The following is a 119,959-nucleotide window of genomic DNA, read 5'->3' on the forward strand; positions in this document are numbered from 1 at the left end:
TATTGGATATATGTAATATGTAATATATAATATAATATTTAGGATCTAATATATTTCGATAAGTGGGATGTAATTACTTTAATTAATCATACACATAAGCCCAACTCAGTGCTACTGGACAGAGTGATCATTTACTTCAAGAATACACTGTGCATATTTCCATCCAATAGGAGGAAATCACTAATTACAGCATGAAATTAATCTTTCTATGAATTCATTAAAAAAATTCAAATATTGTAATTAGAACATTGCCCAGGGATCCAATTTAAACTTAATGATACTTGCTGGCGGCCTCTGATGTTTTAACTGAGATGATGATTATGCTACAAACGATTGACGTGGTGATTAGCTCCTGCATGTGTCACAGCTGAGAGCATTGAAAAAACATACAAATCTTCCCGCATCTCAGAGCCTTGTCACCCTAGGTCACAGCAACTCCCGACCCACTCAGCTTTCTACCAAAGGGAACAGTCTGGAAAGAGAGAAAAAAAGGCTCTGGGCTGGTAGGAAATGGTGTCAGAGCCTGCCTTCCACTTCCAGAAGTTGGGAGGCAGAGTAGGTGCTTCTGAGCTGCTTCTGAGCAGAGTGGGGTCAGGAGCGGGCCTCATCAACATACACTGACCGCCACAGCCCCAAGCCAGAGGCAGGCTCAGAGAACTGGCTGCAGTCATGTCGGTTTCCATTCTGTCCTTCCTCCCCGTCACCTTATCCCGTTATTCACCAACGCCTCCCACCACTTCCGCCACCTGCTCCAGCTCCCAGAGGCGCCCGCTGGCTAAGTTCATTCGTTAGGAACAAACTGACTGCTAGATCAAGGCGTTGAACATTTTGTATATTGCAGTCAGTGGGTTTCATTAAATGTTTATTCACTCAATTGCCCCATTATTCCAAAAACAGTTATTGAGTGCCTGTGGAGTAGGGGTCTGGGTGCTGGGCGCAAGGAATGCATGGATGAACCTTGGAAACACTCTCGAGTTGGAGACTCAGAAAAGGGGGTGGATAAAGGGAACATGATACAATAGGTGGCAGGATAGGGCAGCGCAAGGGACTCTGCCTGGAGGGAAGGCGTTTTCTGCCAAAGGCAGTGGCTAGGGGGCTCAGAGAGAGGGCGGGGCAATCAGAGAGGTGGGCCCTAGAAGCACGAGTTTCCATTCCGGCCGCTGGGGAACTAGACATTTGATATCCAGATCAACACAATTATTAGTCCTCAAGGGACAATGCAGAGGATAAGCCGTGCGGCTGCCACAGCCAAGCTTTGCTTTGTGTGAGTGTGCACGCTGCTCTTGTTGTGTTGGTCCTGGAATTCTCACCCTACACACACGTGGGAGCAGAGGCCACGACCCAGGCAATGTATCAAGCACTATATAGATATCAGAGGCAAAGAGGTTTGGGGAGCAATGTGAAAGCTGCCTCAATCGTCTGGATATTGGCTTTAATTCTTCATTTCCTGTAACCATATCTATCAGGTGAAATCAAGATGAGATATGGACTAGAGGTCATCCAAAGTGGTATTTCTATTTCAGTGATTCAGCCATTTTCCCTTCTTCCCCACTGCAGAATAAAGAAAAATAAATAAAAATATGTATTATTTCTGCCATAATCAGGAACTTTGGGGAGTGATATCACTCATTTGCTTTGCTTTGCTCCAATGGCCAGCCTCATTCTCTAGGAAAGAAAGGTTATGCTGGTCTTATTTTTTATTTATTACCATTACTATTTTAAACTAAAGCAAATATAATAGAACAGAGTCAAGGAAAGAGTTATAGATTTTCCCCTTTTTGCCCTGCACCTTAACTCACATCCATAAACTCCTCTAAACAAAGTGTTTAGGTCTGAGCTACTGAGAGATGCTCTCAGAGACAGATAATCGACAAGTATTTGCAGCTCCAGCAACAGATAACCGTGTCTAAGGAGGGCCTTGCTCCTCAGAGGGACAATCAGGTGAGATGGTACCTGGTCCCTTGAAAACCGCCCCTTGCTTCTGAGACAGCCCTCTCTTTCCCAGGTTTGATCCTTGACAGTAATACTGTACTGGTCCCATCTTAGAAGGCTACCACAGAGCCCAAAAGCCACAGGAAACTGTCTTACATTTAGGCTAAGTGCAAAGGATCAAACCTGCAAAAGACCACTTCTGGTTAAAAAAAGATCATGCAAAAGACAGATGCACCCCTTTGTTTATCACTGCACTGTTTACAATAGCCAAGATATGGAAGCAACCTAAATGTCCATCAGTAGATGAATGAATAAAGAAGATGTGGTACATATACACAATGGAATATTACTCAGCCATAAGAAAAAAACAGATCCTACCATTTGCAACAACATGGATGGAACTAGAGGGTATTATGCTCCGTGAAATAAGCCAGGCAGAGAAGGCCAGGTACCAAATGATTTCAGTCATATGTGGAGTATAAGAACAAAGGAAAACTGAAGGAACAAAACAGCAGAATCACAGAACCCAAGAATGAACTAAAAGTTACCAAAGGGAAAGGGACTGGGGACGATGGGTGGGAAGGGAGGGATAAGGGCTGGGAAAAAGAAAGAGGGCATTACGATTAGCATCTAAGTGCATGGGGGGAACGGGGAGGGCTGTGCAACACAGAGAAGACAAGTAGTGATTTTATAGCATCTTACTACGCAGATGGACAGTGACTGTGAAGGGCTATGTTGGGGGGACTTGGTGAAGGGGGGAACCTAGTAAACATAATGTTCTTTCTGTAATTGTAGATTAATGATACCAAAATTAAAAAAATGCTGCTATAAAATAAAAAAGATCATGCAGTTGTTATTAAATTTATCATTCCCACCTGTTATAACTGCATACCCTTAAGACTGTTCTCCCCCGGAAGTGAGTATTTTGCAAAGCTATCTTTTTAATAGGATACAAAATCCAATGGTAAAAAGCCAGTCAAATTTAGCAGTGGGGGGTTGTATACCAACTTTAGTGACACTAATGTTAATAAGTTCTGATAACCCACTACCATCGGACCAGCCGAAAGAGCTACTTTCACTTTCGGTATATAAATCTCTTAAGTAGCTACTCCAAATAACTTAGGATGAGATCTTTTAATAATTTTAAGGAAGGTTTAATGTTATATGAACCATACAATATAGTGCTACAAAAAGCAATACATTCCCTGATTATTTTCCTTGGATTTTATACAGTTTAACACAAACTGATATTCAAAATGAATGTAGTTGCATGATGGGAAATAGAAACAAATTACCAGATGGGAGCCTCTTGTCCTTTACAAATACCTTATGACCTTTAGGAATGACAGAAAATAATAATGAATATACCTGTACCAAATGTTTACTCATTAAAAAAATTTAACATCAACAAAACGAGCTTTGATTTTTTTTAAGTCGCCTTCTTGTCTATGATCTGTAAAATGCCTTCCTGATTTGAGGCAGCAGCAGATGGCAGTAATACACAGAAGATTCACTTTCTGTCCACTTTCTACACAGAGCTTTTTCAAGAGAACTCCACAACTAAGAATACAATTGGTGTTCACACTTATTTTCTAGACTTTTTCCTCTTTTACTAATAATCCCTTATCCTAATAAGTCAAATAGTTATGCCAAGTTTAATATGAACATATCCTTCACCTCTAAGAAATACTGTGCTGCTGTGTAGAAGTTGCCATAAAATGCTGAAAATAGTATTCAACTAACGGTGTTGTGGTTGGGACCAAGCCCCACTCAATGATTAGACGTAAGCACCCTTGCCAAATTCCAGGTAAGAAATCTCACATTAACCGGAAAAAAAGGACTGAAAAGGATTAGAAAACAATTGCTAAATCTTAGTTATTATTCTCTTTGCCTGTCAAAAATCTAAATTTTCCTGTTTTAAGTAATTTGTATTTCAAAGCACTGTTATTAATATTAAATGTTAAAGTGAATCGAAGCTTTCAAGGACAGACGAAAATGTATTTCAAGTTTATGAGTAAGCTGATGCTTAAGAAGTACCACTTTCTAATGTGTAGTATTTGCTGATTTCATATGTATTGAGCTTGGCCAGTAACATGAAGTTTTTAAGTAGTTGGAATGAGAATTATGATAGTTCCCCAGGGACCTGGGACTTGGAGAAGGGAAGGGCTAACCCTTTTGGAAAGTGAATGCAGAGAAAATACAGTCTCTATTCCGCCTTTCTAACCTCCCACAGAGTGGTTAGGACCAGTGGCCAAAGTAGGTGAGCTGGGAGTTCCTGGAAGGCTGACCAGTCCAAAATTATTTTCACCTCACCCACATGTGAGAGGTTCTTCCATTCATTTGGATGTAAGGCCATTCTGGTCTCAGACATCTCTTATCAAAATATAAGTAGTCACCTTGTTTAACATGGTAACCTGAACACATGTGTTCCTGAATTTCTTCTCTAATCCCACTGACACTGAGTGAAGTAATAGGAAAGAACAAGCAGAAAGAAAAAAGACACACTTGCCTAGAGTGGGGATTGGTGCCTAGAGTTGGAAAAGCCATCCTAAAACTCTGCAAGCAGAGCCCTCACTAGGGTGGCCTAAGATAAAGAGCAAAGCTCTCAGAGCATTGATGATGCAATGCCTCCCTGCTCCACCCTGACCCTGCCGGGCTCCATACTCCTTGTGACACAGGGACATAAGTCTGCATGGGCTTAAGCCACTGCTATTCGGGTTTCCTGTTACATGCGACTTCGTACGTTCCTAACCGATAATGTACCAGAAGCACAGGATGTGTATTACCTGATCATGGGTGGGGTGTGAGAGATTTTAGGTAGTGCTATCATGGAATTAAGTGGTACTGACTCCATAATGAGAAAGCTATTCTTTTCCAACTTTCTTTTAATCCTTCTAATTACATCAAGGAAGAAAAATCTTCATTTGATGGTGATATGTCTGTCACATCTCTCCCATATGCCAGGTTTCTTTTTGAGCAAAGGGAGAATAGCTTTTTCAGCAATAATATCTCACTAGAATTTAATACCAGTACTTTTTTTCATAGCATCCACATTTATGGTTCCCCTTTATTTATGGTAATTAATACTGATTTTCTAATTACAGTAGAGGCATAAATTTTTCTTGAAAAACAAATATTTTTGGAATAAAAGGAACAAACAACCAATAGATGCAACAACATGAATGAATTTCAAGAACAATAATGAACAATAGACGCCAGATCCAACAATGTACATGGTGTATGATTCACTTACACAAAGTTCTAGAAAAGGGAAAACTAATCTATGTAAGAGCAGTAGATCTGTGGTTGTCTGGGATGGGAGTCGAGGGTGGGGGACTTTGCAAAGGGCCATGAGGGAACTTTTTGGTGGTGACATTTTGATTGTGGTTTCATGTACGTATACATTTGTCAAAACTTGTCAAACTGCACGATCAAAATGGGTGCATCTTATTATATACACATTATACCTCAATAAGGATAGAAAATAAGGAAGCATCTAAAACAAATTAATTTATTTAAATAAAATATTGTGTAAATAACCATTAAAGTGATCATTGGATTTCACAAAACCCGTGAGGTGAGTTTCACATGGCTGAGACTGGGAATACACATATGACTTCAGTAGGAGTTTGGCAGTTGCTGAGGTAAAGGTCCTAAAACTGCATCCAGGAGGTGCTGCTGGGGCTGGAGATGAGTGCGGGAGAGAACCAGGAGGGCCGTCCAAGGACGGATACCTGCGAGGAGATGGGCAGACAGACCTCATAATTAGCCTGCTCCTCAGCCTGGTTTGCCCACCTGAATCACGGGGGTCACAGGTGGATACTTTTCATGTGCTAAACTGTGCCTTTCTTCAGAACATTCTGGAAACCCTTCCCTGGCCCCCTGCTGCCTTCAGATGGCATTTAAATGCTCTGATTCCTCTGGGTCCTGTCTCCCTCAGGCTCGTCTCCAAAGGCAGCCCCCCTCTACTCTCCAGACAGACCCAAGAACTGCTCATTGCCCCATGCTGTTCCCTGTCCCGTCCACCCTGATAATGAGGGTGCTGCCTATTGTCAGGGAAGGGAAAGAAACAGTTATTTAAGGGGAATCTTTCCCTGGACAAGAGCATCTTCAGTCAGCTCTAAGTGCTTCATGGATGTGATTTCTTCCTTTAAAAATCCCCCTAAAAAAAATGCATGGGAGACAAACAGATGCCTCTTCCAAATTGTACAAGAGTAAAACTATGTCAGCAACAATAAAATGTTGCCTTTGGGCAAAGATCACAAAGGAATATGAAAAAAATGGCAATGGTTCTGCTATGGTGGTAGAATGCCAGGTGGTTCTCTCTTCTTGTGCTTGTATAAGGTGTCTTGGGAGGGGGAAATGATAAAATATCCTAGAACTGGATTGTGGTGATGGTTGCACAACTCTGTTCCATTTACTCAAAAATCACTGGATTTTATGGCACATAAATTATGCCTCAAAAAACTGTTTATAGATTTTTATTTGTGCTCTTACACGATTTTAGCATGATTTTAGAGTGAAAAATTAGAAGTCGTGTGAATCAGGCGCTTTATCATTTTAGTCATTGTACAAACATTTAGGTCCTGCCGGCTGCTGGGCGCGATGTGATCCGTGCCTGGAAGACATCCAGAGGGTCAAGAAAGCCTCGTCTTTGAAGAGTTTCACTGAATGCCAGATTCGTGGGCTCTGGAGTGTTGAACTGTATTTAGGGCCAGACCGGTTCAAGTTTCATCACTTGGGTCCTATATTTTGCTTACTAGGATCATTCAGGTGAGTAATTACGAAGATCTGTGTCCAAAAGAGAGGGAGACCCCCCGCCCCGGTGGGAGGCCAGCCGGAGGGGTGTATGGAGGCGGTGCTGGAAAAGGGACAAAGATGCTTGGGGTTGGGGCTCAAAGGCAGGCCATTAGAGGCCCTCTGAGCATTGACTGGATCAGGGAAACAGAAAATGTCATCTTGTTTTCAGCCACTTGAGTCACCCATGAGGTGACGAAGCCCCGGGTGAACCCACGGAGGTAGCTGTTGTGCTCATCAGAGTGTGTTTTTAATGGTACGTTGAACCCCCACCCTGCCCCACTCTTCCTCTGTATTCCAAGCTCCACTGCTGATGTGGCTTCCCAAGATGCGGGCGTCTTGGGGGTCTCCTCATGAAGCAAGAACACAGTGGGCAGGCGGGCGCCCCCTTGGTTCTCTTTTCCCCTCAGCCTGAAGGAATCCTTTCTTATCTGAACCCCACAGTATAATCCCTGCCCATCATGGCGCTTCTCAGTCTCCGCCTTGCGTCACAGTCATGGGGGTGCATTGCTACGTGATCGCTGTCATGGAGCCCCCACAGCACACCCCACTGTGTCGTCCCCAGATGCTCTTCTTCTCACGGGAGGGCAGAAGCTTAGCAACTATAGGGGCTTGGCTCTCTGAAGTTTTTGTCTCCGCATTCATAATCTCTTAACAATTGTGACCTGCTTTGGGGTTCTGATGACAGCCATGCATCTGCGTCCACAAACCTTCATACGGTCACAGACGTACACTGTGTACAACATCCGTGTGCTCGTGGACCCAAGCCTCACCATGAACTCAGGTTAAGAAAATCTGATCTAAACCTGAGGGATGCAGATGGCTCACGCAAGAATAGTTTAAGTTTGTTCCATCCTTTTCTCTTCCTTCTTCTACATCCCTCTGGCCCATCCGCAGCTGCCCTTGGGAAGCAGTGCCCAACCTCCAAAATTACCCTTCTTCCCAGTTGTAAAACCCTTACTCCCCCAGATCACATCCAACAACAGGCCACATAGTAAGTTTATTTCTGTCTGAGAGATGGAAAGACAGGCAGATTTAAAATTGGGAATTGTTCAGGCTGGGTAGTACAAAGGAAAAGTCTTACACATAAAGTTCAGTGGAGAAAGAGCAGCCTGTGCTCACCACCGTGGGAGAATTATATGGGAGTAAGAGCAAAGGAAACGGATCAGCTGGCTTGCTCTACTGGGAGAGTGTTGCTCTTTGGAACAGTGTATGCATATCCCAATACTAGCCAGTGTTAATTGTGCTCATCATGTAAAAACAAGACATCTCATTGCTTCCGTGCAGCCAGCTCACAAGTTAGAGTAAAGGAAGCAGAGTAAATAAATCCCCTTGTGATGTAAATACACCACATAAACACCTGTATCTGATTTAGTGGGATTCCCCAAATACAAAATGAATCTGAAAAGGGGCCGTAGACACCAGAGCATTGCAGGCCTTCTGCAAAGCTGAGCTGCCGGGTTCGGGTTCTTAACGTTGCATTCCAACTTGAAATGGAAAAGTCATTTGGAAACACAGTCTTGGTGTTTCTTCCAAGCCAATGGCCTTCCTCTTGGGGAGACTTGGTTTTTGAAGATGGCATTTGTTCTTCACAGGCCAGCATCCCGAAGGGTGTGGGCACCCTCCTGGGGAATTCTCCTGAAGGCCCGCCTGTGGGATAGGTAGGCAGGCCCCGCAGTCTGGGGAAGGGCCTGGTGGGACAGAATCTGCTCTGCAGAGAGCAGTCCGCCTCAGCATTTAGAGGTTTCTCTTAAAACAGGTTCCACCTGGCACTTGCCACGCAGCTGCGAGGAAGACGCCAGGCTGAGACGGGCCAGGCGGAGGAGGCCCGGGGAGCCTCAGACTGGGGACGGCTGCCTCCAGCTCACCCCCTCAGCCCGTCCTTGGGGCCGGATCAGCTCTGCGGAGTCCTTGGTGTCAGGTGATTCCACCTGGGACGGAAACAGGGCGCTGCATGTGTCTGCTTCGGGCAGGTTGGCCCAGCAGGAGCTTGTAAGTCTTACTTTTTGCTCCTCTGTGCTTGTCCCTTCCTTTCTTCCCCCACCTGTTGTCCTGCCCTTCGGACGCGGGGCCCACCCCCAGGTGGCATGGTGGGCGGGAAGGCCTGGCAGGCCTCGGCCTCTGGTGTTTGTCCTGTGTTCGTCCCCACATTGCACCCCAGGCTGGGTGTGAGCCTTTTCGCCTGCCCAGGTCTGGCTTTCCTCTGCGTGTAAAACGGGAACGGCAGTAGCTTCAGGACCCAAGTGAGCAGCAGCGGGAAGGCGTGAGGGGCCCAGGGGACCTGGGTACTAGTGTGGCTGTGCTGGCGTTCTGATGCGCTGTACTTACGTATGCGTATGTACTCTTCCTTCGCCTTTACGCCCCAAAGGCAGCTGGAAAATTGCCTTGTTCAAAGGCTGTCAGTGCGCACTGCAGATAAGAGTCACCACCCGACGTTTTATTACACCTATGTAGGAACTGTGTTCAAGGACCATCCTTTAGGGCCCGCCTCCAGCGCTCTGGGGGAGGTCTTTGCTCACTCTGGGCATCTACCAGGCGGAGGCCTCAGGGCTGGGTGGGGGAACCGGGAGCTTGCCTAGATCCTGGTCCCAGGCCCAGAGCTGGGCGAGGAAAACAGAGGTGGTGGATGAGACACCAACATTGGCCAGGATGGAGGAACTGATAGAGTAAACTTGAGAAATCAGGAGCAGGTCACTGGGAGTCAGACAGGGGAGTAAGGCTGGGCCCACCTGGGGCCGGGCCTCTCGGATTCGGTACAATTTCCTTACCTATGTCTGGGACCATCAAAGGAGAGTCAAGTAATACTGCTTAAAAGCATTTGGTTTACTGTGATACTTTTTAAAAGCATTTGGCTTATGTTCATCTATGAAATATAGAAAATATGTTTATAAAAAAACAGGTAAAATGGTTATCATTATAGTAGTTAAATGCATTAATTGAGCTCTGGCTGATAGGGGCTGGCTAAGTGCAAATCATTCTATAAGGCAGTACTATTATACCCATTGTTTTATAATTGAAGCATAATTGACATACAACATATTAGGTGTATAACATAATGATTTGATATTTGTCTATATTGCAAAATGATCACCACAATAAGTCTAGCTAACATCCATCACCACACAGTTATATATTTCTTTTTCTTACGGTGAGAACTTTTAAGATCTGTTTTCTTAACAACTTTCAAATATACAATACAGTATTATTAACTATAGTTACCATGCTGTATATTAGATGCCCAGGACTTATTTTTTTCACTTTAATTTTGACCACCTTTATCCATTTTGCCCTTCTCCCTGCAAAACTCAGCCTCTAACAGCCACCAATCTGTTCTCTGTACCTATGAATTTGGTGATTTTCTTTGTTTTTTTAGATTCTACATGTGAGATCATACAGTATTTGTCTTTCTCTTAGCATAATGCCCTCAAGGTCCATCCATGTTGCCACATATGGCAAGATTGCCTGCCTTATTTTTTTATGGATGAAAAAAATATTCCATTCTGTCTTGCAGGGAGATTCTTTATATATATGTGTGTGTATATATATATATATATATATATATATATATATATATATATATTCTTTATACATTCACCAATCAGTGGATCCTTAGGTTGCTTCCTTATTTTGGCTGTTGTAAATAACCCTGCAATGAACGTGGGGGTGCAGATGTCTTCTCAAGTCAGTGGTTAATGTTCTTGTTTTCTTCCAATAAATCTCCAGAGGTGGAATTGCTGGATCACATGGTAGTTCTAGTTTTAATTTTTTGAGGATCCTCCATGTTTCCATAGTGGTTGTGCCAATTTATATCCCCACCAACAGTGCAGGGTGCCTCCACACCCTCCCCAATACTTGTCACCTCTTGTTTTTTGATTAACAGCCATCCTAACAGGTGTGAGGTGACATCTCATTGTGGTTTGATCTGCCGTTTCCTGGTGATCCGTGACGTGAAGGGCCTTTTCACATACCTGTTGGCCATTAGTATGTCTTCTTTGAAAAAATGTCTATTCAGATCCCCTACCCATTTTTTAAATGGATTGTTTGTTCCTTTGCTATTAAATTGTATGAGTTCTTCATACAATTGAATTGGGTATTAAATGAATGGCTGGTAAATATTTTCTCCCATTCCACAAGTTGCCTTTTCATTTTCACTTTCATGCAGTGTTTTAGTTTGATGTCGTCCCACTTGTTTGTTTTTGCTTTTGTCGCTTTTGCTGTCAAATTCAAAAAATCATCACCAAGACTGAAGTCAAGGAGCTTACTACCTATGTTTTATTATACCCATTTTAGTAATGATCAAACTGAGCCTCAAAAGACTAACAACTTGTGCACCATCACACTGCCAATAAGTAGTAGAAATGGAATCCGATGAGGTGTATCTTAGCTCAGGCTGCAGTAACAAATTACCACAGACTGGGTGGCTTACACAACAGACGTTTAATTCTCACAGTTCTGGAGTCTGGAAGTCCAAGATCAGGGGGCTAGCAGATCTGATCCTGGTGAGGGCTCTCTTCCAGGTTTGTAGATGTCTGACTTCTTGCTGTGTCCTAAGGTGGTGGAGAAAGAGAGCATCTCTTCTGTCTCTCCTTAGAAAGGCACGAATCCCATTCCTGAGGACTCCACCCTTATGACTTAATCACCTCCCAAAGGCACCACCTCCAAACACCATCATACTGGGGATTCAGCACGTGGATTTGGCGGGGGGGCCACACACATCCAGCCCTTAGCAAAGTGGGAACAGCCTTTGGATGTAACCTGTCACCCTCCCTAGGCACTAACAACTTGGGACAGTTAGACCCAGACACCTGCAGTCAAGTCACTGGCTCCTGACAGCATCCATGCTAGAGACTGGTTCTGACTAGTCATGATTATCTGTTGAGTGTCCATGGTGCACCGAAAGCTGCAGGCACGTGACCTCACTCCTGTGGGGCCATTCTGTTTATCACCTCCATGGGGAGGTGAATGGAAAGGACAAGTTATTTCAAGGACAGTGATGCTAAAGCAGAGATTGTTCTTGCTAACAGCAGGGGCCAGTAAATATTTGGTGCCAACATCCTCATTAGAATGATAGTGTTTATGCCTTTATGTAAAGGACGGAAGCAGAAGAACCCAAGGGTCAGCTCATAGGTATGTGGAATCCTTTTTCCATCACATTCTTAGGGATTAAAAGATGTGCACTTAAAGAGTATCTCAGTACAATTACTTCTATTGCTAAATAAAGCACAAATGTACACAGAACACGTAATCACTTCTAAATAATCCAGTAACTAGTAGTTTGGGAGCTAATCAAAGTGGTCAAGCTCACTGCCAATCCTCCGTCCCACTGAGTTTTGTTGACATTCCTAGCAGTTAGGAATCTCCACAAGTTGGCTGCCCCAGGTTGAAGATCAGAAATTGAGCATCTTCTGGTGCTTGCATGACTTCTGAAGCCAACCTGGATCCTGTCTATAGTTGAGAAAATGGATCCTTGGAAATGGAAACTTCTTTAAAAAGTGTTCTTTAAAATCTGCTACACCTACAAGGCCTTGCTAAGTGAATGGAAGAGATAAAATCTTATACCCACCACTAAAGAGATTCTAATATGCTCAGGGATATAAAACACATTTAAAAATAATTATAAAATAACAAAGGATTAACTAAGTGGCAACATACAATACAAATTAGAGATAAGTGTCTTTTGTGGTTCCCAGGAGGGAGAAGACTGAGGGAGGCTCAGGATCCCAGGAAACGGAATCAGCAAGGACCTTTGTCTTGGTTACGGCCAGAGGGGACCCACTTAGCTGGACACCTTCACAGACGACAGAAGAAAGTGGAAGGGGAGGTTTATCAGAGAAGGAACCCTCTGAAGTAACTCAGAAGTTCTGAGCTCTCTGACAGGGTGGCTGCCATAAAGTCCCCTTCCCAAAAGCCAGACTCCAAATCTGGCATGAGTTTTGCGAGCAACTGGACACATCAGACCACGGAGAGCCAGAGGAATGGAAAATTCTACTTAAAGTCTGATATGTTACCAATTAAAAAAAAAAGTCCTTGGGTTTTACATAAAGACCAGAAAACTTAGTTTGCTCTTTTTAACTTGTTACCTTCCTAAATTGGACCAAAGGCAGATGCTCTGATTTCTCCTATAGGAGAATGTATGAAGGAACATCAATTTGGTATTTTGTGTATTTCCTACACCTGTCAAACTGAAATGTTATCTGAGATGAAATTTTACTACAATGAATAAGGAAACTATGTTACTGCCTTGAACCTATTATTTTTTGTAATATAACTAGAAAACAAAAGCAAACAAACAGAAGCAAGACAACCTTGCCAGAAGAGCAAAAGACCTGAGGCAGATTGCATGAGCTCGATTCCCGCTCAGCCAGGTACTCTCTGTGTGTCCCTCGCAGGTCCTCTGCCTCAGTTTCCTTACTGTAAGACAAAGATAATAGCACTTACATCATAGAGTCATCATTAGGAGGATGTGTCACGTCACATATTTGTTAGATACTAAATAAATAAATGGCTCAACTCATTCACTGGATAATCTGTGCTGAATATTAGTGTAAACTAACAGATCACAGCAAATGAACCAAAAAGATGACAGCTGGCTGACAACTGCAGCAGAAAGGATGGATAAATGTGGAATCAGGAAGCCTCACCTTGCAGTGGAACTCACTTGCACCTCTTTTTCTTTTTTTTTTTTTAAACTTAAAAAAAATTTTTTGGTATTAATATACAACTCATTCATTTGGATAATACCCAAAGTATTGCCCGATCATAATAGTTGTCTTGGAAGAATTATTCCAGTGATGTCGCCATTGTTCCAAATATATCTGAAACCAAGTGTAATAGTCTTTGGAAGCCATGGTATATTCTTTTTCAGTATTCCTTGTGGCAGTGAATCTTCCTCTTTGGAAGGCAGATTTGCTTTTTAAAACAGCCCCAGGTCCCTCAAAGTCAAGGATGATGAATATGGTAAGAACAAGCTGGGAAGAATTTCTTGGCAAAAACAGGGTGTGATTAAAGCAACACAGTCCATTTTCTTGTGTGGCTCACACTTTGAAGGAGACTTCCAAAGCAGAAGGGTTCCACTCTGCTTAAGCAATGGCAGCACTTTTTGATCAAGTGTATGTATTAGTTATCTATTGCTGGGTAACAGATTAACCCAGAACTTAGCAATTTAAGAAAACAAACACTTGTTTTCTCACAATGTCAGTGGGTCAGGAATCTACCACTGTTAGCTGGGTGCTCTGGCTCAGGGATTCTCACCAGCTGGAACGAAGGTGTTGGCCGGACCTGTGGTTATCTCAAGGCTTCACTGGGGAAAGGTGCGCTGCTAGGCTCACTCACACGGCTGGCTCCCTCACCTGGCTTCAGGCCTGCCTGGTTGTTGGCTGCATACAGGTCCTTGACTTTCCAGAGAGTTCTCTACATGGCAGCTGGCTTGTATATTTCCGATACCTATCAAATTGAAATATTATCTGAGTAGAGGTGAAATTTTAGTACAATGAATAAGAAACCATGTGACTGTCTTGAACCTATTGTTGCATGAGCTATAATTATAAGAAAAAAGGGGAGAGAGGGAGGGAACCCAAGTAGACTTTATAATCTTTTTTCAACATAATCTTGGAGGTGATACCCCACTACTTTTGCCATATTCTTTTCCTTAGAAATGAGTCAATAATATGTTCAGGCCTCACTCAAGGAGACATGGTTACACAAGGGCATGAAATATCAGGAGACAGGATCATTGCATAATTCCTTGAGGTGACAAGGTTGAATGATAACACTCATTTTAATAAGATCTCTCTCTCTCTCTGTATATAGATGCATATATACATACATACATCTATATACACACACCTTCAATAGATTTTAAAAATTTCATTTTGTAAGGATGCTACATTTTTCAAAAGATATTTTTGTGGAAAATCCATCTGACAATAAGAACATGATTTTAGTCACTGTCACACAGGCCTGGGTCTGGATTGAAATTACATAAGCAAAAGTTTAGTTCTCATTCATTTCCTTCACAATAGGCCTGATCTCTGATAGATTTTTTCATCATCTGAAATAGATACCGAACTATCAAATTTATGGCATTGAACAAGATTCTGGTATTTTAACATTTCTAGACTACCAGTTACCTAGACTTACCGAACTTTGCTTTTTAATTCAGGATTTAACTTCAGTTTCACTTTCAACATGACTGACTGACACAAAGCACCCTTTTTCAATACCCCCACCAAGCTGTGAGTGTGAGCTGTAGGTGCTCTCCAGCTAAGAACAGTCCTTACTTCAAATGGTGCCCTTTTTGTTTATCAAGATTTAGAAAACACGGAGCCTTCTCTCCGATTCTTTCAAGGTTTTTTAAAAGCACATTTACAATAGAAGGTGCATATTTCTGAACAAAACTGTCAAAGTTGTTAATGAAGAAAGTCAGTGTGTTGGAACCTGCTGATTGAATATTAGTGTAAACTAACAGATCACAGCAAATGAACCAAAAAGATGACAGCTGGCTGACAACTGCAGCAGAAAGGATGGATGAATGTGGAATCAGGAAGCCTCACCTTGCAGTGGAACTCACTTGCACCTCTTTTTCTTTTTTTTTTTTAAACTTAAAAAAAAATTTTTGGTATTAATATACAATTACATGAGCAACATTGTGGTTACAAGATTCCTCCCATTATCAAGTCCCCACCACATACCCCGTTACAGTCACTGTCCATCAGTGTAGTGAGATGCTATAGAGTCACTACTTGTCTTCTCTGTGCTCTACTGCCTTCCCCGTGCCCCCCCAACATTAAGTGTTGCACCTCTTTTTCTACCTGGTTTTAAATTGGATATTGATCCAGGTCTGTCAACCTATGTACTTTACATGTGAAACAAACTATTGCAAAAAGTGTACATTATCTACTTATTCACAGACAAAATCATCAGATTTATAGCAACAAACTACTTACACCTTTTTAAAATTCTTAAGTTTCTTTAAATGCCCTCGTCTGAAATTCCACTCCCTAGACTTATGTAAACACTTAATAATTTGGTGTCTACTAGATTTTCTCATCCATCTGCAAACACGCACATGTATCTATATATAAACACACAGATAATGAGATCATATACATATCATTGAAAGGAAGCCTCTTCAATTGGTATTTCCCTTTCTTCCTGATTTATAATGAGAAAAGCACTGCTGTTTAGCCACGAATTAAGGATCTTCTAAAAACCGAATACATTCTTTTACAAAGTTTAAAGCTAATTAAAACAAAGTTATGCTTTCTGTATGTTTCTTTGCAAGTATTTTGACGGTGTACCTAAATGCCACAGCCAAGCTAGTCTTACTAGAAAAACCATAATCACACTAGGCTATTTATCTTCCCTGCTTAAGTCATAAACTAAAAATTACTTTCATAGGTACTTGACCCACTTACATAAACCCTGTCACTGATCACCAATAATTACAGAAAAAGGTGAAGCCAGTCAAGGACGGTTGTGGGGGGAGACAATGTTAATCAGCTTAACAATAACCCACAGCCCTCGGACCAACTACAAGCTTTGGCGGATCTCTGATTATTTATAGCTCAAAAACAGGCTCTTTTCTAAGTAAGGAGACTTTTACAGGCCCGTGTCACAACCGTGAATGATGAGATGCGCACGACTTTCCGAGTACGCACGACATAAAAAAGCACAATCGCTCTCTTAAAAAGTAGTGTTAGTGAGAATTCCGCGAGCGAGCACCCCGTTTTTTGCATTTCGCCTTTACAATGCATTGTGGGTAGCGCCCCGCTGCATATGAAAGCACGCCGGCGGGGGGCTGCGGCCACGAGGCCTCCGGGGCGGCGCCGGGGTGCTTGCCTCTGCCAGCCTCGGGCGCCCGGCGGCTGGGCCGTCCGCCTCGCGTGGGCTTTCTGAGGGGTTCGGGTCGGCTTCTGGGGCGCGCGGCCGCGTCTGGGCGGTGCACACGCCGAGCGCCGCAGCCGGCGGCGGGGAGAGGGCGCCCGCCCGGTCCCGGTCCCGGTCCATTGTCCCGGGGCGGGCAGGTCCCTCCTCTGCGCTTCGTGTCATCGTTGGGAGCCCCTTCCCAGAAATCCCGGTCTGCACCCGCGCCTCCACCTCTTAGGAATTAAGACTGAGTCGGCAAGAGGCAAACAGGTGGCTCCCGCTAGACTCCTGCCGCGCGGTGATTGTGAACACGCCCCGGAGCCCCGCGTGCGCTAAAAACCCCGCTCCGGGAGTTCCGCAGCCGCATAAATCACCCTGCATTACTCATCTCTCCCCAGCCCACCGCGGCGGGGGCTGGGGTATTTCTTTCCAAGAACTGATTGGGAAATTGCAAACCGTTGGTGACCTTTCAAAGCTTTAAATATTTATAGTGAAAAATGTAAGGACACACTGAGAGGAGTTTGCCCACGAAGTATTTTGCAATAGAACATTGCCAACGAAAACATGAAGTTATTTTCCTTAAGGGAGAGGGTTTCGGCTGAGAACGTGAGGCTAAACTTCGGTTTTATATGTCAGATACAAATTACGCCCCAGAAACTGAAATATGAAACAGATTTAATAAATCCTTCGGAATTTTGGCATCATCTGAATTTTTTTCTAAGGCTCGGTTTTTTTTTTTTTTTGAAGTAAAAACTTACTTTTGGGGAAACTTTGATAGATTTCCTGCCCTTAGTCAAACTAAAGCTCCTATTCAAGGTATTTCGGTTTTTTTTTTTTTAGCAATTTACTGTTCTTTCTCCCTGTTGAGACAAAGCCAGGAAATTGTTCAGAGAAAAGCCTGAGCTGACTTCCTAATGACCTATTGTGATTAATGAGAAAAACTTTGGAAATTGGGAATTTGGGGCTTGGTTGAGAATTTTGGAAAAATGGAAAAAAATCCCTCATATTTAAGATGTTTAAAAATTGGTGGTACAAAACCCAAGAGATTTCTAAAGTCTAAACTAGCTGACTCAGTAGTTGTTTAAAATGCATGTAATCTAGGAAAGGCAGTAGATTACTAAAGACATGAGGAATGTTGTCAAATGTATTTTAAAGGTGAATAAGTGCTCTAGTGACATCCTTATAAATTTTGACATTGTGTGTTTTGAAAAAGGTGGGATTTTGTATAATATTAATCATTGTAGATTGTATAATAATTTACACTTTTCCTTATATTGTGTCATTTATATTACATTACCGATATCTTTATCTTTAGAAATAGGTAGAACACATCAGCTTTTTTCCCTCCTTGTAATACTTAGTGGAGCTGAAGGGAATCAGGATATGCCGCCCCAAAAGATGCCACTTTGGTATAAAATTATTTTGAGCTGAAAGTTGAGAATCAACAGATGAAGTGAGTAGCCATCTGGGAGTTTCCCCTATGTGACCAAAAAGCAGCAACTTCTGGGAAATAAGGCTGTCATAAATTTCCTCTTTGGGGAGGGTCTATTCAGAAATGCCCTCTCTGGGGGAGTTTCATGGCCCTGAAGAAGACAGACCACTCACACCAGTGCAGACAAACATTTTCACACACTTTCTCGTTTCCCATCTGCTCTCCTGAAAACCCATTTGTCTTTCCTAAAGAAGCCGGTTTGTTCTTCCCACAGTGGCCTTTTCTCCCCCTTCCCTTTCTCCTACTCAGGATGTAAGCCCCAGATTCTAAGCACCCCTCTGAGTTACTCCTCACTGAGCACTCCACGTGTGTCTGAGTGCTACACACGGTAAGTAAACTGTTTTTTTCCCTCTTAGTACTTTGTTTTTGTCAGCTAGATTTACAGGCCCTGAGACACTGAACAGCAGAGGTAGAGGAAATGTTTTTTTTCCCTCCCCTACTGACCTAAAGGAATTAACATGAAATACTGGAACAAGGACTGATGAAAGGGGTTAATGGGGCCTGAGGGGGAGAGGAGCTTGGATCTTCATGGAAATGGTTTCAGTCCTGGGTGACCAGAGCTGGAGGTAAGTCGGTTTTCCCATGTTTCATTGACATTTAGCTCCCTGCCTTTACTAGCATGATCTCATTTCACCGTCAACACCACTCCATCAGGGTAGAGAAATCAGAGAAAGTAAGTGCCTTCCCCCAGGGCCACATCCTGTACAAGTCGGAGCAGGTACCTTCTCGGAGCTGAAAATGCTGAACGTTAACATGCCAAAGCGCTACTCCTTACCTCGTGAATCTTTCTCCCCAATAAATGACTGCAGGAGGCAAAGGCACGTAATCTGACACCTGGCCCAGGCCGTGCATGCTCAGTGAAGATTCATTTGAATCCATTAATTAATGACCACAGAGTTTGATTCTCCAGAATTTTAATGTTAACAGCTCGCCGACACGGAATCTATGTCCTCCTTTCCCTTCTCGTTATCCAAAGCATTTCTATATTCCTGGACTAACGCTGGTGACACTTTCTGTTCTTTTTAAGCTCTCTCGTCGGGTGTAGCCGGCTGGGGCCCCCCAGCTACAGGAAGGAGTGTTGTCTGCGCTGGGTGGGCCACACACAGGGGGGTGACAGCTCCGGTTAACTTTGGGTTGCCCTACCTTTTCCTAGATGGCTGCTTCCATTGCTTTTAAGTTTGAAGTTCTTCCCGTTGATAATTCAGTTAAAATATTCACCTCTGTTTTCTTCTTGGTTTTGCTCTCACTTTTCTTCTAACTCTTTAATAAATCAATTTTATTTCAGTTGAGTAATGAGAAAGCAGCTTACCTTCCTTGTCTGACTCTTCCCTCTCATCTTAATTAGGACTTCTAATTTCTGTGGTATTTCTTCGCTTTGAAATATCTTTAGGTAGTGTTAAAAATAGTTTAATTGCACTGTAGGTTATTTACTGAGAACGCAGTGCTCTTTTTCAAGAACTAACATGCTGAGTGATTTTGGGTGGCTCTTTTCTCCTCTCTGGGCCTTAGAACTGTCTGTGAAACAAGAGACTTGGGCTGGGTCCACATTTCCCCTGAGGATTCTGAGACGCACAAGTTTGGCAAGGCTGAGAAAAGAATTGCATGGGCACATTTGTTTGGGAAATTCTGAGTTACATAAAGTGTAAAAGGGTTTTTAACTGTTATTTTACCTTTAATATTGTTATTTATTCAGAAGCATTTATTAAATGCCTTTTAAGCCAGACACCATGAGAGAGAGAGAGAGAGAGCCCCTAAGGCAGGACACAGCCTGTTGGGTGGGGCTCATGCTGTGCAGAAGAGCAAACCATGGCCCAGACCAAGGTGTCATGAAGGGGAATCAGGATGGAAAAGCAGGGGAGCCCTCAGAGAGTGCAACGACCTGAGGGGGTGGCTGGGAGCTGCCCAGGTTAAGAGGTTGGAGTGGCAGAGAGAAGGGCAAATTGGAGGCATTGGTGAAAGTCCATCCTGAAACCAGATCATTATGGAACTTAAGCCTTTTGGGGATTTTCTCCTAGGGGAGACAAAAAGCTACAGACGATGTTAATCAGGGGAGTGATGTTGACACCTTTGCAGATCCTTCCAGCTGCTTTTAGGGACCAGGAGGCAGAGGGAAGCAGAGCTGTCAGGAGGCCTGTGGTGATAGAGGAGAGACGCTGGGACGCAGACGCTGGCAATGGAAATGTGGTACAACTGGACGCATCTGAGAAACATTTTGGAGAACTAATTTCAAGAATAAGAGAAAGAGTGGAGCTGGAAGCACAGAAACCTGCTTCTCTAACTCCTGGGGTTTTTGGCTTATGCCACTAGCCGGGTCCTGGTGCCAGATCCTGGAATATGGCACCAGTGATGGAGGTATGAACAGTATCCATAAGGGGGTGGTGACAGGGATGTGTGGAGATCAGTGAGCCTGGTTTTGAAGCCGATATTGTGAACCCTTAAAATACACAAATGGAAGCATTTGTCAAGTTTATTTGACCTATAATCCACTTTGTGGCACAACATCTCTCAAGGCCAAGGTTCCATGGAACACACTTTGGTGAATGTTGATGGCTGCTCTTGAGGTCCCTTCCAGCTCAAATACCATCCTCTCCCATCACACTTATGATAACCAGAAAGTAAATCACATTGCCTGGTGTTTTAAATTCAACTGTAAGAAAGATTTAAGTGTCACAGTTGTTGAGGGTTTACACAGGGAGTGAGTGTAGTGAGTAACCACTCTCCGCAGTTGAGTGAGCAGGTGGAACCACTACCTTGAACAACGGAGTGCGTTGTCACAGAAGCCTGCCTTATTGCTTGAGTTTAAGTCTGTAAATCAAACACTGGGTGGTCATAGGGAGGCTGGAGGGGTGGGCTGCTTGGCTGAATCACAGCTGCCGTCCTTCCCCTGGGATAGCTTCATCCGCGTAGAGAGTGGCTCTGCCCTCTGAACCGCCAGGAGTCGGCAGCACTTGGCCTCTTTCCTTGAAGACAGTGTTAATAACCAGTAAGTCAAGTGAAGGACCTTCGTGTGGGGTTGGCCTCATCTGCCAAGCGGTCTTTGTGCGAAGGTTTTGGGAGGAGAGGGAAGAGCCCTCTCCCACTTGCCAAACTGCCTCCAGCAGCTCCCAGTTCCCTAGGACCATGGCCCGGCACAGGGTCAACAACATTTATGGGGTTAATGAGTGCATGAACGTCACTGCTTCCTGCCCAGGGAGCAGGCTGCAGGTGCCAAGGCCTCTGAGGGACGAATGAATGAATGGATTTCCTGGCTGAAATGCTCCTCCCTACCACTTGCATGCTGGCTCCCATCTGCTGGCCCTAATTTCAGTTCCCCTCGGAGAAGCTGTTCCTGACTGGCATTAGGTCAGGCCTCCCCTGAGGTCCCCTCATAGCACTGTTAGCTCTCCCCCGCGCTTAGCATGGCTGCTGGCAGCAGCTGGGAGCCTCAGGCCTGTGAGGAGGCTGAAGGAGGTGACCTATGGGTGTGGCCTGGAAGCTGGACTTCCTGGGTTTGAGTCTCTGCTCCCTCTACAACTTGCTGGCTTTGTGACCTTGGGCAAGTTACCTAACGTCTCTCTGCCTCAGCTCCTTTCCAGCTCAAGAGGATCATCAGAATGGGCACATTGGAGTCACGTTGTGAAGATTAGAATATCCATGTCAAGTGCTTGGTGCGGTGACATGCTTAAGGATTGAACATCGAGTGTGTCTATCTGGCTGCTCTGACTGAGGCAGTGGCGGGGAGGGCAGGTGGGACAGGGGTGTGGAAGGTCCTAGGATGTCTGAGTGTCTGAGGAGGGAGGTGGAAAAGCAAGCATGGTGGGGAGTCCAGCAGAGGGGAGACTGGGACTTCCAATATACATTTCACTTTAGGACAGAGTTCATTTTCATCTATTAAAAAATGCTTCTTAGCATTTGCCCAAACTAGAATGAGAATGGCCTTGGTGATAAGCCATTATTTTAATATAGATGTCATTACGTCTGCATCTCTTTTCTGCTAGCCTCTGTCATGGGAATTTGGGTGGGGTGTTAACTCAGTTGACTAGATTTGGCTCCTGTGTGGCCAACACTGTCTGATAACTAGTGGCCAGAGTAGTGGGAAGAGTGGGCCTGGCCTCAGAGGACACATGATTCCTAGGGACATGCACAGTGAGGGCAGTAATCACGGATCCCAGCATGGAAAGTTCTTCCCAGATTCCTTTTTAAAATTTAAATGTTTATGGACTTGGTCTCATTCTACATGAAAATATTTTTATGGCTTGGGGAAGTGGAAACAGGAAGGGATTTTGGAACAAATGCATTTGGTCCTTATTTTCTGGCCTAGTTAAGATGTGGTTTTGAAGACAGTGGGGATCTGTCAGATCTGTAACCCGCCAGTTCTCTAGATCACTTCCAGCCCCAGAGTGGTATGATCTAATAGAATTTATAACATTATGTATTCCAGTAGTGACTTGCAGAGATTGCTTTGAAGGGATTACAGATGGTTCTGTAAGTATATACTTTTAGAAGAACATAATGCAATTTGCTTTCTAGCCCAAAGCCCTAAAAATAATTAGGTAGAAGTTCAGACAAGTGTTAAAAGGCAGTTGTTTCTGGTGAATTGAAATGGATTTAGAAAATCAATTTCATTTATCGTCAGAGGAGGGCTTGCATTTTAGATTTCTTATGGTTTATGGAGTAGCGAAGCCCAATGAGCATGCTAGCATTAAGAACAGTGAGAAAAATCGGTGCGACATTCCTAATTCAAATTAAGTGTAATAGGGTACGGAGGGGGAATTTCAGAGAGCTGGAGTGAGGAATGTAACTGAGACCTCAAGTGTTGCCTCTGGGGGCTTCTTGCTTGGTCAGATTTGAGACTTTACCATATGCCTTTCATCTGACCACATCTGAGCCCCTCGCACCTTGGCATTGCCCCAGCTCATCTGGCTTCTCTTCTTGGGAGCCGAGAGAGACTTGAAGTTCAGGTCAAAGTTCAGCTTTTTGCCAGTAGAGGGGTGGAAGCTGGGTGATGGGGAGGAGAAGGGAACCAAAACTTGCAGACAGTGGGGGCCGCCCCATGGGGGCTTCGCGCAGGGAAGGGGGAACCATTTGGGAGCTTTCGCTTAGTGACTTTTTATAATAAAAGGGTATACTTTTAATCCAGAGAAATTAGAAAGAACAGAAAGGTATAAAGAGGAAGAAAAACATTGCTCATAATCTTGTGTTTCAGAGCCACAGGGGTCATTTCCTTAATTTTTGGCCAGGAGAGCCGTCGACCTGACGGTGGCAGGTCAGGATGCACTAAGGCAGAGCCGCGGCAGGCATGCTAGTCAGGAAGCGATTTCACGGTCGCTGGTACAGCGGTGGTGGCAGTGGTGACAAAGGGAGGGACAGACTTGAGGAGGCAGTTGCGGATGAGGAATCAGTGGGTCTGGATGAACTGAGAGGTGGGGCGAGACATGAGGCAGAGTCAAGGCTCACAGAACGCGTTCTGCTGAAGTGGGAGAAGGGGTCCTTCCTTCCTGAGGTGGAATTGGACAGAGTACCTGCGAGCCTCACGCAACTTACCGCCCAGGGGAGGGGACAGAAAAAGGCAAAATGGGCAACCGCGAGATCTGCGTTAGGGGGCAGCGGGTGTCCTGCAAGGAGGCGGCCTGAGGTGTGGCAGGTGCAGCCCAAAGAGGGTGGTCAGGGCAGAGGCCACGGAGGGGGCTCTTAAGAGCCCAGGGGTGAGGGAACAGGCCCTCTGGCTGGTGGAGGTGGGGCCTCCGCTCTGCCCCGAGAACTGCTCTGGCTGGATGTTGGGCTGAGGACACCCGGGGAAGCAGGAGGGCACCACAGGCCTGCAGACGCAGGGACGTGTGCGTGTTTGCCAGGACTGCCGTGACAGATGAGCACACACTGCGGGGCTACAGGAACAGAAATGGGCCTCTCCCAGCTCCGGAGGCTGCGGGCCTGGAATCCAGGGGTTCGCAGGCGCCCTTCCAGAAGCTCTGAGGGAGGATGCATTTGGTCTCTCCTGGCTTCTGGTGGCTTCTCTTGGCTGCCAGCAACCCTTGGCGTTCCTTGGCTTGCGCATGCATCTCTCCAGTCTATGCCTCTGTCCTCACATGGCCTCTCCTCTTATGAGGGTATTTGTCACTTGGATTTAAGGCTTATCCTAATCCAGGGAGATCTCCTCTTGGGATTCTTTACATCTCTGAACACCCTTTCCCCAGATAAGGTCACATTCACAGGTTCTGATTGGAGGTGTCGTTTTAGGGGGGCCACCCTTTGACCATGACAGGAGGTCGGGTGGAGGAGCTGGTTTTTGGAGAAAGGTGATATGTTGCCGCCTCTTGTGCCTTAGCAAAGAAAGACTCACTGATCTCTAACAGGTTTACAGGCAAATGCGATGTCATTCTCCCCAAAACCTGAGTCACCTTGGCTTCTCCCAGTGAGGCAGTCCTGCAAACAGCCTGACAATACCAAGCCCAGGTCACAGTTCAACCCTGGCATCTCTCCCCAAGCCTTGGCTGTGCAGGTGCGTTCCCACCTTGTGCTCTGTCCCAGTGAAGGATTGATCCAGATGAAGGACATTTAAGGTCCTGTCACCTCGATTTTGATGAGTGAGGGAATGAATAGCTGATTTAAATCTGCCCTCTGGCCAGTGTTGAAATTCAGAAGAGATGCTAATATTTACAGTCAATGGTTCATATGTTCTTTTCATGGAGTCAGGAGTGCCCTTGAGAATACAGGGAAAATCATGGCTCTCCCTCCCCATAAAACTGTAGTTACTATGTACAGTTTCCAGGCATTCACTGAAGGAGAGCCCGCCAGCCCACGGGGAGGTGGCCCAGAGTGTTTGAAGGGATGACCCCGTCATTCTTATGAGAACTGGGTGGCACCTCAGATCTTCACCCCAGAAAAGCATGACCAACTCACTTCATCTCATATGACATGACAAAGAAATTTGGGTCTGGAAATTTTCAAAGGCGGAGAGCTTAGAGCAGGGAAGACTTGGAGCCAGAGAGCAGGGCAGGAGCTGGCAGCACAGACCAGGGGAGAGGCCACGAGGCTCTGGTGCTGCTCTGGGGAAAGGAAAGGTCAAAGCCAGCACACATGCCAGAAGTGTGCTGGTGACGGGCATTGTAGAGAGCACAGGAGAGAGGAGTTCCAAAGGACCCTGGGTTGCAAGCCCAGAGACAGGGAGAGGCCCAGTAAGCTAAGGGGACAGGGGAACAATTTTTATGGCAAGTTCCATTTGTTGCTTATAGCTTCTTTGTAAGGTCCATACTCAGTTTAGGAACATTTGACTCTAATTCCTGAACTTGTAGACAGGATAGAAATGATTGATATAAGCTGCTCATGAGTACTTTGGACGTTGCTCTTATGGCCAATATGGATTGTAATTGCCGTTAGCTTTAGAGCTATGCTCACTTTGTTCTCTACAACATCCATTTTCATTTGTGTTAGGACCTGCCCTGTATTGTTTATGGATGTGTAATGGAAGTGTCCTAAACTTCAGTAAAAATTGCTTTAAAATGGCACTTACAAACAGTTTCAATTGAACTCCCAACCTAAATCATAAAAGCTCAAAATTCTAAGACCACAAAATGTGAAGATCTTATATTGTGAAAACGTTTAGATTGTGTATATAGGACGGTATAAGAGGAGCAGCAAGGCCTAGAGCCTTATGGAGGGTTAGGGTTAGAAAGGGAGTGGCATTTATTTTTTTAAATGGTCTCTGTGTGCTTATGTACACACACACACACACACACACACACACACACACACACACGTGTGGAAATGCATGGGAAAAACAATTGGCAGGGCAGAATTGTTATTAACAGAGACCGCTTCTGAGGAGGGGGCAGGCAAGGGTGAGGTGAGGGGATTTTTGCCTTTTTTCCTATATACTCAAGTATAGTTTGAATCTTTTAAATGGAGAATATATTCACATGTTACTTGTAGAATTTAAAAGAATTGAAGATGAAAACAACATGAAGATCACAGGAGGCATAAACAGACACCTAGACCTTCTAGAGAGCGATAGAGGTCAAGTCGTCTTCTAGGGACACTGCACTTTTCGGTTCTGGAGTGAAATGCGTCTTCTCAAGCCTTCCATTCAGAGGAGAATTAGGGCTGCTTTCAGAGCTGCTTCCTGAAGCTGTAACTCGGGCCCTCAGCTGTGCCCAGCCGGAGCCAGCTGGCTGCACCCCTCACAGGTCAGGGTCTTCCCACAGCCACGTGAGGAATGGGTGAGCTCGACTGTGGCTGTTCTCGGAGTGTGCACAGTCTTGTCCCGAGTGTGAAGCACAACATGCCAAATGACACAACGAATCACCGCTCACTTTCCTGGGCTACTTTCTTAATAAAACTGAATGGACACAAACTATTACCAGAGTTCTATAGTCATTTTATACAAAGTTCTCCCCACAGTCCTGTGATGCCTGCCTCCCAGCTGTTTTATACAGTGGCAGAACGAGGGGACACGCCAGTGTCACGCAGCTTCCACCCGTGGCTCAGTCTCCTAGGGCTGCTGAAACAAAGCACCACAAGGCGGGGGGCCCAGAACAACAGAGCTTGATCAGCTCACAGTTCTGGAGGCTGGGAGGCAGAACCAGCTGTTGGCGGGGCTGCGTTCCCTAGGAGACACCTGGTGGCACCCCGGCCTCTCCCAGCTTCTGGCGCTGCGGGCAGCCCTTGGCCTCCTGGGCTAGCAGCTGCCTCGCTTCCGTCTCTGCCTCCCCCGCGTCTCCTCCATCATCACCTGGCCTTGCCTCCTGTGTCGGTCTTCACGCAGCCATCTCCCCTCTTCGAGTAAGGACGCCAGTCGTATTGGATCAGGGGCTCACCCTGCCCAGTGTGACCTCATCTTACCTAACTACATCTCCAACAGTCCTATTTCCAAATGAGGTCACATTCAGAGGTCCCGGGGGTTAGGACTACACCGTGGTTTTTTTTTTTTCAGTCCATAGCAGCGTGCCCGACCTGGACCTGGGGTTCTCATCTTTCCTCTCCACCCTTCAACCCACGTTTATGATGACCCACCTCCTATCCATCCTCTCTCTAACACTTGTCATCTGTAGACCTCAGTAAGTGACCGCACTGGGTGCACCAGGAACGTTCTAGAAGGAGGATCCAGTACCTGCTAGGGACCAGTCCTGTACAATTACCAAGGAGAGAGGCGTACCCAGGAGGTTTAGCTGTGCGGTGACATGCTGGCGGGAAACTGTGGTACCAAATGGCTGGTACTCTTAAAGCCCTTCAGAGCCTTCATCTGCGCATGTTGCCAGCCAGTGAAATTGAAGCAGCTGTGACTGATGTCATTTGAAATTCTATAGCCTTGAAACTCCTAAGTTGAGTGAAAGCATATGTGTGAGAACGTGAGTGTGTGTGTGTTATGTGTGTGTGTGTGCCGAGCATGTATGTGTGAGGTTGGGATTTAGGCGTGACAATGTCGTCAGTGGTTGGCCTCAGGATTTCTACAGACATGCCTTCCTAAGGGAAGCCCCGTAACCTAAAGCCTGTAAATTTTAATAGGAGGGCAAATCATATGGCAGTAGTTTTAAGTGATTTTCTTCTCAAAAAAAATTTTTTTTATTGAAGTATAGTTGCTTTACAATATCATATTGGTTTTCAAGTATATAATATAGTGATTTGATAGTAGTGATTTTCCTCTTTTAGTGGCTAGTGGAATTCAAGGTTTTTTATCCCCACAGATCTCTGATGTATCCATTGGACACAGGCTTTGGCTATAACATTTGAGTGCAGAAAGACAAACAGAGAAAGCTAGAGAAATGATGGGCTCTCACTGCCATCTGGAGCTGGAAGCCGGAAGAAAAGACTTCTTAAATAGAGGGGAGAGAAGGATAAGAGATAGGTGGGAAAGACAGACAGACAGACACCAACCTGAATCAGAAAGAAAATAGGCCAGTGTTCTCCACTGGGAACTGACATCACAAGTAGAGTTTGAGTAAATTATAAAAATTATCTTTTTAATAAAGGTCTGGCATAAGAGTAGAGATGGCATAAAAATATTATGGAAAAAGTTAAAAACTAAAAGAAAGGTTCAGTTACATATTGTAGAGTTAATAGGAATTTTAAATTTTGCTTAAAAGGTGTGTCATCTTAAATTCAGCCCTTCTGATAGTTTTACACCTATCTGTACATGTAAGGATAGATTTAATATCAGACTGTGTGCAGCCACGGTGTCTACACTCACCTGGTGATGACATTATCCTTGACAATTTGGGAAGCCTTGGACTGCCTTTCCAATGAGAGCAATGGTAATGTTTGCTGGGTCACCAGATTGGTAAGAAGAAAGGTGTGTTTTTAGAAATAGTCCTGTTAAAGGATTAATGTTAGATTCTGTAGTCTTAGCAAGCTAATCCATTACCCATTTACCTCTTTACCTAATACATTGCTAAGATGCAAGTAAATTCTAGAAGCAAATTCTTAAAGCAAAACCTACAAGAATTGCTTTAGAGATACAGCTAAATATGTATGGAGGTTTGAGGGTAAAGCAGAACTTAACCAAATTCTAAATGTCCAGGAACTACAATATCTACCCTGGGAGAGAGTGTGAAACAGTGAGACATGCAATCACTGTCAGGGCTTCTGGATAAATTTAGATATGTCTCCTTTGGCAGTGATGGCCATGTTGGCATTTTCTGAGTCAGACTTAGTAAGTGGATAAGCCCTGTATGGACAAAGGGAAATTAAAAAAAAATATGGCCAATATCATTAGTATGTTAATTCAACAATGAAAATTCACCGAGTACTCACTGACCGCTGTACACTGCGAAGCATGCATTTTCAGGATGTGCGATTCTCAAATGCTTGCTTTTTTAATTATACTTTTGTTATATTCAAAGACTGCTTTTTTGTTTTGTTTTCAGAAAGCCTGTCTAATTTTATAACGGAAGGATTCATTTAGCAGAAATGCATTTTAAGGGAACTTAAAAATATTCTATTCTGTTTTAGGTGAGAGATGTCTACCCTGAGAAGGGGATATTAATATGCTCTTAAGCAGCAAAAATCCTTGCTTGATATCCAGGACCTTAAGTCACCCAGTAGTAGAATGTTTTAAAGTATATTCCTTCTTAAAGAGACAACCCATTTTATAAGATATCTCTGCAAGAGCAGAGACTACATTTTAACCATTTTTATATCACCCAAAACCCAGCTCAGCACTTAAACTATAAAACATGCTCAAAACATATTCTTTGAAAGAATGTTCGATTTGGGTTGCCAAACCTGAAGGCTGCCATTTCTTTACCTACGATTGTCAGTGGTTGTTGTTTATTTTTAAATGACATTTTCCCTGTTCTCGGTGATAATTAATGCTCAGTTCAGACTGCAGGGTTTGGATGAAGAAATCTGAACAATAGCTAGACAAGACAAAGCCTGTTAAATCTTATGCAGACTTCCCTGTCTACTAATGTGGTTTAGAATTATATGTTAGGAGTATTGTATACAAGAAGAATATTGATTGCATTTCAGATAATGCAATTTACAGTTAATAAGATGGTTAGGCTGGTCCAGGGAAATATTTGTTTTGTTCAATAATGTTAGACAGAAAACATACATTTTAATAAATACTGCATGAGAACAATCCTTTTGGGTGAACTTCAAGGAAATAAACATACTACCATATGGCCACACATCAGCGGATTTTCACATTTCTAAAATCTGGAGAGATAGTCTCAGTAATTCTTGGCTTTACAAATAGATTCTTTTGAATTGTTCTTGTTTTAGTATCAGAACCTTTGTCAGACATTTTGTATATAACCTTTAATATCTACGGATGATTGTTACAGGACAGAATACACAGTATGGTCCCACTTGTTTAAATATATATACACATTTTAAGTACACACACACACATAAAACTCTGAAAGACTAAATACCTGACTTCACAGTGGCTATGGTGAGGAGCAGGGCTGAGAGAAATTATAAGGTCTTTTTACGTTTAGAGGTACATAGTTCTGTGATATTTGAATGATATAATAACCATAATCAGAAAAACTTTATTAACATACAGAGTTGAAGATGACATCAACAATAAAAATAGTATTGCAAGAGCTTGGAGGTAATCCAGTTGCCGAGTCACCTGTCAGAACTGCTCCCTGCTTGCGTGCGCAAGGTTACATGCGACAAAAGATCTGCCACCCCTCAATGTCATCATCAGAGGCAAAGAGGATGTGGGAGTGTGTGTCCCCCTGCAGCCGCTAGCAAATCTTGTAGGGGATGAAGGACGATAAGGGCCAGACCCTAAGAGGACCCCTGCTCCTGGCGGCTGTGCCTTTTCAATTTTGTAACATGTGCCTGTGCCACATGTTTAAAAATAAATAAAAAATGTTAAAAGGCCCTATTTAGGTCCAGAAACCACAACTACTAGTCAGGATGGGACAGGACTCTGACAGGGCCGTTTCTGTTTCCTCCTGGCTGCTTTGTCGCACACAGGCAAGGTATCTGGCATATTCGTCCCCCAAACAGGGCTTCTCATACCACTGAGGGGGGAAACCAACCAGTGTTGTTTTGCTTTTCATTTCCCCAGTGCCTTGCAGACTGATTCTTTAATGAAATCAATAAAAATGAATTACTGGAAAAATGAAATTAAAAAAACAACAGAGACATACAAAATTCAAGGTCCAATATTTTTATCATTAGATCAAAAAAGACATAAAATTCTGTAAAATTGCTTTTAAACAGTGGTTCTCAAAACTGGGGTGGAGGGGTTGGGATTTTGCCCCCCAGGAGCCTTTCGGCAGTGTCTGCGGGTGCGTGTGGCTTTCACATCTGGGGAGGGGCTGTTATCAGCGTCTAGGGGTGGAGGCCAGGGAGGCTGCTGACCACCCTCAGCGCTCAGGACAGCCCCCTGCACAAAGGAGTAACCGGGCTCAACATAGCAATAGTGCCGAGGTTGAACCCCCTGCCTTAAAGGTTTTTAAGCGGTTAATCTCAGGTTTTGTAATTTATCTGTTGTCAGATCGGTAACATGTTTGGACCGTGGTCCACTGACTATGCTTTGAGAAAGCTGCCCTAATGTACTGACTTTGAACTCTGACCCAGTAAAGTTGCCAGGCAAATCCCAACCGGAATTCTCTAATCCTTGAAATTAGTGAGATTTCCCTATACACGGCGCATATGGGGCGTTGTGAGGTGACCAGATGAAACATTAACAAACGGTTCTCTACAGACGCTCGAAGCCCAGCCTATCAATTCCTAGCTGTGTGAGTCTAGGAAAGCGAGTTCATATCTCTGGGCCACCGTTTCCCCAACTGTGAGAGGGGAATACCACCCTCTTCTTTAGGCTCTTGTGAGGAGTCAGTGTAAATCGCGGGCTCTCCAAGTGCCGAGCCCACAGGGGTACCCCACGTGCATTCGTAGGTCAGCTCCCTGTCGAGGCCTGTGCCTGCTCCGGGGTCACTGACTCCCCCAGAACGTTACTTGTTCTGCTTGGTCTCTATTTCTGTGCTCGGGCTTGAGGCTCCTTTCCTCAATTTCTCCTCCTCAGAGAAGAGTGGGGCTCCCAGAACAGAAGCTGCCAGCACTGTGAATGAGTGTGGGGCCGGGATCTCCTAAGAAGAGGAAACGAGAGGGCTATGGAGAGGGGAAGGTGCAGTGACAATGTGCGGAGCTGCTTACGGGCCCAGCCAGAGTTCGGAGGCCCTTCCTAGTGGCCCAGCGTCTAAAGCAGGGCAAGGAAACAGGAAGAAAAAGGGCCCCCCAGGAAATGTGCCACCTGCGAGCAAGCTGTGCATTTTGTGAGACTCGAAGCTGTTTGGAGAGCAGAGCAGGCTCCCATTGGTTCACAGGCAGAAATGACCAGGGAGGAAGAGAAAAGACAGGTTGTGAAGAAGCTTCTAGTGCAGCTTATGTGCAGCCACGGTGCAACCAGCTGTGGCCCGGCAGGAATTGTTGGAGGGCTCTCACCCAGCGGATTCCAGCTCCACCTCAGAAAGTAACCACCCAGCTGGCTCCCGTGCACTGTCCACACCTGGGCGGCCCCCACACCCGCATTGCTGCCCTCACTCCTGGAGCCAGAACCCAGGCCCTGGGAGCGGGGAGAGGGTGAGGCTGGCCTGTGGGCCCGGTGCTGAGCCCATCAGGTTGCAGTTCCTGGAAGGTGCTGTCACAAAGCAGGGGAAGGGCTGGGGCCGACCTTCCCCTCGGGCACCCGAGGGGCCAGGTAGCTAGCATGCCCGGACTGAGGCCCAGTATCATCTCTGCTTCCAAAACTTTTTCTTGAGAATACTTCCGTCTCTTTCGTAACTGCTGTGTGAGTCATGCTCTGGATCTCACTGGAGCGGCTGTGCAGTTGGATCTTCCCAGGGCAGCTCTCAGTTTGCGTTCTGGGTAAGCAGCAGGTGCCTGACTGAGACAGCGGTGCTGCAGGCTGCCGACCGGTGGTGACCAGCGCCCACAAAACCTGCGACACAGTCCAGTGGCTGGAGTTAACGACGCTGCCGACAGGGATGGATGGGGAAAGGTATGAGTGAATAACACATTTGTTAACTACCGTGGCTGCCTGGGAGGAAGAATCTGTTCTGTTCCAAGTCCATAGTAGTTTAGCTTCCTCTTCACGTCTGAGTCACCCGTGGCATCTTTGCTGCTGTCCCTGGGGGACTGGAGAAAGGTAGTGCATCGATGACCCTCTGTCCCCAGGGCACTGGGAGACGTTGGGCACACGAGGACAATTAAGATGTAATTTTCTTCCCACAGACATGCACAGACCAGACGGGGACGTGAACCAGAAACTAATAATGACTACACCAGGGTCAAGGGCTATAAAAATGCATTTCACAAGGATTTGAAACAGAGAGGCAGGCACCCATGAGTGGCCAGGAGCAAAGAAACGGCCCCTGCGAGCCCCTGACACAGGCTCCCAACATCTGGGGCTGTCCGTGACTGATATTGTGCCCCAAATGACTATGTAGCAAACACTCTCTCATTTTATGACTTTCTCATTATTATTCATATTACCAGGTTTTGCAAATGAGGTAGAAACTAGTCTAAAACTGTGTGTTAATCCCACTTACCCAGGTCTCCTCGTGATACAGTATTGAAATACCTTTTTACCCAGCACATGCTTTGTGTCACTAACTTATAGCTTATATGATGTGCCTTTCATTTCTAAAAGCAATTCATTCATACAAATGTTCCTGCAGATCATTAAGCCTTATACTATAGTGTCAGGCAAAATTGGAGGGTGAATCTGATATACATCTCCAACGGACAATCCCGACACATATCCACACACTTGAGATTTCTTCCTATTTTCAAAGAAAATGATATGTGAGTGTACTCACATATGAGTATATGATATATATACATGAGAACATAATATATGTATCATATAAATGATATAAGAATATAGTCACCTTTTTTTTGCATGTTAGTCTCATTTTTTTTTTTCTATTAAATCAGGCAATGAGTATAGTTTCCAGAGCTGAGCTCTTCACAGATGAGCCCTGTGACAAATCTTTGTCAGGACCTCTGGAGACACTGCTAAGATTAGTAAAAACAGGGATCTTCAAAGTCATACAACCTGAAAATATGAAAAAAATAATTTTAACTTTTGATGGTCTGATGAAACTTTCTATTCACTGGCTTCATAATTCATAAGCATCCAAGTCAAGGATACTGTGATAACATAACTTTGCAGTCACAATTTCCGAGTCTCAGAGTTGCATCAGCTGAGCTAAATGTAGCATTTTTAAAAAATTTAAAATGGGTATAATAGAGATGCATGGTTCCAGAATCAGAATCTGTTTAACAACTAGAAAGAGCCTTTGAGAAAATTTGTTCCAAACCCATAATTTTTAGAATACTATCAGAATACAGCTAGTTTATGACTGGCAGGTCCCTTAACCTCCCAGGGCTCAGCTTCCTGGCCTGTGAAATGAGAGGCTGGACTATATGATACACACTGACCCCATTCCACTGCCAACATATTGTAGGATCCTAGTAAGGGGTTGCTGAATAAATGAAACTAATGCCCAGAAAGGTGATTGATTTGCCTGAGATCACACAGCCAGTCAGGGACAGATACAAGTCTTCTCACTTCCAGCCATTACTCTTTATACAGAATAAAGACCTTGAATTTTATAAAAGTATGTACAGATTAGTGAAGAATGCACCATAAGAAAAGAAAAACAGAAACGACAAAAGAACTCTATGCTAAAACCGAATCAACCAAACTTCTAACTACATTCCCATTATCTGTATATCCTATTTTAATTATAGGCTGGTTTACCTTGCACATTCAGCTTCTGTCCTTGGGGTACCAGGTAGGCATGAAGGAATACTAGCCAGTGATCTGGTGGCTGTTGCTGCATAATGAACTTCTGTAAAATGATGAGGCTTATAATTCATTATTACCTCTTGTAATGGGTTAAATTGTGTCCTCCAAAAACACATGTTGAAGTCCTAACCCTTGGTACCTGTCAGTGTGACCTTATTTGGAAATAGGATCTTTGTAGATAGACTTCATCAAATTAGGATGAGGGCCTTAGGGTGGCTCCAAGTCCCAGATAACTGGTGTCCTCCTAAGAAGGGGGAGGAAGTCCATGTGAAGGTGAGGGAGAGGTTGGAATGAGGCTTCCAGGTAGCCAAGGAGGGCCTGGAACCACCAGCAGCTGGAGGAGACAAGGAGGGGCCCTTCCCTAGAGGATTCACAGGGAGCACAGCCCTGTTTATGCCTTGATTTTGGACATGTATCCTCTGGACCTGTGAGAGAATGAATTCTGTTGTTTTCAGTCCTGGTTTGTGGTGTGGTAAGGCAGCCCTAGGAAGCAAACGTGCCTCTCATGTTCTCTGAGCTGGCTGGGCCCAGGCAGGTCCTTTTCTCTCAGGTTCTCAGATGGTGGCTGGGACTGGAGTCACCTGAAGGCTGGCCTGGGCCGGGTGCCCCGGGGGGCACTCACATGGCCACGGTTGATGCTGTCATTGCTGGGGGCTCAGCTGGGGCTGTGGACCGGAGCACCCATATGTGGCTTGTTCACGTGGCGTGGATTTTCTTGCAGCATGGCAGTGTCTCAGCAACTGTTCCAGAGAGGCAGGAAGTAAAACTCCTGGGCCAGCAAGGCCCTGGCCAGAAACGGGGCAGCAGCTGTTCTGTCTTCCATTAGCCACGCCCATCGAGGGGTGAAGGGCAGACATCAGGGATGGGGGACAGTTCTGTGAGATGTCCAGAGCCATTGCCTTTGCTGGTGATGTTGGTTCACAAGATTCAGTTGCAGAAAATGTTATTTCTCAGGATTGCACATGTTACCTTGGTGCCCAGAGGAGCTGATGAAGCTCCCAAGGGTTCTAAGGCACAAGGAGGGCTTCTCCAATCTAGTTTCTCCCCCCAGAACCTTTTTCGCCCCTGTGTCATAGCTTACGGAGGTTGGAGGAGACATTTCCTCCCTCCTTGCTTTTCATTCATTGCACTGGATATACCACGTTCAGGGATTCCCTAGCTGGTGAGGAAAGATTCCGCTTGCAGGCCTCCCAATTCTTCTTCAGTATGTCTGCGTTAAGTGCCTCTAGGGGGTCTGCATTGCCTTGGCTGTTGAGAGAGGGGCATGTGCAGGGGTTTCAGAAGGCGGAAAGAGAAACCACATGCTTGCAGCCTGGGGACAGGGACCCAAGGAGCCTCTCTTATCCTTCTTCCTCCTTCTTTTCTTTCCTGAGCTGTAGCAGGTGTTACAGCTCTGAGGCTCAGAGCCACCCTGGCCGTGTCTCTCTTTTCCCACGGAGTGGCCAGCCTGAGATGCTGTGTGGGCCTGAGGAGGCCCCAGCACTGGGGCAAAGCACATTCTAGGTAGGTGAGCTCTGTACAGCCAGAGAGGTTTCAGGTGGGGCTCGTGCCTGGGAGGTAGATTCCTGCTATCCACCTGGGGAGGACACGCAGGAGCAGAATGCGGGGTGGCTGGAAGGAAGAGAGCTGTACTCACGTCTGTGTAGACTACAGAGGGCTGTCTTGATTTATTCACAGAGGGGCTGTTCTCTTGTGGTGTGGACGGTGGCTTTCACACTGCCCGTGGTGGAGCCCTTGCAGGACTTCTGGTGATATCAGGGGCCTCCAAAGGGAAGAGTGAGGTGGACATGGGGGAGGAGACTCAAGGCCCCTCATCCTTTTAGTTAAAAAGGAGACTTTTCTTTAGAACAGTTCTAGGTTCACAGCAAAATTGAGAGGAAGATAGAATTCCTATGTACTCCCTGCCCCCACACATACACAGCCCCCCACACCATCAGCATCCCCACCACACAGGGACACGTGTTACCGTCTACGGATTGACAGCGACGCATCATATCACCCGCAGTCCACAGTCCACATGGGGGCTCCCTCTTGGGGTCGTACTTTCTGTGGGTTTGGCGTGTATTCATTGTTACAGTGTCATCCAGGGTGTTATCACTGTCCTAAAAAGCCTCTGTGCTCCACGTGTTTATCATTCCCTCCTCTAAACCTGGCAACATCTGAACTTCTCTCTCCAGAGTATTGCCTTTTCCCTCACCCCTTTCTAACCACAGCGGATCTGTTTTTATGTATTTGGGCTTTTGTTTAAGATTTCATTTGAAGACCAGATTATGCTGCTGATAAAGAGGCTGTGAGTTAACAGGCAGTGTCTTGACCCCGCCCCTAGTTAGCTGTGTCTCTCTGGGCAAGCCGCTTCACCTTCCTGAGACTCGATTTCTCATCCATAAAATGGGGCTACTGAGGGCTGCCTCACATAAACACTATTACGTATGTGCAGCGCACAGTAGGGCCTCCACCAGGGGGAACTGCCTCCTCTGCAACTCGTGCTCCCTGGCTGCGTTCAGTCCCCAGGCTCTGCCTGCTTTCTCCCTTGGGTTCCAGAATCTCTCTCCTCTTCATCCCTTCCCCAACTCCTTCCTAGTTGAGGCTTCACCCGAGTTAGTGTGTCTGAAAACGGTGATTAGGCCGCACACCTGTGCCAAATAATCACCTTTAATGCGAGAAAACCTGGAGGCCTGACTAGCAACTGGAGATGCCTGGGGGAGGCAGGCGGGCTCTGCAGATCATTTCCTAGTGCAAGTCTCTGGGGTCCCCACTGCTCCCTACAATCCCCTGGGGACCTGGGGGTCTCTCTGAGTCTGAAGAGCTATTGCAGTGGCAGCATTTAGAGCCCCACTTCCAACTTCTTTTCATACCGAACCATCTCTAACCTTACGAGATACGATGGAACAGAGACAGCCACCCCCGCAGAAATACTGCAGAAATACCCTGGGAAGCTCTCTGGACCGTGTTCACTTAAATATCTATCTCTGGGCATCTTCTGTTTAAGATCCTCTCAGACAAGACCCGCGTCTCCTCTCTCACTGGGACCACGGCTGCACTCTCCCAAGTGGGCTCCCAGCCTCCCAGATGAGCAAAATGTGGTGACCGGTTAGAAACTGGGAATGAGAGAAAATTTCAAGGAGGAATCTCTAGTCCCAGAATTGGTGATAGCGTCCCCAAGTACAACCGAGGACACAGGAAAACAAGCCGACTTAGGGACTTCAGTGTGGGCCAGCTTGGCACGTGGCACTTGTGCTTCCCACGGGTGTGGAGGTTGATGCGGGTGTCTAAGCCTCAGCGAGTCCGAAACAGGAGGGTAGTTTTGACCCATCCCAGCTGGCTTTCCCATCTGCCTCTTAGGGGGCTTCTGCTTCCTCTAGTTTTCAATTCTTGGGTCAAAGTAATCACTCTCACCATGTCCTGTTTACAAGACCATTCCCGTATGACTTGGCATCTAGTGTGATATTTTACTGTGGAAATGCCACATATTTGCATCTGAACTATTAGCTTATCATTTGGCTGAACTGATTACTTATTTGTGTTTTGATACTGTGTGTGAATATATATTACAAGTATTATAAAAGACTTGACTTTATATACAAGTGATAAGATCACATATTTCTTACAGGAGAAAAATTAGAGATCATATTGTCCAGTGCTCTCAAAATATGAAGTTGTTCAGCATGCATACATTGAGTACCCTCTGTGTGCATATGCACATATACTGAAAGAGAGAGAACGAATGTTGTGGGGCTCTCAGTGAAGGATATGTGGATATTCTTCGTACTATTTTCTCAACTTTTTTCTAATTTTTTTCCCAAAATTAGTAAGTGAAGCAAAATGTCAGTTTAAACATACTGTATTATACTTCAAGGACTGAGAGGTGGTGAGGGTGCAGCTTGCTGGAGATAGGTAGGAAGCAATAAAAAATCAATAGTGTTGCCAAGAAATTGGTGGTCACACAACTGATTCTACATAGTTGCCTCAATTCTCAAATGTCTTGAGAGACAATCATTTTGCTTTTTCTAGATGCAAAGAGAGATCATTGAGTAAATCAGAACAGAAAATGAAAAGATTCTCGGCTTTCTGTTACAGTGATTGTGAAAAAAGTATATAAATCTCAGCCCAGAAGCAATTAAACTGACCAACGTAGATGTAAAATCAAAATGAATAGTACTGAAATCCCTTGGGGAATCTGCATCTGTTCTGAACTCTCTTATCAAATGTTCCTGGGACACAGGATACACTGTTATTGTTAGGATACTGGAGGGGAGGGCAGTAAGTCAGACGGAAGAAAGATAATAGAAGTCACGTTTGCCGTGCTGGGAGAAACCTGATGAAGAAAGCTTGAGATACCAACTATCAGGCTTGGACTGCAGACCCAGGGACCTGACTCCAGCAGCCTCTTAGAGATATGTTTACCTGGACTGAGGCACAGATGTGGCCAGAGCATGTGGTCCTCATTTGTATCAGGGAACTGGAGGCTTATGGATGATCCCCTGCCTCAAAGGAAACAGACAGCAGCCTTAATTAGTTATGGTCTTATTAAAGTCTAGCAAGTCTGCTCTAAGGGGCGGGCTTGACCAGGAAGACAGGGGAAGGGCTGTTTATTCAACAAGTATTAAATAAGTGCCTTCTATATATGAGGATGATGGAAAATGGACAAATGTGGAATAGGATAAATAGAACCTATGGCATCAGCGGCTTCTGCGCTGACCAAGGAATTGCCCATAGAGTTGTTTCCTCATCTGGAAAAGGAGAAACCTCCTTCTCTCATGTGAGGAATATGAAGATTAAATGAATCATTGCATGTGACGTGAGTAGTCAGTGCTTGGCAGGGCCAGGTGCTCAGCAGGCGCTGGTTCCCTCACTCTCCTCTGACGCAGGCGCGTGGGTCATCTGAGTCTTGCCCCAGGTGGTCTGAGGCCAGGACAGGTCTGTGCATCCAGTTCTAGACCTTGGGCTGTTGTCTTAACCCAGATGTCCCGAGGAAGTCTGAACTTGCCCTCGCCGTGCTCCCACCCCCACAAGACTGGGCAAACATTTGCTTAGGAAAGCCACCTAATTGTAAAATGGGAATATATTGGTAGATTTCAACACAGCTGTGCTGCCAAGAAGTGTTCAGGTTTATTACATTTATATGCATTGGAGTCTTTGAAATTGTTGGTTCCTATGTATGGAAACAAATTTTCATGAAATGAACTACAAGCTCTGTATACAGGACATCCTTACTGCTAGGGTAAAATGGCTTTTACTAGTATGACAGGTTTCAGATATAAATTTGTGTAGAAAAAGGGGGAAAAGAAGGCACAGATGGAGCAAGGAAAGAAGGACAAGGAGAAGAGCAAGAAGAAAAAGAGTAAATGTGAAGTTGCTGTACTTCTGGTTAAGTTCAGGGAGAAATTTTTCCACCCTTATGAATGAAGTCCTATAAAGGTTGGGGTCATATTCACCTCAACTCCACCAGTGCTCGGGGGCAACTTGGGACAGCTGGGGTGGAGCTGTGGCTGAGCTAGAAGGAAACGATAAGGGGCCGAAGGAAGGTTGCAAATGCAGGCAGCCTTCAACAGCACCTGCTTCGGAGAACTGGGCTCAGACAGGGAGGAAATAGGATCTCACAGCCACTGGGCTGAAACCGGAGCCCAGACCCCCCCTTGGGCAGAGCTGTGGACCAGGGGGAGGGGTCGGTGTTTCAGCTGCCTGCCTCTCGCTGAGATCGCCCTGAAGGCTGCCTGCCTGAGAATAAGGGGGCTCATGGTGCTCTTTCCTCAATGCCTCGTCTGCCCTGGCCACTGCTCTCTGGGAGCTATTTCCTGACGGTTTACAGAATGATTCAGGTCTTCACGAAATCAGAGCTAGTGCAACGTACAGAATCCTGCAGACACCAAGAGAAGGAGCCGTGGAGAATATCTATTGTTGAGAGGAAACGTCATAAATTGAACCAGAAACTTGTTTTTTATAAAAGCACAAAGTTGCCCATGATACCACTTTCCTGGATTGACAAAGAAGGAAATACAATTGAGAAGCAAATACTTTTGATCTAGTCAGAAAAAAAGAAAAGTTTTATTTACATTTCCTCCATGATTTTCTGCCCTATTACTTTACATACTTTTTCCTCTGCCTAAGAATGAATTTTGAATCGTCATTCTGTTATTACCAGAAATTTGTCTCATATTATTAATAGATATGACTACAAAAAAAAAAAGACACTAATTCCACCAGCCATGCATGGAAAGCAATGTCCTTATGTCATCATCAAACCAGCAGATGTGACTTGGGGCAACACTGGGAATCTCTCTGGTTTTACTTGTTGGTAGATGAAGTCAAGACCTAACTGATTCCAAAACTTTGCATTTTCAAAATAGTTTACACTTTTAAAATAAGTATGTGTCATTTAGTAACTTAACATTATTCCCTCCCCCGCACACATGCTTTGATGTCCTAAATGAGATTACCTTCCCCCACCCCCCACCCCCGGATTGTCTCAGATTATGGATTCTTCGCAGCAGGAGCCTGTGAGCCACCATGGGTAAAGTTTTACAATCAGATGCTTGATAATGATAATGCTTTGAAGTAGGAACTCAGTTTTTAACTTTGGCCTTTTTAGTTTCAACATAATGAACCGTGAAAATGTAATTTTTTTGGTTCCACCATTTAGACATTGTCAAGTTCGCTCCACTGCAAACTCAGTAACAGAGGAGAGATGCTACTACATTCAGAACCAGCAGCCGAAAGACCTACCACAGTCACACTAGAAGCAGCGGAGTGGACTGGGTTGAAAACCGAGTTGATTTGAGGTGGCTTTCTTAGCAGAGTCACCCACGGATGGGTTTCAGGCTCTGGGCATTCCTGAAATGTCCTGTTTGGAAATTGCGGGGGTGGTGCAATACCTGTTACTTACTCAGATGCTCAAAGTTCAGCTTGCCCTGACAAAGGAAAAAAAACAGTAACACCAGTTCCATGTCTTTCTAATTTTTCTGCTGCCATCAGGGTGAGAAGATAAGGTCTGGAAAGGCAGCTGGGCACTGGACAGGAGTCATTTGCTCAGACTCCTTTCCTCCCGCCTTCCTGCTAACAGAACCTGATTTTGCTCAGGGTAACACTATGCCCAGCCTGAGGGCATGGTTCATGATATTTCAAAAGCAGGCTGGCAATCTCATCCTCTTTCACTAGATGGTCAATTTCTTAGCCTCCCTTTCAGTGAGAGGGTCTCGGCAGGTGTTCCATTTCTTGCCAGTCAGATGCAAGAGGAAGTCTGAAGGGAAGCTTCTAGAGAGCATTTGTTTTCTTGATACATGAGAAAGTAGTGGCTGCCTCAGCCCCTTTCCCTTTCTTCTGCCTTGAACTTGCATGTGATGCTTGGAACTGCAGCAGCCATCTTGCAACCATGAGATGATATACATGGGAATGATAGGCCAATATGCAGGATGGAAAGACAGGAACACCGAGTCCTTAATGGCCTTGGGGAGCTGGCAGACCAATCCTGATATGGACAGTCTCTGAGTTTCCTGTTCAATAAACAATAAACATTTAGGGCTTAGCGGAGGGTTTTTGCTACTGGCAGCCAAATGTACCTGATCAGATACAGCCATAATCTTTTTCAGCTTCAAGTATAGTCAGTTGATTCTGTCTTTTCAAAATGCAGTGATAGTAGCTAGATGATGTTTTCCTTGGGTGACACTAACCCTATTATGCCAGCCTTCTAACTATACATGCAGGAAAGATATGGGGAAAAATCAGGAGTGAAAAGAGTGGTCCCCTGAACTTACATTCTTTCTGATATAAAGGATAGTGGGTTTTACCTGATTTTTGGTTAATAATACTTAGGTCAATGGATGCAAATAATTATATAGGCAAAGAGACTACATCTCTACTTGCAACTGAGGTGAAAATTAATTTTAAGTTTATATGCTTTTCTGCTTCCAACATTTCTGTCTTGATTCATTTTTGTGTGATGTCATCATATTGCCTACATACTTACATAAAAGACTAACTCATTAATTAAGCTTTGAATTTGTTGTTTGTTTGATTTTATTTATACTCTAATAAAGCCATTTTAACCTGTAAGTCACTTGGAAAATTTGAGGAAGGAGAAAGCCACTGAATTAAGTTACGATGTTCTCCTCTAGTAAATTTAGTCATGTCCATTTGTGCCATTTATATACAATAATATATTACCTTACACATATCTATATCTATATCTATATTTGTGAATTATTTTTTAAAAAGCTTTATCCAAAGTACAGCAAGGGTGAAAGGGCTGTCAGTGTTGAAGCTTATCGGCGAGCTTCTGCTGTGTGACGAACCCCTCAGGAACCCCGTGGTTTACACAGCAGTGATGGTCTCCCTCAGGGGCCTGCTGGGCGGTGGGTCACTCTGCACCTGACTGGGGTTGGCTCCAAGCTGAACACTGGATCCACGTCCGTGTCACATTTCTTAGACCAGCAGGCTGGCTGGGACGTGTTTTTCTCATGGTGATGACAGAAGTGCCAGATGCGAGAGGGCAAGCCCAAATGCACAATTCAAGCCTTTACTTGAATCACACCGCTGACACGCCACTGGCCACACTGAGTCATAGCACCAGGGCGGGGAGGCACTGCAAGGTCACATGGCAAAGGTCACAGAAGGAGGGAGCAGAGAAGAGTTGAGAGGGAAGAGAGTCGGTAACAAAGGCCCAGCTTCGGGCATTGTTCTGACGCAGTTCTTAGAACCTGGCAGAACTAAAATTAAAGGGATTATTTTAGGAAAGTGAGACGGCCGGTAGCGAGGGAGACAGCTCAGCCTCCTGGACGCGATTAGGCTATGCTTAAAAGAACGATCTCGACAATGCTTTTAAAACACCATTACTGTATTCATGCACCTTTCTGGAGCTAGCCTAGTATTTCTGTGGAAGGAAGACTCGTCATTGCTAGTCACTGTCTCTCTGTGCTGGAATTATGTAGAGACTACATTTATATGATCCATAATATGTGAACGACCAGCATTTCTACATGACAGTAGGCATGTTCTTCACATGATTCTTTCATTTTAATCCTCACAGCAACCGTAGGAAGTAGGAATTGTTTATTATCCCCACTTCACAGGTGAGGAAATTGAGTCCTGGGGTAAATAACCTGCTGAAGGTCAGAGACAACAGAGTCAGGTTTTGAACTGAGTCAGCCTCAGCACTCACATGCTTAGCAGGTTTTACACCACTCTGGCTCCGTAGCAGTGAAGACGCCGTCGTGCTATTGTCCTAACCCAGTCCGGCACATGCAGTTGCTACAGCTAAATGGATACCATGAAATACACTTGCTGTAGAATAAATTATGCACCTATATTACATCTGTGTGTGTGTTGCAATATAGAAAACTGTCTATCTAGATTGCTTTTGAATCTATGGCCTGATGATTTGGGTTGATTGTTAGCAGAAAAATACATTTTACAAAACAAATGTGAATTTGTGAACACTCTGAGCTCTCTCATTTACAGGAGCCATCAATTCACAGGCTTTGTTGGCTTCTCACCCCAGGGAGGCCTGGGCCAGCCATGCCCACGGTGGGCTAGCAGCCTGAAGTAGTGCTTGAAGTCCCAGCCCCGGGGCCGCTCGCTGTCCTGCAGACCGCTGAGGAGTGGGTGGCAGGTGGCTCTTTGTGTCCCCACTGCCACTTTTCCTTTCATTTTTCTTCATGTCCCCTCTGCCCCCAAGGCTTTTTTTTTGTTTTTCTTCTCCTTAGCTCTGCATTGTGTTCTAAATGCTTTTCTGAAACCTAGTGTTAGCTGAGCCCAGGGAGCAACATTTGAACAAACTCCCCAGAGTTCAATTCCACAAGGTGCCTCTTTCTGGATCTGAATTTAACTCTTTCACTTTCAATCTCATCTTGTGCTCATGGAGCCAAACAAAACAAACCCTGGACTTTTAAATGCTGAGTTAAGTTTTAAGCTATTTCATTTGTTTTAGAATATGCAAATTAATTCCTTAGAAAAGAGTATTTTTAAGAAAAATACATTTGGTATGAACTGGAAACAGGAAAGCACACCCCTTAAGCCCAAGAGTGCTTGCATGTGACCCACAAGCCAACAGTTACTCCTTCAACTAGCATGTGTTTTTTGCTTAAGAGAGTGCTATCATTCTGCGGGTACTTTGGGCCTGGCTGATGAAAATGGCAAGGGGGGTGGATCAAACCCCCTAGGAGGGGTGAGATTAAAATTATTTTGATAGCAGATGGCCCAGGACTGGCCAATTGGGATGCCCGTGATTACAGACAGCCCATGTGGCTGTGCTGGTGCCCTCCCAACAGCAGGCCTGGCTGTTCCTGTTGGTGCCCGGTGCTGGTACTCAGCCCCATCACCCCAGCTCTGGCTCCAGACTCCTGTTAGGTGCTTTTGTGAATAGAATCTGCTACCCAAAGGAAAAGATATGTCACCATGTAGGAGGTTCAGTTCCTCAAAGCAATTTCAAAGGAAGGTTTTCAAAGAGATTCTGAGCAATGACTGGACTAAGTTCTTCCTTCCTAAAATAGACCTCTGGCTGGGAACAATCTGGCATATTTATTCAAAGATTCTATTGTCATTTTGTCACACTTCCTGGTGATTGATATACGTAGTGGTGGCTTCCAAGAAGTGACTGTCATTTTGATGAAATGTCAAGTCAGGCGACAGATATCTGATTTACTTGGAGAACCGTAAGCTGAGAGAGAAAAGGAAATTATTATTAAATTAGAGCAAAGGTGTAGAATCATCACATTATGAAGGAGAAAGAGTGGGATTTGGAAAGAGAAACCAGTGACCCCAATTTGCCAACCCAGTGTAAGGGGACAGTCAGCTCTGTCGGCTTTCAGCAGGCAGGTTGCGAGATTGGTGGAGTAACAGGAAGAGAGGCAGGAGACTGGAAGCAGAACTGGGCCAAACTCGACCATAACCCCAGGGCTTCTTCGCCCTCCATGCTTACAGTGCACCTTTCAGAGAGGCTTTGCTTATTTGCAAAGTTCTCTGCAAACAGAGCCAAGTAAAGAAGACGTGAGAAATGTGGGGTTGGCTCTGGAGTTTGTGAACATAATAGAGTAATTCCACCAAAGAGACTATACCTTTTTGTAGCAATGTATTTTACCTTTACCTAAGAAGGAAATGTAAAATTCTATTTGTTCTAAAATGCCCAAGAACAGAGGAGAAATCAAACAATTATAGCATATCTATAATGTAGAATATTATTCAGGTTTTAAAAGCCATGTTTTTAGCAAAGCAATACTACATATTGTTCCATACAAACATTATATATAAAATCCCTAAAACCTGCATGGAAATAACAAATGCCATATTCAAATTGAGGTGTTATTTCTGGAGAGAGAAGAGGGAAATGAGTATGAGAATCATGTAAAAGGAGTTTATTAATCTACAATGTTTATACCCTCAGCTGGGTGGTAGGCCCATGGGTGTTATCATTATATGAGTTTCTATGCTTTTGGTATGTCTGGATTATTTAATGAATTAAAAAGTCATGTTCCAAACTCTAATCACAAGACATGTCATGACAAAATACTAAATAAAATATCAGAATATAAAATATATATACAATATAATCTCAATTAATATAGATATATATGTATCTAGGTATAGATACATATATATGAATCTATATGTACATATGTATCTAGATTTATTGACATAGATACAATGTTTGTATATATAGGCATAGATACATACATATGATATATATGTATAGATATATGAATATATGAATAGAAGAAATAAAAGGGCTATCTGGTGATTTTTTATTTTCTGAATTATACTTTTCTTGCATTATCTGAATGTTTTACAGTAATATATCTTTTATAGTCTAAGAAGTGGTGTTTTAAGATATTATGGTCTCTAACAATTAATGAAAAAATGTACTGTACAGTTTTCTTTTTAAAAATTTGAGGTAATCCATGAGTGTGTTCTTATTGCAGAGTCAGGGCCAGCTGTAATGACACAGAGCTGTGTGTGACGCTCCCTCCCCTGGGCTCTTGCTTCAGAGGTGACAGTTTTGTGCACATCCTTCCCATCTCTTTCTATGCATTTTTTTGTGTATATGTGCATATTGTTCACTTGTGTTTACATAAATGAGATCATATACATACTTTTCTATAATTTGCCTTTTTCATTTTGTACTGCATCTTGGGAGACTTTAAAATATCTATACATATAGGTTTGCCTCATTTTTTATTCAAAATGTTAAAAATTAATTTTATTCACTTAATTTCATTCATTTTAATAGCTGCATGGTTTTTATAATACATAAAATATGTAATATAGCTGTGTCATAACTCATTTAACTATATCCCTAATGATGGCTATTAAGCTGTTTCCTAATTTTTTTCTACCATAAACAACGTTTCAAAAGAAACAGCTATCCTTATCTTTATATGCTTGAACAAGAATCTCGGTAAGAAAGAGTCCTAGAAACAGTCTTTAGGTCAGAGGGTTCATATCCAATATATTGAATAATATTCAGTAATGACACATCTTGTCATTCAATAATAACAGATACTGTCAAACTATTTTCCTAAAAGATTTTGTTTCTTTCTACTCCTGACACGACTGAGTCGTTTCCTCAGATCGTTGCATTTCACTAACACCGTGTCTTGAAAACACAAGTTTGTTTGACAGATCTCTTGAATGAGTATGAATGCCTTTTGCAAAGAGAAAAAATGTTTTTAAACGAGATGGAAAGTTGCTTTTTAAGACTGAAAGCAAATTCACCAAAATGGTAAAAGTGGTCCTTTTTGGAACATGGGCTGTGGGCAATTTTCAATTCTTTTATAATCTAGAAAAAATATGAAGACTACTAATTAAAAATAAGAATGCCAGTATTCAAATATAAATGTTAGAGAAAAAAATATGAGAGTGAGAGAGATTTAAGTCCCTGTCCAGTTATCCATTGGATAGAATAGAATTGGTCTAAAATACTCAGTTTGGACATTTGGTACACAAAAACAGTTGTCTGCCATAAACCTGAGAGTGAATCCTTTAAAATGTTACTAAAACACATATCATTTCTATGCTTGAAAGTAGAAATGATTTAACACCTTAGGGAAAAAAATGACTAATCTCACCATTTTCTGCTAGAACCCTGCCTACTTTAAAAGGGCATTGGCTTGTGAGGTATGGGAAAAAATTAAATTATGGACAAAATGAAGGTCTTTTCATTGAGAAGTTTCTGCCAGTGTGCATTGACAGTTACATTAATTTCTTCTGCATTTATACGAGAGAAATACTGAGCAATTGATCAGTCTTTAAGATTACCTTTGGACAGTCTTGGTATGAAAGTATTCAGGAAGTAACTCACAGGTAAATTTCCAGTGTAATGTTCTACCATCAGTGATTTTTTTTGCAAAAATTTCGCAGGTGAGGTGGGTGTGACAACACAGCAAAATCATCATCTCCATCGTTGATGTATTGCCCTCCGTTTAAAGGGCTGTTTTTCTAAAACATACAGTTCCATCTGACGTTTTCTCCCCACTACTGCCTTACTTCCCAAAAGATTATACCCCAGTTTGATAAATTTCACCAGTGGGAAAATATTTTCTCTTCAGGTTAGGAATGAGTTTGTGCAGCTGGAAATATTTCTTATATTAAAAATACTGAATCGGAACATGTTCTTTTAATGGTGGGAATAAGTCTTTCGTCAACAGTCACCAGAGCACTGAGATTTGGTCAACAGATTGTCATGGAAATAGTACAACACGAGAATTACAAAAGAACGGAGGAATCACCTTCCTTGCCTGTGCAGCCTGGTGTCCTGCGCCAGCGAAGGCTCGCGTGCCAGCCGGCGTGTGCGCACCCGTCACCTGTCACAGGTGCCGTAGGACACCAGGGGCCATAGACAGCCTCACGGCTCAAACCCGCCAAGACGTACAAGAGAGTGAGGAGGGCGTCACCCTGGTGTTGGAACAGTGCAAGAATGAGATCAGGTTGAGGATCTTGTTATCTGAAAGATTTATTATCCAGGGAGTTAGGAGCTCATCCACCCCAGACCCGGGATTTCCTGTCCGAAACCTCACTGCGTCTGGTACTGATGATTTCAGGGTCCTGGTCACACCTGCTGCTTCTGAGGTCCTGGGCAATGACGACTCTGGGAGCCGGGGGGATTAACCTCCCAGAACCCCAACCCTCCCTCGCCCCCAGCCCCACCAGTCAGGGGGCGGGCTGCTGACGGCCAGTTCACTCCGCTCTTGGGAGCAGGTCCAGCTGGCCTGGTCGCTGGCCTGGCCACCTTCCCACCGTGGCAGCGCTCTCTGTCCTCCTCCCTGCAGAGCCCACGGCCCGCCCGCTGGTTCTCTGCCTGCCTTCCTTGCATGAGGAACCCCGTTGTCCCTCCCTTCCCTCCTCTGTCTGGATTCCTGATCTGGTACAGCAGCCCGCGGCCCAGAGCAAGCATTCAGTAAACGTCTTTTGAATGAATGAATGAATGAATGGTCATGGATGGCTCAGACTGAAACATTTACGCAGACATTTTAAACTCTTTTGTTTAATTATACCGTACTTTAGATATGAGCTCCTTGAGCTTGTTAGATACTAAATGAAGGTAATTCTGAGTTGTTGTCATTATACATTGTAAAGAATGCAAGCAGTGATTTTAACTGAAACATCTTGGGATTCAGTGAAAAAACTGGGATCCACTTTATCCAGATTGCATGTGTTTTCAGAGTTTGAATACTGATCCACTTCTCACCCCATGCGTTTTCAGCCTGCAGGGTACTATTCCGATGCCTGTATTCAGAAGAATTTATTCTTTTTCCCTCCCAACCCCACCTCCCTCTCTCACTCTCTTAATCCTAACAGGTGCAATAATCAAAAGTCCTAGTAGTATTTCCCTTTGCGGACACCTCAGAGCTTTTTATTTTTAAGTTTAGTGATCAGACAAGTAAGGTCTTGCTGCCTTTCAGGTCTTAAGACTTTCTTGTCAGGCCATTGACTTCAGGAGTACCTTCCCTAATGCTTTGACTGATGACTCAGAGGTCTTTTTTAATCCACAAAGGATTTATTTTATCCCTAAATAAGTGGTTTTGAACTTTCCTGATGAGCAAATACCATTTATCTGGAAGTAGGGTCTTTTGGTGGCAGGGATGTCTAAGCTTTCCTCAGTGATCTTTCCTTCTTCTTTTTAAAAAATAACTTTTGAGATAAAATTTATATGCCACCAAGTTCACACTTTTAAACTGTACAACCCATTGGTTTTTCGCACATTTACAGAGTTGTACAACTGTCACCATAGTCTGATGATAGAACGTTTTCATCTTCCCCTAAAAGGCCTTGTACGATTTAGTGGTCACATCTCCTTCCTCCCAACAGCCCCAGGCGGCAGCTAATCTACTTTGTCTCTCTAGATTTGCACATCCTAGCCTTTTCCTATACATGGCACCATGTGATATGTGGCCTTTGTGTGTAGCTTCTTTTCCTTACCATGTTTTTGAGATTCATCCATGATGTAAAACTTCATTCCTATTTATTTCTGAATAATATTCTATTGAATGGATATTCCACATTTTACCTGTTCATTCATCATTTGATGGACATTTGGGCTGTTTACATTTTTTGGTTATTATGACTGCTGCTGCTATGAATGTTCATGGGTGTTTTCATTACTCTTGGGTTTATTCCTAGGAGTGCAGGTAACTCGGTTTAACATTTTGCAGAACTGCCAGACTGTTTTCCAAAGTGGCGACACTTCGCCAGTGACGTCTTAGGGTTCCAATTTTTCTACATATTTGCTAACACATGTTATTGTCTGTATCTCTGGTTACAGGCATCCTAGTGGTATCTTGTTGTGGTTTTTGTTTGCATTTCCTTAATGACTAGTGACGATAAGCATCTTTTCTTGTGCTTATTAGCCATTCACATACTTTCTATGGAGAAATGTCTATTCAAATCCTTTACCCATTCTTAATATCCCAACATTTGTTTATTGAGCTATTAAGAGTTCTTTGTATATTCTGGATATATCTATTCTTTCTTAATAAACTGTTTTCATGCAGCTTTCAGGATATCACACTTGGCTTTTCCTCCTTCCAAACTGTGCTCCCTGGTTCTTCAGTCTCCTTTGCTGGTTCCTTCTCTTCTTCATTTTTTTTTTAGCCTACTATTGAAGTATAACATACAACTAGAAACGGCTTAAATTTTAAGTTTTCGACAAAGGGAGTGCACCTGTTTATCCAGCAGCCAAACGGAAGGACGGAACGCCGTATCAGCCCCCAGACATTGTCCTCCTGCTCTCCGTAGCCACTCCCCACACTAAGGATAACCAACTGTTCTGACTTCTAACGTCATGGATAAGTTTTGCTTGTTAAGGCACTTTAAATACACAAAATCACGTGACATGCATTCTTTATTGTCTGACTTCTTTCACTCAATGTTATGTTTATCAGATTCATTCATATTGTTGTATGTAGCTGTAGACTGCTCATTTGTATTGTTGTAAGATATTCCATTACGCAACTTTACCACAATTCATTTATTCTACTGTCGATGGGCATTTGGATAGTTTCCAGTCTGTGGCTATTAGGAACATTATTTACATTCTTTGGTAAGTATACATACATAATATCTGCTAGATCTAGACCTGGAATTGTTTGGTTAGAGTATTCAGTATTTGCTCAGGTTTAGTAGACACTATCTCTTCTCAATTTACGGAGTGGTTGTACCAACTTACATTCATGTTGGAGAAGTTCATCGAAAGGACATGACTACTGATCGATCCTAAGCGGATCCCAGGCAATGGGAGGTTTCCCACTCCCTCTCCTGTCCTTGGAACATACGTTCCGCCCACCATTCCTGCAGCGGGAGCTGTTCCAAGGATGTAGCCTTGAGAGAATAAGGTGTTGATGGAACTGCCTAATATGAGACTGATCCCAGTTGAGGCCTCTCTGTGAACTTTAAAGGTTCTTGGGGGCAGGTGTGGAGGTCTGCTCATCTGGTGACCAGCCAAGACAAGCCTTGGATGTAAGTACCTTTGCTCATAAACCTGCCCCCTAGCTATATGGGGTTGTCTGCCTGTTTGGTCTCTTACCCTCCACGTATGGTGGCCAGTTCGCAAACCAACACTCCTATTGGAATGCTCCTATTAGTGGAGGAATTTTCGTTGTTTCACTTCTTTGCCGACACTTGTTATCTTGTGTGTTTCTTGTTTAAGTCATTCTGGTAGGTGGTATTACATTCTGTAGTAGTATTACATTATGGTTTTATTTGCATTTCTCTGATAACTAGTGAAATTGAGCAGCTTTTTATATGTTTTTTTGACATTTGTATATCTACTCTTTTAGGGTGTCAGTTCAAGGGTTTTTTTCTGTGGGGGGCATTTCCTAATACTTCGGCTTCTTTTTCAAGTTGCTCTGGAGTAGCATTTATACAATCTGATGACAAGCGTGTTGTCAGATATGAGTATTGTGGATTTCCTCTCTTCTTTGGCTGGCCTTTTCAGTATTTTAATGGTGCCTTTTGATGAATAGAAGTTCATCAAATTTTAACATAGTTCAATATATCCTTTTTTCTCTGATGGTAAACGCTTTTTGTGTCCTGTGTAAGCACTTTTTGCCTATTTCAAGATTGTAAAGATGTTTCTCTGTTTTATTTCACATTCAGATCAGTAATCCATCTGGTGTGAGGTAGAGGTCAGAATTTCTCTCCCAGAAAGATATCTAGTACGAATTATTGAAAAGATTGCCCTTGTTGATAGAGAAAAAAAAGATTGTCTTAATTTAGTACGTTCCCCCTGATGTACCAAGTGAGTTTCGGTCTTCACATAGTTTCACCAGAAGCCATGTGTGTAGAAACGAGGGACTAAAAGCCATGTGTATAGAAATGAGGGACTAGAAGCCATGGGTATAGAAACGAGGGACTAGAAGCCATGGGTATAGAAACGAGGGACTAGAGGCCATGGGTATAGAAACGAGGGACTAGAGGCCATGGGTATAGAAACGAGGGACTAGAGGCCATGGGTATAGAAACGAGGGACTAGAGGCCATGGGTATAGAAACGAGGGACTAGAGGCCATGGGTATAGAAACGAGGGACTAGAGGCCATGGGTATAGAAACGAGGGACTAGAGGCCATGGGTATAGAAACGAGGGACTAGAGGCCATGGGTATAGAAACGAGGGACTAGAGGCCATGGGTATAGAAACGAGGGACTAGAGGCCATGGGTATAGAAACGAGGGACTAGAGGCCATGGGTATAGAAACGAGGGACTAGAGGCCATGGGTATAGAAACGAGGGACTAGAGGCCATGGGTATAGAAACGAGGGACTAGAGGCCATGGGTATAGAAACGAGGGACTAGAGGCCATGGGTGTAGAAACGAGGGACTAGAGGCCATGGGTGTAGAAACGAGGGACTAGAGGCCATGGGTGTAGAAACGAGGGACTAGAGGCCATGGGTGTAGAAACGAGGGGCTAGAGGCCATGGGTGTAGAAACGAGGGACTAGAGGCCATGGGTGTAGAAACGAGGGACTAGAGGCCATGGGTATAGAAACGAGGGACTAGAGGCCGTGGGTATAGAAACGAGGGACTAGAGGCCGTGGGTATAGAAACGAGGGGCTAGAGGCCGTGGGTGTAGAAACGAGGGGCTAGAGGCCGTGGGTATAGAAACGAGGGGCTAGAGGCCGTGGGTGTAGAAACGAGGGGCTAGAGGCCGTGGGTGTAGAAACGAGGGGCTCTGAAGGGCAGTCTCACGCAGGCGCGGAACCGCTGTGCTTCTGGAACCAGTGAAAAGGAAGAGGAGGTCAGACCAGCGAACCTGCTGCCCTTGGTGCGGCTGCCGCGGCTTGAAGGCCGGGCGCCACGGTCAGCGGGGAGCTGGGTCGTTCTTATCTCGCACTTGGGCTGCGAAGACCCAGCAGCTGGCGCTGGAACTGGTGGGGCTCCACAGGCATCTGCCTCAATGTAGGTAACTCCGTGGAGTTGAAAACCACATCCTAACCCCCACTTTCCTACAGTGGTTGGTGTTAAATACCCTATTTTTATAATTTTAGTGGGTATCCTTAAATTATATGCGGTTTTTTAAAGGTATACTGTTTTGAGGTATAAATTACAAATTAATAACATTCACCCATTAAAAAAACCCCAAAAGACAGTCATTTCTCAGTTGCACTGTCAGGTCATTTCTGCTGTAAGTCAGGTAAGCATATAGGTGTGGGTCTGTGTCTCGACTCTCTTTTTTGTTTCCCATTGGTCTATTTGTCCAGCTTTGTACCAATATCATTGTGTTAATTAGCTTTAAAAAGCAAGGTGTCTGTACTGGTAGCAAAGTCTCCCAGCTTTGTTCTTTTTCTTCAAGATTATCTTGGCTCTTCCTGGCCTTTTGTATTTCATGTGTATTTCAAGAATCCACTTACCAATTTAGACACTTATGCATGCACACATGTACCCATAAACCCTGTTAGGATTTTGATTGGCATTGTGTTCCATCTATGCATCTTCTAAATCATAAAAATGACATTCCATCTACTTAGGTCTTCTTTAGCTTTTTTCAATATGATTTTGTAATACGCAGTATATAGTCTTACATGTTTTTCATCAGATTTATTACTAGGTATTTGATGTTTTTCGAAAGGTAAGTGGTTTCACTTTAAAGTTTAATTTCCTCTTTTTGTTTATTGCTGGAATATAGAATTGATTTTTATAAACTAGCCTGTATCCAGTTATCTTGCTAACATCATTAATTAATTCTCATGCGTTGAAGCTTATTTTGAAGTATCCATGTATACACTCATGTAATCACTTTTGTTTCCTTTTTCAGTGTTTATCCCTTATTAAAACCATGTTTTCTTCATACAATAGTTTCTAAGCTCTGTTGATCCTCTGTCTTGTTATAGTCCAGGGTGATGGTGAGATACATCAGGCCTCAGCTGTCCCAGTCCTTGTGTCCTTAGCAGGACAAATGTCACATTTGTAAGATAATATCCTGCTTCATGGTCGTTCATGACCATTTCAGCCGAGCAGTCCTCTGTTTCATTCTTGAATTCCTTTAAAACTCCCAGGTAATTTCGAGATTGTCTTAATTGTTTAAACCTGTTTTTTAATCTATTCATTTGACTTGATAAAATTTCTCTTTTAAAAAAGTTTTACAGTAGCATCTTGATCAATGTTGCTGCATTTGTGTATAGGAAAGCAAATAGTACAATAAGCCTGGAATTTAGGGTGGTGGAAGTGAGAGAAAACTCACTGACGGCTTGTTTCATTCAGAGCAAGAGATGGGGGCCGGGGGTCGGGTGGGGGGAACAGAGACAGAAAGAGGTGGGGCCTGATTTCGGCAGCGACATCCCCTTACTTGTGTGGCTGTATTTTATTAGTTAGAAGGGATCACTAGGTCCGGCCCACACTCAAGGGGAGAGAATTGCACAGGGGAGTGACTATCAGGGAACAGTAATAATTGGGAGCATTTTAGAGGCTGCCTTCCACATCTCCCTTTGCTTTCTAGAGGTGACTATTTCAACCTCATTCTTAAAGGGATCAGGCTAATTTCAGTCACAACCAAATAATGCTACAATTTTTAAATTAAGATTTCTCTACATGCCACATATTTCCTGGCCGAAGCCCAGAGTGTTTTCCTGTCTGCTGTATAATGCCACTCTTGTTCTCTAGAAGAGGTCGTCTCCTGTCAGGCCTTCAGTTCATACTCCTCTATTGACACGCTCAAATCTCTTGCCCAAATTTTATATCCTATGGCTCTTCATTTCTTCATTTGTCCTCCAAAAACTTCCACATTTTTCACTTTTGTTCTGTACTCTATATGCCTAAAACCCAAATGATCTTTGTTAGGACAGAAAAATTATTTTGAGACCAAGAAGGGAGAATTGATACAAATGTAATGCAACAGTATAATGGTCTAAATATTTTTTTACAAACTGCATACTCACTCAGACACTACTTATTCCCAGTCATTTAATTAGCGATGGGTATTTGCTGCAATCACATGTAAACTTCTACCAAATCTACCCATGTACTTGCATCTGTGTCCATATACTCTACCTTTTTCCCCCTTCCATGCTCCCCAGCAAAGGCCAAATCCTCCACTCAGGCTCCAGGACCCGTCTCCTTTCAGCTGTTCAAGGTCTGGAGCCCAGCTCTTCTAACAACGCTCAAGGCTGTTGCTCCAGCTACATTCTTTCTTTCCTGAATCATCAGTTTTCCCATTTCCACTGGGTCTTTTGTCAGAATACCAATGTGGTATGTTATTTCTCTTAGGGATCTTAGTATCTCTCTCTCGATCCCACCTGCTCTTCCAGCCGTCTTCTCTCCTGGTTAGTAGAGTCTTGGTGGGTATCTCCAGGCTTCTCCCTCACTTGCTATGGAATCCTCTCCAACCAGTCCACCGAAACTGCCTTCTCAAGGTTACCAGTGACCTGCCTGTTGCTAAATCACAGGGTGAAGGCTCAGACACCCCACTCACCCTGTTAGCATGCTAGGCGATGATCACCTTCTCCTCTTGGGAACCCTGTCTTTGCTTGGCTCCCAGGACACCTCACCTGCCAACTTCCACTGGTGGCTCCTTCTGTCTGCATTGAGCACTCATCTCCACAGCTCGTTCAGGTTGGAGTACCTTGGGTGGTCTTGTCAGCCTCCTTTTTGCATCATACATCCAGTTTGTTAGCCATGTATGGTCTTCAAAATACATCCCAAATTCTACAACTTCCCACCAGCTGCACTGTTGCTACTGGGGTTCCCAGCCACAGCCCTGACTTGCCTGGATGGTTGCAGTAGACACTTAACTGCCCTCTCTGGCCCCTGCTCTGCTTTACAAAGTGCTACTCTCAATGCAGCCACTACAATGATCTTGTTTAAATGATCAGACCATACTTCTGCTCAAAATCCTCTCACTTAAAATATAAAGTAAGGTCCTAACAATGACCCACAAGGCCCTCAAAGATTTTCCTGCACCCCTCACCTCTTTGGCCTTATCTCCCTCTGGCTCCCCTTTGGGTTCCCACAATGCACCAGGCAGGCTCCCACAGGGCCCAGCACTGCCATTCCCTCTGCCTGGACCACTTCTCTCAGTAAGCGACCCTTCACCTCCTTTAGGTTTTTCTTCAAAGGCCACATTCTCAGTGAGGCCTTCCTGACCAAGCTATTTAAAAATTGCAGCATATGTACTCAGCACTTCCCTCCTCCCTTGCTGTTTTTCTCCATTTTATTTACCACCACCTCATATGCTGTGCAATTTGTTTTTTGTGTACTTCTCTCTATTGGACTGTCAGGTCCACCAAGGCAGGGGTTTTTGTTTTGCTCACATTGTGATCCTATCCCTGGAACAAGTCTTTCACACAGTGGGGCTCCATAAATACTTGATGAATACTGAGTGACGAAATGAGTATGTAAGAAGCAAATCCCATTCAGGGGGCTGAAAGGGAAATTCTGTGATGCTAACAGCCCTAACTTTGCCCTTGGCCTCCTCCTGTTCCCCCAGGAAATCCATTAGGACATACTGTGTGCAAGCAGAGGTAGACCCTGGATGTACAATAGAACTAGGAGAGAATAACTTCCATTTGGTTTTACCCAGTAATAGTGACTTTAACAGAGGACAGAATGACCCACCAGTAGTAGTGTAACTAAACTGAGCACTTTACAGAAATGAAAAAGCTTGGTGACTCTCACCTCTGTTCAGCTTGGCTTTCTGCTTCATCCAGGCCCCTTGAGTAACTGGCATTTACACAAACACACCTTTTTTTGCTTTCCTTGGTTGGAAATCTTCAGATAATTTTTCTTAGTATTGAAAATGAAATACTCCCTCTTAACTTTTCTGTATTTGTCAATATACAAAATAGAGTTGCAAGACATCATATGCCCTCCACATATAATGAAATCCCTTTGCAATGTTTTCAAATTATCCTTTTCTGCCATCACTGTAACCTAAAATATTTTCATTGGTAACACCATTATTGAATTAATATATAATATTGTGACCCAATGGCATCCCTACTTCCTGCTCCAGGTCAGCCTTCATATTGTTTTAATATTATAACTATTATATTTAATACAGTCCCACTTAGCCCTCTAATCCACTCTTATTCTCTTCCAGTTGAAGTGTTGAGCTTTATATTCCACACAGTTGCTCAGAGCAGATGTTCATTCCTGTCTCAAGCATCCATAACTCCCCCATCAATGTAGATCTTAGGCTTTCTTCAGGGTCCAGCTAAAACTTTCTTTTCTGAGATTGATTTCTGGAGACTATCTTGATCCAACATCATTCCTTGATTCTAAGTGCCTTAACAATTCTTACGGTGTTTCACAAAATGCTGGATGCTTACATATTGCCTTGATTTGTTTTCTGATAATTTCTGATGTCATTTGTTTTTCCTTAAGAAATGTTCACATTTTAAAAACATTTAATGTAAAGGACAGGTAAAATCAGTACTTTGAAAAGCAGCCTTAGGGTAAGTAGTTAACTTCTGAGATTCAAATTGATGGTTAAAAAAGCAACGCAAGTTACTCGTCTACAAGGCAGACTCTCCTTGGAATACGAATGTATTGGTGACACAGGTGTATGAGAGGTGGGATTGTTATATTATTGTATAGTCTCAGGTGCGTAAGTTACTTTTGCACTATCATTTATTCATAATTATGCTTTTATTTGGGCATAATTGTTTTTTTTCTCTATCTTTTGGCTTCCCTCCACATATACTTCCAACACTTAGTTCAGAACACATGTGAGGGATGGGATTGTGATGTAGGAAAAGGGAAAATCACAGATTAAGCCAAGTCATTAAAAATCCTACTCATTTATTTAAAAATCTAATTAAGAACTTAACAAACACAACTTCTTTAGGCTTTTAACTCAACAGTTCGTAGTTGAACATTTTTCCCGTCGCAACTTTCAATACGGAATCCCGGTTTACCTGGAAGAGTGATTATTTTTGCCCTATAATTTCTTATTAAAAACAAATTTGGAATAACTTTAACTTCGTTGACAAAGCAAACGGGTAGACTGTATGTGTCCTAGCAGGATATTCCTAATTCCTCTGAGTTGACAGGTTTATTTCAAGATCGTTTTTTAATAGCTGAAAATGTTGCAATCATCCAAATATTTTCCAGAGGCGTTATAATCCTTCATAAATGATTTTTAGCAGTGACACGTGCTTGGAACCGCAAACACAGAGGGTCTGGGCAAGACGCTTTGAAACGTAATCTTAAATAACTGTAACGTCGCTCTTGCCCGGGTTTCTAAGGCGATGGGCACTGAGGTCTCGGCCGGCCAAAGTCCAGCGGGATCGGAGCCTGCCAGGCGGCCAACGGGCAGCGGCAAAGTAGCGGGCAGGGTGCTCGCGGGCCGCGCGCCGGCCGCTCCGGAGCGCGGAGGCTCGCGGCTCTCCGGCCGAGACCGGCCCGACTGGAGCCGGGGCCCCGGAACGCGTCCCGCCGGCAGCCACGGAGCCTCCCGCGCGGGCCGGCCAGTCCGGGCCTCGGCTCCGCGCGCGGGGAAAAGAGCGCGCAGTTGAAACCGTTACCACCCCCGAGTTTTGAACTGGTTCAAACTTGGCTTTCGGCCCCGCCCCGCCCCGCAGGCCCGGGAACTCCGAGGCGGCGGTTCCCGCCAAGCGCCGCGAGCGCGCCGTCCCGCCCTCCGGCCGGGTCCCGCCGCCCCACCCAGCCTGCCTCCCGCCGGCAGCCGGGTCCGGAGGCCCCTCGTCCGCGCCCCGCCCGCCTGCCCGCCTGCCCGCCGCTTTCCAGAGAGGCGCCGTGCGCCCCGCGAAAGAACAAAGAGACTCCGCGGCGTTTCCACTCGGCGCAGCGCTCCCCGGCGCCCGCCCGCGCCCGCGCGCACGCGCCGCCCGCCCGGCCGGGCCGAGTCCCGCGGGCGCCTCTGCGTGGGGCCGACTCCGCGCCCCCGAGCCCGGCGGGCCCTGTGATTGGACGGGAGCCCGCCTCGCGGCCCGCCAATCGGGGCGGCGCTTGGTTGGACAGGGGGGGCCAAATAAAAGCGATGGCGATTGGGCTGCCGGGTTTGGCGCTCGGTCCGGGAGCGTCCGACACCCACTGGGACGCAGAAGGCGGTGGAGCCCCGGCGGCGGCGGCGGCGGCGGCGGCGGCAGCGCGCGGGAGCGGCGCGGGCTGGGGCGCGGGGCGCAGGTAACGCGCCGCTGGCGGCCGCCCGGCCGGCGGGGCTCGGGAGCACGGCAAGGGGCGGCGGCGGCGCCGGGACATCCCCGCCGTCGTGTGCCCCTCTGGGTGTCGCCCGGAGCGGGCTCTCCCGGGGCGTCGCTTTTGCAAGCGGGGTGAGAGGAGACCCCTCGGAAGGGGGCCGTGGGTCCGGGCTGGCCGCGCGACCTCGCGAGCGGCAGCGCCGGACCCCGGGGACCCGAACGGGAGCAGGGCGGGCGCCCGCGGGGTCGGACGTGGGGGGTTCTCTCGCGCGCCCGGCCCTCTGCAGGCGGCGGGGCCGGGCTGGGGGCGCCCGGGTGCCCGGGGCGGGCTGGCCGCCCCAGCCCAAGTCTCCTTTGTGTGGAGCGCGGCGGCGGGCGCGCCCGGGTGGGACGGGGCACACAACTTGGTGGGACCCCGCCGCCGAGTGCGCACTCAGACAAAGGGCGGACTGTGTCTCGGCGGCTCGGCGCGGGGAAGGGGCAGTGACACTGGGGCCTGACAGCGGGCGGGCGGGGGGCGTGGGGAGTCCGGCCGCGGGCGCGGGTGGGCGGGCTCGGCCCACGCCCCCTCCCCGCGCGCGCACAGGCTCGACCGGGGCCGCGGCGGCCGGGACGGCGCGCGGGGACCGGGTTCGGAGCCGCCGCGCGCCTGACGTTTCCCCGGAGCAGCCCCGGTCCCCGGGCTCAGCCGCTCGGAGTGGCGGTCCCGGGCCGCCGCCGCTTCTCGCTGGATTCCCGTTAAGTTTGAGGGAAGGTCGTGCTGTGCCCCCTTCTCGGTTTTGTTCTTTTGGAGGGCTTTCCCCCGAGTTCCCGCGTCATTGTGCTCCCTCCTCCAACCACCAAAAAGTGTGCCACAGGGTCACTTTTTGAAAATGGGAGGAATCGAGAAGCACGGGTTTGGAAAACTTGGTGAGCCCACGCCTAGTGAATTCCCACTTTTTGAAGAATCATAATCTTAAAAAAAAATTACAAGCTGTTTTGGCCAATTTATGTGATACATCTGAGAACGGCGACAGGTGCTAACGAAATCAACTGTCATTTAGTCAGCGATTATTCCCCAAATCCCTAGGGGTTGAATGAGGATGAGATGGTAGAAATACTTGATCAAAATAAAATGCTTGTGACAAATTGTGTTTAGATGATAGGGCTGGCTATTTCTTGTTAATTGATCATGTTTTGGTGAACAATAGCTTTGGTGAGTCAGAAAAGATTGATTGTGGAAATGTTTGTTGCCTAAGAGAGTGAGTGTATGCTGTGCAGTTAAGCTAAACTTCCTTTGTTTATCACACAGGATCTGTAAAGTTTAAATTTGGAAATAAAAATCTGTCTTTGGTGTTTTTAAGTGTTTTACTACAACGTTTACTTTCTAGGTTTCACAGTTCTTCAGTTTTAATACTATAGCGTTTTAAAGTTAAACAACATTTAAAAAAATCTTAAAAAATCTCCAGTGCTGGTGCAGTTGAATGTAACGTTCTAAGGGTTTAGGAGTTCATTTTCCATTCTTCACTCACGAGTATTATTAGCAACTATTTCATACTTATGAATAAAATATAGAATAAGTGCATAATCCTAACTAGTTTATTGATAATTTTATTTGCAAAAAAACAAAAGGATTTAAGATGTAGTTTAATTGGTTTTTCGAGGTGTCTAAAGTTAGGAGTGGATTGGATTACAGTCCTAGACATAAAGAATCCTATTGTCTCTTTTTAGAGGTGTATTAAGAAATGTAACATTTAAAGTCTTGGAAACACTTAGGAAAATTACATCTTAAATTCTAGTTTTTGTGGAAAGTGAATATATTCAAAGAAAAGGAATTTAGAAATACATGGGTACTCTTGTAATTTGTATTGTTTTATCTGATGAAGATCTAATGTGCACTTACTATCTTAGTTTCATATAAATGGAGACAAAGAAATGCAGTGTGAAAGTCTATTATACATATTTTGTAGTGTTAGACACTATTGGACAGATATTCCAGGTGCTGTCCTAAGTGTTGAGATTAATGTTAATATTTATATTAGTTGCTGGAAATTATATATTAAAAAATAAAAAGTCCAGGTAATCTTGCCCATTGTTAGGAGTTAGTTACACAGATTTTGGCGGAAATTTAGATCTTTTCAGGTAAATTGTAATTTTCTCATGTATATTCTGTATTTGATAATCAACTACCTTTGTACTTGACATGATACATTTCTAAAAGTCTTTTGATGAATTGACTTAAAAATGTGTTTTAAGTTTTTTCTAGTTGAATTGAGAATATATTTAGTCAAAGCAGTAGTGATTAAAAACACTTGTTGATTTAGTATAGCTAGGCAAAACAAAAAGTTGTAATGTTTTTATACCAGCTTTGTCTTTGTGTTGGCCATTTAAAATTTTTAGACAAATTTTTTTTGTGCCCAGGTCACAGTAAGGTTTTTCTAGGTTATCTCCCATTCTTTGAGCTGGTATGCCCAATGAGTGTGAATAAATTTCTGTATTGACCCTGGTGACCAGTGATTAAGAAAAGTTGATCTGCTTTTTAAAAACCAGCAAGGAACAATCCTCCCACAATCTAATGCATTCTAGGGTCAGTTAGAAATGATTTGTTGATTTGCCTTGAAGTCTTTATGTCAGTAAAAATGATGAAAACATTTCTGTGAATTATGAAGGGTTCTCTATGGTCAGATGAACTCTGGTTTGGAGGACAGCATGAGTGGAGAGGAACAGTTCCATCAATTCAGAGAAAGGTTCTTGGTGAGATGAGACCTGTACCCTTAGGAGGCCCTCCCTGAGTTCCCAGGCACTCTTGAGTTCCACTATGCTTTGTTCATGCTTTTATTATAGCATGTGTCAGATTGTCTTGGAATCGGTAGTTTGTGCATCCTCCACTACATTTTCAGTCCCTTGAGGAAGAGGCTCTATCTTTTCTGTGTATACGTGGTAGTTCTAGAGAATGGGGATTTAACAGTTGAATGAATGAAGGAAATATAAAAAATATAGGGAAGTAATGGGACAAAGAAACTTGCAAAGTATATACAAGGTATGTTAACACATGTTGAACTTTGGAAGGTGTTTTTCTCTCTTTGAGAGGCAGTGATTACAAGAAAAATAATGATCAAGGTGAACAAGTTCAAGGTTTCTCTTAAGATTGAAAAGGTGCAGCCATCAATATTCATGTTTGTTGTTTCAGGCAGCTAGAGAGAAGTTTGGTGAATCATCTGGATACCTAACATAGTATCTCCTTAATTTGATTCAATGTTGATATTGATGATCATTGTACAAAAATAAAAGGAGGGGAAAACATTGGAGAGAAAAACCTCTTAACTGAAGTGTGTCTAGTTACAGTTAATGAGTTCTTTACTGGAATAATTTGAGGTAGGTTTTGAAGCTAAACTAAACCGAAGGAAGTAGTGTCAGTGTGATTGTGAATCATTTATTGGGATGTTCTTCATCATTCCCATAAAATGATAGGGTAAATGTAAATCAGTAAATCCAGTAATATCTCCAAAAGTGTAGCTTGTAAATTTCTAAGATGGTTGCATGGCTCCCTGTCTTGCCACAACACTACTACTTGGCACAAAAATACCACAAAAAAGGTGTGACAAAAAGACATTAATATTAAAGTGCCCACTATTTTCTAGATGCTTCATTTATTTGTTTGTTTGGTTTGCTTTTTATTGTGATAACATTCACATCAAAGGCTTTATTTTTAATGATTGTAAAAACCACCCTGAGTCCACCAGCAGATGAGTGGATAAACCATTGGGGGTACACACATACAGTGGAATATTACTCAACCGTTAAAGGAATGAACTATATGACACGGATGAACCTTGAAAACATTGTTCTAAGTGAAATAAGCTAGACACAGAAGGAGAAAAATTGAATGATTCCATTCATAGGAGGTACCTAGAATAGGCAAATCCATACAGACAAAAAGTGGAATACAGAGGTTACCAGGGGTAGAGGGAGGGAATGGAATGTTAAATGTTTGATGTGTACAGAGTTTGTGTTTGGGGTGATGAAAAAGTTCTGGACATGGATAATGGTGATGGCTGAACAACATTTTGAGTGTGCTTAATGCTACTGTATTATTGTATACTTAAAATGGTTAATTTTATGTATGTTTCCCAATATAAAAAGCTTCTAACAGTATCATACTCTGTAAACCTTTGCAGATAAGGAAGCTTTCGTTCAGAATGGTTAACAACTTGCCCACGATTATCCAGCTAGGAATTTGTAGTCAGAATCCAAACTTAAATTCTGCTTGACTCCTTATTACCTACTGGTCTCCTGGATGATTAATGACCTAGCAGTTCCAAGAAGAGTGAGTTTAATTGAATCAGAAAGGTATATTTAAAAGCAGATAATTGTAGCTTTATGGGAGGTACAATATGATGCCCCAGACTGACTGAAAGATGTCTTTGCAGATTTCTTTCTCTGCCAGAGCTAATAGTGTGTGTCCTAAGGGGCAGTATAGTGGTGTTTCAAGAGTGTGGTCTTTGGTTCCAGTTCTGAGCTGCCAATTTCTGCACTGGACAAGTTATCCTTGGTGTCTAAGTTCCCTGTCTGTAAATTAGTGATCATAATGACAGTGTTCATTCAGTCAGGTTGTTAGGAAGATTAAGTGAAATTAATTAAAACAGGTGGAAACCTTAGAACTAAACCTGGCACAATTGTTTGGTAAGTGATTTTTAGTTATTGTGCCAGTATTGTTTTTAGGAGTTCGGGAACTTACTCATTAATGGAACTAAACGCATCTCAAGTTTATATGCTTGAGACCTGTAAGTAAAGGGAATGGTGCTACATTTGCTTTATCGATTTCCATTTATTTAGAAATGTCTATTGTCTAATGTCTACATAACACAAGTAATATGTGTTCAATTTAAAATACTTAAATGCTTTAGATGTTTGTAAAATGAAGGCTTTCTTGATCCTTGTAATCTCATTCCCTACCCTTAACAGTTTCTTACATATTGTTCCCAAACTTTCCAATGTATTCATATGAATATGCATTTATACATACATTTTACAAAAATGGGATCAAGTTGTTCCAAAACAGTTTTTTTTAAGGTCAATACAGAGAGCTCTATTTCATTAAAAAATAGCTGATATTTCTTTAGGGCTTTGTGCTTGGCATCATTCTAAGTGCTTTCATTTATTTACAGTTTCTGTAATAACTATATTATGATAGATGGACATATTACAACTATTTGGTGGCAGAGTAAGGATTTGAATCTGGGCCCTTTGGTTTCAGAGCCCCAGTCTCTCAGCCCTTGGTGTGTGTGTGTGTGTGTGAAACCCATGAACTATCAGTGATTTTAGCATTTCTTAAAGAGTTGTTAGATAGCAACAAAGTGTGTGTGTGCGTGTGTGTGTGAAACCCATGAACTATCAGTGATTTTAGCATTTCTTAAAGAGTTGTTAGACAGCAACAAAGTGTGTGTGTGTGTGTGTGTGTGTGTGTGTGTGAAACCCATTAACTATCAGTGATTTTAGCATTTCTTAAAGAGTTGTTAGACAGCAACAAAGTGTGTGTGTGTGTGTGTGTGTGTGTGTGTGTAAGTGAAACCCATGATCTATCAGTGATTTTAGCATTTCTTAAAGAGTTGTTAGACAGCAATAAAAAACCCCAAAAATAATATGCAAGAAGACTGGATGTAGTCTGCCCAGGCTAAACCATGTGGCTCTTTATAGAAAAAGTCTGCCACTCCCTACTCTAAACATCACAAGGTTTTGTTGAGTAGAATATGTAGTAACTCTGTGATGGGCAGTGTGTTCTCTCTTCAAAAGACGTGAACCTCCTTAGATATCTTTGAACATTTGTGACAACTTTCTGTAAGGAGAATTGCTGTTTCAAGAGCCTGCACATTTCAGGTTTTAATAGATTCTGTCAGGCTGCTTCTAGAAAGTTACCAGTTTTTTAGTTAAATCACCTTTATTGAAGTATAATTTATATATAATAAAATGCACACATTTGAAGAGTACAATTTACAGTTTTGACAAATGTATGTATCTGTGTAACCATCACCACAATCAAGATACAGCATTGCTGATCACCTCAGAGCCCTTTTATGCTCCTTTACAATGAGATTTTTCCTGTTCAAGAATTTCCTGTAAAAGGAATTACACAGTATATACTCTTTTGTATATTGACTCTTTTGTGGCTTCTTTCATCCAGCATGTTTTTGAGACTGATGTTCCTTGGTTCAGTAGATTCTTTTTTATTTCTGAATAGTATTCCATTGTATGAATATACTATTTTTTATTCAGTTACCTGTTGATGGACACATGATTTGTTTCCAGTTTTTGACTTATTAATAAAGCCGCTATGAACATTTGTCTTATTTGTGGATACATTTTTAAATTTCTCTTGGGTAAATACCTTGTAGTTGGATTGCTGGGTCATGTGGTAAAGATTTAACTTTATAAGAAACTGCCAAACTGTTTTTCCAAGTAACTGCGCCATTTCACAGGAAGAGTTACTGTTTCAGTTGTAGCTGTACAGGGGTTACAGTTTCTCCGTGTCCTCACTTGGAAGCTTGATAGCACATCTTTTAAATTTTGTGCATTTAATGAGTGTTAAGTATCTCATTGTAATTTTAATTCCTATTTCCCAGGGGATCAGTGACACTGAATATATTTTCACATGTTTATTGGCCATTTGTATATGTTTTTTGGTCAGACCTTTTGCCTATTTTAAAAATTAGGTTGTTTGTTTCATTGAGTTGTAAGAGGTCTTATGTATAGCCTGGGTCCTCTATCAGATAGATGTTGCAAATATTTTCTTAATTTTCTACTTTGACTTTGTGTATTATTGACAATATATAGATCAAGTAATGTTAATACTGGAAGCGTAATTAAAAGTTTAAATTCTGTTTAATTGTTGAGAGTGAATTTATTCTTAACCTGCAGTATTTTGGTTCTTAGTATAATAAACTGTTATGTGTTTGCAGAAACATGGAAATGAAAAAGATTATATAGATAGTATTGGCTATGTGGCTTGGGGGATTTAAATTAAACTAACTAGTTTTGAAGGTGATAATATTTAGTAATGTAAATTTTCAATTTTGGGCAATTAAGACCTTTTATTAGTGAGTTAAACTTTTTCTTAAAAATGTCATCAAAGGATAAATGAGAATGTGAAAAGTAACCTTGATCTTAGAATCTACCATGTAGAAGTAATAAGATTGCCAAGCTTAGTCTATTTTGGCAGTTAAGTAAATTTTTGTTACATAAACATGACTTTTTAGAGTACATATACTTGATTTCTGTACTATTTTATTTCTGATAAGTATCAGTTCTTTCTTTGGCTCAACAGCTAATTTACCCCCACAATAATTTTCAGTTTTTCTTCATTATGTAAGTCAATACATGACCTTTTCTGCTTTCTATTTAATAAAGGCAGGGGAGCAGACCTCTGGGCTTCTGCTGGGTGTCATGCACCAGTGTGCTGATCGTGTCACAGTGCCCCGCTCTGTCTCCCCATGGCTGTCAGTTGAGGTAAGAAGCTCCTAAAGTGGGCATTCCAGGCAGTCTACCGAACAGTCCAAACTCTCTTAACAAGTCTTAGCTCTGAAGGTTTTCTTCTACTGTTCCCCTATTGAATTAGTCTCCAGGAGGTTTCACATGGAGAGTCTGTGCTCTTTCCTCTTTCTGGAATGTCTCTTGTACCATTTAAGTCTTATCTTAAGATGCTGTTTAGCCTGTTTGGTTCAAAACACCCCTACCCCTCTTCCAACCAAACTAGACTGCTTATGTCCTGCTTAGAAATAGACACCGCAGCAATCTTTTGTATGTTTTTCTCTCTTCCTCTGCCCTTCGTTTTATGCTCTTTTACTCCTCTACATAGTAGAGGTTATAAAAGGGTTTTGTACATAGTAGATAGAAATATATTTTGTATGAAATTGATTTAGAACCAGAGTCCTGAAAACTTGGGTGATCTTTAATAGCAACTCAGTAAGTAATTACTAAAATGTCCCCCACCTTGAAGCAGAGCCTACAAGATTCTGTCGACTGAGTTTCGCGTGGCTTATTATATATGTGTCTCACCCTGGGACTCTGCTACCAGCTGTTAGGCTCTATCATACAATTCTCATTTACATCCTTAATATACTGTTGATAAAAGTCAGAAGAAGGTTTTAAAAACTCTGATGGTGGAAAAAACTGAGAAGTATAAAATAATGATTCTGCAGATTTTATCTCAGGATTCCCTTAGTTGCATTCATGCAAAGTTAATTTCGTATTTCCAGATGTCTCAAGTAAATTTTTAAAAAGTGTTAAAAAGACAAAATATCTTAACTATTTTATCCATTCTAGTACCTTGATTTTTGATACTAAAGACAATCGAAAAAGTGCTTGTAAGCAAAGCACCCAAATTTAAGAAAATCAGTTCATTTTCTTTAAACAGTGAAAGAAGTTCAGTCATTAAAATGGCGTTTGTATGTTCTTGATGCCATAGCCAATAGTGAAATGTCATTATTCTATTTGTAGGTACATGAGTACCCACAGATTTATTGAGAACCTGCCCTGTGCCTAATAAACATTCAGTCTCTAAACCAAACATTTTACTTTTGCAATTCTTTAATCATGCATTTTAATTATTTAAAAATAAACACCATTTATTATTTGTTAATTGGGAAAAGTATCTGTCCTTTGAGTATTATAAAAGGTTCTATTAAGATGAACTTTTACATTTTTTAACAGTCTACTGATGGTGGAAAAAGCTGCAGTGTATCCTTATAAAATTTTGATTTAACATGTTTCCATATTCAAATTATTTAGTAGTGGAAGTAAAGTTTGCAAAATTGTTCTTAAAATCCCTAATGGGTATTATGAAATCTGTTACCATGAAAATATTTATGGTTCCAAAAGGTTTGGAAATGCCCTTTTAGAGTAATCAAAATGGCAGAAAATTTTGCTTTTTGCTTGAAAAGGCTTAGAGGAAGGAAATAATGAGTTGTGCCACCTTGCCCCAGAGGTAAGTTTGCCTCGCTGGAGAATCTTAGCCTGAAATACAGAGCTCAAGTTAGGCTATAAAGAAACTTTCAAAGGGGGACTTCCCACTGGCACCTGGGTATTGGGCAAAGAATGTAGGCTCTGGGCTGTAAAACTAATTGTATAGTTTAAACTACTGCTGCCATTAAATTAGTTGTATTTCTTTGGCAAGTAGCTTTTGTGGATTTCATCTTCATCGCAAAATAACCAAGATTAACGAATAATGAACACCTTGGTGATCACTGAGGATTTACCATGGGCCTTTGAAGAGGATAGCTCTGGTTTGCAGGTGAAGAAATAGGGGCTTGGTGAAGGTAAGCAACTTAAGTAGGTCACATGGGCAGTAGGACCAACGCTTTTGCTGCCTGTAAGGTCTTTTTAGAGGACCTCAAATACTGGGATATGAAGTGCTTGATGTCTGTTACCCACTTAAAAGTAAATTTCTGGAGAGTTTGAGAAATACCGGACTTGAGTTCACATTGCCATCACAGGTCATTGTGATTCTCCCTAGCTGGCACTTAATTGGGTCGTTAAATTACACACATTCCTCCCAAATTCTTTTTATCAATTAATTCATAAAACATACTAATACTGATTATAAGCCTATTTTTTATTTATCTGCATCATAGGCATGATGGTACCTAAAAGCTGTTTAGGGTTATGATGTATCTGACTGAACTAGGTTTATAGTCAGTCAAATTGGGATATTGTGATTTATAATTAGAAGTTTATATTTGGTCTTTGCTTCTTGAGCAGAGCTCCTAAAACCGTTGGAATTTCTTAAGTGGTAAGACCTGTAAAGGTGTGTTTTGATGTCCACAACAAACCCCTTTCAACCATACCTGAATTCATGTTAAAGAAATGACTTCTGGAAAGCACCTGAGGTCGGGGGCTGATTGCCACAGAAACCAAAAATATGATTAGAGGGTTGGAGCTTTGAGACCACCTCCTACCCTTACCTCTGGGAAAGGGAGAAGGGCTGGAGGTGGGATTCAGTCACCAAGGGCCAGTGATTCAGTCAGTCGTGCCTGCATCGTGAAGTCCCACGGAAACCCAAAGCACAGGTTTCAGGGAGTTCCTGGGTTGGTGGGCGTGTGGGGGTGCTGGGAGAGTGGCAGGCCCAGAGAGGGCATGGGAGCCCTGCACCCGTTCCCACGTATCTTACCCAGTACATCTCTTCCATCTGGCTGTTCCTAAGTTATATCCTTTTATAATAAATTGGCAAGGAAACTGTTTTCCTGAGTTCTGTGAGGTGTGCCAGCAAATTAATCAGACCCAAGGAAGGAGTTGTGGGAACCTGCTGCTGGTTGGCCAGAAGCAAAGGTGGCTGCCTGGACTTGGAGTTGGCATCTGAGGTAGAGTAAGAGCAGTTTTGTAGGACTGAACCCTTAGTCTGTGGGATCGCACACTGTCTCTAGGTAGATGGTGTCAGTATTGAGTTAAATTGTAGGACACCCAGCTGGTATGGCAGACCTGTTTGGTGTGGGCAAAGCTACCGCTTATCTGGTAACCGAAAGTGTTAGAAATGATGTACTACAGAGTATTATGTGTAATGTGAATGAAAACAATAGTTTTTCTTTATGCAGATCTACAATGGTAAGGTAAAACTTAATATTCCCCAATTTTTCCTGTAGAATTTACACTTGTACTTAAAGAAATAAAATACTTTTCTTTACCATTTATCTGTTGTTACTTGTTATCCACCAGCAGCATGTAATAAAACAGCTAGCTGTACCATGTACATTTTCTAGAAAAATTTCCTCAGTATTTATTGGGTGCCTCAGTCTTTTACCCATTAGGACTGTTCAAATGGTGAGATATGTTCCTTCTTACCCTCTAGCAAGAGACATTCTATATTAGTGAAAATACCAACTTTTAAATCTAGACTACTAAGCAAAAAGCCATTTCTTTTCTAGCCTCAGTGTCTAAAAATCCTAAATGTTAGGCACTTACCCTAGCCTTCTTATTTTTCTTTTCACACATAGGAGTGCTGGGATAGACTTTTTTTTCCCCCTGCCTAAAAACCTGAGAATTAGCCTGGAAATTGCAGGGATATAACTGTACAGATTACACAGCCGGTATCCCTGTAATTGATGAACTCTTACTACATTTCCATAGGAATTTAGAGGCTCAAAAATATATTCTCAGGGCTTAAGTATTGTGATAAGTGTTGGTTTGGTGACCAACAGAAATTAGAAATAATTCAATAGATCATATGGTTGGTAAAAACAAATACTGAAAAGTATCATTGACTGTAAATAATACTGAGGGATTTGGAGTTTCTAGTACTTCAGCAGTTTATTTGTGGTAAACCTTAAGTATAGGAAAATCATAAATGGTTTATGGCATATAACTGCTCCTACCTTCTTTACTTCCATCTTTTTCTGGAATTTGTGTACCAAACTATTTGTGTACCAAACAAGATACAGTACTACATCTTGTTCTGAAACTATTCTTAGGTAGCAAATGAACTTCAGGACCAAGATGAACCGGAGGTTTCTGAAGGACTCACTCAGGCAGTTCTGTTTGTGTCTGTAGATTAAAGAAATGGCACAGGGAAGCCTTTTTACCTCCTTGTGTGCACTAAACTCATGTACTGAAACTACCAGGTAGTGGTTACTTGGTTGTAGGATGCCTGGAAATTCTGAGAGGTTCTGTATATGCTTTGGTTCTGTATATAGTTTGATCTGCTCAGTCCATTTTCATGATTCTGTCTTGTGAATATAGAGGGAATTGTGTCTTATTTCAAGGTTAGGATATAAAGCCAGTGTGTATCTAACAATAGTATTTCAGCAGAATTACCCATGAAAAGTTCTAAAAAGATACCATATCATAAGTATCTTCTTTTTAGGCCCCAAACCAGCACATCTTTCCTGTAGTATGAGGACAGAGCCCTGTCTTCTGCTGAGTACAGGGTTGTCGGTTTGCACTTAGGGGCTGGTCCTATATGAACAATACTTAATCTTTGAGCACTAGAGTCACCGAGTGGCTTTAGAATATGATGTCAGATGTGCAGAGTGGGTTATGGGAGCAGTAGGTTCCTGTCACCATCTCATGGTCACTTAGGCTTCTGTGGTGGGTGGTTCTCCATGTATTTATCTGAATTGAATTTCTCATAAAATTTTGCACAGTGTATATTGTTAAATTTGTGTTAGATGTTGGCTTATTTGAAGTATAAGGTTTAAAATACACTTCCTAGAAGAAGAACATCTGGCCTCAGACTTAACCTTTTCAATCTTTTAGCTTGTATCAAATGGAGTGTAGAAATAATATGTATCTTATGTCACATCTTTAAATTATAACAAGTTGTATATCATAGTTTTAGTTTCTGGTACATTATTTTTTTGTTTCATTTCCTCTCCAACAACATCTCAGTAAATTTGAGTACATATCGAACATAAGGAGGGTTTTGCTTATAAAATAGATTTATTATGGTTTTCAAAAGAAAGCTTTAACTTCTAGATGTCAGTTTAGTTAATCTGTTTTATCTGTTGTTCAAGCAAATTCTTTAAAATATGATAGTTCAGTTTTCCAACTTGTATAAGTTTATATGGCCATTTCTTTTCTAAGACGTGTCTTTGAAATTGATAGAACTTTCAAAGAAACACAGGAATGCTGGTCTGTAGATTCCATGTTGAACTTACGAGTTTAGTTACTCTTCTCCTGGAAGGAGGAAAATGGCAATAGTTTCATGGAAAATACGTTACAGCAGTGTCTATTCACTTTTGCCGTGACAAGTCACCATTTTTTGTCATTCAGCTAAGACGGCCACATCACTGTAATCTTCCTGTGCCTTTTAATGATGCTGTGTCTTTTTAGTGCTACTTAAACCAGGGCCACAGATACAATCTGTATTTTTTCTCTTGTTTTCCCCTATTACTTGTCATTGACGCATGCTTCCTAAAGACTTTTGAACACAGATGCTTTGATATGTAGATACTTTAATATGTAGACGCATGTGCACAGGATCCACTGGCCTTGAGGCGCTAAGTTGCCTATTGTATCTTACACATGCGTGTCTCTCACAGAATTTAGGATTTTCAAAATGCCCCATATATTTTTATTGACTGGCTTATAATACCTCTATTTCTGTCTTTCCCAAGTCCTTCAAACTGGAGTTTCAGAAGTTTCTTCTAGAATTTTCCAAGTCTTTTGGGTCCAGAGGTACTAAACTTTTGTGTTTTTGTCATTTCTCTCCTTTTTAAGTAAAAATTAAGTCCTAGGAGGTGAAAAGGTCCCTAGAACAATATTTTTATTTTATCTTTCATTTATGGGGGTAGGGTGAAGTGTGAGTATATGAGGAGTTGGTTGGTAGGATGGGGTTTCTTTAGATAACAGGAGGGTCCAGATGAGTGACTATGGCCATTGATGGTGTCTTCTTACAGTGGTAAAAGATAGGACAGATGGGTGAAAACAAGCAATTTGTTTAAAACATTTGGTAGGCAGTCTCTTAATTTGGCATAGATGTATGGCAAACTATAACAAATATCCCTCAGGTGTTTGTTTTTTTAGCTGCAAAAATGGTAGTTTCTAGGCTTTCCATTCTTAAGACTTTTAGAAATAGTATAATTTGAATATATTGCTCTTTTGAGGTTCTCTTCTGGGCTAATGAAAAGATGGATTGTCATCGATTACTGATATTGGAGATTGAATTCTTACAGCAGGAGACTCCATTGGTGTCTGGATATTCTTACAGTAGCTGTTCTCAAAGTGCTGTGTATGGACCTTGGGGTTTGTGAGGGCAAAACCATTTTGGTAAGATGGTGCTTGCGTTTTTGTTTTTTTTTAAACTGTTGACATATGCACCATGGTGGAAGAGCAGTGGAAGGTAAAAATTGTTGGCTCTTGGAATTAAAAAGAGGGAAAAAGCCAGTTTTATTTGAGAATTCCTTGATGAAGTAGTAAAAATTATTTTTATTAACTTGATCCTGCATGCATACTTTCAATACGCTGTGCAGCAGGATGGAAATGTGCATAAAGCGCTGCATGGTAAAGTGTGATGGGTCTTGGAGAAGCACTTACATGATCGAGTTGCAGGCTGCACTTGTTGCTTTTTCATGGAGAACATTTTCACTTGAAAAAGGGGTTGACAAACAAACTGATTATTCAGATGGGTGGCAAACATTTTCCGTGAAGGGAGCCTTCAAGAAAAAAATAAGAATTTTTGGAAAAGTTGTACCTGTCTCCTTGAGCTTTATAAGCTTCTCAGTAAATACTGATAACTTCTGATAAAATCAGTAGGTTTAATATATATGACCTTTTTGTAAAAAAATATATCCACCTCTGGAAAATCAGCATAACTCAGTGAATGAGTATTTTTCAAATGAGGAATGATGACATGAAATCATGCAGGATTAAAGATCTGTTCAAAGTGCATAGACCAGTGAATTTTAATGTAGCAGAGTATGAAACGTTTATCGCTGCAGTTTCGGAGTCCACGCTGTGGCTAATCTTTTAAGAAGCCACCCCTGCTTACAGAAGAGGAGTGCTCGTCCTGAGGAAGCTCCTGGGTGGGACTGCAAGCCAACAGGCACTTTTTGGTGTAGTGCCAAAGCATGAGATCCACAGTTACCTCAAGGCTGTTCAGATATGCTTACCTTTTCTAGATTTTCTTCATATTCTTCAACCAGAACAACATATTAGAACAGAGTGAATGTAGAAGCAGATGTTAGAATCCAGCTGTCTTCTATTAAGACAGATATTAAAGAAATCTACAAAAATGTAAAACAAGGCCACTCACTGATTTTTTTTAAAAAGGAAAATAGATTTAAAAATAAAATATGTTAGTAATAGGCAGTAATACTAAGGCTTGCTATTATTATTTTTAAATGAGTTATTTAAGATTATGACAATTTTTTATTTCAATATGCTAAATAATGATAGATACAGCCCCTGTAAGCTACAGCGGTCCTGGGACCACGATGGTCAAGAATGGTGTGTGTGTTTTTTTGAATTTTCTACCCATTCTGTCTGTCTAACATAACCACTAAAGTGAGTAATTATCTTAGTCTATAGTATACATTCCAAATTCTTTGACATTATGGTGGTTCACTTAGGCCTTTATCGTACCCTCTTTGTATCTCTTCCTTTTCCTTCTCATATGAGTGCATCTGTTTAATTTGAGTGTCTCTCTTTTCTCCATTCACACAGCTATCAACCTAGTCAGAGCCTTACCACTTCATTCCTGGATTACTTCAGCACTCCAGTGTTTTCTAATATGATGGTTTTCAAACTTGAGTGTTGAATGGAATCCCAGGGTTGACTTGACTTTAATTTTATTAATATGTTCCCTAAAAATGTACAGATATAAACTTATGGTAAAACCAAAGCAAAGTTACATATTAAACCAGACAATCAAATCAGCAACACATATTTACTGATGCTATTTTGTTAAAACTGAATAGCCAACATGAGAGCTTATAATAGAATGCCATAGCCTCAGGATCATTTGTATAATAAATCTATTTCTTTAATTTGGCTTAATAATACTAGCAGAGAGAATAGCCATTTGTATTAATGTGTGTTAACTTTAGTCTTTATTTGTTCAGGAAGTGAGACTTAGTAGTTAACCTGAACAGTGAGACCTAGCAATCCTTGAATGCTGGCTTTAATGCCAACTGAATATTCTGAAAAGCTGTGTTGATCCTTGGAGCCTTGTAGAGTTACTGAAATCTGCATTGGATAGATGTTAAATCTGGTTGCTCTTGGACTCTTCACTAGAAATATTTTACTGTGTATTTTACTACTGAGTTTGCTACTGTGCCATGGGCCTTGCAACACACACAGGGTGCTGAGTGCCTCGGCACATGTCCCTGTGGTCCTCGCCATGCCTGCCTTACCTTCCGCACCTGTTTCGTTTTTTCCTGTAGCACCCAACACCATCTTGCATACTAAAATAAACATCTCACTTTGTTTTTGATCATTTCTATCCAGATAGATTGTAAGTTCTGGGAGGTCACGTGATTTTGTCTGTTTTGTCGCTAAGTCTTCAGTTTCTATAATAGCACACCTAGCATGTGTTAGATGTTCACTAAATATCTGTTGAGTGAATGAAAGCATATTAATACTTCCCTCTGTTCAGACTGTAAACTCAAATGCTCTTTTCTATGTTACTTGCTTAATACTGTCTCCCAGATGAGACAAAGATGTATTTCTTGGTCCATTTTAAGCCACTTGGCCCTGAGTTGTATGGAAAATTCTTTTGATCTGTCTGGTCAGTACATGCAATCACAAGTACTTTCTTTTCCTGGGTTCAGAGTCTGTATTTCTGTGAATATAGCCTACAAGTGCATTATCTTTTTACCATCTTATAAGCTAATAGATTTTTTTCCCTTTTAAATTGTTCAAGTAATGTTATCTCAGTTTTAAAATAGTAGAATTATATGTAAGAATTTTCCCTTCAAATTCCTTTGAAGTTAAGGTTTATAAAAGTATCAGCCTTTTAAATTACTACCTGTTTTCTTTAACCTTATATTTTTAAATAGTTCTAATCACCTGTGCATATTTTTTGTCTTATTTCACATTTTACATAGCAGTTTAACATTTTTAATGTATTTCTGTTCTGCTAATTTTATAAAGTGGATGCCATTTTTTAAATGAGTATCTTTAGATTGTTGTATGACTTATTTCTCTTGGGAAAAAAAAAGCCTTTATTTTGGAATAACTTTAGGTTTCTGTATCCCTGATACATCGATCTAAAATTAGAGACCAGCGTTAGGGTCACTATTACCAGGACTGGTGACTTCATTCGGCTCTTGCTGGTCTCCCCCGATGTCCCGCTCTGTGCTCGGTGCCGTCCGGGGCCCAGTGCCCGCTGTCGTCTCCTTAGTCTCTCCTGATCTGTGACGGCCCCCCCAGGCTTCCCCTGTTTTCATGACTTCGTTTGGGGAGGGCTGGTCAGGAGTTTTGTAGAAGCGGCCTTTGGCTTGGGTCAGCCTGATGGTTCTGTGTGATGAGGTGGTGGGCTCGGGGGTTTAGGGAAGGGCCCACCGAGGAGCGGAGCTCTCCTTGCTCCACGCCAGGTGCCCGGCAGCAGCGTGGCCTGTCCTGATGGTTTGACCCCAGTGCCCCAGTGAAGGTGGTGGCGTCCGGGTTTCCCCGCTGTGAGTTACTCTTTCCCTCTCCAGGCCCTGAAGCCAGTCACTGAGTCTAGCCTGAGCTCTGCCTCCCAGAGGACAGAAGCACACACATGCATCCTTTGGAATTCCCCGTAAGGAAGACTTGCCTTTTCTCCCCCTTTTTCTTACTTATACTGGGGACTCATAAACACTTATTTATTAATTCGGTTGACATATCATACCTCTGTGATTTACCTTGTGGCCCACATTAGTTCCAGCGTTGGCTGGGCCGGAACATGCCTGGCCTCGGGGCCTCGCGCGTGGAGTGGGGCCTGCTGCCTCCCGGGGCTGGCTTGCTCGCGCTTTGCCTTTGCACACGCAGGTTTTCTCTCTCTCCCTTCAGGCATAAGGTCTACTTCTCTCAGGTAATTAATTTTTATCTCCTACCAATAATTATATCTATGTCTTTCTAACTTCTCTTTACCCTTACCTACAAAATCTTATTTACTGTTAATGTACTTTTGAGTTTATTAAAAGCAACGGATTTTTAACTAAAAAAAATGAAATTGTTAAATAAGACTAACAGCTGCCCTCTATTTTAAGCATAAAAACACTATTGCAGACCGTTGATTTTTTTCAAAATAGGCAATTTTATGGCAGTCTTGCTATGAAGTAAAAAGACTTTTTAGTTAGGGAAGGACATCGAGAATACTGCAGTAGTATACAGTTGACCCTTGAACAATGGGGGGGTTCAGGGGTTGGGGGTGCCAGTCCCTCTGCACAGTCGAAAATCCACATACAGCTTTTTAACTCCCCAAAACTTAACTACTGATAACCTACTGTTGACTGGAAACCTTACCAATAACAGTCAATTAACACAATTTGGATGTACAAAAATGTAAGCTAGAAAAAGGAAAATGTTCTTTCAAATTGTCGCAAATCTCCAAAACATTTTCCAGCATACTGAAAAAAATCCGTGTATACATGGGACTCGTGCAGTTCAAAATCATGTTGTTCAAAGATCAACTGTATTTAAATTTTGTTGGGCAGTCAGTTAAGAGTCAAAAGTTAATGCAGAACATAAGCAGAAGCAGTTTTTCTTTTCTGGATACTTCTCCCCAGGCAAGAGTAACAAAAAATGAACAGGTAGGACTACATCAAACTCAAGAGCTTCTGCACAGCAAAGGGCACCATCAGCCAGACCAAGAGGCCTCCCACAGCATGGGAGAATACATTTGTAAACAACTCATCTGATAAGGGGTTAACATCCAAAATACATAAAGAGCTCAGATGCCTCAACCCCAAGAAACAAATAGCCTCATTACAAAATGGGCAGAGGACCTGAACAGACACTTCTCCACAGAAATACAGATGGCCAACAGGCACATGAAAAGATGCTCCACATCGCTAATCATCAGGGAAATGCAAATCAGACCCACAGTGAGCCATCACCTCACACCAGTTAAAATGGCTTCTATCCCAAAGACAAGAAATAACAAGTGTTGGCAAGGATGTGGACAAAAGGAAACCCTCTTACACTGTGGAGAGCAATATGGAGGGTCCTCCAAAAACTAAAAATAGGAATACCGTTTAACCCAGTTATTCCACTTAGAGGAATTTGCACAGAGAAAACACAATCCCTGATTTAAAAAGACATATGCACCCCTGTGTTTACTGCTGCATTATTTACAGTAGCCAAGTTATGGAAGCATTATGTAAGTTATGTCCATCAATAGACAAATGGATGAAGATGTGGTATATATACATAGTAGATTATTATTCAGCCATAAAAAAGAAATCCTGCCATTTGTGATAACATGGATGGACGAAGAGGGTATTATGCTAAGTGAAACAAGCCAGGCAGAGAAAGACAAATACCATATGATTTAATCTATTTGTGGAATATAAAAACAAAACAAAACAAATGAACAAAATAGCAGTAGATTCAGACACTGAGAAGTGACTGGTGGTTGCCGTGGGGTGGAGTTAGGGTGAGTGAGTAGGGAGGGTGAGGGGGATAAAAGGGTACAAAAATTACCAATCATAATTTAAGTTGGTCATGGGGATGGTAATACAGCATGGAGAATATAGCTAGTGATTCTGTAACATCTTACTCTGTTGACGGATAATAACTGCACTCATGGGGATGAGGATTTCATAAGATGGGTAACTGTTGAACCACTGTGTTGTGTACTAAAAATCAATATAAGATTGTTTATCAACAATACTTCAATAAAAAAATAACTTGTAGGAATGAGGAACCTTTAAAGAAAGGCATTAAGGGCACTGCAAATGATTGGGGAACTTTTAAAATTTCTCAGTCATTGGCCACTGTGTAAGAAGGGTCAGGAATGCTGTCTTAGGTAAAGGCCCCTCCCCAGGACTAGGGCCGGACCTGCCAGGGAAGAGAGCTGCTGCCTTGGGCTGTGTGGCCCAGCTACCCAGAGGCAGGTGGTGGAGGAGGGTCTCAGCTGCCTCACCTGGGCTGTACAAGTTGAGGCTGGAGGAAGCGCCTCACCTGGGGGGGGAGCAGACGCCCTTGGCCTGACGAGCTAGTAGGTCACAAGAGCCCATCCTCTGTGAATTCAGGTGTCACTGTAATACAATTTCAGTACTAAGGAAAAGAGACTGCTTGCTCCTGTAACGAGTCTGGTGGCGCTTTGGCCAAGCGTGCCTGGTCAGGGCTCAGCGATGGGAACTCAAGTTTAATCTTGGTTTGGGGTGTGTTTTTTTCTTTTTCTGTTGTTGACTCTGTACTTTGCAGGTTCTTCTGGTTGCAAGTTGCCTTCCAGCAGTTCTTGGCAGAGAGTTTCCAGGTTCAAAACCTAAGTGGAAGAGAGCGAGCATTCCTGTCCTCGCGTTGCAGGGAAGCTCCTGAGGTTGTCGCCATGACTGGACTGATTCTGGTCATATATTCAACCCTGTCCTGGTGGCTGCTGCAGGGAGAGGTGGCCCTGGGCAGGCTGGGACCCCAGGCTTCCTCCCATGCAGATGGACGTCCTCAGAGAAGGGTTGGGGGAGGATCCCAGAGAAGGTGAACTGATGGAGGACAGCAGAACTGACACCACGTCTGCTGCTGTGGGACAAAGCTGGGTCACAAGGGTGTGGTGTTCAGGGTGTTTGATTGATGAAACACACTCTGTAATTTTCCTTAATTGTATTTAACCTGTATATTTGTAATTCTCTATGGCTTTATTTCATTGTATTAAGGTTTTGAGGGTCGCCTGCCATAATTTGGTTTGTCTTATAAAGTAAAGCATAAATGTTGTTTGTTTCACTGTATACAGGTGGAATCTTGTTTTAGTGACTGGGGCTACAACCTGTTTTGAATATGAGAAGCTGTTTTCGTATTCTGGATAAAAATCATACTAGTGCCATTTCATCTGTGAAACAAACAAATCTTTTGAATGAGAAATTTAAAAGTTGGATGTATTAAAAAACCCCAACCACTTAGTGGCAAGTCATTTTTAATAAAGGTTCTTTTCTGCCGATAGACTAATATTTGGCACTGTATCTTAATAGTTACTGAGTTATAATGTAGTGGAGAACACAGTCCTGATTTGAATTGGTTATTCCCTGTGGGATTTGAAGGCTTACTGTAGCCAGATGTAGAGCTAGGTGCATCTGTGTGTCTGGTGTTTGTAACCAACTTTGAGGTAGGTGATGTGATCCCTCTGTCTGGGTAAGGTCTTGTGGCAGTATCTACTTCCTTAATAAAAAATCCTAGGAGCTCCAGGTTGTATACTCAGTATCTCTTGATTGGTAGGGCAGCTGGACCACGGGGTCCTCATTGCTCCTGGATCCCATCTCTTGGGCGTTTGTCGGTGATGTGAGCTGCATCTTTCCAGCCTCAGGCAAGGTAGGCCACGCTTCTTTCTCGTACCTTGTTAGCACAGCTCTACTTTATGAGGCACTCATGATCAGTGCACATTAATAGTCGTGGTTTTAAAAATTTTTGTGATTTTAAATCTATTTGTCAGGCATACAGCCAGGTTCTGGGATTCTACAAATGAATAAAAAATGGTTCTTGCTGCTGAAGAACTTACAGTGGGGTGAAGTGGAGTGACAAGCATGGAGATGTGATTTTAGAATGCTGAAAGCAGATAGCAGGAGGGAGTCCGCTTCATGTGACGCTGGCTTCTAAATGGTGCCTTAGGTTTTGCGATTTTTTCATGGATCTGCCTGTTTATCCCTACACTTCCAAAGAACAGTCTGAACAATTTTAGATTTATTTCTTAGATCATAATTCAGCAGTCATGATGCTTACATGTCCATAATTTACCCTAAATGAATTACTAGTGTTTTTCTTATTTCCTCCCTATTGTGCATATTAGCTCATTCTATAGCTGAAAAGATCGACTTAGGTACCTTACTGTCTGGAAGAGCTTTGTGAAATTTATAAACATGGACATATGTCCATCTCTGCCTTCTCACAGAGGCTGGCTCAGGAACCAGTTTTGAGATGTTCCATTCTTTATCTGCCACTTGTTTATTAGCTCGGTAACTGGTCAGAGAGACTGTATTGTGAGATACTTTATTAGACATTGTTGGTAATGGTAGAAACGATGTGGAAAGTATTCCAGAGTATTAGACAAGGAGGATTCTAGTATAAAAACACAAACTGCTAACTAATGTAATGATACTTCTTCACCAAAACATAAAATGTGTACCATAATGCCCACATTGCACATCAGTGAAAACATTTTGTAGGTTTTATCAGGTTTGAGGGGGCACCTTCCTCCAAGGACCAAAAGTTTGTCAAGGCAGCAGATGTACTAGTTGTGATTAGCCTATGAACTAATGAAGGAACCTATAATCCCTTTTTATCTAACTGCTTTTCTTCCTAGTTCCTACGCCTTTGAAGTGCTAGATGTGTGAAAATAATTTGCATAGAATTACTTAAGCATATCTATTAACTAGCTAGCACATGAAAGCAAACAATTGCTACAAAGTAATTTTTTAAAATAAAGTTCCAGTTTCTCCCTAACTTAGCTGTCTTCTTGCCCTGCCTCACCATCCTCCCCACTCTCGTCTTTTTTCCTCACTTTCTACTTTACCTCAAGGATGGTTTTGGCTTCTCAGTTCTAAGTACTGTTTTCTGTGCTCCACTTCTCCACCCAGTGTGTGTTTGCACTTTGAACCCTTCCAGGCGGGTGGTCCTATCTCTGTGATCTCATCAACATCTTTATCTCAGATTTCCTGAGATCTGTCCATTCTTCTCATTCCCTCGTCCTCCTAGTTTGGGGTCTTCACCTACTTGGCATCCGCCTTTGTTGATGGGTCTGCCAGTGGGGCCTCTGCCTTCACAGCCCCACACCCACTTGTCCCCAGCTCATACCTTTGCATCCCTTCCATTCTTTCTTGGCCTTTTGAAATCCAGCTCAACTTGGAAGGGTGAGTCTCCCCCTTCCCTGCCATTTTATGCAGTTTCTTACCATCCCCCTCCCCACCGAGTACTTTTGCGTATGTATCTCATATTGTAATTTGTTTTCTCCTTTTTGGACTTTTTAGGTTGGATAGAAGCTCCCTAAGGGCAAGTTCTGAGTTTCATCTTCGTATATTCATCAGCTCCTCCCCCTTTTTTGCTGCACTGACTGTGTGCTTGCTTTGCCCCTCATTTGGGTCCAAGAAGTTCCTGGTCTGCTTTCTTTGTCATCGTTTGGCTGATTATTCTTACCGAAAGGTACCCACTGATCTGTGGACTGTGTCTCCCTCAAAGCCTTGTCTCTTTAGGCAATTTTCTTTATGCCTGAGAATTTTTTTTTATTAAGGTATGATTGATATACACTCTTATGAAGGTTTCACATGAAAAAACAATGTGGTTACTACATTTACCCATATTATCAAGTCTCCCCCCACACCCCAATGCAGTCACTGTCCATCAGTGCAGCAAGATGCCACAGATCCACTATGTCCCTTCTCTGGGCTACACTGTTCTCCCTGTGCCCCCCACACCATGTGTACTAAACATAATACCCCTCAGTCCCCTTCTCCCTCCCTCCCCACCCGCCCTCCCACACCCCTCCCCTTTGGTAACCACTAGTTCATTCTTGGAGTCTCTGAATCTGCTGCCATTTTTTTCCTTCAGTTTTGCTTCACTGTTATACTCCACAAATGAGGGAAAACATTTGGCATATGTCTTTCTCTGCCTGGCTTATTTCACTGAGTGTAATGTCCTTCACCTCCATCCATGTTGTTGCAAATGGTAGGACTTGTCTCTTTCTTATGGCCGAATAGTATTCCATTGTGTATATGTACCACATCTTCTTTATCCATTCATCTACTGATGGACACTTAACGTTGCTTCCATATCTTGGCTATTGTAAAAAGTTATGCCTGAGAATTTTATGTAAATGGATAAATGAAGCCTTTGCTCAGTTTCTCAAACCAGAGAATCACCTTCCCCCAGTCATCACCAGCTTTTCCCCTAAGTAACTGTGGAGTTGAATTCACTGACCTTTCTCTCTCATCACCAAGGTGGCGGTGGAAGCTTCTGTCCTCTCTTATCTGGGGGACTCTGCTGTCCAGTCTGACCAGGCCTCACCGTTGAGCCTTTGTTCTCTGCCAGCCCCGTCTTGCTCATGTGTTGCAGTTAGATGGGTGGTCTTTCTAAAAATGTGCATCTCCCCTACCCTTTTTACGCATTCAGTGGGTTTCCATTGCTCTTAGATAAAAATTGAAGCAAAAATCTTTAACGTGGCACCTTTTACCTTGTGGCAGAAAAATGTTCTCATCTTTTGAGGATACAAGTATGATTCTACTACTTTGAGAAGAAAATGTTCCAGAATGGACCCTTGTTTAGACTTAAAGTGGGGGGTCTGTAGTATGAATCAGACATCTGGTGATGTAGACTATCCCCACTTTTAAACGTCATTGGGCCATGGGGCCGCAACTAAAATAACAGAATAATTTGCTTCGCATTTGCTGCATTCCTTTATTTTTTCTCTTGGTAGCAGAGAGACCCTTCATGTGAACAAAGGTGGCCCAAGAGGCACAGTCCGGACTTGTCATGCGGTAGTTGGTGGCAGGGTGGTGGGTGAGAACAGGGGGATTGCTTTCATTTGCACACAGGCTATCCTGGGCTGTATGCTACTTTAGTGCCAAATGTAAATTTTACTTTTTCAGATTTCTCATTTTCAATTATTACTCATTTAGTGATGAAAAGCTTTGAGTATGTGTTTACAGTTTTTTTCACACCACAGTAAGGATCTCATAGACTAAATGAAATTGCATAATGTACTTAAGTCCTGTAATGGGGTCACATTTCTGTAAAGTGGCTGCTATTTAAGAGTGGAAAATCTTTTCAAATAAAAATATTTTTTTAAAGTTGTATGAGATAAAAGTTTATACTTTGAATGAAATGCTTTAAGGATTTAAACACACAGAACAAATGAGCACCCTTCTGTGAATGTCAACAGGCTTATTATGTATTTTTTCTTTTGTTGATTGTTTGCTGGGGATTAAAACACAAGTGATCATATTGAGGCTGGTTAGATTAGTGATTTTATTGTGAAACCATTGCTTTTAGAATAATCATGGGCCAGACTGGGAAGAAATCTGAGAAGGGACCAGTTTGTTGGCGAAAACGTGTAAAATCAGAGTACATGCGGCTGCGACAGCTCAAGAGGTTCAGGCGAGCTGATGAAGTGAAGGTATAACTCTCATCTTCTGTGAAAATGCATATGCAGTAACGGATAGCTTTCTTTCCCCCTCACGATGAGTCTTAATTTGAAAGGGTACATTTTCAGCCAAGGTCATATTTACAATAAGATGAACACTTGGAAGTTGAGGTCCTTGATCTGTCTTAGTGAACATGGAAATTGTATCATGAATATTAATGTGATGGGAGGATTTTAATCGGATGGTTATCCAGCCTACTTAGAAATCACTATCTTTTTAGTGTACCTTTGTCTTGCATGTGTAGACTTGGTACTCAAATATGAAGGACTGTGTTTCATGGTTTTATGTTTCTAAAGACATTGTGTTTTTTTTTTTAATGTATATAAAGTTAACAAAGAAGGGGTGGAAATAATTTTCATTTGCCTCCCTCTTTTCAATAAAATAATAGGTGTGGTGTCTTTGTATTATTTGAATGTAGGAAATGAAGAGTTTAGTGTAAAATCTGTATGCGTTTGAGGGAATGTTCCTGGTAAACTGAGAGATTAGATTTAAACCTGCATTAGAAATGTTAAAATTTTTCTAACAATGAACCATTTCTTTTTTCCTCTTCTCCATTTTCTTAAAGAGTATGTTTAGTTCCAATCGTCAGAAAATTTTGGAAAGAACGGAAATCTTAAACCAAGAATGGAAACAGCGAAGGATACAGCCTGTGCACATCCTGACTTCTGTGAGCTCATTGCGAGGGACCAGGGAGGTTGGTTCACTCACGCACAGTAGTCATTATCGGTGCTGTCTGGTGTTTGCCGCTGGAACGTTGGTCACTGAGAGGAAGTCTCTGACTGAATTCAGGCCGTCCGTCTTCCTGTTGCTATTTCCTTTTACTGGCTGTTAATGGCTGCCTTCGGTACCGCGCCTAGCTATTCCTGTAACAGAGGTCTGGTGTTCAGGGTGGTAGCACTGTTACTTGGTAGGTTCCTAGATTTTTAAAAGACTGTTGATTTAAAAAAAAACCTTAAAATTAAATACTCTTTAATGTCCTCATCAGATCACTATTTAGAGCAAGGCTTTCTGACTCACAGTTGTCTTTTTTCCCTCCTTAATAAGGATTAGCCATGCCACAAGAAATGTGTACTTTTTGTTCACATTCATACACTAATTGTTCAAATTCTAAGGCTCTCTCTTTAAGAATTCTTACATTTGGTGCCGAGAGATTGGAATCTCCTTTTCCATAGTGTTTCTCAATGAATAAGGAAGATCTTAATCACTCCAAGAAGTCCTGTTTTCAGAGGAAAGCAATACATCTGTAGTAGCTTTTATAATGAAACAGCCCATTAAAACACAGCGGCAGCAAGCTGAAAAGAAAACAGAAGCTTAAACATTATAAAACCTGTCAGGAGGGTTTTTGTTAAAGCATTTCTACTTAAGTCCTGTGTTATATTGGAAAACAGTGGTGTAGGTTATGGAGTGCTGTTTGAATGGGTATTAAAACAAAAAGAGGGAAGATAGTGATTTGGTTTAATTACACCATGTAGTAGATGATTGTTTATCGAGTATCTAAACATGGGAAGCATAGAAACAATGGAATCTGTTCTAAATTTAATGTTTTCAATGAGTGTTCATTTTTAGTATAGTATTATAAAAATTAAGCCATGATTTGCTCTTGTATGAGACCTGTTGAGACTGTTACAAACTGGCTTCAAAGATCTGTCAGTGCTGTCACGATAGCCCAGTCTATGCTGCAAGTGCGATCCTAGGGATCATTTCATGCGGCCTCGATGGCGACATGACTTGGAATGATTCTTAGTCATTTATGCATTTTTATCAGGTGATAACTCTTTAAAGCTCTGACTTGCAATTGTATAAATATGTATCATATGCTACTAATAGCTCCTGCATCATCTAGGGTAGGTCAGGGTCTACATGTTAGAGGTGAATGACTTTTCATTAATACAAAATGATGATGGAAGGGGTTCTTTGCTATGCCAGTCAGGACACTCTCAAAGGTGTAAGGATGGGACTTCAAAAGAATTCTTTTGAAAGTTTTATTGGGTGACCTTTTGGAGACTTTAAGGTAAAGGAAAAAGAAACCTCCTTTTTTCTCCTAGGAGGAATACATTTTAGAGATTTGGAGAAATAAGTAGAAATGCACGGAATATTTATTTTTGCCACCTATTAGATATTTCAAAATGCTACTGAAAGCCCAGCTTACATTTACACTAAAAATTAATAGCAACGATTTCTGGCATTGTGCTAGGTACTCTGCAAACACTGCCTCATTAAATCTCAGCCATGATTTTGTTACACCTTTTTTTTCTTCCCCAAGAAGAGGCAAGAAATCGGTAAGTCAGTTGGCTTGCTCTAGTGATCTGATGTGGGCGCAGAGGGGTATGTGTTGCTCAGACACATTACGGAACTGGTGAAGCTCATTATTTATGTCCAACCTGAATTGCTTATAATATAATTTTTGGCATTAAATTTAAGAGTACAGTTTACTCAAATGAATATTTACTAATTGAATTTTCTTTTACTTGTGCTAAACAAAGAAAAAGTCATTGAATATAAAGATCTGACTTTTCATTGTAAGGTTGTGAGAAGTATGTATAAGTTTGTGAGAAATTGTAAGAAATTAGCATTTTAATAAAACAAAATTGTTTCCTAAACTTGGTATCCGTGCAGGTTGAGAAAAACCATTTTCACAAATCAGGAGGGGAAAAGGAGGAAAATAACCCCCAGCCTCAGGAATTTTGTTTTTGTTGCTTGGAACTCTGACCTGCGCAAGCACACTTAGTTTTTGAGCTGCTCTTGATTCTGCTTCAAGGGATCCATCTTTACGCCCCACCCCCAGCCCCTGTCCTCCCTTTAAAACCGTGGTCACTGACTCTTGGAAGCTAAGGTTTATACAGTTTCTGATAAACTTTTTAGTGTTACTACAATAAGTTATAAACTTTTAGGGATGGAAAGGACTTTAATGATCTGTCTAATCACCTTACTTTGCAGGTGAGACTAAATCCCTGCTTATTTTTTCTTCCGTTTGAGTATTCCCAGCTATATCCATTTCTTTATATGCTTTAAAAGTTGGATCCTGAAGTAGGTCAGAAGCAGGAGGCTAAATGAAAGTTAGCCTGTTTGCAAAGACTTTTCCTAGTGGAGGTTTGGCAGAATTTCCGGCTGCAGTGTTGATCCAGACACCTAAAGTCTATGGCTTTCAACATTGGGAAGTGCTGTTACAACACCGTTTTAATTAACTGCTTATTTTTATAAGGTGATCCTCTGCGAGTGCTTCAGTTTAAATCCTTTGCGGCATGAGGACAGTGCACTGACACTTTTCAGTTTTTCCCTCAAGTCTTACACTTTAATCCCTCCTGTACTTGCCGAAGTAGATACATTCAGTATGAAAATGATTTTTTATTTTGGTTATTTTAGTAACGAGTGTCTGACAGAAGTATACTTTCTGATCTAATGATTTTGCGATTGACTTTAGATGGAGGAGTCTGCAGTGGACCTTAGAGGGCATGTCTTTAGTATATTCTGTTCTTATGTGTGTTTTTAAGATACTCCTGGGTACTTATTTTTTGGTGTTGAGGTTACAGAACCTAAGCAATGTTGCCCATAGAATTTTAGTATTGAAAACATCCATTTTTTCTTTTTAAAAATACTTCTGACTGCTTGAAGACAGTGACTATGTTTTTTATATTTATTTCCTTTGCTCTTCAGTTGACTTTTTTGAGAGCATTCAGCTTAAAAATGTCATAAAGTGACATATGCAGGCCGAGGGATGTACACCTTTTTGCCACAGTATGTTGGCTATTGTTCAGGAAATTGTTTATGGGTGACTTTTTATTACTTTGCCTTATAGGTTAAAACGTTATCTTCTGTAAGCCTTCACATTGGTACTCATACTCTTCAATGTGTTGGTTTTTCCAGTTTTAATGAAGAAACTGGTTTGGCAATCATCCCTGTAGTTATTGGTGCATTTCTTTTTGTACATTTGTCCATTTCTTGCTAAAAACCACAAGGCACTTTCCTTCATTGATTCTTATCAAGATTTTTATTACCTGTGCACATTATGGCTGTGAAAGAGGCTTGTTTTCTGTGCAAATGGTATGGTTGGTTTAGTAACTTAAAAAATATCCTGTCAGTATGCATTTCTAGATTCCCAGGAGAATATGACGCTCTCATAAGAATTCTATGTCTTGTTTACTAATGAAAAGAGTGAGAATTTTTTATATGTATTTAAATGTGGGGCTTCTTCAGAATGTCTGAAATGTAAGCAGCATCAGAAAGATATCCCAGTTCTCATGTTCATGAAGAATTAAAAACCTAGGCTTTTCAATACACACAGTTTTGCTTTTTTTGGTAATATTTGAAATGATTGTGAGGCCATCACCTATCATTTGATAGTTGGAAATGAATTTTTCTTGGAGAGGCTTCTACCAAAATGACAGACTTGTTAAGTTCTTTCATATGGTCACAATTTGGACTTAACTGTTTTTGTTGATGGAGAAGAAAAACAGTATCTTGTTTAAATGTAAACACTTGATTGAATTATTTATTGACTTAGCAATGCAGTTTCCTCAGTTAATGGTAAATAGAAATTTAGTTACTGTTTACAAAGAAAAAGTAATATGCTAGTGTACCCAGTGTATAATTTTGTGCTCTTTGGTTAAACACACTCCTAGCTTTGGATATAGTAACAGGCTTTCTTTTCCTTTGTAAATTTCAGGATGGTAGGACCAGTAGGTCTAGATTCTCATGAGCTGTTTGAGCAATTACCGCAGGGAGCGAGGTCATTTTTCTCACACCTTAGAAACAACTGAATGGCTCTCCCACGGGTTTGTTTTAACTCAAAGTCTGAACATACCCATCCTTTTTTGGTGTCTCAAGGAACTGGTTTCTTAGTTGATTTCTGCTGCTGTTTGCCTCTCTTAAGCAATTGTTGGTGTTTACTTGCAGAGTTGATTGTTAACTCTGCCAGCCCTTCCTGTCCACACAACTTTTCAGATCACTGCAGCATTTGCTTCCTTTCTGGCTTTCTTTAGGCTGAAATAGATGGAACTTTTCTTAAATGACCATAAAGGAGACTTTCCTTCTTTTTTTTCTTTTTTTCTTTTTGAAAGGAAATTAACATAAACATTTTATGCTTTTCCAAAAAGTTATTTAAGAAAAAGAAAGGCCATTATGATGTTTGAGTCAAATATCATTATCCTATATTCAATATATATCATATACTTTATGAGTTCACTTATTATATATCTTAAGTTTAAAAAGCAAATAAAAAAATATTGTTTATTTTGTGCAAATAAACCACAAGAGTTTGCTTTTAAGTTTTTTTTTCTCCTAGACCATTGTGTATATAGTTTGTGTTTTAAATACACAAATTGTTAAATTGATTATTACAAAGATCAGGTCTTCCCAAAATGCAAAACCAAATTTTGACACATATTTTAAAAACAAACAGAATGAACAAAAAGAAATACTTGTCCAGTATGCAATGCTAAACATTTATTGCCCTGTAAAAATAAGAAAATTTTATTAGACCTAGAACGCCTATCACTTTTTAGCTTGATAATACGGATTGATTTATTCATTGCTTAAGATTATGTTTTATCTTCTCAGTGGATTTTGTAAAAAAATATTACTTGAGTACTGTTGGGGAGGGTTAGGGAGATTTCTTAAGCTGCCTGGGCAATCGACTGAGGCATTTTTATACCAGTTAATGTGAATATCTCTTGGGTTCATGAAACTCTTTTGCTTTCTCTGGAATCAAAGGTCATTGCAAAATGATTTTTATAAAAATTCAAATAACACAGAAATATATAAACAGAAGGCAAAAGTCCCTGTATTCAAAACCCCATGACTTTTATTCTTTCAGGTTTCTTTTTCTATGTTAATAATAATGATGGTATATATTTTATTTTAAAGTTTCTGGCCATTTTGGGCCATCACTTCATGACCTCTCCCCAGGTCTTTGGTCTCTTTAGGACCCATAGTGTTTGATTCCCTGGATATACCATAATTAATTTCTTTATTCTTAATTGATGAACAGTTAGGTTTTTATTTTTTACTTTTGCAATTTGTGTTTTGATGAATATCCCTCATACACATCTTTGCATCTTTTGAGTAATTTTGTAGGAAAAGTTCCTAGAAATATAATTACTAGGTCAAGAGGATATGGATATTTAAAATTTTAATAGGTATTACCAAATTGCCCCCAAAAAGGTTTTCTTTTTTACCCCCACCAGTTGTTGAAGAATTGTCTGCTAATCTATATTCCCAATGCAAAATATATCATCAGTCTTTTTAATCTTCACTAGTGTGAGAGGGAAAAAAAAAAAATTATATTTTTACCCCCACCAGTTGTTTAAGGAAGTGTCTGCTCATCTGTATTCCCAATGCAAAATATATCATCAGTCTTTTTAATCTTCACTAGTGTGAGAGGTAAAAGGTCATTACAGTTTGTTTGCTTTTCTTTAATTATTTAGTGTGGTTAAGTATCTATTGTTTATGTTTCCTTTATGAATCAGTTGTTATGGTCTTGGGTCTTTTCAAATTAGGTTGGACTTTCTCATGATTTTTAAGGACTTTTTGTATATTAATTAGTTTTTTACTTGTTTTGCAGATTTTTTCCCTATTTTGATATTAGTTCTAGTATTTTGGATACACAGAAGTTTTAAATGTTTATGTAACCAAATTAGAATTTCTTTTTTTTAATTTCTGTGTTTCTTAAAGGCTTAGAAAGTCTTTCTCCAAATTATAAATTACCCATTTTACATTTTAGTTTTGTTTTCATTTTTACATTTTAATATCATTTAACCCATCTGAAATTTCCTTTGGCATAAAGAGTAGGGGATTCAATTCTTGATCTTTTTTCTAGAATCAGCCTCCCTGATTGGTGGGCTCCCGAGCAGGTCTGCCACCGGAGCAGGACCGGGCGGCTGTCCTCGGGCCCTTGGCCTGGCGTTGCCTCGGCTGCTCTGCCGCGTTCAGCCCGGCTCCGCTCCCGGCAGCCAGGCTTCAGAACGATGGTGCCGACCCAGCTTGTGGAAACCAGGGACTTCATAAAACTTTGTTCTATTTCTTAATTTTTGTTTTATTTCTTTGAAACATAGAGATTGTCTTATTTTCCACTGACAGGACTCTCCTTGAATCAGGTGCTTGAGCTTACATGTAGTAGACAAGCATGGCTCTGGTTACCTGTTTCATGTGTTTTTCTGTGTGCTTTTGTAGTTTTACCAACTTCTGTACTGTGACTATTGTTCTGTTTCTGATCTCCAGTGTTTTAGTAAAATTGGGGCTTCCAGCAGAGCTGCCTGGTTATATGGAGATGATAAAGCCTAGCAGCCGCCTTCATCCCAGACTGCTTTGGGTCTCCCTATGCATCGAGTTTCAGCAGCATTGACCAGGTTTATATATTTATGATCTCTTTTGTTCAGGCTTCTGAAGTTAGGATTCAGGGAAGAGCTTTGAGGGGCTGAGCTTCCTGAAACTGAGTTCCAGATATTCTGTGTTGTGTGTTAAATCCTGCGCGTGTCTTTTTCCCCCTGAGAAGTTTTCTAAGACTGACACGGGATAACATCCCTCCGTCATGCGTAAGTGAGCCCCGAAGCAAGAGCTTAGTGCTGCGGGGCAGAGGTTCTTCCTCGGTATTTAACCACAGAAATGGAAAGGGGTTACGGTCTGCTGGGAACCGATCTTTTTCTCTCCTTAGCCCCAACTCTTTTGATTAGCTGCTTTTATTAAATATGTCTGTGTCAAGATCTGATCAGGATTTTTGTCTTCCCATTTTTATTTCTGACTGTCCTGCTGGAGCCACTCGCCTCTTAACTAGCTGTCTCATCCTCCTAAACCTGGTCATGAACTCACTTCTGCTATCAAGCTTGTCTTAACTTGAGCTAAACTTGATATTTACCTCATTCCAGTTTTTTCTTTATGATTTCCTTCACAGAAAAGCAGTGTGAGATTATATACACTATCATTTTCAACAGAAGGGCTAGCTGATTTAAAACCTGGTATGTTGCCTTTTCTCCATTCTATGTTCTCAAAGAACAGGTAGTTTCAGAAATCATCCTCAGCTTTTCTCTAGAGTTGGGTGACAGGCGTACCTTCTCCTGACCCTTCTTTCCTCCACCTCAGATGTGAGACAGTCCCTTATTGTTTTTACTGGGAAAGGCAGAGGGATATTAGACAATGTCAACAGTTCACTGTGTCTCTGGCGTGAATTAAATGGACCAACCAGTATCCAAGAATATTTTTAACTTGGCTAACTGACTGTGTTTTTTTTCCCCCTACTATACGGAAGTTGGACTTAACCCTTCTGATGTCAAAGATTGTTCAGAGACCGGACGGCTCTGGCTGTTGTCCTTTGGGGTGTCCTGTGCCACTGTAAAGTGGGGAATCATACTGGCCTCCTAGAGTAGTGTGACTTTTAAAGGAGTTAACTTTGGTAAAGTCTCTAGCACAGTGCTTGGCACATAGTAGGGTGTGTTAATTTCTTTCCCTTCCCTGCAGGCCATTCACCTGCTCTTCCCTCTACGATTTTCCATAACACAGTTTTTACTTGGAACGAGCCTTCTGCCAAGAGTCTCAGTTTGGTTGCGCGCTCCTACAGCTATTTTTGGCTTGACTTCCCTCTCCAGCTCCCAGTGGTCCAGCCACACAGTCGCCTATTGTACCAGCTGGTTGATGTAAGTCTATCCATCCTCAGAGGAACCTCGTTACTTACCAGTAAGCTATGTTTCTCTGAAAATGTAGCATCCTTGGTAACTAATAGTTTTTTTCTTTATTTACAATCGATGATGAATCATCTGTAACTTCCCTGTGTGACCCTTAAGTTAGAACCAGAATTAGAAGTTTCTAGTTGGTGACGTAGGTCTCCTTGTGAGCTCCTAGAGTCCAGGGCACTTGACTCTGATCAGGTAAAATGCTGTGGAGACCCGGGAGGTCGAAATCTTTTTCAGTCCTCTGAGTATGATATGAAGCTTAGTTATATACACTGTCAAGGATGATACATTTTCAAAGAAAAAAAGTTACTGGTAAGTAACTGGGATTTTTGAGTAATTTTCCTGTTAAGTCAATAAATAAGAATTCCCAAACTTGTTTTACCAACAAATGCTTTTGCATTTGGATATTTCGTAAGTGAAAGCAATATGGTTATTAGTTAAGGTTAATAGTTAAAGAATGAGACAGGTTTCTAGGGATACCATACAGACAATGAGGTGGGGTGTATTTTTCTAAGTAGGTGCTTTCCTAGCTTTAAAGAGAAACTGAAGGTGAAGCCTCCATCAGGGAGAACCAGCAAATGCAGTCTGTTCATTCCAGAAACATTTTTTGAGTCCTGCTCTTTTTTGAGACACTGTGCTGAGTACCGATGCGACAGAGGTGGAACCACCCTCTGCCTCTGCCGCCTTTGCCTCCCAGGGCTTATTTCCGTGCCTTGGTGACTCGTGTGACACAGAATTGAGCTGAGGGCATCTTGGTGTGAGAGGTGTGGGGCTGGAAGCAGCGCCAGTGCTGCATCTGTTACCGTCTTATTTTTGTGCTTCTGGAAGTTCTTTCTGTTCCTGGGAGAAAACCAACTGACCTCCTTCGGGCGACTCAGAACATTTCCTACATCATTAGAGCAAACAGATGAAGCGAAGCCGACCTGCCTCCTGTCTAGTAGTTGAATAGAATATTCAGCTGTCTGATCTTAAGTGTGACCTTGGATTTAGATGTTTAAGCAGGTGAATAAATCCAAGTTGGAGAGGCGATATGCACTCCTTTACCCTCCTTACCTTCTCTAAGCTTTAAAGGGAGCTAATTTCCACAATTAAAGTCACATAATTTGTCCCCACCAAGTGTAAGCCAAACCCTAAAACACTAATTGTTTTGTTAGACATGAAAATTATTTTGCCCTTAAAGTCACTGAACAGTGTATTACAACCAGTCTTTGCCCCAAAGTTAGCTGGTTAAGTAGGAAGAAGGAAAGGTTACTTGGTCGTAGTGGGGATCCGAGGGCCCCGGGGGTGGAGGTGCTCCCATCACATTGCCCGCCTCAGGTTTGGCGCCCACTGCGCCACTGTCACTGTCCTTTGCCCCGTGAGCACCTCCGGGGTGGGAGCTAGCACAGTGACGAAGCTCTTGGGGCTGGAGGCAGGTGTAGGCTTCCATCCTGCGTGGTTAATTGACTACCTTTCTGATGAGGCAAGTTATTTCACTTCTCTGAACCTCAGTCTCCTTATTTATAAAGTTGTAATGCTAAAGGCCTAGATGAAGTGTGTAAGATAATGTATACAAAGCACTTAGCACAGTGCCTGCAACATAGTATGTGCTCAATAAATGTTAACTGCAGTTACTATTGGATGGATGGACAAAGAATTGTATCAGCGGCCAAAGAGCAGGCCAGGGAGAGATTGTGGCATTGGAATATTAGCAAAGTGCTCACGCCTTCCTATTCACTTGAGCTCTGAGCTTTCTAGTAGTAGTACCTTTATCTTTTCCCTTTTGGAACGCAAATTAACGGATGAGTCACTGTCACAGCTCTTCCTAACCACTCTGTCTTTAAGCTTTCACCCCCTTGAAGGAAGGAACTGTTTTTGTGCTGCAGTGACTGTAACTATTGCAGAGTTGTCCCCCCGGCCTGATGAAGGCCCCTGTGGTCTGTACGCCAAAGATATACGCTCTGATTTCACCAAATCTAGTCCTGCTCTTTAAGACCTCTTAAATAGAAACCAGACGTTTAATTATTATGTGTGCTGTATATATATATTTTTTTGTTTCATTTTACTACTTCAATTCTCCTTTTTTCTCTATTTTCATTGATTGTGGATTATGAATATATATTCACAGTATTTTTGAGAAGGCTCTGGAGGTCTGATAACTGGGTAATTATGCTCTTTAAGAAAAGCTGGATTCCTAGATAAGACAAAGTGCTGTGGGTTTTTGGGCACAGATTTTTACCGTATTTCATAGAATCAAAGATGCAAAAGTTTGAACACTTTAACATCTGATTCTAGCTTGCATCTTAGAATCATTGTTACATGAAAGCTATGTTACAGTTGAACTGGCAGCGTATTTCCTTAGTGATCCAGAAGATAATTATTATGCCTTGGAATTGATGTCATTGTAGATTGGATGAACTACGGTGTATCAAGGGTGTACACTTAAACATTGTAGACATACGGTATTGTGGCAATATGTGTAGTGTGTAAGAGCGAAGGCTCTAGAATCAGACTTCTTGGGTTTAAATTCTAGCCCTGTCTGTTGTATGACTCTGGGCCAGTTACTTACCCTTTCTCTACCCTAAGTTTTCCCACCTCTAAAATGGGGGCTAAGAATGGTCCCCATCTTATAATGCTGTAATGAGGACTAAATATGAAAGGACATGTAATGTGTTTAAAATGGTGCATAGCACATGGAAAGTGCTTATATTAGCTGCTACTATGTTACTAATTTAGAGGTCACACTTGCACAGTTTGAGTCCATTTTGTTGTGATTGAAACTCAGATCTATTACCCTTCATATTTGTGTATCATCTGATAATATCTGTCAGTGACACTTGGGTTTTTTAAAAGGGAAGATAAAGATAAGAAAGGTAAACCTAACAAGCTTCTATATTCTTATTAAGTAAGATTTAAGAGGCATATTTGGTATGTATAATATTCCAGTGTTGTTGAGATATGAAAGAAACTTAGCATTAATGTAGAAAGTTTATACTGAAAGCAAGGAGCACTGAATCTGAGGTTAACATAAGTACAATCTGATTCTTACTGGTAATTGGTAAGTATGGGAAGGGTTGGGGGTTTTGAAAATTTGCAAAATTTGAAGCATTTTTTTTTTACCCTAAGTAAAAGAAAGGAGAGAATCTTTTTTGGTTTTTACTACTTGTACTGTCTTAGATAAAGAAATTCTCTTCTCAAAATTATTTAAGTGAGCAGCATCCTGTTATAATATGATGGCTACAGCTTAACATTGTCCTTTTATTCTTACAAATCAATTTTATATTTCTGTTCTAGTGTTCAGTGACCAGTGACTTGGATTTTCCAACACAAGTCATCCCATTAAAGACTCTGAATGCAGTTGCTTCTGTGCCCATCATGTACTCTTGGTCTCCCCTACAGCAGAATTTTATGGTATGTAGGTAATGTAGCATCTGCTTATCTGGTAATCACTTATTTTGAATTAAAAAAACGTAATTCATAATTACTTGTCAACGTGAATCAAGAAAAAGCAAGCTATCCAAGTGGTAGCACTTGGAATGATGTTTTTAACCCATTTATTACCTGTATATTTTTTAAGCCTTTGCATCGTGGCTGTTTTCCCAGTTCTAGAAGTTAGGATATTCTCCAAAGGAAAAGTGTTAAGCAAAAGCCATACCTGGACTTAAGAGTGTATGTAAAATAGGAAGCTTATAGTTCTTACCTTGAAGAGGTCAGTTAGCATCCTGTAATCTCAGTCTGACTTGAGGTCTTTTGGAGAACTTAACATTTAACACAGTTTTAGACAGTATGTTATTAAATGATGATGTACACTATGAAGTATTCTCTGGGCTTACAGAACACAAGCTTAAGTATATTTCTGCAGGTAACCCTGACCCAATAGCTTCTGTAATGAAATATTAGTGTTTAATTAATTGTAGAAGGGTGACAGAGGACAGAACAAAGAAATTTGAGTGTGCATTTTTGAGTTGTGTTGTTAAATAAAAAATACAGTTTTATTATTTGATATATAAAATACTAAGGCTAATAAAATGTTGATGGAAGTCCTGGTGAGTGAGCCTACCCTAGAGAATTACCAAACTAAAAAAATACATGTTTCTAATGTCTTTAGTAACTTTTTTCTTAAAGACTTTACCATAGAGGGCTAAAGGCAAACTTCACCTACTCTTCTGCAGTTGCATAAATCTGCACTTAAGGCTTTGTTCAGAAACATTTAGTTTGAGAGTCATATTCTAAGAGCTTAAGGGAGGTTTCATATTTGTACAGACTAAAATTCTGAAAGAATATAATGTTTAAAATTGTCAATAAATATTACTTAAGAGTCATCTATGGGTTTTATTGGTCACTGACCAAAGCAAACTCAGCCACTATCTCCATTACGGCTGGAATATGTTTTGGGGAGCAAAGGTCATGTGGATTCAGTTGGGGAGATGAGAGCCAGCTGTCACTTAAGTCGGCTTTGCTTCCAAAGAGTCAGCTCCTAGTTTCAGTGAGATTAGTGTGAGATGTGATGACAGCCAGACATTAGTTGTATGTAAGCTTCAGTCTGAGTAGATGAATATATTAAAATCTAAATTTTCATTTTATACTCCACATGTACTTTTTCTCCCAGTTTCCATTTTTCCTGTTTGTCTGAGGCACTCTTATCTTCATGAAGTCTGCATTTTCATCAAGGGACTATTTGAGATGTCTTTGCCTTGGTATTTCCTGCCTGTTACCCTTGGCAGTGCCTTATGTGTCTCATGGCCTTTTCCCACCATGCCCTTCTCCGTGCATCATGGTCCACGCTCAAGGCACCTCCCATTAGATAGACAGCTGCTGTGTCTCCTGCCAGTCTTGGCCAATCCATTCTGTCAGAGTCATTGCTGTAAAGGTCTGTTTTAAACCAATACCCTGTTCAAAGGCCTCTTAAGATGTAGACTTGTCCTCATTTTAATCTCTTTAAATGTGGACTTCAGTCTTTATGTGTAATCACTGTGTTTTTTTCGTTGTTAACACCACCCCCCACCCCATCGCTGCCTGGGCCTTGTCTCAGGCAGTACTCGGCTCTCCGCGCACGGGGTCTCTGAGCCTTGGCTGCACCCTCTTTCTTCCCTGAGCTCTTCCAGACCTTGATGGGAATTCGTCTCTCATCTTTATTAGCATTATCCATTTTTATGTGCACCTTGTTCACCTCAATATTGAACTATGTTATTGTAGAATGTGCTTATTTTGTGTATTAGAGTAAATCCTTTTGGCATAAACTTAAAGGACCATCGATACTCTATTTTACATTATAAGAATTTTATTATGTTGAATGTCTCTTAATAACAAATCTCAAAGTTTAGAAGTCTTTACATTTTGTGGGGGGCAGGTATGGTATTTGTAGAGATGATAAGCCACATTTCATTGATTTGAAGACTTTTTAACATATGAAATGGGAATGTGTCTTAAAATTGATGAGTCATATTGTAATTAGAGCATTTTTTTCAAGAGGTACATAAAATGATGTTAAGTTTTATGATTGATGATGTTAGATTAGGTAAGTACAATATTTCTTAAATTTTTTTGCCTACAAATATTTTGTTTTCTCAGATATGCTTTTTGCTGAGAAGGAGCTGTTATTTATAGCTTTCAGTGTTTGCTATTAGTTTGGATCTGGAGAACTGGGCAAAGACATAGACTTGTGAAAAAACTGTATTACTTTGACTGTAAAAAAAAATTATTGTTTAAGCCTGCTTAAAAAATTTTTTTTTTACCTTTAGGTAGAAGATGAAACTGTTTTACATAACATTCCTTATATGGGGGATGAAGTTTTAGATCAGGATGGGACTTTCATTGAAGAACTAATAAAAAATTATGATGGAAAAGTCCATGGGGATAGAGGTGAGCTATGTGCTTTTTCTCTTGGAAAGAGGGCCAAAGAATTGAGAGAGATTTCAGTTTTAAGCATAGGTATGAAAAATATTTTTTTACTGTTAAAATTAAGTTTTGTGCTGGATAGGCTTGGGCTCATAAGCCTAAAACTTTCAGCGTTTTCCGTAACCCTTTTTTTAAAAAAAATTTTTATTAAGGTATCATTGATATATATCTCTTATGAAGGTTTCACAAGAAAAATAGTGTGGTTATTACATTCACCCTTATTATCGAGTCCCCCCCTAACTATTCTTAAACTGGGGTTATGTTTGCCACTTGAAAATTATGCAGAGTTGGTTATAACATAATGTCAATAATATGTCAAGTAAGTAGCATTATTTGAGTATATGTAGGTCTTAAGATTTCCTAGCAGTGAAATCAGTTAGGATTCGGGCTCTGCTTATGTGACATGGGCTCCAAAGGACCCTGTGCCCTGAAGTGCCTCTGTGAGGCCATGCGGGGCTGCAAGCGCTGCCAGTGGTTGCGCCTGCAGTGTTTGGGGTCCTGGAGAGCCTGTGAAGGTGTCTGGCAGGAGCTAGCTCGGAACGCTGCCCTCTTGTGTGCTCACTGGTAGTGGAAAGCGGGGTCTGCCAGATACGCTGTTTGGGAGGAGCCTCAGGTTGCAGGTGGCCTCAAGGATTAGGTGTGTAGTGGCAGGCACTGGAAGCTTTTGGGGAGGGATGGTTAAAGACAAAACGACACTTGTTGAAGATGGATTCTGCTTCCCAACTTTGCCTCAGGCCTGTCCTGCAGATGACCGTTTTCTCCTCGTCTTGACGATGGTAGTGCTGACTGACGGGCTCTGCCTGTTCTCCACACTAGAAGAGGCATCCGTAAACTGGTCGTTACCTCTTACCTTTGTGTATTTCTGATATCTGACTTGATGAATTTCAGAATGTGGGTTTATAAATGATGAAATCTTTGTGGAGTTGGTGAATGCTCTTGGCCAGTACAATGACGACGACGACGATGACGATGGAGGTGATCCTGACGAAAGAGAAGAGAGACAGAAAGACCCAGAGGGGGGCCGAGATGGTATGTACGTCTGTCTGTCCGGGTGGCGTGGCCATGACTGCGTTTCCCAGAAACCACGCAGAGTATGAGCAGGTCTCAATTCCTTCTTTCTCTCTCACATTACTAGCCTAATCAAAATTAGAATACTATTTGTAACATTTCATCCTGTCCTTGAGTGCTTTTATTTCCCTTTCTAGCAAAAGAACATACTGTGTTTTGTGTTTCGCCGGGCGGGCAGCCATCGTCATTGTTGTAGTGAGCCGCTCACTTGGGTGAAATGGGAGTGAACGAAAAACACGGACAGACAGACAATGGCTGCAGCAGCCCCGATGTGGCGTGGCTCCTTTATTTTCATACTGCCTTTCTCGGACCCCAGCCAAGTGCTATACTCATCTTTCCCTTTCAGGGGGGACAGGCCAGAACATCTTGTTGATTTCTTAGAATCTGCCCAGTAAGCAGGGACGGTGTTTTCACACATCCCTAAGGTCTCCCTGTTTTCAGCGTGAAGTGTCCTGGCTCGTTTTCGAGGACAAGATATGCTTTTGTGGGCAGATAACTTCCAAGGACGGCACCAGTTGTTCTCAAGCTGGTGCTTCCTTGTGCCGTGTTCAGACGTGGGGGAAGACAAAGGCCACCCCCTACCATTGTGATATGTAACGTATCGGTCACTGACTGTGGACAAGTAGTGTGCTCAACACTGTGGACCAGCTCGCTTGATCCCCGTAATGTTGGATAGAGTGGATGTTATTGTTAGTTCCATTTTATGGTTGAAGAGGTGAGGTTAAGTAATTTATTTAAGATTTCATTATTGAGAAGAACAGAACCCGGGACACTGATGGTGACCAGCTCTGACTGCTTCCGAGCCCGTGCCTGTAGCCCCTGCACCAACTGTGGCTTCCCAGAAAAACAGGATCCCAAGTCAAAGCTGATAGTTGGTGGAGATTTGGCAAAGCTCGTTATGAAGACAGCATAGAAGAGTTTGGGGAAAACTGCAATTTCAAAGCAGCATGGAAGTTTTATAACAGGCACTTTAGTGATCATCTAGTTCATTTTACAGACAAGGAAACAGACCCAAGTATACAGTGACTGGCCAAGGTCACATCACCGGTTAGTGGCGGAGGGGGGGTCAGAACGAAGAGGCAGAACCCCCTGCCTCCCAGGGCTCTTGAAACTTTCATATCTAATTTTGAAGTTTTGTTTGACCTAACGGCATTCTGAAGATACACATACAATACATTAGAAGTAAGTGAAACATAAAGTTAGCAATTTCTTAGAAAATGATCTTTGTTAGATACAGTTGTGTGGAGAAAATGAACGATTGAAAACTTAACTTTTATTCTTTTTCTCCTTTCACATTTTCCTGTTTAGATAAAGGAAGCCGCCCACCTCGGAAATTTCCTTCTGATAAAATTTTTGAAGCCATTTCTTCAATGTTTCCAGATAAAGGCACAGCAGAAGAGCTAAAGGAAAAGTAAGATTTATCATTTTGAGGTGATCTTGCCTTGTATGGTACGTAACTTACCATCTTGGTTTATCAGGGATGGAGCCACTCTGCGTCATGTGTTCTCAACGTTTGCAGGATCCTGCAGGCAGCATGTCTCTGTGACGCTCTCCTGCAGAGCATGTGCTGTAGATAGAACACACACACGCAGTTCACAGTAGTACATGGACAGGTAAATTTCTCTGGACATTTGTAGAAATTTTACTGCAGTTGATTAATTTTATTAATGATATTTTTCATGATAGATCTGAACCGTATCAGTGAACTTGATTCTTGATACATACCATGCATAATATTTAATTGACTCTTCAGCTAAATAAAGGTTATAGGTGAAATCTTTTCTTTTTGGTTTAGGCAAGATAAACGTCAAAACTAATACACAAAACCTTTTAGAAACTTTGTTTTCAAAAAGATAAGTGTTTGTTTCATCTTGATTTATGTTTCTGTTGGTTAATGTTAGGTATAAAGAACTCACCGAGCAGCAGCTCCCGGGCGCACTTCCTCCTGAATGTACCCCGAACATAGACGGACCGAACGCCAAGTCTGTTCAGAGGGAGCAAAGCTTGCATTCATTTCATACACTTTTCTGTAGGCGATGTTTTAAATATGACTGCTTCCTACATCGTAAGTGTAATTATTGTACGTTTTCATTTTCTATATTTGTTGTGGAATTATGTCTGAAAGCAACTTGGAAAGTGTTGTCATTTATTACAACTAGATTTTATGATTTAATCTTGCAGTAAAGATAAAAAAATATTAGGATTAGAGTATTGATTTTTTTCTAATGTGTCGCTTAAGGGCTACTCCGAAGTGTTTTCATGTGTTTGACCTGACGGCTGCCTCCTACTTGGACTGTAGTAACTTTTCCATGAATGCTAACCAAACAGTTGTTTTATAAGAAAACTTTTGCTATGAACTAGCTGATAGCCCAGAGCAACACTGTCAGTATTGAAGATGTTTATGTATATATTCTTATCTATTTAGTGTTAAATCTTTATTTTTAGGTCCTTTGGGTAAGTTATTAAAAAAAATAGCTACATTTGAATCCAGGTAAAGCATAAAGTGTTCTTAGTGAAAGTTAAGTATGGCACATAGAACATTATTTTTCTGACATAGCCAGGGAATGAGGTTTCTTAGTATATTTTCCGGGTAACTGGAACTTCTTTCTTTAAGACAGTTGAGAAAGTGCTACTTTCAAGGCACAAATTTTGAAAATTTCATACCGCCTAGTTTTCTAAGCAGGGTTTACTTAACATAGGTTAGCTCTTTTCTTTATCATATTTCAGTGCGGCCATCAATGGCACGGTAACACCTTTTGGGACTTTGGACCTGTGTAAAGTGGTTTTCCCTGTATACTGGGTGGCCCCACACTGCTTTGTCTTTTGAGTTCCATTGTCTACCTTTCACAGAATTTTTTCCCTCACTACCCAGTGGTATTGCTTAAGCCACTCAGCCTACCCAAACAACCGCATACCGCATCTCACCCCGTGTGGGGTTTGCTCTGGATACCCGCTTTCACTTGCAGCTCAAAGTTTGCTGTGTGGGGAATATCTTCGTCTGGAAATGATGATCTGTGTGTGCATGCAGTAGTAGCAGTTTCTTTATCTGAAGTTAGAAAAAAAATTCAAGTGGAGTTTTAGAATTATCCTTATATCCCTTCTTCTTGCTGTTAACCATATGTCTGGTCTAGTTTAAGTATGAGTTGTCAGTTGTAGTGAAACGTCATAAGTAAGCCATTTGTGACGTCTGCCATCAGACAGCTCTCAAGTATCTCACTGTGGGCTTGGCAGTGCTGTCTTTACACAGCCCTGAAGGAGTTGCCTTAACTGCATTTCATTCCCCTGTAAGCAGGATCATTTTATAAACTATGTCCACTTCTTAGGAAGGATATTGTAAATTGCACTCAGATACCAATATAGCAGAACAGTTGGGTGGAAGCTCTATTTTGGAGGAAGTGAAATGGTCCCTTCTATTTGTTGTTATAGATGTGTCATTTCATGTACTTTTTTTGTCATACAAAAGAACCAAGAAAGTGGGATATTACTTATAATATTATTACAAGAGTCATTTTATTGTGCTGTTTAGACAGGAGTAATTTTGATGAACTTTGAAGCTGTCAGTTGTCTCATTCAGGCTGGGGAGAAGAGGAGAGAACTGTTGAAGTTTAATGAAATAGGCTTCTGGGGGCCTGATGTGGGGCACCCTTGGAGCCCTTGGGAGCACTGGGTGCACAACTGCTGTGCCCACCTTCCCTTCTTTTTACACTAGAGCCAATATCTTCATAATTAGGCTTTAACATGTTTATGCTTTACACTAACTTTGACAGAACATCACACATGTTTTTCTTAGGTAAACCAAGTCATTAAATAAGTTATTAAACATGTTAAATACATCATTCTGTGCCTTAGTTTTGTTTTTGGCTATATAATGAGAATAAAGTGCACATAAGCTGTCAGGGAGGACTGGTTCATCACTGTGTGTAAGGTACAGCAGTGCCCGGCTCACGTAGCTATTGGTATTTTTTGAGTAGATCATCATTCACATCACATGCATCTCGAACGTATTAGAAGGTGTCCAGGAAAGTCTCCTTCCCACTTCTGTCGCCATCTTTGGAGTCGTACTGCCCGCTCCTGAAATTAAACCCTGCACGTTCTTCTGTATCTTTTCTATGGTTTCTTTTGGCAAATACAAATATGTTCTTCTTTTTCTGGCCATCCTATTCCAGAGGTGCCATACTCTTCAGGCTTTTCCGTTTTCTGACTTAATACTGTAGATGCTATTCCTTGTAAGACAGCTGTGTAGTCTTCCACTGTAGGAGGCCCTGTAGCTCACTGAACTGGTCCCCAGTGGTCAACGTGGGCTCGTTTCAAGCCTTTTGCTGTAACAGCGCCACAGTGATAACCTTGCTTGTAGCTGTACATCCCTTCCACACGTGCAGGTGAGCCTGACCCGCTCCAGATGTTGCCAAGTGACCTGCCATATGGCGATATGCCGGTTTTAAGGACCTACAAGCAGAGTAAGAATGCCTGAGTTCCCCAGAGCCCTGCCAATGCAGTATGTTAAAAACTAATTTAGATTTGTATTGATTGAAAGAGAAGTTACTTTTTGCATAGTTTAATATGCTTTTTTCTTTCTATATGTTTGAGAGATTTATATTTTATTGTCTCTGAATTATTTTTGTCCTTTGGCTTGTTGGTCTTTATCTGATACTCTGAGGCTCTTTATATTGTCAGGAAATTAGTTCTTTTGAGATAAGTTGCAGATTTTTTTCCCCAGCTTGTTTGGCAAAAATCCCACAAGCAAAGTCTGAAGTTTTAGAGGGCCATTGAGCAGCTTATCAGCCAGTTTCCCTCCTCCAGGATTATAAGGGTTCTCACTTTTTTCCTGGTACATTTTAGGGTTTATATCTTTATCTACAGCTGATCCGCTTGGAATTAATTCTGATAAAAGTTTGGATCCAACTCCTCCTCCCTATTGCCCGGCTACCTAGTTGTTTCCAGACCTTGTAGAGTTCCTCTTTCTCTGCCGTGAGATGCTGTGCTCCCTTTGCTGCCTGTCATGTGTTTTGGGGTCTGTTTCTGGTCTTTGCATTCTGTGGTTCCTTTAGTCTGTCTGTCCAGGAGGCTTTATTCTGAGATCTGGCTATTGTTGTTCTATATGAATTTTAAAAGTAGTTAATTTAATTAAAAAATAAAAGGTCTAGGTGGTATGTTTATTGGGATCCCATTCAATCTGTAAGTTACCTACGGAGAAATTGATGTTGTTAAATGAGGATTAAGTGTATCCAATCATAGAAGTAGGTTTCCCCCCTGTCCTTTTATACAGTAGTGTTTTCCTCCTGCGGCTTTTGCACATGCTGTGGAAGATGCTTTCTAGGTGTTACGTGCGAAGCTGCTGTTGTCGGCCCTCTTCCTTCTTACAGGTGTATTTTAGATCCGCCCTGACCGCAGCTGCTGGGAGATGGCTCTGAGTTCCCCAGCCGTGCGCTCGCACCGTCTGCGGTAACTGGCGCCTCGGCTGGCTCCCGCCGCTCGCACGCCCATTTCCTTCTCCCGTCTGTGCCGGCTTGTATCTCCAGCGCAGTGTGGAATGATAGTGGTGCCAGTAGATGAACCTTCTGTTGTTTCTGGATCAGTTTTGGAAAATTATCCATCTCAATCAGGTTTTAGAATTAATTTGTCTAAGTGTTGATCTCTGTTTTAATGATTCTTTTATTTCAGTGAATATTTTCTTGTTTATTTCATTTTCCTTTCTTGATGACACTAAGAAGTGGTTTATTTATGTATTTTAAAACTGTATTTTTCCTTCAGAGAATCAATTACTGTATTGATTTTTGTCTCTGATCTCTGAGTTTGGCATTTATGTTTTCATCCTTTCCTTCTTTTGGATGTTTAGCGCAATGAATGTTCTCAGAGCATTGTTTCAGCGTCTCTCAGGTTCTGACATTTGGCATTATTATTATTACTACTTTTAAGGAATATTAAGGAATGTTATATATATTCATTGTTTAAGGGAGAAATTTTTTTAACTTTCAAGTGAAAGGGCCTTTTTGGATGTTAACTGTTTTTATTTATTTCTGTGCCAGTAGCCTTACAGATAATAAGGAAGATTTTTTTGATGGTAGGGGATTGGCAGTTCACCTGGGCCAGAAGCTTAGTATCTGACCATGGCTCTTTTCTGTTAAAGGGACTTGAATGTTCTAATGAGCCTTGAAGATAAATGGTTTTGGTCAGGGAACTAATCTCACTTTACATTCCAAATAACTTCAGATCACAGGCCATTAGGTAAGTTGTTCTGCAAACTTGGAATCATGGTAAAATCCTGATAATAAAGTTTCGACCTAAAATTGGCTGTCTGGTCGTTTGACCCTGTGTTAGAGGAACCAGGGTCAGCTTCTGAATTGTCTCTGTTGGACACACTTCCAAGGGGGGTGGAGGGAAGGAAGGAACCAGCAAGAGAATTGTGCATGGGAAATGTAGTGGTTTTCTTTGTGTATAGGACCAAAAATAGAACTTTTAATGGAGTGTTTTGATATGCTTTCTGTCATCTCAGTGGCTTACAGAGGAATCGATTTTATTTATTCATTCATTTATATTTTAATTTTTTATTTTTATTAAGGTGTGAAGGTTTCACATGAAAAATATTGTTACTACATTCACCCATATTATCAAGTCCTCCCCCCCCATACCTGATGCAGTCACTGTCCATAAGTGTAGTAAGATGCCAGAGTCACTACTTGTCTTCACAGAGTCCATTTTAAACATAATCAACTGTGTCAGTTTGTCCTTTTTGGTATTATGTGGCAATCTGAATGTTGTTTTTAGAATGTGCATTAATGTTGATGGTTGACATTTTAACATTTTCAGTGGTTAGAATTTCAGAATTCAAAATTTGTAGTTGATGGTTGGCTTTTTTTTTCCAGATACGGGATTGAAAGTTCAGACACACTGTGTTCATCTTTGTCATGCAATTAATGGTAATTTAACTCTAAACCTCAGTTTTCCCCATTTATGAAATGGGGATGAGGATCCTAGTACACAGCAGATACTGTGAGGATTGAATGAGAGAATGCCTATAGCCTCAGTGCGCCTCCGCCCACTGCTGCTGTCCTGTGCTCTGGATACTGACATCGCCATTCTGTGATGTGCTTTTTTTTTTTTTTGAGAGGGCATCTCTCATATTTATTTATCAAATGGTTGTTGACAACAATAAAATTCTGTATAGGGGGTCAATGCTCAATGCACAATCATTAATCCATCTCAAGCCTAATTCTCGTCAGTCTCCAATCTTCTGAAGCATAATGAACAAGTTCTTAAATGGTGAACGAATTCTTACATAGTGAATAAATTCTTACATGGTGAACAGTACAAGGGCATTTATCACAGAAACTTTCGGTTTTGATCACGCATCATGAATTATAAACAATCAGGTCAGATATGAATATTCGTTTGATTTTTATACTTGATTTATATGTGGATCCCACATTTCTCCCTTTATTATTATTATTATTTTTATTTTTAATAAAATGCTGAAGTGGTACGTAGATGCAAGATAAAGGTAGAAAACATAGTTTAGTGCTGTAAGAGGGCAAATGTAGATGATCAGGTGTGTGCCTGTAGACTAAGTGTTAATCCAAGCTAGACAAGGGCAGCGAAACATCCACGGATGCAGAAGATTTCTCTCAAAACAGGGGGGGTGAGGTTCTGAGCCTCACCTCTGTTGATCCCCAGTTTCTCACCTGATGGCCCCCCTGCGACTGTGCCTGTCTTAGGTTGTTCCTCCCTTGAGGAATGTGATATGCTTTTTAAATGAAAGTCTAATATCTGTGATATAAACAGAATTTTTATGGTTCTAACTATAAGTATATTCCAGTATGAATTTTTTCCTAAAACCAAGTTCCAGTCAGAGCAGACAAGATCAGTACTCTGAGCTGAAGTTAACATATAAGGTCATTAATTTTGTTGTCACCACATGATGACAGAGAGGAAGTATTTAAGAGGGTGGTGTGTGCTGATGAGAGTGAGTTCAGAGCCCAGTAGAGGCTCGCGGTCTCCCTCTCCCTCCCTGCGGTGGAGAGCTGGGAATGGGGGGGGGTCTGATCATGTGTACTGCCAACCAACTGGGTGCATGTGTTACTCTTTGTTCTCTTTGTAAAGTCATCACTGGAAATAGGGGATTGCTAAGGTTTGCTATTTGAAAAGATTACTTTCAGTATTCTGGAAATCTAAATAGTCAAGACATTACTGAAGAGGGAATTCTTAGTTTTCCTAAAGAATTAAAGTTTGGAATTCTGCTGATGGAAATCTAGTTACAGGAACAGTTCTCTTTATTTAGCTAGATGCAATGTGAATTAAGAAGAATGGCAGTTTTTAATTTTTAAAAGTACCTTTGATGATTGGCACGTTAATTTTTCCTTTATAGCCTGAACTTGTTCGTATCTTGGAGACACATGGAGGCTTCCGATGAGCATGCGGTTACCTCCCTCTGGCTTAGTGACAGCCTCTGTGCGGGGCCAGCAGAGGCTCCTGTCCCCGTCTGTGCATGTGGCGTGTGTGTACAGGTACACACGTCCTCTGAATTTTCACTGCATCAGGCAGTATGGGGTGTGGTAGAGGAGCCATTCAAACTAAAGCAGACTTTACTAAAAATGTGTTTATGCCAGCACAGGCCAGTGGCCATCCTGGTTTTGGATTGATGTCATTCCACGCTGCTGCTGCGACCTGGACCTCGGGTGCTTGGTTTTTGTATTTGAGGGCTCTGTGCATGTTCAAAATGTAATCCAGCATATTTGATATGGAATTTGTACTTTGAATTTCAACTGAATTTAAAAACATAACTTTGTCCTCTTTTTCCTCCTTTCCCTTGTCTGTTTTTGTTTTCTATTTCAGTTGTTTGGCTAGAAGTGTGGCTTCTTACAAATATTTTTTAGATGATTTGCTTCATGAGCCTGTATCGCTTGCTTTTATAGAAATTTAAATGATTTCCATCTTGTGTAATTCTGAACAGGACCTTCGTAGTTGTGCCTTTGTGCCATGGGAGCGAGCTTTCCCAAGAGGCCCCAGAGTCCCCCTGCCCTTCTGCCCTGCTGTTTGCGTCCCCGCGGGCTCTAGTCAACCTGTTCCCACATTATTAGGGGTTTTAAGTTCAAACACTACCTTTCTGAACCCTAAGGTATCCGACCACTGCATTTTCCAGTAGTTAGGTGCTGACTATAGGTTCTTACTGCATTCTTGAATTATGCCTTGAATCCAAGACATTGGATTTTAGTATTCTGAGTCTGTCCTCTGTATCTTTCAATCTGATTGTGTTATCCTTGCAAGAAGATGAGAACTCACTGATCATCCCAGAATTCACTGTCCCCTCCCCACTTACGGGCTGGGGAGGAGTGGAGGTGCTCTGCAGGGGCGCGAACACACTGTGATAATGAAGTCTATGATGCAAACCACGTATTAGCAAGTGTGTGAGGTAACTGACTTTTTCCATTGAAAATGGGAAATGAAAAAGTAAATATTGCATAGTTATGTTTGTTTATTTTATGTTTATTTTTGCAGCATTTCATGCAACACCCAACACTTACAAGCGGAAAAACACGGAAACTGCTCTCGACAACAAACCCTGTGGACCACAGTGTTACCAGCATTTGGTAAGCTTGAGTGCTGTAAGGTTGCAGAGGTATTTGAGAAGTCTTACTTTTGAACTTGGTGAGGTCTCCAAAGTCAGCCGTAATACTGTTGTTCCCATGCTTTTACTGGCCCTCCAATAGGCAGGTGTTTCACCCCTGCTGTTTCCCTCCCAGCTCTGACTTACGGCCCATTTTAGGCCTTCATTAAGTGTGTGTTATTCTTTACCTGTTGTTAATCTCTTCAGCAACATTTCTGGGTCTTTTAGGGCCAAGGACTCATGCCTTCCACAGCGTTTCCGAGGGGGGTGGCAGCCCCGGCAGCTCGCCCGCCCCCAGAACGGGTAGTTAGCTGTTTGCCGTGGTCCCCAAGCCTTTTCAGGGGTGCAGCCCTCCTTTGAGCTTTAGACCCACTGTAATTTGAGCTGTATTCTAGGTCCCACAGGTTTTTTTTTTTAAATGTTGGAGAAAAGGTAAGGGTTTAGGAAAATATGACATAGAAAAGTTGTTTTTTACGGGTACTATCTTATTTTTACCATTTCCCCTCTTTGAACCAAGCCACTCCTACCTAGGAACTAAATGGGTATATATTGCCTGTTGGATTTTGGACAGAAGATTCATTGAATGGCACCTGCAGAAGGTATCCTATTTTTAAGCAATTTGGTTTTTGTAGAAATGAAGTATAAACTGTTGGCTGCTCTCAAACTTCTCCCTTCTTTTGTCACTAAAAATGGAATTCTTGAGCACTATTTTATAATGTTCTTTATGAGGCAGAGCTTTATTTGGCTCATCTAAAACGTGTCTGCGGTCTCTCTGTAAACCATTGTCTATACGCCCTGAGGCTGGACTCCTGCACTTTGCGATGCGAATGTGACCCCCCGGCCTGGTCCTCGAGTTCCTCTCATGCCTCCCTGGGGCTGTACATCCCTTACAGGAATTTTATGATTTTATAATTGTATGTCTGAAGAGTAAGGCAGGAATGACAGTCAGCATGTTACCATCTTTAGAAGCCCTGAAATAGGAGAGTCTGACTAGGCGCACGTCAGGTACATGAGTCTCGTAATAATCGACTTTTAAGTGGACTATATGTTACACAAAGTATATTCTATGTTTTAAATTATTAAATTCACAAATGGAGAACAGTCTTGCCTGATTTTGCACTGCTCTAACAATATATAGAACTCATATTTATCTTTCTGAAATTTTCAAACTATCAAAAGCAGATAGAAAACAAGTTAAATATACAAATGATTTGTGAAAAATGGATATGAAAATTTAGCTTGCCTTATGCAGTCCCTTTTCTCCTTCACCAAAATGAGTCATAGACCTTGACCTTGATGCCTGGGTTTCTCACTTTGTAGGAGGGAGCGAAGGAGTTCGCGGCCGCGCTCACAGCCGAGCGGATAAAGACGCCGCCCAAGCGCCCCGGAGGCCGCCGGAGGGGCCGGCTTCCCAACAGCAGCCGGCCCAGCACCCCCACCATCAACGTGCTGGAGTCAAAGGACACGGACAGCGACAGGGAGGCCGGGGCGGAGACCGGCGGGGAGAACAACGATAAGGAGGAGGAGGAGAAAAAGGACGAGACGTCCAGCTCCTCGGGTGCGATGCGCCGGGGGCCGGGTTTGCCCTTTGCTCGGAGACTTGGGTGCTGGGGCGACTGAGGGTGCTGTAGCGGTTGGCTAGTCCCCGTGAGGAGTTCCAGCCCAGAGGGACCCCCGAGGATGTGCGCCGAGCCCTCCTGCCCCCTGCCCCGGACCCACGCCTAGCCTGCGGGGGTGGCGGCCCATCGGGGGTATTTGAGGATCGAGTTTATTTTCATGTGTATGTTTTCCTTTCTCCTTTTTTCTCAGAGTGTGGTGAATTCAGATCATTCAGTTTACTGTTGTTGGTGATTAGATTTTAGTTGTCCTTCCAGTCGTATGAATTACCATGAATAAGAAAGTATGGCCCCATCTGCTTTCATTTTAGGAGGTTGTGTGAAAGGGCGCCCGCCTTCCTGGTTTCCGCGGGGACAGCTCATCCGTAGTGTTTCTAGCCTTCGCTAGACACGGTTCCCTTCCGGCTCTTGCGCTCACCCTGAGGGCTCCTCCGTACTGTTCTCCAATTGTCACCTCTTGACCAGTGCTGATTTTGGTTTTGTAGAAGCAAATTCTCGATGTCAGACACCAATAAAGATGAAGCCAAATAGTGAGCCTCCCGAGAACGTGGAGTGGAGCGGAGCTGAGGCCTCTATGTTCAGAGTTCTCATCGGCACGTACTACGACAACTTCTGCGCCATTGCCCGGCTGATCGGGACCAAGACGTGCAGACAGGTGCGTGTGTCTGACAAAGGTACTGCTTAAGAGCTTCAGACAGAGGGAAGTAAGTGTACAGCCGTTGTCTATACATAAGAGCAGTTCTTGTCTTGGTTATTATTAAGCTCCTGTTCCTCTTCTGAAATTAAGTAAAAATTTTACCCCCCACTGGGAGGAGGTGAAAGAAAATGATTCTTCCAAGTTCTGTGTTTCAGGTTAGGTGGCAGTGGATTTAAAAAAGCCAGTAGGAATTTAGATTTAACCTTGAGACTGTTCACCAGGATGTAACTGTAGCCCCTCTCCCTGCCTGAGGGTCAGGAAGGCACCTGTCTTGCTGTCTGCCTTGTTCCTGGCACCCATCAGAATCCCGGAGCCGACCCATGTTCCTGGCATGTAGAGGGTCCTCACGGCTCTGCCTGTGCCTCTTGCCAGGTGTACGAGTTTCGAGTCAAAGAATCCAGCATCATAGCTCCCGCCCCTGCCGAAGATGTCGATACTCCTCCAAGGAAGAAGAAAAGGAAACACCGGTGAGTTGCTGCACAGTTGCTCCGGGTGGGCACCAAGTGCCACGGGCCAGCGCCTCCATGGGCAGCATTCCTTCTCCTCCCTATTGAACAGAGACTTAAACGGCGGCCAAAACAGAGCTGTGGAGTCTTGTGTCCCTGGGCAGTCGCTGGCCTTCTCCTGTAAGAACACGGCAGCTCTCCGTAGATCTAGTGTGTCGACAGTTATAAAGACTGTGGTTGCCGTGCTGCATTTTGGTTAAGAGAGGCATGTCACAGCTTCTGCAGTAATGGACACGTAAACAGTCCCTGTAAATCTGGGGAGGGCTGTTGTGCACGGAGCCCGTGGGGTTCCAGGGGCCTGGATCTGCCACACGGGCGGCACTGCATCCTGTTCAGAGTGGCCACCTGCTTGAAGCCTGTGTGCGTGTTACCTTTCCAAGGGCTTGTGAGTGAGGGATGAAGGGCAGTCAGTGTTTTCAGGTTGACTTGATTTGGAAGCCAGAACACTGGAGGGATAACTCCCTGGCCTGCCACCTTTTTTAGAAGCATAGTTGGGTGTTAGCTAAAGGAGCATTTAAGTTATGCTCCACAAATCGTATACCTGCTTATGTTACATTTCTTGAATAAATGTAGGGTCAACTTCAAAGAACTTACAAGTCTTTCCCACAGGAATTTAGGCTTTAGTAGATTCTTCTGAATTTTTTGGTTGAAATCTTTTTGACCATATAGCTCAACTGAATGATTAAAGCTGCCTGAAATCAGAGCAAGAATGCAGTGTCAGCATCGTCCATGTCAGAATAAACCAGTAGGTGGACATACCCTGCCCCACACTGGTGGCTATTGGGAGCTGGGTTGTGTGTGACTCTTTCACAGCTACGTGGTTTTAAAGAACTGCTGTATTCACGATGCACAGCCCTCTGTTAAACAGCTCCTGTTTGTTTTGTGCTGTGACTTACATGCTCTAGCTTCATGAAGACCGCTTTTATTGTTTTGCAGGTTGTGGGCTGCACACTGCAGAAAGATACAGCTGAAGAAAGGTTAGCTTCTTTCCATTCAACTTCATTACTAACTTACGTCTCATTTATTCTAGAATAGTAACTAGATTAGATATTCTGATAGATCACAACATCGGATATTCTGATCTTGTGTACATCAGACCAGTTTAAGTGGAGGATGAAAGCTGGCTGGACAGACTGTGTAAGACAGGCAGTTAAAGGAGAAGTGCTCTTGGGGGATGGGGTGTAGTTTCTGCCATCATTTTGGAAACAGGAATGTGTGTGACGTAAATACAGTGAGGAAACCCCTTTGAGCTGCAGAGGCTGGGAGGGCTGGGAGGAGGGAAGTGTGTCCTTGTTCATTGTGTGTGCTCGGCTTAGAGCTCTCTAGAGTGACCTGCATGCTGTTATCTTTGTGCAGACGGCTCTTCTAACCACGTTTACAACTATCAACCCTGTGACCATCCACGGCAGCCTTGTGACAGTTCGTGCCCTTGTGTGATAGCACAAAATTTTTGTGAAAAGTTTTGTCAGTGTAGTTCAGAGTGTAAGTATGTGCTGCTTTGATGCATGAGAATTAAATAGGCTTTTGGTCAGCAATTAAAAATAGTACTTTAAATCAGAAAAAAAACCCTGGCTGCTCTTGCCTGTTGTTTCCTTTAGGAAATCTATTTATTCTGCAGGGATTTATGGAGCCCCGTCATGGGCACTGTGGCAGCATCTCTCCTGGTGTGTATGCAGGCAGGTTAGCCAAATTTGGATTGAAGGAGATTTTTATTTGGTCATCTAAATTAAACCATAGTAAACTCAGTCCACCATGTAAGGGCAATCTAGAAGTTGTCAGGTGTGTGTAGTGAAAGTGTAGTAATGGCAATGAATGAAGCTGCACATGAAGCTTGGATACCAAGGAAGCATCTAGAATTCTGGACTGCCATAGAGTGGTCAAAAACCATGAGTATTATTTAGTCCAAACCCTCCCTTTACACCTACTTTGTAAACGAAAGAACTTTTAAGTGCATGTACTATTTAACAAGTGAAATGGAAAAGCAAGCGTTCGGTGGCGACCCTTTCAGCCTGGCAGCCTTAACCCTCCTGTGCCTTCAGGCTCCTCACTGCAGGGGGTAAGCCTGGGCAGGGAGCCTGAGCCAGGGGCTCGGCACACTTGTCTGTGCTGCCTGCCCATTTTCACCAAGGACACCGTCTCTCTAAGGCCAGAACCGCTTTCCCGGCTGCCGCTGCAAAGCACAGTGCAACACCAAGCAGTGCCCATGCTACCTGGCTGTGCGCGAGTGCGACCCCGACCTCTGCCTTACGTGCGGAGCTGCTGACCACTGGGACAGCAAGAACGTGTCTTGCAAGAACTGTAGTATTCAGCGGGGCTCCAAAAAGGTACGGCACTGTCCCTCCTGGGTGACCGTTTTTAGCTGCTTCTTGAATGATGTTGGCGCCAGGGCGGTATCAGACCATTCGGCTGGGGCCAGAAAGTACTGGTGATGGTGCTGATAGAGGGAGTTGGCTGGTGTGTCATCAGGCGGTACACCCTGGGGGCAATCTCCCTACTCTGGCGTCGGGTGAACCTGTAAAGTCTGAGAGGCAGCCAGGTCTTCATTGCACCAGATTTGGAATAGGAGGGATTTTCCTAGTTTTTTAATAAACGATTTGAATTTATGTCTCCTTAAAGCAAATAAAGTCCCTTTCTTACTGAAGTAGTAGTACTCAAGGTTCCTTCTTGTTCAGAGTGAAAGACAGAAATTGCCAACGGTAGATTTTACAGACTTAGTTCCAGTTTCTTTAATAACCTTGGAAACAACATAGCCAGGAATTGTATAACTGAAGCCTGGGAATTGCATGCAGGTGATTTTTAATTGTAGCACCCAGGAAGTTTATTACTGAACAAAATAAATGAATAGCTGACATTTAACATAGCAGGCCTCGCCTGCGTGTTAACTCCCAATCCTCAGAATTCTGCATCAGGAAGAGCCGTTAACGTCGCTTCACAGGTGAGGAAAGGGGTAGGATCTCAAATCCGGGCGTCCTGGCTCCAGACAAGGCTGCAGACTGGCCACCCTCCAGCGTGCGCAGAGTGTTTGTGTCTTAGCTTCCGAGCTGTTGCGTGATGTGACCGGGACCACAGCGTTCACAGCCGCCGCTCACCCCCAGCCTGTCTCCCCGTCCCACACTCGCTCTCCCTGTGAGACGCGCCTTCAGCTCGTTCTGAGAGCAGGTGGTCGTGTTCAGGTTGACATCGTCTTTGTAGACATATTTTAACTCCTAAGACAGAAAACTATGTGGATGCTTTAACCAACTGGGTCTCGTCTGTTTAACATTATTTAGCTAATTCAGTTTCTGACCAGGGAGGTCCTGGAAAATCTTCCTGATGGGAGAATAGGCCGGATCAGAATAGGAACAGTCAGGAGCTTAGGTGATCAGGGAGCCTTCTTAAAGGTCAAAAGGAAATATGGGACGAAAGCATAGAAATGGGCCATGCTGGCGGGCGTGCAGGCTGTCCTGTCGGGACAGGGCTAGTGAAGCACCCGGGGGGTGTCCCTCAGGGCTCGAACCGAAAGGGCGGCAGCTGGTGATGGGGGTCACTTTGCGGGGGTGGGGTGTCGCCACCACAGGAACCCTTGCTGAAGGGCCCAAGTGCCACGATTCACCAGAAACCAAACAGCGTTTCGCAGTGTTTCAGCCCCTTTGGCAGCAGTCATGAAGTTGACCCCTCCGTTCAGGGCTCTGCAGCCCCCGTGGACAGTCTGGTGGAATTACTGTGTTAGAATTGGTCTGCGGACTTAGGAGATCCTACTTTGTGCCCCTCCTCTGATCGTATGATTGCTTTATTTTCCAGCATTTGCTGCTGGCCCCATCTGATGTGGCTGGCTGGGGGATTTTCATCAAAGATCCTGTGCAGAAAAATGAATTCATCTCGGAATACTGTGGTGAGGTAAGGAAGAGTGAGCCAGTGTCAGGCCGTGAGCCATGCGCCCACCACAGGCATTGATGTGGTGGCCCTGACTTCATGGGGTGGGTCCACTGGGTCTGACCAGAAATAATGCCTGTTTAGTTGTAGAGTCAGGGAAAAGCTACAGGTCTAAGCTTCCATTTGAAATTAACCTACCCAGTTTGCATTTTTTATCCAATAAAAACATTTCTGAGGTGAAGCCCTTGAAACGTTCTCTGATGTATCAGCATGCAGACTGAATGGAAACGAATTGGCCACAGTGACCCTTTTCTTTGTGGAGTGTCCTCAACAACATCTGTGATTCTCGTGATGAGCTTTTGTGTGTTTTCTGGCCAGTGGTGATGACTGGATCCAAAACAGTCTTATCCTGTCTTTCTTAGATTATTTCCCAAGATGAAGCAGACCGGAGAGGGAAAGTGTATGACAAGTACATGTGCAGCTTTCTGTTCAACTTGAATAATGGTAGGTGGCGGGCTGGCTCCTACGCTGCATTGGGAGCCCTTCCACTGGCTTCAAGTAGAAGGGAGTCAGGAATGCGCTCAGAAAGCCCAGGGGTTGATAGCACGCATGTAAGAGCACTTTCATGTGAGCACCTCCTGGATTTCCTGTCCGCCGGCCCAGGCTGGACGCCATCACTGGAGGGGAGGGCGTCCTTCGCACGGAGCCCAGGGACCACGAGGGCACAGCGTCCGCAGACAGGTGCTCTTGGGTAGAGAACATCGGCCGTGGTGGTGCTGCCAGTGCTCAACACCTAACGGCTCAGAATGACTCTCCGATGAAACAAGTAGGACCGGTTCTTGCAGAAACATGTCCCATGAACAGTGTTAACAAAAACCGTAATGGTGAAAATGACGACTCTTGATGTTGGGAGACAGTACTTTTTGCAGTGCGTTGGTCAGTAAATATTATGTGTAGTTGATAATGAACAGCATTTGAGACAATTTTAACCCAGCACAGTGCATTTTCTTCCAAATGTCGTCTCATTCTGAAGTTGGTTGACTGTTTTGCTACTGAAGGTAAACCTTAAAGAACTGTAACTAGTTGTATTTCCAGAATTGTAACAGCTTCGTATTTATTGGTGTATTACTGAAATTGTTACAGACTGTGCCTTTTTTCTCTTCAGATTTTGTGGTGGATGCAACCCGCAAGGGTAACAAAATCCGTTTTGCAAATCATTCAGTAAATCCGAACTGCTACGCCAAAGGTAGGTGCTCCCGGGGCTGGAGTTCCGATAGTGTGACGGCCGGACTTCCCTTTCTGGCCCAGTGGGGCGGCTTGGTGCTTCTGGGGCAGGTGTTTAGAATGGAACGAGTCAGCTGCTTCCCTGTGGCCTGTCTTCATCCAGCTCACGGACACTGCTGTGTATCTTTTTGCAGTTATGATGGTTAATGGAGATCACAGGATAGGGATTTTTGCTAAGAGAGCCATCCAGACTGGTGAAGAGCTGTTTTTTGATTACAGGTGAGTAACAGTACATTTCTAGTGTGACTTGAGGGCCTTTTCTGCCCAGTCTCTGAGCTGTGGACAGAGGCTTCCAGCTCCTTGTAGAGGAGTTGGTTCAGGGTCATCATTTGCTGTGGGCACTGAGGGGAGCTTGGGTGTGCTTTCTTGGTAATGTAGTTTCTTTTTTTCTTATTTTATTTTTTTTATTTTGGTATCATTAATCTACAATTACATGAAGAACATTGTTTACTAGGCTCCCCCCTTCACCAAGTCCCCCTCCCCCCCACATCCCCGTTCACAGTCACTGTCCATCAACATGCTGTAAAATCTGTCCATGCTGTAAAATCACTACTTGTCTTCTCTGTGTTGCACAGCCCTACCCGTGGCCCCCCAATGCTATACATGCTAATCGTAATGCCCCCTTTCTTTTCTTCCTGCCCTTATCCCTCCCTTCCCACCCATCCTCCCCAGTTCCTTTCCCTTTGGTAATTATTAGTCCATTCTTGGGTTCTGTGCTTCTGCTGCTATTTTGTTCCTGCAGTTTTGCTTCGTTGTTATACTCCACAAATGAGGGAAATCATTTGGTACTTACCTTTCTCGGCCTGACTTATTTCACTGAGCATAATACCCTCCAGCTCCATCCATGTGGTTGCGAATGGTAGAATCTGTTTTCTTCTTAAGGCTGAATAGTCTTCCATTGTGTATATGTCCCACATCTTCTTGGTAATGTAGTTTCTATTACAGAGTAAAAACAATGCAGAAAGCTCTATTTTTTGCTCTGTCGTCTGGGGCCTATAGGCTGCCTCTGTTCATAACTGGTTCTGCAGCCTTGTTTGCCTTCAGTGTTACTACATTCACGTCCACTTCATTCTCTCTCGTCGGAGTGCTTACTCCTTACCTTGCTGTTGGGGTCTCTGAATGTTAAGGCACCCTTGGCCAGTGTCCTGCTTGGCCACCGGCCTTTGGCCGGTATGACATTGTCAGGCTCTGTGGGACGAACTGACAAGTTACACATTTAATCCTGTAGCTGCTTACAGACAGACTGTTGTGGGGGGGAAGGCGGGGTCTGCACCCCACCCACCAGGACCTGAGCGAGCCTCAGCGCAACGTCTCTGCTCTCTTCCCGCTGGCCCTTGCTCGGAAGGAGAGGCAGGCTCGTGCGGCCCGGAGGCGGGTGCAGAGCAGGCAGAGGCGCAGGACAGTGGCCATTCCTTTTTCATGCCTTTTCAGATACAGCCAGGCTGATGCTCTGAAGTACGTGGGCATCGAAAGAGAAATGGAAATCCCTTGACATCTGCTACCTCCTCATCCCCCCCCCTCCTCTGTGGAACAGCTGCCTTAGCTTCAGGAACCTCGAGTACTGTGGGCAATTTAGAAAAAGAAAATGCAGTTTGAAATTCTGAATTTGCAAAGTACTGTAAGAGTAATTTATAGTAATGAGTTTAAAAATCAACTTTTTATTGCCTTCTCACCAGCTGCAAAGTGTTTTGTACCAGTGGATTTTTGCAATAATGCAGTGTGGTCCATTTTTCAACTCTGAATAAAGAATACTTGAACTTCCCTTGCTGAGTCGTCTGTCACACAGCCTCACCAGCAGACGGGGAGCAGGGCTGAGTCTCCACTGAGAAAACAGACCCACATGTAACTCGGTTTTTAGTTGTCATTCTCTGACTCTTTTAGTTGCTATTTAATTATAATCTGTATTTACACACAACATACCCAGTTGATTATCTGCCTGATTATAATATTGGTATTGATTATATCTGTGATTGAATAACACCGCTTGCCTCCTGAGACGGGCAGGGCAGGTTCCAGTCGGCTGAGTGGCCCAGCATATGACTCCTCTGGGCCTCATTCTGCAGGTTTAAGCCTCTTCAGCTCTAAATGCCATTAGTCTAGATACAGTCCTTTAGAAATGCAGTTATGTAAATGGATGCCTATAACCAAACCAATTTTATATCTTGAACAAAGGGGTTAAAAAAAACCCTTAAAAGTATCAAGGGAGTGGGGTTCTTGCTCCCTGGCCACCTTACGGCTGTGCTGTTTATCTCTCGGAGCAGCAGCGTAACTTTCAAACAGCGTTATTATGAGTAACCCTCAAAACAGCTGTATCGGTCTGTGGTGGGTGGGTGCCTTTTCTAGAGTAAGGTAAAATATTTATGTGATAATATTTAATGTAAAAATTAAAAACTTACCATCCATTCCAATTATGCACACACTGACAAGACTCTGGTTTCTGTTGCACTGATGCACAAGCCGTAGTGCTGTGGGCCCTAAATGAAAAAAAATCTGCCCCTTAGCTTTGGCGACAGAAAGACCTGGCCTTAGGTGGTGATCTCGTGTTATCCGTTCTCTGCCACGCTGAGGCTGGAGGACAGTGCTGCTGTACGGCGTCTCCGATGATGCGTCTCCCCTGGTAACGGGCCGTACGCTCCGCTGGCGGCTGCTCACTGGCACGCAGAGTAATCACAGG

The 119,959-nt window shown here is 42.6% G+C and overlaps 1 protein-coding gene across 18 annotated transcripts; it reads left to right on the top strand.

Annotated features, from left to right (window-relative positions):
- Positions 1-32,405: 32,405 nt before the first annotated feature.
- Positions 32,406-119,047, top strand: EZH2 (enhancer of zeste 2 polycomb repressive complex 2 subunit). Of its 18 annotated transcripts, none has more exons than XM_073238274.1 (22): positions 32,406-32,522; positions 83,973-84,096; positions 84,690-84,818; positions 92,010-92,073; positions 92,573-92,748; positions 96,058-96,174; positions 98,505-98,625; positions 99,550-99,690; positions 101,038-101,140; positions 101,631-101,794; positions 109,222-109,313; positions 110,651-110,888; positions 111,432-111,601; positions 112,016-112,110; positions 113,086-113,126; positions 113,506-113,631; positions 114,295-114,473; positions 115,930-116,025; positions 116,424-116,505; positions 117,167-117,247; positions 117,420-117,504; positions 118,717-119,047. In XM_073238274.1, exons 1-22 carry the CDS (start codon positions 32,509-32,511, stop codon positions 118,775-118,777), a joined length of 2,499 nt encoding a protein of 832 aa, XP_073094375.1. In that variant the 5' UTR covers positions 32,406-32,508; the 3' UTR covers positions 118,778-119,047. The 18 variants fall into 18 exon arrangements, with proteins under 18 accessions (XP_073094375.1, XP_073094369.1, XP_073094371.1 ...); XM_073238268.1 differs by lacking the exon at positions 32,406-32,522 and adding an exon at positions 59,249-59,397; XM_073238270.1 differs by lacking the exon at positions 32,406-32,522 and adding an exon at positions 59,249-59,397 and having other exon boundaries at positions 92,615-92,748.
- Positions 119,048-119,959: the final 912 nt, after the last annotated feature.

The sequence above is a fragment of the Manis javanica genome, chromosome 6 (genome assembly GCF_040802235.1).
Source record: "Manis javanica isolate MJ-LG chromosome 6, MJ_LKY, whole genome shotgun sequence".
NCBI lineage: Eukaryota > Metazoa > Chordata > Mammalia > Pholidota > Manidae > Manis > Manis javanica.

What these genes read in the sequence shown, in the direction of transcription:
- EZH2 (XM_073238268.1), top strand. Translation starts at nt 59,252, where the DNA reads ATGGCGATTGGGCTGCCGGGTTTGGCGCTCGGTCCGGGAGCGTCCGAC. An exon ending in AAAAGTCCATGGGGATAGAG is followed by an intron (nt 98,626 to 99,549) that starts GTGAGCTATGTG and finishes GATGAATTTCAG; the next exon opens with AATGTGGGTTTATAAATGAT. An exon ending in AAAGATACAGCTGAAGAAAG is followed by an intron (nt 113,127 to 113,505) that starts GTTAGCTTCTTT and finishes ATCTTTGTGCAG; the next exon opens with ACGGCTCTTCTAACCACGTT.